Source organism: Capricornis sumatraensis, chromosome 10 (assembly GCF_032405125.1).
Source record: "Capricornis sumatraensis isolate serow.1 chromosome 10, serow.2, whole genome shotgun sequence".
Taxonomy (NCBI): Eukaryota; Metazoa; Chordata; class Mammalia; order Artiodactyla; family Bovidae; genus Capricornis; species Capricornis sumatraensis.
The window spans coordinates 15,846,215-15,990,393 of NC_091078.1; the positions used below are offsets into that span (position 1 = coordinate 15,846,215).

General features: G+C 38.9%; 4 protein-coding genes across 14 annotated transcripts in view; all 4 read left to right on the forward strand.

Annotated features, from left to right (window-relative positions):
• The first annotated feature begins 8,907 nt into the window (after nt 1-8,907).
• USP54 (ubiquitin specific peptidase 54) lies at nt 8,908-69,230 on the forward strand. 7 transcript variants are annotated; one of them, XM_068982446.1, is made up of 22 exons: nt 8,908-9,054; nt 11,447-11,539; nt 27,051-27,185; nt 28,872-28,985; nt 29,125-29,207; nt 29,593-29,698; nt 29,802-29,948; nt 31,612-31,761; nt 33,446-33,614; nt 34,953-35,123; nt 37,635-37,766; nt 37,938-38,318; nt 38,574-38,805; nt 39,715-39,848; nt 42,895-43,062; nt 45,520-45,639; nt 46,559-46,754; nt 48,541-49,928; nt 62,119-62,237; nt 62,557-62,697; nt 66,182-66,368; nt 68,040-69,230. In XM_068982446.1, the coding sequence occupies exons 1-22, from the start codon at nt 8,908-8,910 to the stop codon at nt 68,597-68,599; spliced, it is 5,073 nt and encodes a 1,690-aa protein (XP_068838547.1). In that variant the 3' UTR covers nt 68,600-69,230. The 7 variants fall into 7 exon arrangements, with proteins under 7 accessions (XP_068838547.1, XP_068838548.1, XP_068838549.1 ...); XM_068982447.1 differs by lacking the exon at nt 62,557-62,697; XM_068982448.1 differs by lacking the exon at nt 34,953-35,123.
• A 16,252-nt stretch (nt 69,231-85,482) lies between these two features.
• Nucleotides 85,483-119,047, forward strand: PPP3CB (protein phosphatase 3 catalytic subunit beta). Of its 4 annotated transcripts, none has more exons than XM_068982453.1 (13): nt 85,483-85,618; nt 86,317-86,441; nt 89,250-89,361; nt 91,141-91,286; nt 91,551-91,690; nt 91,800-91,877; nt 91,983-92,077; nt 94,829-94,954; nt 102,941-103,018; nt 110,286-110,370; nt 111,116-111,213; nt 116,029-116,058; nt 117,465-119,047. In XM_068982453.1, exons 1-13 carry the CDS (start codon nt 85,591-85,593, stop codon nt 117,641-117,643), a joined length of 1,320 nt encoding a protein of 439 aa, XP_068838554.1. In that variant the 5' UTR covers nt 85,483-85,590; the 3' UTR covers nt 117,644-119,047. The 4 variants fall into 4 exon arrangements, with proteins under 4 accessions (XP_068838554.1, XP_068838555.1, XP_068838556.1 ...); XM_068982454.1 differs by having other exon boundaries at nt 110,289-110,370; XM_068982455.1 differs by lacking the exon at nt 116,029-116,058.
• Nucleotides 119,048-121,619: 2,572 nt separating this feature from the next.
• On the forward strand, nt 121,620-129,525 carry MSS51 (MSS51 mitochondrial translational activator). The gene is made up of 7 exons (XM_068982458.1): nt 121,620-121,705; nt 125,791-126,035; nt 126,307-126,462; nt 127,084-127,208; nt 127,402-127,968; nt 128,250-128,343; nt 128,641-129,525. Exons 2-7 carry the CDS (start codon nt 125,815-125,817, stop codon nt 128,858-128,860), a joined length of 1,383 nt encoding a protein of 460 aa, XP_068838559.1. The 5' UTR covers nt 121,620-121,705; nt 125,791-125,814; the 3' UTR covers nt 128,861-129,525.
• Nucleotides 129,526-137,326: 7,801 nt separating this feature from the next.
• Nucleotides 137,327-144,179, forward strand: part of ANXA7 (annexin A7) — a 21,462-nt gene continuing 14,609 nt past the window's right edge. The window contains exons 1-5 of one of the 2 annotated variants that reach the window (XM_068981689.1): nt 137,327-137,363; nt 139,456-139,519; nt 140,659-140,713; nt 142,714-142,918; nt 143,505-143,606. In XM_068981689.1, coding sequence (XP_068837790.1) covers nt 140,660-140,713; nt 142,714-142,918; nt 143,505-143,606 — 361 coding nt within the window. In that variant the 5' untranslated portion in view covers nt 137,327-137,363; nt 139,456-139,519; nt 140,659. Of the gene's footprint in view, nt 137,364-139,455; nt 139,520-140,658; nt 140,714-142,713; nt 142,919-143,495; nt 143,607-144,179 lie in introns of both variants that reach the window. The other variant, XM_068981688.1, reaches the window with a different exon arrangement.

The window sequence follows — 144,179 nt, forward strand, 5'->3', positions numbered from 1 at the left end:
TTACCCTCACCTCCAACTTCTGGCAACTACTGGTCTATTTTGGCTTTTGAATTTTAATTTTGACTTTTCTAAAATGTCATAAAAGTAAAATTGTATAGCATATGACCTTTTGAGTCTCATCATAGTACATTTGAGATTCATCCATTTTTTGTGTGTGTTAGTATTATTACTTTCTATTGTTGAGTTTAATCTATGTATGTACCATTTACTAGTTGGAGAACATTTGGGTTATTTCCAGTTTTTGGTGATTATATATAAAGGCACTGTAAACATTTGTATAAAGGTTTTTACGTAGCATAAGCTTGTATTTCTTTTTGGGTAAAATACCTAGAAATGAGGTTGCTAGTTCAGATGGTAAAAGTACATTTAACATTGTATGTAATTGCCAACAGTGTCATTTTGCATTTTTGTCAGCTGTTTGGGAGACTTTCAGTTGCTCTGATTCTTTTTCTCTAGCATTTGTTGTTGTCAGATTTTCAATAACTTCTTGTTGTAGTTTTTGTTTTTAGCTATTTAATATGCTTGTAGTGTGGTTTTAATTCCGTCCCCCTAAAGACTAATAATAATGGTAAATATCTTTTTATATGTTTATCTGCTATTTAAGAAAATTGGATAATTTTACTCATTAAGTTTAGAGTGTTCGATGTATATTTTGGATACAGATCATTTGTTCATTATGTTATTTGAAAATATTTTTTAATCTTTGGGTTGTCTTTTCATTCTCTTAATAGTGCCTTTCGAATAATAGAACTTCTTAATTATGGTGAAGTCCAATTCTATGTTTCTTTTTTCTTTTATGGATTGTGTTTTGGTTTTGTATCTAAGGAATCTTTGCTTAGCCCAAGGTCACAAAATTTTCGTCTTCTAGAATTTTTTATAGTTTTAGGTTTTCGTTTAGGACTGTAATCCATTTTGAGTTATTTTTGTATAAAATGTAAGTTATGGGTCAAGGTTCAGTTTTTTTTTTTTTTAATAGGTTTGTCCAGTTGTTCCAACTTTATTTGTTGAAATGACTATCCTTTCTCTTTTGAGTTACCTTTGCACTTTTACTGAAAATTGGTTGACATTAATTGTGTCGGCCTGTTTCTGGGCTCTCTGTTCTGTTCCAGCGCTCTGTGTATCTGTCTTTTCACCAGTACCATATGGTATTGACCAGTGAATATTCCACATTGTTTCTTCTGTTTTAAACTTCTTTTGGTTGTTATACTTCCTTTGCCTCCATGTAACTTTTAGAATCAGCTGGTTAATTTCTACAAAAAAGAAATCTTGCTGGAATTTTGATTTGAAATTGCGTTAAATCTCTGCATTAGTTTGGAATGAATTGGCATCTTAAAACTGAAATGTCCAGTTTACAAACTTCAGATGCCTATCCACTTACTTAGGTTTTGTAGTTTTAGGGATATAAAGCTTATATATATTATGTTTTTACCTAAGTATTTTATATTTATGGTGGCTCAGTGGTAAAGATAGTATTGTAAGTAGTACTTTAAAGGAATTTCGGTTTCCAGTGTCCATTGCTATCATACAGAAACACAAGTGATTCCTTAAAAAATATTGACTTTGTATTCTGTGACCTGACTTCACTTATTAGTTCTTAGAGGTTTTTGGGTAGATTTCTTAGGATTTTCAAGTATAGAACATAGACTCTAGAAAGATGGTTATTTTATTTCATTATAATCTATATGTTTTTAAAATTCCTTTTTCTTGCCTTGTTGTACATGCTAGGACTTCCAGTATGATGTTGAACAGGGTCAGTAAGAGTAGACATCATTACTTTTTTGGGGGACCTAAAAAGGTGGGACTGGTCCTATCAAAAACCTTTTTTAGCTGAATAGCTGACATTGTTCTACTGCTAAGGAACAATTCAAGCTTTCCACTTTTTTGTGTGTGTGAAATCACAAGTAAGTAATGAAGTATATTAAAGAGAAATATTAGTTCAAAAAACTAATTTTATGAATGAATTGGCTAGCAAGAGACAGGAGGCCAGAAAGACTTATGTATTGTAATAGTCTAGTGTTAGTCACTCAGTTGTGTCTGACTCTTTGTGACCCCATTTTACTGTAGCCCACTGGACTCTTCTGTCCATGGGATTCTCCAGGCAAGCATACTGGAGTGGGTTGCCATTTCCTTTTCCAGGAGATTGTCTCGACCCAGGAATCGAACCTGGGTCTCCTGCATTGCAGGGCAGATTCTTAACCATCTGAGTCACCAGGAGGGGTAATTGTGGTACCAACTAGGTGATGGCAGTGGAAGTGAAAAGGAAGGATCGATGTAAGAGATTTTGAAGGGGTAATTGACAGACCTTATGATGTGGATGGGGAAGGGGAAGAGGGATAGAAAGGCGTCAGACACTGATAGCTAAGATTTAGAACCTGAGTAATTGGAGATGCCATTATTTGACAAAAAAGGTTGGGGGGAGAATAAGAGGAAGGATTCTTTTGTTAGGGAAGGATGTGACTTCAGATTTCGACATTAAACTTGTTTTGAAAGTGAGACAATATGCGCATAGTTGGTAATTTTGTTTCAGAGTTCATGAGATTTGTCATTTATCAACCAGAAGTGACGGTTGAAGTTCTGATGGAAAAGAGGATGAGAACACCATGGGACGCACTCTAGACAAAAGCAGGCACACCTGATTTTAACTTTAGGGAATGTTCGCTTTTAAGAAAGCAGCAAGAGAGAGAGAGAAAATGGACTGTTCGAGTATAGGAGAATCAGTATTCATTTGTCATTCTTTCATTTTTGTTATTCTCTCATTTTCTTTTTAATTCACCCTATGAATTCAGGATTGTGTAAGATCAGGCAGCCAGTGTTAGGTGCTGCAGAAAAGTTAAGAAGACCGAAGCATATGGAAGAGCCAGTAGGTTTTGAAATTAGGAGATCTCTTTTGAAAACAAAGATACCATGAAGTAAAATGGTGGTGGTAGAATGAAGGAACAGTACCGTGTTCTGAAGAGATTAATGGTGAGCAAGAAAAAGTAGCAGTTGCAAATTATTTTACAGAGATGTTTAGCAGTGAAAGGTTGAAAAAAATTTAGCACAGTAGGTATAGGAGTAAATAAGTTCAAGGTGGTCTTTGTTGTTACTTTTTTTAAAAAATAAAGAATATAGGACATCTGTATATGTTTATCTTTAAAGGGGAAAGAGTTCGTGAGAAGGGAATGTGTGAATGATAATAACTAATTTGTATAGGGGTTACTATATTGATATCCTCATAATCAGCAACAAGATATTGTGAATATGGTTTGTAATTTTTTCTTAATTGAAGTATAATGCCTTTACAATATTGTGTTAGTTTCTGCTCTACAACAAAGTGAATCAGCTATATGTGTATAAGTAAGTAAGTAAGTAAGTGAAGTCGCTCAGTTGTGTCCGACTCTTTGCGACCCCATGGACTGTAGTCCACCAGGCTTCTCTGTCCATGGGATTCTCCAGGCAAGAATCCTGGAGTGGGTTTCCATTTCCTTCTCCAGGGGATCTTCTGACCCAGGGATCGAACCTGGGTCTCCCGTATTGCGGGCAGACACTTTAACCTCTGAGCCAACAGAGAAGCCCATGTATGTGTGTGTGTGTGTGTGTGTGTGTGTATGTGTGTGTATATATATATATATATATATATATATATATATGTCCCCTCCCTATAGACTCCCTCCCCCCACCTAACCCCCAGTTTGTAATTATTGATGTGTGGAGTGTACGAAGGAATTGAGATAACTCTTGATTTATCAGTGCAAATATAGTTCGATTCAGTTCAGTCGGTCAGTCGTGTCTGACTCTGTGACCCCATGGATGGCAGCAGGCCAGATATCCCTGTCCATCACCAACTCCCGGAGTCTGCTCAAACTCACGTCCATCAAGTCAGTGATGCCTTCCAGCCATCTCATCGTCTGTCATCCATTTCTCCTGCCTTCAGTCTTTCCCAGAATCAGGATCTTTTCCAACGAGTCAGCTTTTTGCATCAGGTGGCCAAAGTACTGGAGCTTCAGTTTCAGCATCAGTCCTTCCAATGATTATTCAGGGTTGATTTCCTTTAGGATTGACTGGTTTGATCTCTTTGCAGTCCAGGGGACTCTCAAGAGTCTTCTCCAACACCACAGTTCAAAAGCATCAGTTCTTTGGTGCTCAGCTTTCTTTATGGTCCAACTCTTACATCCATACATGACTACTAGAAAAACCACAGCTTTGACTATATGGACTTTTGACTGTATGGCAAATATAGAGTCTCCAGGAAGTTATAAGTAAACTGCTCCACAGATGAACAGAAACCAGAAATGTGAGCAAATTTTCTGGTTAAACTTGTTTGTATATCTCAGTGTAGTCCAGTTTGACTTCCTATTGTTTGGGTTACTTTTGGCTTTAATCGCTAGTAATGGGGCTACTGTTCCTTCATTAGAAACTGAGATACTTTTCATGATTTTCTTGTCATTCTTTAGACCTTCTAAAATGTTACCTTATTTCTTGTAACAGACTGAATGGTTTACCTTTTCACGTTAATCTGTGTATTTTTAAAATAATTGTAAAATTTAAATGTTTCTTCGAGCACATGGCTCAATAATACTGATATGTACGTTGCTCTGCGTGAGGCCTATTACATTTCTTTTTGTACAATTAGAAGACTTATTCCTGTTGGCTTGCAACTTTCTTGTATCCTGAGGTGCCCAAACAGAAATTTGCTTCTCTATTTTTAGGCACTCATAACTTATTCTTTGTTTTGAAAACTTGCTTGGACATACCTATCATGTTAAATCTCAGTCATTGTGTGAAATAGATAATGTAAAGCTGTTTTATAGACCCAGAAAACAAAGTTCAGGACAGCTACGTTGTTTGGGATTACAGAAAGTAATAAAAATCTGGAAATTGAGCCCATATTTTCCAACTGCAAGTCTTGTCCTAGTCCTCTTAATAATATCATAATTGTTGTGTGTGTGCTCAATCACTCAGTCATGTCCAACTCTTTGGACCCCTTGGACTCCAACCCACCAGACTCCTCTGTCCGTGGAATTTTCCAGGCAAGAAGACTGGAGTGGGTCGCCATTTCCAGCTCCAGGGGATCTTCCTGACCCAGGGATGGAACCCTTGTCTCTTATGTCTGCTGCACTGGCAAGCGGATTCTTCACCACTGCACCACCTGGGAAGCCCCAATATCATGATTACTTTACATCATTTACTCCTTACAACAACTTGACCTTATAATGTATTTCAGGCTCTTCTTTTCATAGAAATAGTATTCCAGCCTTATTTCCTTTTTAGAGAAGGAAATAGCAACCCACTCCAGTATTCTTGCCTGGAGAATTCCATGGATGAGGAGCCTGGTAGGCTATAGTCCATGGGGTCACAGAGAGTCAGATATGACTAAGTGACTTAACACTTATTTCCTTCTAATTTGGCCACATAGCTATACATTTTTAATATTTTCTTATGTAATTTTAAATTGTTTTATTATTTGCAGATATCAGTTCCTTTTCAACTTAAGAAAATAATTAAAAACTTATAAACAACTTCTATGAAATGGAACAAAGAATTTCCATATATCCTTCAGCCAGATTTATTTATTGGTAACATTTTGCTGTTTTCAGTTTATTATTTTCTCTCTCTCCTTTCTCCATGTATATTTAAATATGCACACATACACACAAGTCTTTTTTCTGAACCATTTCAGAGTAAGTTGCAGACATTATGCCCTTTTACCCCAAAATGCTTCAATATTGCCTAGGAAGTTCTTTTTCTTTTAAAAATTGGTTGTTAGGGACTTCCCTGGTAGACAGTGGATAGGAATCTGCCTGTCAGTCCAGGGCACATGGGTTCAATCCCTGGTCCGGGAAGATTCCACATGCCGCAGAGCAGCTCCAGCCTGTGTGCTTCAGCTGCTGAGCCCACATGCTGTAGCTACGGAAGCCCGTGTGCCTAAAGCCTGTGCTCCGCAATGAGAGGAGCCTCTGCAGCGAGAAGTTCCAGCGCTGCACTTAGAGCGTAGACCCTGCTCGCCACAACTAGAGAAAAGCCCGTGCACAGTCACGAAGACCCAGTGCAAACAAAAATAATAAAAACACATAAACTGCTTAAAAAAAAAAAGAAGGTTGTTAGATAAATCCAAGACTTCCTGGTGGTCTGGTGGTTAAGGCTGCGTGGGCGAGCACAGGGTCCATCCCTGGTCCAGGAACTGAGATTCCGCCTGCTGTACAGTGCACCCCCCACTCCCCCAAAAGTTAGGGCTTTGTGGGTAGAATTCTTTTATTTACTTTCTCAGGTATGTTTCGTAGATGGATTATATTGTTTGGTGTGAGACCTGCGATTTAACTGAAATATTTTTTCATCAGTGTTTCTTTGGACCATTTGTTACTGCCCCTCTTGGCTTTGTTCTTTTTGGCTCTCACCTCTGGTTTCTGACACACCTAATTCAAGTGTGAGAGCTTTTTGCCTTACCCTACATAGGCCATTCAGAGCCTGAGAATCTTTTTCTGCTACTACCTTTTTCCCCTTGGCTCCCTGAACTCACGGGTGTGTATCATAGGGCAGGCTGAGTTTCAGTGAGCTCCTCACGTGGATGCTGCTGCCAAGTTCTTTTGGCTTTGAGCAGAGTGGAGGCTTGGTCCTTGTCATTCCTTTGCAGCAGTTAAGCTGAAGGAATGCTGCATGGCTTGTTGGAAATTGCTTAGTGGCCTCCGGTGGGGTGTGTATGAGGGTGTGTGTAGAGAGTTGAGGGTCTTGTAGTCTGTGTGGGAGACGTGGGATCTTTCCTGGTGCTGTGTGCTAATCATCAGGCAGTATTTATTGAGCGCTTCCTTATGACTAGCACTGTGTTAGGAGCTTTTGGAATAGTATAATAAAATGCATAATTAAGTCACAGTAAGTAGTCAACCAATTCTGTGTCGTGTCTCCCACTTACCAACTTTGATTTGAGCAAGTTAATGTCTTTAAGCTTCCCTTTATGCTTCTGTAAAATGGAACTATTAATACCTACTGATTGGGCTGTTATGAAGACTGAATAAAGAATGTTGGTATTGTTTAGCACATGTCTGATACTAGCTAGTATTCCATTTCATACAGTCATGGTCAGGATATATGACTGACACCATATAAAACAAAGAGTAATAAAAACAAATAGAGAATAACATGACACTATAATGTATAATCAAATACTTTAATTGTGACCTGTAGATTATAAATAGTCTGGGAATTTAGAGAAGGGAAAGAACATTCTTGTGGAACCATTTAATGTTCCTGTGCCTCAGCTTTTCCACTGAACACACTATAGATAGTGCTAGGTGATCTGAGAAGGATGAAACTGTTACAGCATTTTTGTTTTTTTAGGTCATCCATATGATGGTGAGAAGGAAAGGAGAAGCTTGGGCAACTGTTAGAACCAAATTTAATATTTAACATTCTTAATTTTTTCCTTATGTGGACCTGGCGGCCTTATAGGAAAACTTAAAGGTGAATATTAGAAGCATTTTCTTCCAAGGAAATTTTTGCCTCTTGCTTCTTTGGCATTTTAATTAGTTGAAGATTATTGTTGGTCAATGGATGGCCTCTATTGGTGACTGCCTTGGATATAACCTGAGGATTAAGTGATTTGTAACCCAAATTATCTCTCTGATCTCTGGCGGAAAAAAAAAATGTAACATACAAACAAACAGGGCAGAAGAAGATTTCTTTGTTTTTGGACTGAATATTAAGGACATATGGTTTACTCACCATGAAGGTTTCTCTGGGATGGGACATCTTTACTCAGTAAAGTGATAACATGCCCCTCCCACCTTTAAATAGGCTTTTATAGCCTTGGGCATGTAAAATACCTTTAAATTTTTCTGTACTCAAAACATCCAAAAGAAACTGTTTCAATTTCCCAGTTTGGTATGTGTTTACTTGGTAATTTTTTTCTTAGCCTGGTTGTGGAAAGTTCACATTGGAGTTTTGTTTTTGTCCAGATCAACTTTCTTCTCCTAGAAAATTTGAGAGAAGTCTCCTATGAAAGTAAGGCTGCTCACACCTTTTTCCCCTGCCTGTTGAGTGTTTCTCCTTTTTGTTGTTGTTGGGCTTATTTTTTTGGTTGGGGGATGGCTATGTATTGTTAGCCAAGGTTTCAAGTTTATAGTGTGAGGTGAGGCAGCGTTGATCTTGGCAGAACAACACAAAGCTAGTAGAGTCATTAAGTGACGCAAGCTTTTGATTATTTTTTTTTTTTTCTTTCTGTTTAAGCTCTCTGGCACAGCTGGCTAGTCTGGTCACGGAGGAAAAGAGAGGAGATTTTCTGAAGTGGTGGATGGAATAATAGAAGATGTTTGGGACATACTAAAGAACAGCAGCAGAGCAACAACAGCAGAAACTCCATGTATTTCAGACAAACTTCTTAGCTTTCTGAAATCTATGTCAATTGCTTAGAACTTGGGTTTTTACTTCAGAGGATGATGGGACAATGGGACAGGGCAGTAGAAGGCGAGGAGAGTTGTGCTGGATTCTTGGTTGTCTGTCTGCCTCTCCTTCCAGTTGGGAAAATCTTCAATCCGCAGGAAGCATTATAAACAAGCCTAAAGAACACATTCTACCCTGATCCTGAATTCTGTTGGAGTTGAGGATTACAGCCACTTCACCAGGATTTTATGGCGGCAGTTCAAGAAAAATAGAAGGAAGCAATACTTAAGGATTTCTCTGTTTGAATTTGTCCTGTGCCATGTTAAATTTTAGGCATTGTTTGGAACAAGTTGAGGACAGCTCTGGCTTGTGGATCTAAGGATGCCTAGTTTCTTGAGCTACCTATATGATGTTTGAAAGGCTGTAAATTCAAAGTCCTTCAACATAAATTTGTTAAATTCTGGATTCTCTTTATATTAAGGACTTCAACAAAGACTAAGAACTCCCCCAAAGATACAAAATATTCTCTTGTTTTCAGGCTAAATGTGAACAGTAATGTCTTGGAAGAGAAATTATTTTTCAGGGGGCCGTGGCAGTGTCCAGGGGATGTTTGCGCCTCGAAGCTCAACCTCCATAGCTCCCAGCAAAGGCCTCAGCAATGAGCCAGGACAAAACAGCTGCTTCCTCAACAGTGCCTTGCAGGTAAGGATCATTTCTTTTTGGTGAACTTCGACTTCTAGTTGCTGACTCTGTATTTCTGATTACTTTTTAAAATCTAATACTTGATCGTCTCTGTTTGAGGTCAGCAGCTTAAGATCATTTTTTAAGTTCATCTCTGTGATCATAGGCAAGTCACTTTATCTGTTTGAATCTCAATTACCTGATTTGTAAAAGAGATTAATAATGATAATAGAAATAATAACTAACTACTACTACTTGCCTGCCTAAAGCGAGGTACATGGACGAGGTCGTACTACTTGTTTAGTGACTTTGTTCCTGAATAGTCTCTACTGTTTCTTTTTTTCTCCATTTGAGACTAAGGCGTCTCATCACTCTGGTTGCTTTCCTCCAGTCTAGAAAGCAAAATTCTTTCCATAAGTCAAAGATTTTCAGGTATGTTATTCTTGTCTCATAATATTCAGGCTCTCAGCACACCCACTGATTGGGGTCCAGTCTTTGCCCACTTCTTTGTCTCCTTCCTCTGAGCTCTCCTATCGTATCTGATTAGATATGCTGGCACAGAGCTGGTAGAAAATAAATTCCCCTAAGTTGATTCTCTACTCTGAATTTTCCCTTTTGGTCTTGCTTAGCCTTCTCAAAACCCCAGTGCTTACTGTCTGTCTTCCTGTCCTGCCCAATCAGGGCCATAGTGTGACAGATTCATCCCTCTCGGACTAACTTTCAAGTGATAACTTTCCCCTTTCTCTCCTCTTCAGAGTAAGAGTAAATCTTAGGACAATTATGCTTGGGTAAAGTATTAATTAGCTTTACACCTCAGATATATGAGAAAATAAGTTGTTATGAGAGGAAAAAAAAAGACATGACAGTGTATTTGGTATAAAAAGCACTGGACTTAAGAATTAGGAGACCTGAGTTCAAGTTTTAGCCTTTCTTTAGACTAGCCTTGTGACTTTGTACAGGTAATAGTATTTTAGTTTTCTCACTTGTAGTTCAAGAATCTTGTCAAGCTTATTTACTTACTTATTTTGTATTACGAATTTTCATGCACACATCAACCAGGCTCAACAATGGTTAACATTTAGCAGTCTTAGTTCATTCATTGCCACTACTCAATTATAGAACATATAATTTATCCACATATACATATTTCTATATTTATACTTGAAGACATTGATAGTTTTGGAGTGCCTGTTATAATCTTGTTACAAGTTAAAAATAATTGTTTCTATGAGCTAATATTCTAACTTCTATGATATGAAAGCTATGTTCACCACAGGTGTATTGAACCCATTACATTTATTATAAAAGGGTGTTACTTATTTGGGAGTGTAGCATATTTCAACAAACTTTGGAAATATATACCTATAGATACCTAAGTATCAATGTGAAGATGCCCCAGAGGTGTCTATTATCTGGTACACCTAAAGTGTAGTGCCTTTTCAGATATGATGCTTTTATTTTATTTTATTTTTAATATGATGCTTTTAAAATGTTTTCCAGATAAGAGAAGCTTCCTAAGGCATTTATGCTATATATTACACTGTTTCTTTAACTAAAGTTCAAAGTTTATTCAGATTTCCTAAGTTTTTTACATAGTGTCTTTCTGTGTTCCAGAATCCAATCCAAGATACTGCATTTACTTGTCATATCTCCTTGTCACACTCCTCTTGGCTGTGATAGTTTCTCACAGTTTCCTTGTTTTGATAATCATGACAGTTTTGAATAGTACTAGTCAAGTATTTAGTAGGATGTCCCATTATTGGAATTTGATGTGATTCTCATGATTAAACTGGGGTTATGGGTTTTTGAGAGAAATACCATAAAAGTAAAGTGCTGTTCTCATCACTTTCTGTCAAAGTTGCATTCTATGAACAGATTTATCACTGTTGATTTTACTGTTATTTTTTAAAATTCTGTTGACTTAAGGAGGTCACACCTCTCTCAGAAAGGTCCAAAAATGAAGAAATCTAACAAAGACAAAATTCCACACTACAATTCAAGCTTCTAAATAAGTTTTTAAATATTTTTGCTTTTCTTGTGTGAACCATTAAAATAAATCCTTATTTTGCAGTTTTTAACCCGTAAAATACCTCTTTAAGATCACATTTGATATATGTCATACTTGAAGACATTGATAGTTTTGGAGTGCCTGTTATAATCTTGTTACAAGTTAAAAATAATTGTTTTTCTCTGTGTGATCTACTTTATATTTGAATTAGTGTTTTTTCCATAATATGGTCATCTGTGCCTCTGATTGGATACTTCACTTTATTTGGACTTTTTTGATACATTAGAATGAACTTTTCTCTTGAGAGTAATGATGTCTTCTGTGATTATTACCTATGTTTGCTTGACTTCTTGATTTAAATGGGGAGTTTTTGTAGTGTAATGAAGTATCTTCCGTTTTCCTCAGGTTTTATGGCACCTGGACATCTTCCGACGTAGCTTTAGGCAGCTTACAACTCACAAATGCATGGGAGATTCCTGCATCTTTTGTGCTCTCAAGGTAAATACTTCAAACTTGTTTCTTCTCACTGTCATTAGGTTGCCAAATGATCAATATTGAGGTGGTTTGATTATTCAGATTGATGCTAAAGAATTTGTTGCTACATTATCTGCCTATGGTTTAGTGCAAAGGATAAGTATGATTAATTTTGCTTGCTTCAAAGAAATACTACTTGGTATTCTGTTTCTCTGAACCTTTTGCCCATACAATTCTATTTAATGTGATAGGGTACTATTTACATGTGCTTAGACTTTGAGTATTTATCTGAAAAGCTAATACTAAATTTTCACTTTGAAAAAACAAACAACAAGGTGTTTTTCATGGAATTAACTGTTGTGTGTAAAAGCTAAATTTAGCAACAAACTGTTTCTATGAAGAAAAACCAGTACTAAAATTTTCCCATTTTTGCATTCCCTAATATTTCCCATTATCACATGTAATAGATTCTTTATATTGGTTCTATTTTCATCTGACTCCAGTTTTTTCATTTCTGAATAAAGTGAAACTGAGGATTCATTTAGAGACAAATAAAATGGTGTAATGTGAGAGAGTTCTGACTCAGAGATTTTTAGGTAAGCTGCTAAAGAGAAAGAACTAGGATGTATAAAAGGCCCATTCTCCATCAATTTTCCAACATGTATCCTCTCTGTTTTCTTGGCCCAGATATACAATGCATTATTTGTGGTTGGATGATGAAGCTTCTAGGGTCGTTTTTCAGTCTCATGAAGTCTGAATCCTTGGTTTGTCACAAGGATGCTTGGTTGTGATCATTATTCACTTAGTTGTTTTTATATCTGAAAACAGGAATTATAACCAAAAAACTCCAGGATTATTTCCTAGTTAAATTTGCAACAGCTGAGTCAAAACAATTTTTGGGCAACATCAGTTTGAAGTTTTAGTCCATGGTAGGCTGATATCTCTGGAAAGAGATAGCTGAGACTTCTGAACTTTTTGCCACTAGGGTCACAAATATCTTTTTTTTTTTTTTTCTAATTCTTTGTTTGCAGCCATTATAGCTTAGCAAAATATAGAATATAAATCATTGAGGACCTCCTTGGCAGTCTAGTGGTTAAGATTACTTGTTTCCACCACAGGGGACATGGGTTTGATCTCTGGTTGGGGAACTAAGATCCTCTGTGCCTCTTGCTGCTACTGCTGCTAAGTCACTTCAGTCATGTCCGACTCTGTACGACCCCATCGACACCAGCCCACCAGGCTCCCCCGTCCCTGGGATTCTCCAGGCAAGAACACTGGAGTGGGTTGCCATTTCCTTCTCCAACGCATGAAGGTGAAAAGTGAAAGTGAAGTCGCTCAGTCGTGTCCGACTCCCAATGACCCCATGGACTGCAGCTCACCAGGCTCCTCCATCCATGGGATTTTCCAGGCAAGAGTACTGGAGTAGAATGCCATTGCCTTCTCCGTCTGTGCCTCTTAGTGCAGCAAAAATAAATAAATAAATAAATAAATAAATAAATAAATAAATAAATAAATAAATTATTGGTTAATTGAGGAGTTTAAATGTTAAATTTTAATGAAACCAGATTTTTACAAGTTGTAGTATTTCTGACTATACCCATTCAGACAGAAGTCCATTCAAAAGAGCATTTGGCTTGATTTTCTGAAAGGTACATTGACATTAAGTATCTAATTTTAGATAGACAAGAAACATAGTGATCCTTTGGCCATCAAATCCAAGGGAAGCCTGGTTCATGACATTAAAACCAAAAAAACAGGGCAAATTACTTGCTAGGTATATCTGAATCCTGGGGAAATACCTGGTAGGAGAATCTCCTGCAGATAGAATTTCTACAGATAGAAAACTCCTGGGGAGGGAGGTGGGAGGGGAGTTCATGTTTGGGAACACATGTAAGAATTAAAGATTTTAAAATCAAAAAAAAAAAAGAAAACTCCTATCTGTACCAGGAAGAGATGATGGCACTTACCTGACCCTCTGACATGCCTTTGATTAGTTAGGACTGTGCCATATTCTTCACTGACCCAGACTGGACTCTGGAGAATTGGTTGTCCTGGTCTTACGTTTCATTTTTCAGAGGGACAAATTGTTACTTTAATATAAATCAATACAATTATATAAGTCAGAGAGATAAAGAAAACCAACCACTAGACTTTATGGGACACCTCCTGAGACATCTAATTTTTCAAGCTAGAGGGCTAAGGGAGTTTTCTTGGGAGTTTTTCAGAGAAGCAGTTGCTTATGATAGGTAAGTAAATGGGTTTAGTGGATCAAAGAATATGATTTAGGACTTTCTAGCTCTAAGGAGGCAGTGGCAACCCACTCCAGTACTCTTGCCTGGAAAATCCCATGGACAGAGGAGCCTGATATAGGCTGGAGTCCATGGGGTCGCTAGGAGTTGGACATGTCTGAACAACTTCACTTTCACTTTTTAATTTCATGCGTTGGAGAAGGAAATGGCAGCCCACTCCAGTGTTCTCGCCTGGAGAATCCCAGGGACAGGGGAGCCTGGTGGGCTGCCATCTCTGGGGTCGCACAGAGTTGGACATGACTGAAGCGACTTAGCAGCAGCAGCAGCAGCAGCTCTGAGGATGTGTTGGAATTCTGGTGCTTTTCTCATCAATCACATCATTGCCGGGTCTGTCCATTAGATTTCTTTTCCTTCACTGATGGTTTTGCTGTGTAAAGTGAAAGTTGCTCAGTCGCGTCTGCCTCTTTGTGACCCCATGGACTATATAGACTATGGAATTCTCCAGGCCAGAATACTGGAGTGGGTAGCCTATCCCTTCTCCAGGGGATCTTCCCAACCCAGGAATTGAACTGGCGTCTCCTGCATTGAAGGCAGATTCTTTACCAACTGAGCTATCAAATTTGCTATCTTGGAAGATTAAAAACTTGATTTTTTTTCCTAAAATGCTTTTCAATCCCTCAGTGCTAAATAAATGTTAAATAATTAAGCTCTAGTTTTTAAGTTTTAGAAGAAACTATGAGGGAGTATCATAGCCTAAGTGATAGAGAGGATTTAATAAGTAAGTCATAAAAAATACAAAGCTAAAGAGTTTGACATATTTTACTATAGAAAATTCAAGAACTTCTGTTCATCAGAGGATTTTGTAAAGACAGTAAATATACAGGGCTACAAATTGTGAGAAAGTGTTTCTATTATATATAGTCAACAAGGATTGGTATCTCGCATAGCATTTAGAGAACTCCCATGAAGAATAAGTAAAACATAAAATGAGTCAACAGGAAAATAACAAAAGACATAAATAGACATTTCTCAGAATGGGAAAGCCAATTAACTTTTAAGGATATGAAAGAGGCTTACCCTCTTTAGTAATCTCAGTCAGTTCAGTTCAGTCGCTCAGTCGTGTCCGACTCTTTGCGACCCCGTGAATTGCAGCACGCCAGGCCTCCCTGTCCATCACCAACTCCCGGAGTCCACCCAAACCCATGTCCATCGAGTCAATGATGCCATGCAACCATCTCATCCTCTGCCGTCCCCTTCTCCTCCTGCCCTCAGTCTTCCCCAGCATCAGGGTCTTTTCCAGTGAGTCATCTCTTCACATCAGGTGGCCAAAGTATTGGAGTTTTAGCCTCAACATCCATTGAGTAATGTAAAAATGTTAATTAAACCATACCCTTCAGATTAGTAGAAATTTAAAAGTTGGGTAAAATTGTTAACTAAAAGGTAGAATAATGAGAATTTACGTGCATTGTTGATTGGAATATAAATTGATACCACTATTTAGGAAACCAAGTTGTCATTGCATTTGTCAAACAGAATTGAAGTAACAGGTATCCTGCTGCTGCTGCTGCTGCTGCTAAGTCGCTTCAGCCGTCCGCCGTCCCTGGGATTCTCCAGGCAAGAACACTGGAGTGGGTTGCCTTTTCCTTCTTCAATGCATGGAAGTGAAAAGTGAAAGTGAAGGCGCTCAGTCGTGTCTGACTCTTCGCTACCCCATGGACTGCAGCCTACCAGGCTTCTCCATCCATGGGATTTTCCAGGCAAGAGTACTGGAGTGGGCTGCCATTGCCTTCTCCGAACAGGTATCCTGCTGCTGCTGCTAAGTCACTTCAGTCATGTCTGACTCTGTGCGACCCCATAGACGGCAGCCCACCAGGCTCCCCCGTCCCTGGGATTCTCCAAGCAAGAACACTGGAGTGGGCTGCCATTTCCTTCTCCAATGTATGAAAGTGAAAAGTGAAAGTGAAATCGCTCAGTCGTGTCCAACTCTTGGCAACTCCATGGACTGCAGCCTACCAGGCTCCTCTGTCCATGGGATTTTCCAGGCAAGTGTACTGGAGTGGGGTGCCATCGCCTTCTCCGAACAGGTATCCCACTACTCAGTAATTCTACTCCTAGATATTTCCTATAGAAAACTTCCTGTACATACATACCAGAAGATATCTTAGAGGATATTTAAGGTAGTATTTTTCTGTGATTACAGAAAAATGGAAGCAACCCATTCCAACTATAGTGTAATGAATTAAAAATTACGGTTTATTCCCAGAGTAAAATACTATATAGTAGTGATAATGAATAGTTGGCAGCTACATATATCAACTTAAATTAATCACAGAAACATTACAGACAGTCCTTGACTTACGATGATTTGACTTATGATTGTTTTGACTTTATGATGATACGAAAGCGATATGCATTCAGTAGAAACCTTATTTTGCATTTTGATTTTTTTCCTGGGCTAGTGATACATGATATGATACTTTCTTGTGTTGCTGGGCAGCTATAATGAGCTGTCAGTCAGCCACAGTCAGTCATTCTCTGTCAGCCACACAATCATAAGGTTAAACCAACCAACACAGTTATAACCATTCTGTACCCATACAACCATTCTATTTTTCATTTTCAGTATTCAGTAAATTAGATCACGTATTCACTTTACAGTAAAGTAGGCTTTGTATTAGATTGTTTTGCCCAACTGTAGGCTAATGTAAATGTTCTGAGCATGTTTAAGGTAGGCTAGGCAACCCACTCCAGTATTCTTGCCTGGAAAATCCCATTGACGGAGGAGCCTGGTAGGCTACAGTCCATGGGGTCGTGAAGAGTCGGACACAACTGAGCAACTTCACTTTCCCTTTTCAGTTTTATGCACTGAAGAAGGAAATGCAACCCACTCCAGTGTTCTTGCCTGGAGAATCCTAGGGATGGGGGAGCCTGCTGGGCTGCCGTCTATGGGATCACACAGAGTCGGACATGACTGAAGCGACTTAGCAGCGGCAGCAGTAGGCTATGATATTTGGTAGATAAATTACATATATTTTCGGTAGGTTTATTGGGATGTAATCCCATTGGTTTCCTAAGATGATTGGTTTTCTGTCATCTCTAAGAGCAGTAGAGATGCAATCCCATTGAATGAAAAAAGCAAGTCACTGAAGACTGCTAAACTATGATTCCATTTATATACAAAACAAAAACAGGCAGAACTAAATAACATATTGTTCAGGGATACATACATATGATAAAACTGTAGAGAAAAAAGGAATGATTTTCACAAAATTTGGGATAATGGTTACCTCTGGAAGGTGGAATGGGGAGGATATAATCACCTGGGGAGTCTCAAACTCAATTTTTCCATTTTTCTAAGTTGTGTGGTAAGCACATGGGCATTTATTTATTATTCTTTGGTTGCATATACCCATCATGTTTCTGCAATCTAGAAAGCCTAAAGTATAAAGAGGGAAACAAAATAGTCTGTATTCCCTCACAGGGGTCGTCATTTCGCTTTATGCCTCCTCTCTGGTCTATGATATTTCTAGTAATAAGTCTTTTTGCCCACCATTTCAGTAAAAAGAGTACTCTCCCCCCCCCCCATCCTTATATTGCCTTTCAATCTCTAATATCTTCCTCTTTGTTTGAACCTAAGACTACCCTGGAGTGATATTTTGAAGTTACTCCCTTCTTATAACCCTGGAGCGGGCTTCCAATTGTCTGTCAAATCACTTTAAAAGGCAAGATTATAGATGTGTAAAACACTAATTTCACACTTCCTTTTCCATTCCTCTCCTTCCCAAGACTGTGTTTCAGCTATGACAGTAGATAGTGCACATAGTATGCCTGCTTCTTAGATACGCATAGAGGATGTCATTCACTCTGCCTGGCTCCCTTGTCACCCCAAACAATAGCATAAAGATAGGTAAAACAATAACCCATCCCTTTTGAATCAAACCACATCTACCTGTCAGAACTCTTTTAAGAATTTATCTTCTTTACAAAGTTTTAAAAATATTCTCTCTATGCAGATCTGTGATTGACTTAACAATGTTTGGCATGGCTGAGTGGGTTTCTTCTCTCTTGGTGTTATGCTCAGTGCCTGGACCTTAATATAAGCACAGCTTTTCTGGGTTCATATAGTCTTTTAGTTGCCATGCCTTCGTCTAGGTGATCTTCCCAACCTGGGGATCAAACTCAGGTCTCCCTCATTGCGGGCAGATGCGTTACTATCTGAGCCACTAGGGAAGCCCGAGTCTTTAAGTAGTTCTTGGTGTTTTTGTTACGGAGTTTGGGTATTGCCTTTTTCTTTTCTGCCTTATATTCTCTCTCACTTTGTCCTGTTTAACAGATTTTCATATTGTGACATTTAGCCTCATACTTTTTTTAGTAGGTCCACTAATCTAAGCCTTCATGCCTTGTTTAGTAAGGGAAGAGTGAGATATGCAGGGGTTGAGGTGGTGACAGGGAGGGGAGTCGGTGATGGTAAAGGTCAGCCGGTGAAAGAGTGAAAGGCTAGGGTTCTGTCAGCATAGCAGTTGTATGGTATCCTGTGGTTAAGTTACATGTTAACTTTGAGGTGACCAGTTTGGGCATAATTCTATATTTTTTTCTCTGTGAGTATAATTGTAAATATTTTTCTATTTAAAAAATTAAGGGAATATTTGATGAGGCCAGTAAGAATTCCTTTTTGCTGATACTTCATGACTTGTTTGCATTCTTTAGTGCTAAGTTTTATACATAAAATTCTTATTTCTTAGATTTTTTTTAAAACAAGAGACTCCAGAATCCCTGAATTTGAAATAGTCTGTAAAACTTGCCAATTCTATAAAGTCAGAATTCTTTATGTTAGAGCATAATTGCTAATCTCTAGAACCTACTATTAACGGCAAAAAGAAACAAACATGTTCCTAGAGGAGTCAGAAGTTAGGCAACTTTCTCTTAATATGATGTTTGGGTGAAGGATTTGCCTTTCCAAGTCTGGCTGAAAGATATGTATCCCTGCTCTTTCTCCAGTTGTTTTTTTACCTAGCACCTTAAATATACATTTACTATTGGCCTTATGTGGATACATTTGGATCATGTCTTTATTTTGTTTTTTCTTTTGGTCTGTGAACATCTGTCAATAATCCTGTCTTATAACCTTCACTGGTACAGTAGAATATGTTGTGTCCAGTACTTTTTGGTGGTTTGTACACAAAACCACAGAAAGGGACTAGTTTTGATAGTCCATTTCTTTTGGTCCTGTAAAATATACTGTTGGCTTTTTTTTTTCTGTGTTACTTAACATTAAGTCCCTAAAGTAATTGCAGCCCCAAAATCTTCCATGCAAATTATTAATGAAGAATTTGTTAGTCTTTCTTCTTACTTTGAACCAGGATTTCTTTCAACTCTGATTTAGCAAATAGAAGGGACTTGTGTGCTAATTACCCTGTCCCTTCTAAAACACCAAATTTACTCCCATCTAATATTACTGACCTAAACTGTTCTCATGCCTATAGCCCAGAGCTCTTACTCATATCAAATCTGCACACCCTGGCCCCCAGGGTATGACTTTACTTTAGTGTTGGTTTATTTATTTATCTCTATCCAGAGGAGGAAATCCGTCCTCTGTACTTAGTATGCCACAAAGATTTTGTTCTCCTTCCAGGGATTGTACTAGAGGCTTTGCAGTGCCAGGATGTAGGACAGAGTGTTTTTTGTTATAGGCAAAGAAGAATGCTGCATTGATTGATTAAATCCAATAAATCTTCTCAATTAGTGAATTTTTTTTTTTAAAGACTTAGTATAAGGCCTAAAAGCGTCGGAGAGGTGGTGATGATGGAGGTAGGGATGGAGGAAATAGGTTTTTGTCTATTAAGGTGTCCTGGAATATATAAGTCTGTATCTGTAGAGCAGTAAGACTATTGTGAAGGAGCAGTAAAGTCTATGTTCTGCTGATTGCTCACTTGTTAACTGGGAGGAAATTTGAGGGTTAAGGGAACAAATCTCAATATTTTTGATTTTGTACCATGTAGCTGTTCCTATACTGGGGACTGAAACTTACACATAGGGAGTAAAATGGTGTAAGGAATTACAGTCTGGTCATTTTTGTTTGTTTGTTTTTTTCTGTAGATTTTAGGAATCGAAAGTTCTTCATTGTCTTGTAGTCATTGCCACTATCAGAAAACAATAAACCCATTATCCTGGACTGACTATGTAAACCAGGAAATTAGATTTCTGGTATGTTACCCAGAAATTTTAGCTCGAAACAAACAGCCCTCACATAAGGAAGGTCCTTATGTCTAAGGCAGTGTCTAACTTGAACTTCATTGTTTTGCCTATTTGTGGAATATGACTATTTTTGTGATCTTTCGGTTAACCTTTCTTAGTCTTTTTTTTTGTTTTTTTTTTTTTAACTTTTTGGCCACACTGCATACATTGCATGCAAGATCCCTGACCAGGGATGGAACCTGTGCCCCCTACTGTGGAAGCACAGATTCTTAACCGCTGGACCATTGGGGAAGTCCCTAACTTTTCTTAGTTTTAAAGTTGTATTAGTCTGTCCCTAAGGTTTCTGAGTTAATTTAACGATTGACATAACTTGGATAGTATAAAACTTAAGCTCTTATCCTTTTAAAAATTATATATGTGCGGCTGAGTCTCATTGCTGTCCACCTGAAACTATCATGGCATTGTTAATTGGCTGTGCTGCTACTCCTAAGTCACTTCAGTCATGTCCAACTCTTTGCGACCCTATGGACTGTAGCCCATCAGGCTCCTCTGTCCATGGGATTCTCCAGGCAAGAATACTGGAGTGGATTGCCATGCCCTCCTCTAGGGCATCCCTGACCCAGGGATTGAACCTTCATCTCTTATGTCTCCTGCATTGGCAGGCAGGTTTTACCACTAGCATCACCTGTTAATTGGCTATACTCCAATATAAAGTTAAATAAAAAGCAAAAATGAAATTCTAGAGTTCAGAATTTTACATGATATTTCAAATAGAGAATATGACTACAGGGAAAAATATAGTAGATCACCATGATTCTTTCCTTTCCAGAGTTTATGGCAGAACCTGAAACTTTTACAATCTCACAATCCTTGTGCTTGTCCGGAAGGTTTCCGTTTTTTATTTCCCCATGGAGTAAATGGTTAGGATATTGATTCTCAAAATTTGATTTGAATACTGTTGGTAATCTATATGGTCCTACATTTTTGATCTTGGCAAAAACTAGCAGATTGACTTATATTTTAGTTTAGTTTAGCTCAATATTAGTTTATGATTGCCCACTGAAAGCAGTACTATTCCCTGATGAATCTGGTCTATTTATGCCTCTGTGTCTACCTGTCCAGTGTCTTGAAGTCCTGGTATTTCTCTCTGGGTTTCTACCTTTGTGTGTATGTGGGTGTCTTTTTTGTATGAGTGGGAGGAATGAGTGTGAAAGGTAGTTTATGGTGGTCTTTTACTTCACCGCTGCAAGTCCAAGGTTTTAGATTGTGAACTGAGTGCAGATAAAGCCCTGAACTCATTGGGAGATAATGGTAGTGATAACTGAATTTAATTTAAAGGAACTGATATAGGGTATGTGGTTAATTTTCTGATTAGGAAGTCCAGAGGCTATTTTAAGACATAAAGTTAAAGAATCCCAGGAGAGAAACTGGCCAGCTGTTTTCTGCCTCCCCCAAAGTTTGAGCAGGCGTTCCTGTTGAACCGACTGGATACCTTTTTCTAAGAGTGTGGTAATAGTATTATGGTTATGTTTTAAACTAGAAGTGTTCTTATTTTTTAGAGGCATCTTCTGAAATATTTACAGATGGATAATGTCTGGTATTTGTTTCAAGATGATCTGGGAAAGGGGTGAGTGGGTGGGTGGTATATATAGAATAAGCTTGGCCACAGGCCAATAATTGTTGAGAATGGATAATGGGTACAAGGAAATTTATTGTGCCATTTTGTCTAACCTGATATGTTTGAACTTCTTTTCAACAAATGTTAAAAATCCAGTGTTACTCTTTTGGGTGCCAGAATGGTAAACATTTAAACATTCTTTCTCCTCTTGAAAGAAAACGTTCAGCTTTCTTTTGATCACACAAGACTAGGGTGAAATTTCTCTCTTTCAGCAGTCAGTGACCCACTGGGAGTAGCTCCTTTATCTTCCTTTCAAAGGATTGTGTTTACAAACAGGCTCAATTGGCCATATCTAGGTTTAGGATTTATTTAGGTGTATGATTTCCAGGAGGTGTGGGGAAAAAAAAGATAGTTATAAGAGCCAAAATTATATATTTGGGAAGCTCAGAGCAAGAAGAGAAATCCAGAGAACTGAGTTAGTAGCAGTGTATAATATGCATCATGCCCTTGTATAAAATATTGCTGGACACCTCTCAGAGGTGAGTTGGACTGCCAGCTAGGGCACTTTCCAAAAACCTTGGGTCCATAAAGCATCAAATTTGGTGACAGCCCTTTTCCTTGACCTGTATCTTCCCTACTCATGACTTCTTTTTGATACAAAGCTAGGAAGTTCTGAGAGAGAAATAATCAGCTATTCCTTGCTTAAAGACAAAGTCTGTGTTTTAGGGGAAAGGAAAAAAAAAAAATCTCAAGCAACAGCTGCATTTGTACATGCCAAAGTACAAAGACTTTCTGTCTTTATGGCGCTTTTATCTTATTTACATGGTTTTTACTAATCCAAATAATTATATGCTCCTGTGGGTAGAATTGTTTTGCTACTTGATCCAAGAGAGATGGGTGGGGAAGCACCTGCTTTTAGTCATTAAAGTCTTGTTGCTTTTGCACCACATCCAAGAAAATAGTTAATAAACAAAAAGTAATTTGCCTTTTCCTGAGAATGGAAAGGAACTCCTCTTTGGTTTCACTCTGTGAAGAAGAGCAGAGAGAAACCTCAAAGTTGGGTTTTCTATTTATTGAAATGAAACTGACAGGGACCCCACAGAGGAAAATGATTCCTGGGTTTTGGTTCTTCCTGCCCTCTCTCCCTCTCTTCCATAGAGCTCAGCAACTGGAAGAATACCAGTTTTTGTTCCTTATTGGTGCTACCACCTGTTCTTATTGCTGAACTAAATGTTCTTGGCTTTCTTTGGTGTGAATAGGATCTCCCTCTGGGAAAGGTGGGAGGAGGGCGAAAAAGGGAACAGGAGAAGGCTCGTTCCAGCCTTGTGCTCATGTGAGAGGGACACACAGAGTTAGTGTGCTGCCCTAACAGAGGGGCTTTGTGCTACAGCTTCTTCCAGAGCTGTGGCTCCACAGATGCATGCTGGGCAGGCTTAGGCTGCTTCATCCCTGATGCACAAGCTTGTTCCTAACAAGACCGATAATAATTGAAATAAGAAAAGAAAGAATATGCAAGCAGAGGCTATTCTGAAAAGATATTCAGTGTGTATGGAGAAAGCTGTCTGTAATTAAGAGGTTAAAAAAGAGTAGCGTGGGGATGATGCCGCTAAACACAAGTGCCAGATCTGTTGTTGCATAGCACTGTGGATGCAGGCAGAGCTCTGACTTTAAGTCTTTCTTTCCCTTGTTATCTAGGTCATGGGAAATCAGCCTCTTAAATACAAGCGGCAGAATAGAGAAGAGTTTCAACCTTCGTACCCAGATCTCAGAGACTGAGGAGGTAGCTCAAGGCAGAAGTGTATCTGACTCAAGGCCTTTCTTCATAGGTCAGTGCAGGCAGTAACCTAAAATAACTCCCAAATAGAATGGTGATGATAATAACAGTTAGCAGTTAGATAGCACTTTCATACTGTCAGACTAAGATATAAGTATCTAAGATATAAGTATAAAGATAGATAATTTATATAATCCTTAAATAATCCTAGGAGGTAAATACTATTATTAATTCTCTTTTAGAAGAGGAAACTAAAGCCTAGAGAAGTTAAGTAACTTGTCCAAGGTCATATAGATGATAAATAATAGGGCTGGGATTTTGAACACAAATAGTATGTTTCCAGAGTCCATACTGTTATGCTATGCCATCTCTCCATGGAGCTCTGTCCTTTCTCAAACAGGGTCATTGGAGCCATAAAGTATTTTGAGTGACTGTTTTCTTAATTCTCTCTAGGATGGTAACATAACTATGTATAGGAGAGAAGTTAATTCATTGGGAGCTGTTGATGCCTTCGAGTATTAAGACTTAATTCTTGAGGAAACCCAGTTGAGAAAGACGAAAGGGGATGTAGTTTGCATTTGTTGTGTTTGTACAGAACTGTCCTGAAACTAATTTTGTATTGGTTTGTTTTGGAACTGACTGTGGGCTCTGAACAAAGGACCAAACCTTATCCATCCCTTGCCCAAGAGCACTGATGCCTTACCATTAATGACTGAGAAGAATGACAGGTGGGAATATGTTAGTGGTTACCAAGTTTGGCCCTGCTAAAGTGACTCTCTTTCATTATATCATCAAGTGTTCAGGTCACCATATGTACAAGCAGTCACTATTTCTTTTCCTACTTTCCTTTTCCTTTTTTCTTCACATTTTCCCAAGTTTCAAAATACCGTTGGTCACTTGGTCGGTATCCAGTTGCCCTCTGGGAGTGTTTAAATGTGTTGGCCGGTATCCACTTGCCTCTGGCAGTGTTTAACTGTGGACCTAGACCTTTCATTCTGGTCTAGCTTAAGGGGTCCCTGATAGATGTTCTTTCACTTCCAGCAACAGATTATGGAAGATCTTGCTCTGCCTTTACCTGATCTTATAATAGACTTTTTAAAACTTTCTAGATCAATCTAAAATAACTTAAAAGTAATTATAAGAGACCTCTGCCCCCAACTCCATGCTTGTTAAATAATACTAAATATGGTTTGTTGGTACTGCCTCCTTCATATCAAAGACTTGTTTATAGGCAAATAATAGCCAGGTACATGGTAAATTGTTCCCAAGTTACTATAGGGATAGATGTTCAATGTGTATGAGGTGGAATGATGATATTAAGAAAATAGGGTGAAGAAAACAGTTCCTACTTGAAATCAGAAGAATGAGGTTTAGTCCCATTTTGCTTGAACTGGTTGTATTACTTTAAAAGTCTTCACTCAGAAAGTTGATTCTTCATCTGCTTAAAAAGAGTGGGGACTTAATATTTTCCCTTGATACGATCTACCCATATAAAATCATTCATTCATTTAAAACTAGATTTTTTTAAAATTAAAAAAAGTTTTTAAATTTATTTATATGCTGTTTTAGCTGTGCAGGGTCTTCCTTGTTGTGTGGTTCCCTGTCCAGTTCCGGCGAGAGGGGCCGCTCTCCAGCCGCAGTGTGAGGGCTTCTCACCCTGGTGGCCTCTCTCGTTGCGGAGCACAGGCTCCAGGGAGAGTGGGCTTCAGTAGTTGTGGCGCTCAGGCTCGGCAGTTGCGGTTTCCTGGCTCCAGAGCCAGCCTCAGTAGCCGTGGTGCACAAGCTTAGTTTCTATGCAACATGTGGGACCTTCCCAGGCCAGGGATCCAACCTTTGTCTCCTTTATTGTCAGGTGGATTCTTTACCACTGAGCAACCAGGGAAGCCTGAAAACTAATTGTTGATAGCCTTTTACCTGCCAGTACTGTTCTTGGTGCGGGAGTATAGCAAGGAATTAAAGGATAGAAATTGCTGACTTCATATTCTAGGGAGTGCAGTTAGACAATAAATAAATAAAATATATGGTATGACTGTTGGTAACAAGTGCCATAGGGAAAATTAAAACAGGTAAACGTGGGAGGTTTAGAAAAAGTGGGTGAGGCTTGCTGTTTTAAATAGAGTGATCAAGGAATACTCTATTGAGGAAGTAATGTTTGGATAAAAATCGGAAGGGAATGAGTGACTGAGGTACTGCAAGTAAAGTGTCAAGTAAAATGAGGACCAAGAATTAGCCATTTTAGGTTGGTGGGACCTCTTATTGTTAGCTCACATAGGTAGCTTGATAAAAGTGATCTCATTTCTCGTCTCATTCGTAAGTCTGAAAAATAACCCTGGATTTTTTTTTTTCTTAAATGAATAATTACTAACAAGGATTTCAGGAGAGTGGCCTTCTTTGTCATGTTGATATGTAACTCACTGTTGGGGGAGTAGTTTATCTGGGTGGCTTAGTGTGGATCTGGGCCATGTGATGTCAGCAAACACATTCTAATCTTAGGGTGGAGGGCCTAATACCACTGGGGAAGACACCTCAAGCCAGGTGTCACTTGTTGCCACTCTTTGTTTCCATTCTCTGCATATCACATTCACCATTGTTTCAAATACAGGTAAAGATGGAGAAGGCAGATACATTTAGTTACACCAAAATAAAAAGCTGCTGCGCTTGAAAGATACCAGAAGACTAGAAGAAGGTATTTGCTATAAGTAGTGCTCACAGAAGACCCAGAAAAACTAATGCAGTTAGAAAGACTAAAATTAACCAGTTTGACTATATTAATTGCTGACAAGGATACGGGGCAGTTTATTTATATTCATGCACTGGTAGAAGTTTAAGTTGCCATAATCTCTTTATAATAGCAAAAAAAGTGGAGACTGCCAAAATTTCTGTCAATTAAAAAATGATAAATAGATGTGATAGAGTAACCTGGTGTAATGCATACAGCAAGGAGAAGGGATGAAATGTGTGGATAATTTCAAAAAATAATGCTGAATTTTTTTAAAAAAAGTAAAATTCAGTGTGATACTTTTTACATAAACAAAGAACATATACACACAAGCATACTATATGTTATTGAGAGATAAATATACACACACACACTTACAAATATATATAAAGTATTAAAAACAAAAGATTGTGCTATGAATTCATGATAGTGAGTGACTGGTCTTAAAGGGGACTTTAGCTTTATCTGCAGATTAGAAGTAAACATGATAGAATGTTTATTTCTGAGTGTTAGACATGTACGTATTTGTTATTCCGTTTACTTTTGGGTAATTTTATGGTGGCTAAACAGTTTAAAAGAAGAGGGCCAGATTTCATAGGATGAGTCACCAGAGAATAATTAACCAGTTTATTGACATGTAATTTATCTTTATTTACTATAGACCATTTATCTCTTTATGTATCAGAGGAAATGAGGTAACTGCATTTCTTTAATGCATGACAACAGTTTCTCCTAATGTGTCCTTAATGGTATATCACACTCAGATGGAAGAGCAAGGATCCTTATGAGCGCATGTCATGCCCATTCTTATGAATCTTGTTTTTCACTTTTTTTGTTACTTACTGCAGGCATATCAACTCCTGGAAGGTACATTTGGTTCCATAGCTATAAGCATGGAGATGCTAGCATGGCAGACTGGGATGCATAGAAGCTGAGTAACAGCATTGTGCTTTTCCCCTTGTCTAACCTCTTCTCCACAGGGAATCTTTAACCAGTTTCAGTGCAGTAGTGAAAAAGTGCTTCCATCTGACACTCTCCGCAGTGCCCTGGCAAAGACTTTTCAGGATGAACAGCGTTTCCAGCTGGGAATTATGGATGATGCCGCGGAGTGCTTTGTAAGTGCTGGCCTCTGGCCCTCTTTGATACGGGGTGAGACTGTGGATGGCCTCCGTCAGGGACTTGTTACTTTACTGTGGTATTCACTGTATTCCTCATCTCTACAGCTGGCACTAGAATTTCCCTAGTTTCTCAGAGCTGTAAGTTGTCTCTGCTGAGTATGAATTCATTCTCAGTATGAATTGCCTAGTGGGTTTATTCTTTTTCCTTCAGGCTTAGGGTCGTTTCGTGCTTGTCCTAGCACAGAACAGTAGCTCTCACCTTCAGAGGAGACAAGGCTCATTATGTAAATATAAATTACTGGGTCCTACTCTCTTGAGTTTCTGATTTGGTAGGTTTGGTAGGTTTGGTAGGGCCCAAGAATATCTGTAACAAGTTCCTAGGTGGGCTAATCCTGATGCTACTGGTCTGGGGAACCACACTTTGAGAGCTCCTGCATTACCCAGGATAATTAAATAGAGAGTAGCTGAGTCCTTAGCACAAACATGATGTGCTGCTTTTGGTGATTTTTAGTAAATAAGCCTCACTTTTTTCAACTCCAGGTGCCACCCATCAATCTTCAGAAGGCTCTCTTTGTGCAACTATTAAACAATCTGAGTAATGTACATCCTATTACAGGTTAAAATGTACCCCTGAGAAACTGGATCCCTGATTTATTGCTGGTAGGAATCTGTAATGATTTAGCCACTCTTGAGAACACTTTGGCAGTTTCTTTCTCCCCTGGCTGCACTGCACAGCATGTGAGGTCTTAATTCCCTGACCAGCGGTTCAATCCATGCCCCCTGCATTGGGAGTGCAGAGTCCTAACTGCCAGACCACCAGGCAAGTCCCCTGGCAATTTCTTAAAACACTAAACTTGAAAACTACCGTAAGATTCAGAAGTTAGATCCCTAGGCATGAATCCCAGAGAGATGAAAACATATGTTCGTATGAAAACCTACCCATGAATATTCATAGAAGCTTTATTTATAATAGCCCCAAAGTAAAAAGCCCCAAATACTTTTAATGGATAGATGGTGAGACAAACCGTGGTACTTCTATGCCATGGAATACTACGCAGCAGTAAAGGTAAATGGTTGATGTGCAGCTACTTGAATGATCTAAAGGGAATTATGTTGAGTGAAAAACGCAGTATCAAAAGGTTGATCCCATTTATATAGCATTCTTAAAATAAAAAAATTATAGAGATAGGAGCACATATTAGTTGTTGCTAATATGTTAAGGTTGGGATTGAATGGGTAAAGTTATAAAAGGATAGCATTAGGGAGCTTTGTGGTGATGAGACAGTTTTATATCTTGATTGTGGAGGTGTTTACATGACTATACATGTGATAAAACTGAATCGAGCTTTATAGACCCACAGATGAATGTATGTAAAGCTAGTGAAATCTGAACAAACTCTGGACTGTGCTGATGATGTCCATTTGCTGGTTTGGGTATCATACTATAGTTATGTGAGATGCCTTCTGTGGAGGAGACTGGGTGAAGTGTACATGGACTGCCTGTACAAGTTTTTGGGAAACTTTTTGTGAGTTGATAATTATTTCAAATTAAAAATTTTAAAAATATATCAGAGATATTCTCACCTCCCAGACGGATTGCTGTCTCTCTGAGTAAACTGCCAACAAATTTGTGCTTTTCTTTGTTAAATGTTTCTCATACACTGCTTTTGTTCCCTCTGTTAGGAAAACCTCCTGATGAGAATTCACTTCCACATTGCTGATGAAACCAAAGAGGACATATGTACTGCCCAGCACTGCATCTCCCACCAGAAGTTTGCGATGACACTGTTCGAGCAGGTGAACCTTATCTTTATCCCTATCACTTCTTAGACCTTTTCTTTAAGAACACTTTATCCGAGGATGTAGAGTGTCACATGGGGGCCAAAGCAGTTAATGACTGTGGCCTACTGGTTTCACTTTTTTCCCCTGGGCTTAGTGTGTATGTACCAGCTGTGGCGCCACTTCTGACCCGCTGCCTTTCATCCAGATGGTGCATTATATCTCCACTACTTCCCTTTGGTGAGTCTTACAGCGTTTCATTCACTGTATTCATAGGCATTCCTGAGTTTTAACCAAAGGCTCCCAGGTAGCTTGTAGCCTTATTGCTGAGTCTTTGCTATACTATGGGATCTCAGAACAGTCATTTTGAATAACCTTTGTTCTCTTCCTTTCCTGTCCCATCGTGGGAGGAGGAATGGGGATTCTGTGAGCTTTGGATTTGGGACCAGCAGGCTCACTTAGTCTGTGGGACACTGAGGCTGGTCAGGACAAGGGGTTTTAGCACAGTGGACAGAGGAAGGAAGTCAAACATGTGAGTTAGGAATCTGCATGAATGATTTATTTGATTTAGCTATAACTCTGTACAACTCCTCAAATCATCCCCCTTCAACTTCCCATCTCAAAGCAATCAGGCTATTTGTATGCTGGAAAGACGAGAAAAACCCTCACCAAGCATGTTTGGTGAGCTGCTGCAGAATGCCAGCACCATGGGGGATCTGCGGAACTGCCCGGTGAGTTGTGGGGTTCAGAGTGGGGAGGAGAGCCCTGGAGTTAGTGGAATTAAGGCAGAGCCAGTGAGAAACATGTCAAATCGACCTGATATGTGTATTTCAGAGCAACTGTGGAGAAAGGATTCGGATTCGCCGTGTGTTGATGAACGCACCACAGATTATCACAATTGGGCTGGTATGGGACTCGGACCACTCAGACTTGGCAGAGGATGTCATTCACAGCCTGGGTACCTGCCTTAAGCTGGGTGATGTGAGTGTTAATTACCTGTATCTCTCACTTGGAGTTCTTATATCTTAGTATTGCTCAAGGGCAATGAGCTCTAAACACGAAGGTATATCCTAAATGACAAATATTAAAGAGTTTTGAACAAATGGATTATGTGTATATGTAGACATGTATATGCATGCATGTACATGCTCACATACCTTCTTTGTACAGGTGGCAAAGGCTTTCTGGAAGATATGGAATGATCTTGGCCTTGAAAGATACAATGGGCAGAGCTTAGTTATTGATAAGAATGAAGTAATTCAGTACTTCCTTGGTGATCCATTGGTTAAGAATCTGCCTGTCAGTGCAGGAGACATGGGTTTGATCCCTGGTCCAGGAAGGTCCCATGTGCCACAGAGCAGCTAATCCCATGTGCAACAACTGCTGAGCCTGCAGACCCTAGAGGCTGTGCCCTGCAACGGGAGAAGCCCCTGCAGTGAGAAGCCTGAGCGTCACGACTGGAGAGGAGCCGCTGCTCACTGATCTAGAGAAAGGCCTCGCAATGAAGACCCAGCGCAGCCAAAAACAAATAATTTTAAAAAATCAAGTAATTCATAGAGTTATCCTGTGCTCTGCTCATTGTTAGTTAATACCAGCGTGTTCATCCATGGGAGGTAGTGAGGTCAAAGAGGTGAGCAGTCCTGACTAGTGCTGCTATGGGTGATGAAAGAGGTAGAAGTTGGTCACATGAGTCCCAGATATTAAATTCATGGTGAGGAACTAGTGTCTGTTGACACTGTAATGAATTGGCTTGGAAGAGAATTCTAGTGTTTTTCCATGCATCTATTCAGGGAAATAGGGAACAGACTTCAAACATGGGGTCACTGCCTTATCAGCTTCATGTCCTAGTATAGGCACAGCCAGAATTTTCCTTCAGTTCAGAAGAAGAGCCAGGAAGCTTGTAATTTCCTTTCTACTGGTTTCTCTCTCTGATGGTCCTGTGACTAAGGAGATGCTTTGGTGTCTTTTAATGTCATTAAGTTATGTCTGAGAATAAGTGGACTACTGGGATCTTATTTTAGATTTCCTTGCCAAAGAATCTCTGACATAATAGCTATGCACAATAAAAATCTCATTTTTTTCTAAGTTTCTGTAGCATATGTTTTCTCTTCTACTTTTGTTTTGTTTTTATGATTGCTTTCTCAACGAAACGGGTTCCTTAAGGCAAGAGTTCTTGCCTTCAAACATTTTATATGTCTCTTTGTACCCAGGACAGTGCTGGACGTCTTTGAATTGAAATACTAGTAACCAGTGTGAAGCAATTCCTCCTCCTAAGGCCTTTCTTATCCTCTACTTAGTGTCTCAGGAGGAACTTTATATTTATGGCAGCAGCTGATAAATAACTTTTGAAACTTAAGAATGTTTTATTCTTTTTTTCTCCCCAACATTCCTGGCTCCTCTTAGGATAAGCCCCAGCAAGAAAAATTATTAAAATGCATGAAGAAACATCACCACCTTACCAGTTTGACTATTTTCTCTCTTTTCCTTAAATTCTGCCTTTTTAGGTTCATCACTTAGGATAATATGAACTAGCAAAACAAGAAGCAAGTCAGTACCTTAATTAAGAAATGATGGAGTCTTCTGAGAGATGATATGAGAGGACTGAGTATGTGACTCTTCTTTGCTTTCTCCTCTTTCCCCACAGCTGTTTTTCAGAGTGACAGATGACCGGGCCAAGCAGTCTGAACTGTACTTAGTAGGAATGATCTGTTACTACGGCAAACATTACTCTACATTCTTTTTCCAAACAAAAATCCGCAAATGGATGTATTTTGATGATGCTCATGTCAAGGAGGTAGGAATATTCAAACCCTTCTTGATGTGTTTGGTGACTGGAACAGAAAACTACAGTTATTTGTCTTCAGTGTTTCATTTTCATAATTTTATTGTCTATCTGCCTGTCTCCCCCAACAGAACAAGTTCCTTGAAGACAGGATCAATTTATCTTCCATATTGTCTTTGAATCCCCTCACCAAGCATTCAGCACAGTTCTGTATTTATAGTTAAAAGGGCTTTTAAAATACATTCATTGGTTGAATTGAGCAAAAACAATCTAATGTCTCAAATTAGTTTATAAGCTTAGCATGGAATTCAGAATTCCAAATCTTGGAATTCACAGTGAATAATGCTTTGTCTCAGGACTGCTATAAATTGAGAAGTAGTTATCTCCCTGAAATACTCCATCATGGATTAACGTGTTTTGGGATAGTATAAAAAAAATAAGGCCATGATGATATTTAAAGCTGGAAATTTGGTGCTATCTAAACCATGGAGTGTGTGGCGGAAGTAGTTTAAGTGATCCATGTGAGTTAGGAAGCCTCTTGTGATAAGGTTAGCAGCTAGGAAATTGCTGAGTCTAATCTATCCCAACTTGTGGACCTTTCGTAATATCTTCCACGAATAGTAAAGTGGGAATTTGTCAAATTCCCTGATTCCCTTCTTCGTCTCTTTTTCACTGTTGTAATTTTGGGCAACTTATGTAAATTCTTTGAGCTTTAGATTTTTTTATTTGAAAAATAATACGACCACCTTATAAAATAGTAAATAAGATTTGTATGAAAAAAGCACATAAATGTGTTTCAGTTAAAATAACTCAGTAATACGTTGACTGAACGTCTGTTATAAAATAAGCACTGCGCTAGTTGTCTGACTGCAAGAACACACTGTCTAAGAATGTGACTGGTCTAGACTTAGGAGAGAGTCAGTGTGGGGATTTGATTGGATTGTTGTTTCCACGGCTATCCTGTCACTTTTCCCCACCGCTGTGGCCACACTGAATCCAGCACAAAGCTAAAGCTGCAGGGTTCAGCTGTCCATTCTAAGTAGTTTGACATTTTATGTCCTGCCATGTGTGAACTCTGAAATGGAATGTCACTTACTCTAAGGCAGTCTGTGAGAGAGTTTCTGTGTGCTCTCTAGATTCATACAAGTGATTTTAATATTTAGGAGAAAATGATAGAAATGCAGATTTCAAGCAGGGGCTTTTATTTGATGTCTGTGAAAAGAATTTGATCCCCAAGTACAGCTGAAATTGCCTCACATAGCATATTCAGCTTTGAGAACTTGTATTCATATTTCACAACTGAATTGATGTTTTACATGAAGAAAAATAATTTTATTCATCATTCCTATCTGTTATAGGGTTTTAGCTAAAAGGATTTCACAAAAAAAGACTTAACAAAAAATTCATTGGTACTTTCCTGGTGGTCCATTGGTTGAGATTCTGTGCTTTCACTGTGCAGCAGGCACAGGTTTGATCCCTGGTTGGGGAACTAAGACCTGCATGTCTCATGGTGTGGCCAAAAATTAAAAAAAAAAGATTTTGCCTTAAATTTAGGTGTATGATCTCTTCTGTTATCTTTTTACCCAGTTCTTGTCTTTTCATCTCTTTTTCTTTAGAAAAATAGAACAGAAAGATATATGTTGAATTATGGACATGAAGTATAATTGGTCTTGCTTTTCTGGTTGTTCTGGTTCAGATTGGGCCCAAGTGGAAGGATGTGGTGACCAAATGCATCAAGGGGCATTATCAGCCTTTGCTGCTGCTTTATGCGGATCCCCAGGGTACCCCAGTGTCCACCCAGGACCTGCCCCCCCAAGTTGAGTTCCAGTCGTACAGCAGGACATGCTACGATAGTGAAGATTCAGGTGAGCAGCCCAGCTCTTTACTTCCCTCCCTCCCTCTGGCCATGTGATGACTAGATAGTAGGGTCTTATAGCCATGAGCCTAGCACTTGGCTGGGCTTGGAGAAAGGTAAAGCAGATTTGCCAGCTTGCACTGAAGCCCAAGTTGTGCCAGGCTTAGTTTCCTTCACTGTTGTCTGAAGATGTTGTCTTGATCACCTGGCCCCGATTCAGAAGTCAGAAGGAAGTTATGTTGATTTAGACTGAGATATTAAGTTTATGAGGAAACCTCATTATTTAACCATTTCATATTGCTAAGGTGACTGATTCTTACTAGTGATTTAACAGTGACATGAATTGTTAGGACCAAGAAAATGATATGAGTTACTACAAAGCTAGTCACTCTGTTTGGGATGAGAGATTTTTGTTTTAAAAGGCCAAGTGCAGAAGCAATATTCCTTAGCTGTTCACTTCTAATTCAGTTATTTGGAACTTAAATCGTGTTTTCCTGTGGAAACAATTTCAGCTTTATTGCTAAGATCTCAGGCTGTCCCTCAGAAATTCATCCTATAATAGAAATACAACCCTAATGTTATGGCTTGATTCCTAAAATGAGGAAAAAGTCATGTTCTTTTTCCTCTTTTGGATCTAGGGCTGGATGGCCCTGAGTATAATTTTGAAAGAGAAGAGACTCGTCTCTGGACTCTCTTCCTCTTCCTTTGTGCCTCCCTCCCACTTGGTGTGCTCACTCCGCCCTTGCGCCCCACCCAGACCGGCTCTGCCGCTTCTCCCTTCAGTCAAACACCCCTTCACACTGTCGTGCTTATCGCAGCCAGGTGTGCAGAGGAAAGCAGTTCAAATGAACTAATTCACACCAGAGTATAAATGACTGCCCCTGAATGTCTCATGCATATTCAACATGCTTATGATTTATAATATCAACTAAATTTTTACAAATGACTGCTCTGACAGTATAGGAGAAAAATTATGGGATAGGGAAGCAACTTGTTATGTGTGCCAGGTCAGCCTGGGACTTGCCATCTAACTAGATTTTACTTTCCACAGCTTTTTCCTTTCTTCTTACTTTTCCCTCCTTAGGCTTTCTAAAAGCCCCACAGTTTTTCACAGTGGCAGGCACATTGAGGGCTTCAGCAAGGTAGGGGCAGGAGTGGGAGGCATCATTTATATGTGTGTGTGTCATCTGAGGTTGGGTGTCAGAAAGAACGGCTCTGGTATATCCTTCTTATCCAACTGTTTAGGAAGTTCCTACCTCATGGGCCTTTGTTGCCACCCAACTCTTCGCCCCTCTCTCTGCCACTGTCCTCTCTCTGCTCACCTTTTCCTATCTCCTCCTTCCCTCAGGGAGGGAGCCCTCCATCTCAAGTGACACTCGAACAGATTCCTCAACGGAGAGCTATCCCTACAAACACTTCCACCATGAGTCTGTGGTCAGTCACTTCTCTTCTGATTCTCAGGGGACAGTCATCTATAATGTGGAGACTGATTCCACGTCTCAGAGCAGTCGGGACACAGGTAGGGACTTAACACAGTCAACCCTGCCTGCCTTACTCTGTTCTACATAGAGGGTCTCCCAAGGAAAAGGAAATGGGGCGAGTCAGAAATGTTTCTCATGCAAAGAGGGCAATGCAGAGAACTTGAGTAATTGACTGGGATGAAAGGAAGCAATGCCAATTCTGAATGAACAATGGTGTGCCTGTCAACAGCAGCTTCTCAGTAAGGACCATTGTAATGAGATTATTTATGTGATTATAATGTGATTGTTTATCCTGAAGTCTTTTTCTAGAGACTTTTCTCCTGCTGTGCTCTTGACCCCTCATTCTCATGGTGTCCCATTAACCCTTGTGATCCTGTACCTCATCACATTCTCATCCCAAAGGGATTTGTGAGAAGGGATGTATTTATGGATGGGGAACCTGCTCATCACCTTGCTAGGCTTCCTGAAGGACAGAGAACCAAAAAGATGAAAAGCTAGCCTGTTTGTTATTGTGAATTCCATGCCGAGAACGTTCTTGAATTGTTCTGTTAATCTATAGAAGATTGTGCCTGTGTCAGTAGAAGAAATCATTACAGGATATAAAAGGAAGAACAGTGAGTGACTGCTGAGATGAAAAGCTCATCGTTGGAAGCATAGAACAGTACCCATACTCTTAGAGACTTGGGAATTAGTGCTCTCATGGCTTCAGATTGGTGGTTTACATCCTATGCATCCCCTTAAAAGAAAAGAGAGACTCTCAAACATATTCAAAAGTATACAGAACAGTATGCAGCCCCTTCATGTCCCTGTCACCTAGTTTCAATAATCATAACTCTTTGTCAGTCTAGTTGTATCTGTACCTCTGGCCACTTCCCCTACTCGTGGATTATTCTGAAGCAAATCCCAGACATTATATCCCCTTTTCCATGAGTATTTTAGTATGTATCTAAAATAATCATCTTTTAACATACCATTAACTTCTTAAAACCACTAAATAACCAGTGAGTGTTCAAATATCCTCTTTTCTATAAATTTCATATTTGTGGTAGTTTTTTTTTTTTGGACTCAGAATCCACATGAGTCACATTGTAATGGGTTGATAAATCTTGCATATCTTCTAATCTGCAGGTTTCTCCTCTATTTCTTCCTTTCTATTTATTATTGTAGAACTAAATAGTTTGTGCTATAGTTTCTCCTCATTCTAAATTTTGCTGATTGTGTCTATATGGTAAGCTTTAGCATATTTCTTTGTCCTCTGTATTGTTTATAAATTGGTAGTTGGATATAGTGTTTTGGTCAGATTCATGTTGGATTTCTTTTGATGACTATTGTATGAATGACTGTGGCAAAGTGTGATTTTTGTTAGATGATATTTCTGAAACGGAACCAGGGAGAAACCAAGTCACATGATAAATGAGGAGAGTCAGGTTTATTTTAAGGGTTTGTGAATGGCTGGGGGTGGGGAAGCACGCACATTGGTTTAACATTTGTGGATTTAGTTGTTACAGTTGATTTCCTCCTTTCTTAAATCTTTCTTGTCAGCCCAGAGATTGCAAGTTATTATATAAAAGCAATAAAAGATTGTGTTGGTAAGTGATTGTAAATATGTAGCCATATCATTACATCTTATACCTGAATATGTATAAGGATTTTCATAACTAACATATGAAAGCAAGTTTCTGCTAGCTCTCAGACATGTTGAGAACCCTAGGGGGTTTCCTCTAAGACTACATTCCAGTTTATTTCAGTTGCTTAATTCACCTTTGGCTTCCAGCAGCTTAGACCTTTAGAATCTGACTGTGGTCAGATCATACATATGTACATACAGTGTGTACATTTACACACTGTGGTCATGAAATGTGGCAAGTTACATAAAAGAGCCCAGATCTCCCGGGTTTCCCAGGGATTAGGATTGAGGAACTATGAAATGTAATCTCTGGGTGAAGTCAAATTTGGTAAGACTTGGGTTATGGCTGGGAATGATTTGAATTATTCAAAGTTCAAATGTCCTTTGGGATGATTCACACTTAATGCATGTTTAGAACTGGGTGTTAAAGCCATACACAGTCAGAGCTTTCGTGGGCAAAGGCTAGGGCCCCTGGGATAATACCAGATGTAACAAAAATTAGCCTTCACTTAATTTGTGTTGTTAAATAAATAGAAGGAAAACTCTGTCTTCTTTTGATGAGAATGAAAATATATTGATACATGACATTCTTATATAATCTTTAAAACTTTTGGTCTTTAAAAACTACCAAGTGATGTATCCTTCTGCGTCACCGGGAAGGATTATGAAGGAGATTGAGACTGGTCATTGCTCAGGAGACACTGTAAATTTGGAAATTCCTGATAAATACTTGAGCTTCTCTGCCTTTGTGTACTGAGAGATTCCTGCTGCACTGAAATCAGATACGTAGTTTTGGCCTCTACAGCTTCTGATCCCCTAAGTTTGGCGACGCTGCCATGAATCCCAAAGGGAGAGTAGGTTCTCAAATGGATGGAGGTCAGTCTCAGATACCAACTTACCCTCATTTCCTTGTTTTCTTCAGGACACCTGACTGACAGTGAATGTAATCAGAAACTCCCATCCAAGAAAGGGTCATTGATAGAGCGCAAGAGGAGCTCTGGCCGGGTCAGGAGGAAAGGCGATGAGCCTCAGGCCTCAGGGTACCACAGTGAAGGCAAGCCCCCCTGCAGAGCTTCTCTTTCTTTCTTTACTCTATCTCGCTTTTGTCACACTTCAGCCTGTGGCTTCTTCTCTCTGCTCAAAGGCCTTTCTTTTTCGACTCTGGGGTCTGGGTATTCATGATGGCTTTAAACATTTACAGTTGTTTCATTCTTTGTGTTTTTAGGAGAAACACTGAAAGAGAAGCAGGCTCCTAGGAATGCCTCCAAATCATCCAGCAGCACCAACAGGCTAAGGGATTTTAAAGAGACAGTCAGCAATATGATCCATAGCAGACCATCCCTGGCTTCTCAGACCACCCTAGGACTTCCTTGTGCAGGGAAGGGAGGAGAACAGACCGACAAAAAACCTCCTCGGAGCCTGCCTTTACACTCTCGTGACTGGGAAGTAGAGAGTACCAGCAGCGAGTCAAAATCCAGTTCTTCTAGCAAATACCGTCCAACATGGAGACCCAAACGAGAGTCTCTGAATATTGACAGTATCTTTAGTAAGGACAAAAGGAAGCACAGTGGCTATACCCAGCTTAGCCCGTTTTCTGAAGATTCAGGTGAGAAGATAATTAGGGAAGAATTGAGCTTTTGAATAAAGTTGTTATATATATATATATATATATAGCCTGGGGTTTCTGGTAGACTTGGCAAGGTACATTTTTGCCTTGAAGGGTAAGAATTTTACCCTCCTGAGTGGCCTGTTGTGGATATGAGCTCAATGAATGAGTCACTAGAGGGAGGGGTTAGTTCTGTCTTGTTTTGAGGCAGATGCTAAATCTACCTCTCTCCACACTGTCCTTTGATCGGTATAGCAAAAGAATTTACACCAGATGAGTCAAGCAAGCCACCTGCCTATGACGTTAAAACTGGTGGACCGAGCCCCCAGTACAAGATCTGGGGCCCGGCACGGCCAGGCTGTCACTTTTTAGAGCAACACCCTCGCCTAATCCAGCGAATGGAATCTGGCTATGAGAGCAGTGAGAGGAACAGCAGCAGTCCTGGCAGCCTGGATGCAGCCCTGCCTGAGAGCTCAAGTGTCTGCAGGTATTGTTTGGCCTTTGAATAGCTGTATTGTTCCTCACAGAAATGTAAGCCACCAAGAGGCTTCTTAACTCACACAAGCTGAAGAGATGCACTGTCTTTCCCCTTGTGGGCAAGCAAATGTGCTCTATCAATTTCTGTGGCAACAGCACCCTCTGCTGGGGGAAGAAGCAAAGGCACTTGAGAAAGGGGAGACAACGTTTTTAAAGGGTTATATATAAAATAACTGGGAAACTTTTAATGAAAGAATGAGTTAGTGAATTGAAACTTGTATACGATCAGAGAGAAAATCCAGTTGTTGTTTATTCCTGCCTTTTGTTTTACTATTTTTTTTTTAGGTTCACCAGGGATTCTGTGTCTTATGAAGCCAATGATATTCATCATTCCATAAGATAATGATGACAGCTTAATAGTGGTCATTGCACCTTGTCCATAAAACCCACTTGCTTTGTATATTTCAGATCTCCATACATTGTTTTTTTACTGAGTTGCCTCAGAGACAAGTTTGCTAACAGTATAGTTGCTTTGAAAGGAGGGACATCGTCCAAAAGATTGATAACTGTATCACCATACTTTCCCACTGCTCTTCCCTGACCTCAGACCCTGTTCAGTTTAACACATGCAAAGATGCTATAAAAGTGTAGGAAAGAGGAAGGCAGTCTATATGAGAACATTTGTTTATTAATTCATTAAAGAAATTTTGTGCCAGACACACACAAAATGTGAATGAGGTGCGATAAGATGGGGAAATGAATGGGTGTTTCGATATTCAGAAATAGTTTACCAGATATTTTAATGTTAGTTTGGTGCTTTGGGTTTTTGTTGTTGCTTTTGGAGGGAATTTGGTCCTATGCATGTTGCTATTTACCAGCGTTCTGATGCTTTCCTTCGCCTCTGGTTTCTGTTTTGAAGGGATCCAAGTGCTAAGAGGTCAGCAGGGTTGGCCCCTTCCTGGCGTCACATCCCTAAGTCTCACAGTAGCAGCATCCTGGAGGCAGACTCCGTTGTGTCCAGGAGTGGCTGGATGAAGAACCAGCCCCTTTCAGGTAAGTGGAGGGACGCTGGATTTGGACAGCTGGATTTCACTGCCAGTTCTGTCTGGGAAACAGCCTAACCTGAGCACATTTGAAATGAGAGGGCAGTTGCACATCGTTCCACCAGAACGTGAATGTGAAGGCGTTTAATCTGCTCTCTCTCCAGGTTTATCTTTTTCACTGTTGTTCTATCACAGCTCTCCTGCTTGCTCCTTTGCTTCTGGTGGAAGCAAGAAGGAACAGAAATATGGTGAACAGTGTCAGAAGCACCTGCTTTCCTCAGAAGAATAAGTCCTGGGGCTTTCCTTGGTGTAGAGGCATCCTCTTGGGAATGGACTTTTTATTGTTTATTTCTCTGAATTGAGATAACAAGGAGGACATGTAGACTATAGACAAAATTGGGAAATGAGCAGGTCAGAGCTACCCTTACCCCTGCCTCTCTATCCTGCCTAGTATCCTTGCTTGGTTTTTCTTTCTTGAACGTGCCTGTGTCCCTCCTTCTCCAAAGAAGCTCTAAAGGGATGATCTGACTCTTTCACACTAGATATATGTGACTGGAAATGCGTGAAAATGTGCTTTGTTTAAGAGAAGCTAGTATTTTCACAAGTCAAAGCCTAAAGATAAAGGAATATTGGAATTTTAGGCATCATATACCAAGCATAGAAATTTGAGGTAGTCATAGATTTTATATCCTATTTACATTCTTCTCACAACACACATATATACTTAGAGTGCCTATTCAAATAAGCAAAATGAATAGATCCTTACTTAGAGCAGAAAATAGAGGTAATAGCTATATAGTCTCCCCAAGATGGAGACTTTTTGTGATTTTTGAAGGAAGATAATATGTATTCAGTATTGTTTACTCAGCTGAGGATTTCTGGGATCTGCTTGTCTAACTTAGAAATCAACCTTCTCTGAAAGGTGTGTTTCATCATCCCTCTCTTTTTCTGGTATGTTAGATGAATTGGGAGTCGCATGTGTGGGCAGAAGTTTAATTATGATCTGATTTAATGAGCATCTGAATATAGATTTGTGGCCAGCTCACTAGGGAGATGAGGCCAGAATACTACACGGCAAACTGTAGAGATGAGCCCAGGAACTTTACTAGTTTGACAGCCAGTTTTCTTAATGACCACGGAAAGTTCCTAGAGGTGGCTGGAAGCGTGACATGCAGCAGAAATAAAAAGGTCTGAACTCTTTCAGGTATGAGTGAGGGGCATAGACTGCTAACATCTGGCAAAGCAGAACAATGCATGTAGGGGCAGATAATCTCTGAAATTCTGGGCTAGAGTAGGTTACAGTTAAAAACCCATGGAAGAAATTTATTCTTCCTAATGAAATTATAGGGTTAGTTTATTTCCCACATTTTGTCTCATATTGACTAACATGGCTTTGAGATACCCGTGCTCTTACTTTAGCCTGTTCTCCCTTCTCTTTTCTTTAACAGCCAATAGCTTTTCAGTACACTGAAGACTGAATCTCATGACTTCACTGATAGCCCTAATTCTAGACAAGCTGTATAGAATTCACCAACTGGATTCCTCAACTTGTAAAAGATATTTGGCAAGGAGCTAGAATAAATTCTTTATATACTATACTACACTACCATCCTCCTTGTATAGTAAACTCTATTTTTTTTTAATCTGGTGACTGATCACCCTTTTAAAAAATTACAGAGGTTAACACAAGTCCAACAGTTTGGTAACTTGTGCTGTGCCTCTTCAATTTGAAGGAACTAGTGTTACCATTCGGAGAAGGCGATGGCACCCCACTCCAGTACTCTTGCCTGGAGAATTCCAGGGATGGGGGAGCCTGGTGGGCTGCAGTCCATGGGGTCGCGAAGAGTCTGATGTGACTGAGCGACCTCCCTTTCAGTTTTCACTTTCATGCATTGGAGAAGGAAATGGCAACCCACTCCAGTGTTCTTGCCTGGAGAATTCCAGGGACAGGGGAGCCTGGTGGGCTGCCGTCTGTGGGGTCACACAGAGTCGGACACGACTGAAGTGACTTAGTAGCAGCAGCAGCAGTGTTACCATTATGTGGTATATATCTTTCTACATCTCTTTCTATGCTTTGTATTCTGTGTACAAGTATAATGATAAGTTTATTGTAGTTGTTGTTTAGTTGCTAAGTTGTGTCCAACTCTTTTGCAGCCCCATGGACTGTAGCCTACTAGGCTCCTCTGGCCATGGAATTTCCCAGGCAAGAACACTGGAGTGGATTGCCATTTCCTTCTCCAGGGGATCTTTTCGACCCAGGGATCGAACCCACGTCTCCTGCATTGGCAGGTGGCTTCTTTACCACTGACCCACCTGGGAACCCCTAAGTAAACTTATTACTACCATTTAAAAATCAATAAAAGGAAGTTATACTATAAATATTATTATATCACTTGGCTTTTCACTTAATATATCATGGGTATCCTTTTAGATCTATTTGATTCCATCTATGAACACTGATAAAATTAAGGTTTACTACGATGGATATTTTACAAACTCATTTGGAAGGAGGTGAAAATTAAGGGAGAGAAATTGAGTTGCTTGAAACTTCCTGGTGAGTCAGTGGCAGTAGAGAATGCTCCTTAGTAGTTAAAAGCTTGGATTATGAATTTAACCTGTTTGACTTTAATTCAGCTTTACCATTTGCCATCTTTGTTATTTTGGGGAAGCTATTTATTGTCTTTGTGACTCAGTTTCTTCATTTCTTAAAATGTGGGCAATAATAGTATCTACCTCACATATTGTGAGAATTACATGAAATAATACAGGTAAAAGTGCTTGCAACTATGCCTGTCACATAGTAAATACTCAACAAATGTTAGTTGCTATGTTGTTATTTGTGTTATAAAGTGCTCAATAAATATCACTCTTATTATTATTATTCATGGCCCAGGCCTCATCCTGAATCTGATATGGAAAATACTATCCAAATTTGCATTCCAAACTGAAGCCAAGAGTTCCAAAGAAAAAGCAGTGTGGTGACCAGGAATATAGCAGGTGCTTAGTCTTGGTTATGGGAAAGTGGCGATTTCTCTTCTCCCTTGCTTGTATTCCAGGTGGGGAGATATCTTCCAAAACTGAACTGGATGAATTGCAGGAAGAAGTGGCCAGAAGGGCACAGGAACAGGAACTTCGAAGGAAACGAGAGAAGGAATTAGAGGCAGCTAAAGGGTTTAACCCTCATCCCAGCCGCTTCATGGACTTGGATGAACTGCAGAATCAGGGTAATTGTTGTGAGCATTAGGTTGTGGGCGATGGGGACAGAGAGAGGGGGAAGGAAAAAGGTATTTGAGCTCACAAATTCTGTCTTTTCTTTAGCAGAGTTATATTTTATCTTAATTTAGCCATTTCAGTGAGAACTGAAGTAGGAGGTAACAAGCCTGTTAGATAGAGACAGGCACTGATTTGGGGCCTGTTAAAAGCTTGTAGATTAGAGATAGTACATTGTTCATGAAAAGTATTTCTGATGAGCAGCTATAGAAGGTGTAAGTTAAACTACTCACTGTTCAGAAACAGCAGAAAAAGGCAATGAACGAACCACACTGACTGTGAGGGGAATTCTTCTTCAGCAGGAAAATGCCCTTGAGATTTCCCACCTGGAGCTTCAGGAAAGTGGATCTACCAAGGAGGTTCTAAGAACAAGAGGCTGACTGCCTTTTCATCCTCTGATGGTTCATTTTCCAATCTCACACAGTTTTCCTGGCCTTTATTTCAGCTGCTCTGGCTGCCCTAAATTAGTTACTGTTTTTTTCTTCGATTGCTTTAAGATGTCATTTTACACCAGGAGAGACTAGCCTTCAAAATAAGAGTTTAAAAAGGCTGAGGTATCTCTTTTAAATAGGCCCTGAAACCTATATCTCTGCTTGTCTATGAAATAAATCTATTGTTCAGAACCTCCAGCCAGATACAGCAGATTGTGCTAAAGCAGTGTAAAGAACAGGAGCCTGGGCTGTTTTGGGTGGCTGCTTTCTCTTGCCCACTTCTTTCTTCTTATCAACACTCAAAGAAACTTCCTGGGCTTTTTGAGGGGCCCCTTTTCTCCTCTAATTCTACTGTCTTTTGATTCAAGGCAATTGTTGCTTTATACGTCCCAGAATATTGTATTAGTCTCCAAATTAGCTTACCTTTCCTAATTACTTAGATATCCCTATAATTAGATAGCTTTTTCTGATTGTTTTTCCTTAAGCTATATCACATTGGTGTCTCAGGTTAACGTTGCTTCTGAAAGAGGGGTCTTGTCATCTTCCTCCCTTAGTTTTCTCCCCACTCTGTCAGTTGGTTAGTGCATCAGAACTGAGAGTGGGTCCCTCTGGTTGTATTTCACTGTCAGTGCTCCAGATGTTTTGGTTTAGCACCTCCTGGAAGAGCAAGGAATGGAGTGCTAAGAATTCTGGAGGATAAGAATTAAAATTTAGTACAGTGATTGGCCAGCTGTAGTTTTCCTATGTCTCTGTAAAGAACATTTTTTAATTGCTGTAGCCACCACCTCTGATTATAACGGTTGCATAGATTCAGTTGATTTAGGATATAATGAGAAAATTTCAGGCCTGTGTACCCCCTACCCCAGGGACCATAACTCTAGTGGTGGGGTAGAACCCCAATGCTACTTCCACTGTCTTCCCAATTATTCTCCAAAAGTTATTAGTGAATTGGGGAGTGAATGTTAGGGGTATAGAAGAGCTTTTCTTACCATGTCCAGCTGGAGGTTAATGGAGGATGGGGATATTATGGGAGAAATAATTTTTTTTTTTCTTGTGAGCTTGTGAAACTCACCATTAATTCCAATCACAGATAAAGTTACATTACAGCTTACTACTGATTTATGGTTATGAGTGAGTAAAAGGCAGTGCGATACATAAACTTGAAGATTCTTTGACAGACGTTACACTTAGAGTAGTTTGTCACCTTTTATCTGGCACTGTTCTTCGACTCCTGTACCTGCTTTGGCACAGATTCACTTTTGGGGAGAAGGCAACATTTCATGGTCTCTGTGTGGAAAGGTGACTCTTTTATGGTAGGTTTGGTGAGCAAGGGCAGGAAAGAAGTAAATACTTAGCTGTGCTGATGAAAGATATGTGTTTGCAAACCAAGAACAAAGATGGTTCCACTGACTTGGTAGATATATTAAAGTTCGGAACTGTAGAACACCTGTGCCCAAGAGGAGTACTGATTTTCCAGGTGCAGGTGGTAGAGAGAGGATTACGAATTAGTACAGGAGAGAAGGGTTACACATGGCTATCCACAGAGTCATGAAGCCACTTTTGCCTTAACACAGCAGTGGAGGTCTTGGTATGAGATCTGGGGTTCTGGACACACATTGCCAAGATGTATCTTGTTACAATCTTGTGGGGAAGCAGGTCATTTCCAGGCAGAAGAACCCACCCTTCTGTTATAGACAGTACTTTGTTCTTTCTTGAGGGCCGTCGTAAGAGGTCTTGGAGTTGAAATATGTGGTGGGCAATGACATGCCCATCTTTCACGGCTTTGGTAAGGTCTCAGCTAAGGCAAAGAAAAGTGGATGTCCTACATGTTTCAGAGAATTCTTACTAGTAATGGTCAGCTGGAGTAGAGGTGGACCAGAGGCTCAGCAGTGAGGATTTACGTGCACCGAAGGGAAACAGCGGTACATAGGAAAGGTTGGAACAGGTTGTTATGAAAATGAAAAGTGCTGGCCCTTTCAGGGAGGAGTGACGGCTTTGAGAGGTCCCTGCAAGAGGCAGATTCAGTGTTTGAAGAGTCGCTGCATCTGGAGCAGAAGGGAGACTGTGCTGCCGCTTTGGCTCTCTGTAACGAAGCTATCTGTAAGTAACTCTAACCGCTATGGCTATGGCACTTTTGACTAACTTCATGATAGTTCTTCACTCAGACAGGATAAAAAGAGCTTTTAGGTCTCGTTACTCTCACTCCCCCAAACTGAGGCCCTTTAGCTATCTTTTCCTTTCAGATTCCTAAATGTGCTAGGCACTGTCACTGTGGCCTGTGGATATTTGCTGGAAAAATCTCAGCAGGAGTCTACAAATGAACTATCCAGCCATACCTATCTTATAGTCCCCAAATAAAGTTAGGTCTCAGAGGCGAGGTTAGTCTGCTCTTGTGCTAGTTACTGACAGTGGAGCAGTGGAGCTTAGGGCAGGAAGAAGTGAATAAATTGGCTGTGACTTCCTAGGCCAGTGACTTCTTAACTGCATATTTGATTCTTTACGTTTCTTCCCTGCCTTCCTGGTATGCTGCACCATAGGGTTACAGCAAGGGACTAAGAATTTGTATCTGGTTCTCAAATATGACCTGTAAGAAGCTGTGTTCTATAAAGACAGACGCAGGTTTGGATCTTAGTTCTGCTGTTGGCTCTCGGGAAGGGGGAGTTGGGAGCAGAGGATGGAGACCAGAATTGGACAGGTTAGTTGCAAAGGACAATGAGAGTGGTAACATCTGAGATGGAAGCACCAATTTATCTTCTTGACTCATTTTAGTTTAGCTTTTTGTTTGTTTGATTTTTAAATTTGAATGAACCTGTTTGGCCTCCATGGCTCCCATGAATGTTCCTTGCTGCCAGAGGCAGCTCTGTGCCCTGGACACCATATGCATGGTCCATGCCTTGTAGTTCTGCTGCCTATTTTCAGTTTTACTGCATAACTCTGCTCATTTTTGGTTGAATTTTATTTTTTATTTTTGTTTGTATTTTTGTGTTCTGTTTCTGCTATATTTTCTTTTGCATTTTAGCTAAACTAAGACTTGCCCTGCATGGTGCCAGCTCTAGCACGCACAGCAGAGCCCTAGTCGATAAGAAGTTGCAAATCAGTATTCGAAAAGCACGGAGCCTGCAGGATCGCATGCAGCAGCAGCAATCATCTCAGCCGCCGTCGCAGCCCTCAACCTGCCTCCCCTCACAGGGAGGAGCCCTCCCTCAGCCAACAAGGTAGTGCCTGGGAACCACTGTAGTTTATGGACGCCAGGGGAGGAAGTGACCATGGGTGCTCCATAGCCAGCTCTCATTGTCTTGGCGACTCCAGGGAGAGAGAAGAGTGCTCTGAAAAGATTTCTTCTCTCAGGTCAGATATACAAAGAAAAGCTCATCCCACTGCTGGTCCTTGTCTTAACAGTTCCTAGAAAGATACAGAAAGTATAGCGTCATAAATAGACCACTTGTCCATATTTCCTGTGGGTGAGTTTGTCTCTGGACTTGTGTAATAACATGATTATCAAATTGGTACATATTACGATCTTAGACATGACAATCTGAGTTGCATTTCACTTTGCAGTAGAAACCATGTGATTTATTTGCGGATTTCAGTGTCTCACGTCCCTTAAGGAAGCAGAGAAAGCAGTCTTCCTTGCTCTGACTGAACGATTGAGAGAAGACACAAAGATTCCCTTTGTTTTACTTCCCTATGGTCAGGAATAGGAAAAAAGTCCCCATGGCCATTAGTATAGATCCCACATTTTAGCCCTTGAAACTGGCTGTTACTTAGAATAGATAGAAGTAAGTAAGAATTAATGTTGGCTATTAATAAGCCTGAGTAGTTTTTAGAATATAAATGTTATAAAGGAAGCTAACATTTTTTGAATATTTGCCCAGGCAGTAAGCTAAATACTTTCCTGTTTTATTTTACCTATCTCACAATAACCTTAGGAGACAGGGATTACTATTTAGCAATGGTTTATAAATAAGGAAACTCAGGCTCAGAGAGGATTAACTAAGTATGATACCCAGGATTACTCAGCTAGTAAGTAGTAGAAGCATAGAATTTCAAATCCAGGTCTTTTGGACTCCATTAGGTTTCCCTTATAAGTAATACATTCTTCACAGTGTTATAAGGGTAATAAGTTTATAGTATATTATCATTGAAATTTAATACTCCTAGCTAGGATCTTCCCATTTTCTTCTTTTCTCCTATTGTTTACTCCACTAGTTGAATGCTGATTTGAGAATCTGATCAGAGATATATTTGAATGTAAGCAATTGAGGGAGCTAAACTCTTTTCAGAAATCTTAAGGCCACTTGATATATGTGAGTAATTAAGGTTATATCTAAGTGCTTCTAATGAGATTTTCAGATCAGAAATATAAAACAATTAGTTAGAAACCAATTAAATGCGTTTCATCCCTACTCCCACTCCCAGATCTCAAGAGAGTCACCATTTATTACTTTGGGAAAGCATCTCAGTGAATAAACACAATCAAATCCAGATTATAAGAATACGCTTGAAATGGTTGATCTTTCTGGTAATGCCAGGAACCCAAGTCATTCTGTACTCTGTAAATATGGCCTTCTGGTTCTTTTGGCTGGTCTGCCTCTTAGGACCCTAGGTATGAGTGACCTCTAGGCTCTGCTACCTTCTCTTGTCATCTGCATGTGGGACTAGAAATTTTTGTTTTTGAATTTTTAAGTAGAGGATGATTGGAATGGGACTTTACAGGTAATGAAGAATATTGGCAAGAGCTTTGCTTACTATTACTGTGTACAACTTTGATGAGGATATTTAATAAAGAGAACTGATATTACCCGTTTCTTGGGTATGAGCTGACCACATGTCTTCTCTTGTGAACCTCCAACCTGTTGACTCTACTTAAGCTTGTCTTTCTATTTCTTTTCACCATTCCCTCTGTGAAAAGCTAGAAATGGGAACCAGATGAACAGTTCTTTTTGTAAGTAATCTTGTCAATTAAGACAGTTTATGACTGGCTCTCTTTATTTATTTCAGTGAACAGCCTATCCCGCTCCAAGTATTGTTAAGCCAGGAGGCCCAGCTGGAACCCTACACGAATACAGAGTTTGGGGCCAGTACTTTCATTTACTCACCTGCTTCCTGCCATGAGCCACACTCGCCATTGTTCCCAGAGTCATCCGCCCTGTCTGCTCCACAGCACAATTCCCCCAGTGGGTCTGCCTCCAACCTTCTTACTTCTGTGGAGGTGGACAGTATTGACCCCTCTGTGTTCCACAGGCAGGGCTTACCTAAAATACCAGGGAGAACTGAGAAGAATTCTCATCATGGTTGGGAATCAGAGGATGAGCTGCAAAGCTGCAGGGGTGACAATAGCAGCGGGACCCGATTCCCCCAACAAGAAGGAAGAGACACCGATCCAGAACAGCTATTCCAAGAACAGAGGGATCCTGCTGACTCATCCCAGGTGATGCCTTGGCCACAGCCAAATGGAATAATAGCCACCTCTGAGAGAGGAGATGTACACAGTCTAGGCTCTGGTCCTTCAAATTCAGCAGCTCAGCCTAGCCTTTCTCTGTACAGGGCCTGCCACCCCGTAAAACCTGCTCCTTCCTCATCTGTGCTTCACTCTTCTAATACTGTACAGAAAACTAACCAATGCCTCCAAACCCCAAACCTCAAAACTCCATTGACTTCAAATATGGACCGAGGCAGCGAGGAGCCCTCTATGCCAGAGTTTCCTACCACCAAGGGGCTTGTCCGCTCTTTGGCAGAGCAGTTCCAGAGGATGCATGGAGCCTCCACCAGGGATGGAACAGGTGCCCAGGATAGAAGTTTGCCAAATAGTCTAAGGAAGGACTCTCCACCTTCCGACTGTAAGCCTCCTTTCCCACAGGGTCAAGGGAAAGGCCACTGGTCTTGGGCAAAACAACAACCCTGTTTGGATAGTAGGAACAAACTGCCTTCCTGGGAAGAGCCTGCTAATCATCCTCCTCTTGCCATGAACTCTGGGCCGCCTAACGGTGAAGCTTCTAGGGGAGGACAGCCCAGATTGGTAGAGTCAGGTATTTACCACGGGAAACCGTCTCAAGTGAGAGATGGTGGGCCTAAGGAGCTGGGCAGCAGTGTCGACTCGGGGACTTCCTTGCCTTTGGATTCTTGGGTGAATGTCACAAGGCTCTGTGATTCTCAGCTTACACATGGGGTCCCTGGGCCAGGAATGAAGTCCTCCCCTCATGATTCCCATACCTGTGTAACCTATCCAGAAAGAAAGCACATCATTTTGCATCCACATTGGAACCAGGACACAGAGCAGGAGACCTCAGAATTGGAGTCTCTCTACCAAGCCAGTCTTCAGGTTTCTCAATCTGGCTATTCTGGATGTGGGCAGCAGGAAGTAGCCTGGAACCTGCTGAGCCAAACAGGTAAGAATGCAACCAGGGGCAGGAGGTGTGGGAGACACAGAAAAGCTGAAGGCAGGAGGATAAGATCAGAAGGGGGGATGGTATTCTATCTAAATAATATCCTCAGCTTAGGTGGCAGCAGCAGAATTTCTGACTTTATTTATAACGACTTCATGATAAGAGCTAGACATTTTCCTGGCTAGAGTAGAGAATGGGGGCAGAATCATCACTCACAGGCTAGTTCCCTCCTTCTAAAGAAAGAGACCAATGACTGTATGCCCAGGGCGCTGCAGTATATATGCTAAGGAGTGGTTCTTAGGCCTTTGAGAGTGATTCAGCATGAGACAGGGGAGGCTGAGTGGGTAAGTCATCCTTCTATGGCTTAGGAACTGAACTGATCCCAAGATCCAGCTTCCAGATCCAGCTTGCAACAGGGATGTACACACTGAGCCAGGTCTCCAATGTAGCATTTCCAGATTGTACTGAACCAGCTATACCGAGACCTTCCCTCATCCATTCTGAAATTACCGGGTTTAGAATTTTCAAGGAGGTATGCTTGTAGGGTACCTGTTGACTGACTCTTTGTGAGATTATATTGTGTGAAGAATGAAGTCTAATGTTAAATGCAAAGTATACACATAGTTCTATAAACTGAAGACATAAAGGATATTTATAATTTAGGATTGATGTACTTAAGAATCCAAAGCCCAAACTGTCATCCTGTCTCCATCATTAACTATCAGTATAAATTTGGATAAGTCATTTAATATATAAGATTTTACCTGTAAGAAAGTTGGTTCAGTGATTTTCTTTTAAAGATACTTTGCAACTCTTAAAATGATATGTATGATTCTGTGAAATTGACTCAGAGAAATGTATCTTCAGTTCAGGCGGTATAGATTCTTTGCATGCTGCCAACCAACATTTAATTACAGCCAAACAAGTGTTTATTCAGAATCTTCTGTTTCCATTAGTGTCAGAGTGGGGATCATCACATAAATATAAGATTTGATATTAAGATGTGTTTTTCTTAGAATCTTCACTCTAGACTTTGCAATAACATTTTTAGGATCCTTAGATACATAGGACAAAGCAGTATGGGAAGATTCTAAAGAATAAGGAAAAGTAGGAATTTGCCTCAGTTAGATCCTGGCTAATGTAACAGAGAAAGAATATACAAATGTGAAGTGTTTTAAGGATAAGAAATACATATGAAAAAATACAATGTGACTAAAACTGAACTAAGCAATTGAATGTCAAACATTATAGTACAAACAAAACAAAAAGTCCAAACAGTGGGCTTCCCAGGTACCACTAGTGGTAAAGAACCCTCCTGCCAAGGCAAGAAATGTAAGAGACATGGGTTCAATCCCTGGGTCAGGAAGATCTCCTGGAGGAAGGCATGGCAACCCACTCCAGTGTTCTTGCCTGGAGAATCTCATGAACAGAGGAGCCTGGCGGGCTACAGTCTGTAGAGTTGCAAAGAGTTGGACACACTGAAGCGACTTAGCATGCACCCCATATAGCAACAGTTTTTTTTTTTTACTATAGATATTTTTGAAAATATATAAAGTATATATATAAATATATAAAGTATATAAAGTATATTTTCAAAAGTATCTATAGTAAAAAAATAAATTGTTGCTATTTGGGGTGCATGCTAAGTCGCTTCAGTGTGTCCAACTCTTTGCAACTCTACAGGCTGGATCATGGAAAAAACAAGAGTTTCAGAAAAACATCTATTTTTGCTTTATTGACTATGCCAAAGCCTTTGACTGTGTGGATCACAATAAACTGTGGAAAATTTTGAAAGAGATGGGAATACCAGACCACCTGACCTGCCTCTTGAGAAACCTATATGCAGGTCAGGAAGCAACAGTTAGAACTGGACATGGAACAACAGACTGGTTCCAAATAGGAAAAGGAGTATGTCAAGGCTGTCTATTGTCATCCTGCTTATTTAACTTATATGCAGAGTACATCATGAGAAACGCTGGGCTGGAAAAAGCATAAGCTGGAATCAAGATTGCAGGGAGAAATATTGGTAACCTCAGATATGCAGATAACACCACCCTTATGGCAGAAAGTGAAGAGGAATTAAAAAGCCTCTTGATGAAAGTGAAAGAGGAGAGTGAAAAAGTTGGCTTAAAGCACAACATTCAGAAAACGAAGATCATAGTATCTGGGCCCATCACTTCATGGCAAATAGATGGGGAAACAGTGGAAACAGTGTCAGACTTTATTTTTTGGGCTCCAAAATCACTGCAGATGGTGACTGCAGCCATGAAATTAAAAGACGCTTACTCTTTGGAAGGAAAGTTATGACCAACCTAGATAGCATATTCAAAAGCAGAGACATTACTTTGCCAACAAAGGTCTGTCTAGTCGAGGCTATGGTTTTTCCAGTGGTCATGTATGGATGTGAGAGTTGGACTGTGAAGAAAGCTGAGTGCCGAAGAATTGGTGCTTTTGAACTGTGGTGTTGGAGAAGACTCTTGAGAGTCCCTTGGACTGCAAGGACCAGTCCATTTTAAGGGATATCAGTCCTGGGTGTTCTTTGGAAGGAATGATGCTAAAGCTGAAGCTCCAATACTTTGGCCACCTGATGCAAAGAGTTGACTCATTGGAAAAGACTCTGATGCTGGGAGGGATTGGGGGCAGGAGGAGAAGGGGACGACAGAGGATGAGATGGCTGGATGGCATCACTGACTCGATGGACATGAGTTTGAGTGAACTCCAGGAGTTGGTGATGGACAGGGAGGCCTAGCATGCTGTGATTCATGGGGTCGCAAAGAGTTGGACATGACTGAGCGACTGAACTGAACTGAACTGAACTGAAAGTAAGAAAAATCACTGATAACCCCACTCAGTAATTTCATGAGTTTACTTCTGGCTTTGGGTTGTGTCCCAGCCCTGGTTGATATACTTTTTAAAAGAATTGAAGTATAGTTGATTTACAGAGTTGTATTAGTTTTAGGTATATAGTATTCAGCAGAGTGATTCAGTTCATATATTAATATATATAGTGTATATATATGCATATATATATATATATGTATATATATGCATGCATGCTTGCTTAGTTATGTTCGACTCTTTGTGACTCCTTGGACTATAGCCCGCCAGGCTCCCCTGTCCATGGAATTTTTCAGACAAGAATATTGGAGTGAGTTGCCATTTCCTCCTCCAGTGGATCCTCCTGACCCAGGAATGAAACCTGCTTCTCCTACACTGCAGGCTGATTCTTTACTGCTGAGCCACTGTATACATATGTATGTTAATATATATACATATATGTGTGTGTATTGTTTTTCAGATTTTTTTTCAAAATGGGCTATTACAAAATATTGACTATTACCTGTGCTATGCAATAGGTCCTTGTTTATATATTTCCTATATAGTAGTATATATACGTTAATCCCAAACTCCCAGTTTATCCCTTCCCCTCTTTCCTCTTTGATAACCAAAAGTTTGGTTTCTATGTCTGTGAGTCAATTTCTGTTTTATAAATAAGTTCATTTGTATCATCATTTTAGATTCCACGTATGTGAAAGTGAAAGTCACTCAGTTGTGTCTGACTCTTTGCGACCCGTGGACTAGTCCACGGAATTCTCCAGGCCAGAATACTGGAGTGGGTAGCCTTTCCCTTCTCCAGGGATCTTCCCAACTCAGGGATCGAACCTGGGTCTCCCACATTACGGGCAGATTCTTTACCGCCTTAGCCACAAGGGAAGCCCAGATTCCACGTATAAGTGATGTATATTTGTCTTTCTCTGATTTACTTCACTTAATATAATCTATAGGTCCAGCCATGTTGCTGCTGGTTTTGTTTTTTATGCATATATACTATATATTTATTTGTATTGTTTTTATCAAAAGTAGAATCATTGTAAAATATGGATACAGTTTAGTCCCATGATTTTCTTATATCCATAAGGATTTTCCCTCTGGAAAAAACTACTTTTAATGACTATAATATGCTTCACATGAATGTACCATAATATATTCAACCATTCTACTCTGGTTAAATACTTACTTTCAATTTTTTGTTAATATAGCACTGTGATGGGTATCTTTATACTTAAGAGTTTGGCTACATTTCTGATAAACTCCTTAGAATAAACTCTTAGAAGGATAATAACTAGTTGAAAGTTTTAAACTTAAAAAAAATCTCTTGATACATGCTGGCAAACTCAGGAAGATTATACTTCTGAAGGCAGTATGAAAGCATACCTGCTGCTGCTGCTGCTGCTAAGTCGCTTCAGTCATGTCCGACTCTGTGTGACCCCATAGACGGCAGCCCACCAGGCTCCCCCGTCCCTGGGATTCTCCAGGCATACCTACCAACCATTAATTTGTACTTGATAGTGAAAGAAAACTGATTTTTAAGATCCATTTGATGAATCGGTCCTAAAAATAACTTGTCAAACCAAAGTAGGCTGTATTTTGGTTAGTCTCTTTTAAGTTGAGTCTTTCAGAACTGACATGACAAAATGAAGAGATCAGTGGAAGTGAGAAATAGATGAAGGAAGGAAATCGAGGAGGAAAATGCTGGTTAGGGTCCATATATGATAGAATATATCTTTAGGGGAGTCCTCTTTTATTGGAAAGCATTTATTAAGCAACAAATTCCTTTCTTCCTCCAGATTTATATCTATAGTTGATAAGTAATACTGTAAGTTTAAGGTATACATTGTGATGGTTGATACATGTGTAAGTTGCAAAGTTTTACCGCAATAAAGGTAGTGAACAAAACCATCACCATACCTAATTACTGTTGTGTGTGTGTGTGGTGAGAATACTTAATTAAGATCTACTATCTTAGCAACTTTCAGGTATATAATAATACAACATAGTTAACTATAGTCACCATGCTATACATTAGGATTCTCAGAACTTATTCATCTTATAATTGGAAATGTGTACCCTTTGACCAATATCTCTATATTTCCCCTAACCTTGAGCTCTTGGCAACTATCATTGCATTCTGTTTCTATGAGTTTAATTCTTTTAAGACCCCACATATAAGTGTGATCATATGTTTTTTGTCTTTCTCTGGCTTACTACTTAAAAAAAAAGCTTTATTGATATATAATTTACATACTGGACAGCTCACCTATTTAAAGTGTACAGTTCAGTGGTTTTTTAGTATATTCATAGCCATCCACCCTTCACCACCATCAGTTTTAAAGTGTTTTTTCAGTACCCTAAAAAGGTGTCAGTAAACCTCTAATCCATCTAGTCAAGGCTATGGTTTTTCCAGTGGGCATGTGTGGATATGAGAGTTGGACTGTGAAGAAAGCTGAGTGCTGAAGAATTGATGCTTTTGAACTGTGGTGTTGGAGAAGACTCTTGAGAGTCCCTTGGACTGCAAGGAGATCCAACCTGGGTGTTCATCCTAAAGGAGTTCTCCTAAAGGAGATCAGTCCTGGGTGTTCATTGGAAGGACTGATGCTGAAGCTAAAACTCCAATACTTTGGCCACCTGATGCAAAGAACAGATTTATTAGAAAAGACCCTGATGCTGGGCAAGATTGAAGGCAGGAGGAGAAGGGGACGACAGAGGATGAGATGGTTGGATAACATTACTGACTCAATGGACATAAGTTTCAGCAAGCCCTGGGAGATTGTGAAGGACAGGAAAGCCTGGCGTGCCGCAGTCCATGGGGTCGCAAAGAGTCGGACACAACTGAGCGATTGAACAACAACAATAAAGTATTATGATCACCCCCTTTGTACTTATCACTGACTTCCATGGTGATTATCTTGGCCAATTATCAACATGTGGCTTATTTTCATTTAGCAACCCTCCTCCCTTTTCCCTTCCCCACTGGATTTTTTTTTTTCTTCTTCTTTTTTTGCCTATGCTGGGTCTTTATTGCTGCAGGGGCTTTTATTTAGTTGCACTGCCCAGGTTTCTCATTGTGGTAACTTCTCTTGTTACAGTGTGTGAACTATAGGGTGGGCAGGGTTCAGGTAGTTGCGGGTCCCAGGCTCTAGGGCACAGGCTCAATTGTTGTGGTGCACGGGCTTAGTTGCTCAGCAGTATGTGGAATCTTCCTGGATCAGAGAGTGAATCTGTGTCCCCTGCAATGGCAGATGGATTCTTCACCACTGAGCCACCAGGGAAGCCCCCTTTAAAAGCCGAACTATGATACTATTATACCTAAAAAATTAGCAATAATTTCTTAATATAATATAGTAGAAATTATATAATATAGTAACTAGCCAGTATTCATTTTTTCCAGTTGTATACTCTATAGTATAGTATTACTATACTATACTACAGTATATAGTAACTAGCCAGTTTTCATTTTTTTCTAGTTTTCCCACAAACGTCTTTTCACAGTTGTTCATCTCTAAGTTCTGTCTGACTGTTTGCATCCAATGCACTGCAGCATGCCAGGCTTCCCTGTCCTTCACTATCTCCCAGAGTTTACTCAAACCCATGTTCATTAAGTCAGTGATGCCATCCAACCATCTCATCCTCTGTCGTCCCCTTCTCCTCCTGCCTTCAGTCTTTCCCAGCATCAGGGTCTTTTCTAATGAGTCTGCTCTTCACATCAGGTGGCCAAAGTATTGGAGCTTCAGCTTCAGCATCAGTCCTTCCAATGAACATTCAGGACTGATTTCCTTTAGGATTGACTGGTTTAGTCTCCTTGCTATCCAAGGGACTCTCAAGAGTATTCTCCAACACCACAGTTTGAAAGCATCAATTCTTTGGTGCTCAGCCTTCTTTATGGTCCAACTCTCACATCCATATATGACTAATGGAAAAGCCATAGCTTTGACTAGACACACCTTTGTCAGCAAAGTCATGTCTCTGCTTTTTAACACACTCTCTAGGTTTGTCATAGCTTTCCTTCCAAGGAGCTAATGTCTTTTAATTTTGTGGCTGCAGTCACTGTCTGCAGTGGTTTTGGAGCCCAAGAAAATAAAATCTGTCACTGTTTCCACTTTTTCCCCATCTGTTTGCCATGAAGTGATGGAACCAGATGCCATGATCTTAGTTTTCTGAATGTCGAGTTTTAAGCCAGCTTTTCCACTCTTCTTTCAACCTCATCAAGAAGCTCTCAGTTCCTCTTCACTTTCTGCCATTAAAGTGGTATCATCTGCATATCTGAGGTTGTTGGTATTTGTCCCAGCAATCTTGATTCCAGCCTGTGATTTATCCAACCTGGCATTTCACATGAGGTACTCTGCATATGTTATAATAAGCAGGGTGACAATATACAGCCTTGATGTACTCCTTGCCCAGTTTTGAACCAGTCACTTGTTCCATGTCTGGTTCTAACTGTTGCTTCTTGACCCACACACAGGTTTCTCAGGAGACAAGTAACATGTTCTGGTATTTACACCTCTTTAAAAATTTTCCACAGTCTGTTGTGATCTACACAGTTAAAAGGCTTTAGTGTGGGAACACATGTAAGAATTAAAGATTTTAAAATTAAAAAATATATATATATATATTAAAAAAAATAAAATTAGATGTCTTTTCTGAAAAATAAAAAATAAAAATAAAAGGCTTTAGTGTAGTCGATGAAGCAGATTTTTTTTGAAATTCCCTTGCTTTTTCTATGATCCAACAGATGTTGACAATTTGATCTCTGGTTCCTCTGCCTTTTCTAAATCTAGCTTGTACATCCGGAAGTTCTTGGTTCACAAGCTACTGACGACTAGCTTGAAGGATTTTGAGTGTTACCTTGCCAGCATCTGAAATGAGCATGATTGTATGGTAGTTTGAACAATCTTTGGCTTTGCCCTTCTTTGGAATTGGGATGAAAACTGACCTTTTCCAGTCCTGCGGCCAATGCTGAGTTTACCAAATTTGCTGACATATTGAGTATTGCACTTTAACAGAATCATCTTTTAGCATTTTAAATAGCTCAACTGGAATTCTATCACCTCCTCTAGCTTTGTTCATAGTAATGCTTCCTAAGGCGCACTCCAGAATGTCTGGCTTTAGGTAAGTAACCACACTATCGTGGTTATCCGGGTCATTAAGACTTCTCTTGTATGGTTCTTCTGTGTATTCTTGCCACCTCTTTTTAACCTATTCTGTGCTTTTAGGTCCTTGCCATTCTGTCCTGTATTTTGCCCATCTTTGCATGAAATGTTCCCTTGGTATCTCCAGTTTTCTGGAGAAGATCTGTAGTCTTTTCCATTCTATTGTTTTCCTCTATTTCTTTGCATTGTTCATTTAAGAAGTCCTTACCTCTCCTTGCTGTTATCTGGAACTCTGCCTTCAGTTGGGTATATCTTTCCCTTTCTCCCTTGCCTTTCGCTGCTCTTTTCTCAGCTATTTGTAAAGTCTCCTCAGACAACCACTTAGCCTTCTTGAATTTATTTGGGATGATTTTGGTCACTGCCTCCTATACAGTGTTATGAACCTCCGTCCATAGTTCTTCAGGTACTCTGTCTGCTGGATCTAAGCCCTTGAATCTGTTTTATCACCTCTAGTTTATAACCATAAGGGATTTGCTTTAGGTAATACCTGAATGGCCTAGTGGATTTCCCTACGTTCTTCAGTTTAAGTCTGAATTTTGCAGTAAGGAGCTTGTGATGTGAGGCACAGTCAACTCCAGGTCTTATTTTTGCTGACTGTATAGAGCTTCTCCATCTATAGTTTCAAAGAATTATAATCAGTCTGATTTTGATATTGACCATCTGGTGATATCCATGTGTAGAGTCATCTCTTGTATTGTTGGAAGAGAGTGTTTGTTATGACCAATGCTTCTCCTGACAGAACTCTGTTAGCCTTTGCCCTAGTTCATTTTGTATTCTACGGCCAAACTTGCCTGTTCTTCCAGGTATCATTTGACTTCCTACTTTTGCATTCCAATCCCCTGTGATGTAAAGGACATCTTTTTGATATTACTGCTAGAAGGTCTTGTAGGTCTTCACAGAACCATTCAACTTCACCTTCTTCGGCATTAGTGGTTGGGCATAGACTTTGATTACTATGATGTTGAATGATATGCCTTGAAATGAACTGAGATCACTCCGTCATTTTTGAGATTGCACCCAAGAACTGCTTTTTGGTCTCTTTTGTTGACTTTGAGGGCTACTCCATTTCCTCTAAGGGATTCTTGCCCACAATAGTAGATACAATGGTCATCTGAATTAAATTCATCCATTCCTTTCCATTTTAGTTCACTGATTTCTAAGATGTCAATGTTTACTCTTGCTATCTCCTGCTTGACCACATCCAGTTTACCTTGATTCATGGACCTAATATTCCAGGTTCTTTTGCAGTATTGTTCTTTACAGCATTAGTCTTTACAACTTTTCACTACCAGACACATCCACAACTGGGTGTCATTCCCGCTTTGGCCCAGCCTCTTCATTCTTTCTGGAGCTTTCTCTCTGCTCCTTCCTAGTACCTTATTGGACACCTTCTGACCTGGAAGGCTCATCTTCCGGTTTCATAATCTTTTTGTCTTCTCATGCTGTTCATGGGGTTCTAGAGGCAAGAATCGGAGAAGGCAATGGCACCCCACTCCAGTACTCTTGCCTGGAAAATCCCATGGACGGAGGAGCCTGATGGGCTGTGGTCCATGGTGTCGCAAAGAGTCAGACACTACTGAGCGACTTCATTTTCACTTTTTGCTTTCATGCATTGGAGAGGGAAATGGCAACCCACTCCATTGTTCTTGCCCGGAGAATCCCAGGGATGGCAGAGCCTGGTGGGTTGCTGTCTGTGGGGTCGCACAGAGTCTGACACGACTGAAGCGACTTAGCAGCAGCAGCAGCAGCAACAACAGCGGCAAGAATACTGGAGTGGTTTGCCATTGCCTCCTCCTATGGACCTCGTTTTATCAGAACTCTCCACTATGACCTGTCCGTCTTGGGTGGCCCTGCACAGCATGGCTCATAGCTTCATTGTGTTATTACGCAGGCCCCTTCACTATGACAAGGCTGTGATCCATGAAGGGGCACCTTAATTCTGCTTTCTGTCAAAGCCAGAAGTGCCCTAAACAGTACCCCTTACGGAGGCCACCTTCACCTCTGTTTAAATGTCTTTAAAGGAATCAGTGTCTACTCTCTTCAGGAGATTCCAGTGGCTACCTCGTTCGCTAGATAGGAATCACATTTGATTAGAGCAATTCCAAATTCTAGATTCTTAGATTGGCAGGCTCATGGAGAAGTTCCTATTAAGGTCACTTGGTTGAAAAATGAAGCAAAAGTGTCTGCAGATAAGCGGATCCAGGTTCTGTCCAACAGCTCTTTATGTATCAGTGAAGCAGAAGGCAAGTAAGGAGTTCAGTCTGATGAAGGATTTTATTAGTGCTTGGCCATGAATAACATGGAGCCATTCTTAGTCAAAAAGCTCATCTTAACCTTATCAGTGTGCTCCTGGGCTTCCCAGGTGGCTCAGTGGTAAAGAATCAGCCTGCCAGTGCAAGAGACACAGGAGACAGGGGTTTGATCCTTGGGTTGGTAAGATCTCCCAGAGGAGGAAATGACAACCCCCTCCAGTATTCTTGACTGGAGAATCCCATGGATAGAGGAGCCTGGTGGGCTACAGTCCATGGGGTCACAAAGAGGCGTACACGACTGAGCAACTGAGCAAACTCTAACCATTACAGCTATAATTCTTAAATCTGACTGCCCATCACAGTCACTGAAGAAATGGCTTTAAAAAAAAAAAGAGAGGAATAATTTCATATAAATGGGATCATAACATACCTGATGTTTTTATTATAGAAAATTTCTCTCTCCTTTCCTTAAATCAGTCCCTACTGTTTACCCCTGCCCTCAACCTTCTCAGACAATAATCTATTGGGCATATATCTGTATTTTTCTGTTCATGTAATCCTATGCAGATGTATATATATCATGTTTTTTTCTTGGGGATTATTTTACAGATTTCTTTTAACTCAGTACATGAAAATACTTGAAAATTCCTCAAAGTCATCTAGTTTAATTCAATTCCTTTTTTTTTTTTAATGGCTGAACAGTATTTGATATTGAGGATACTATAAAGTATTTAGCCATTCTGCTGTAGATAGGCATTACTTTATTTCTAGTTATTAGCCAAACAATGCCACAATAAACTGATATTTTATTCTCAAGAGGGTAAGAAAGTAAATATATTTTCAGTCTTAATGGTTATCTCTAGATTGCTTATTAGGAAGACTATAATATTTCACATTTCTTCTAACAATGTTTAAGGCTATTCTCCCACATTCTTTATGGAAATCTCTTAAAAATAATATTCCCAGGCTCTAACCAGAAAGATTCTGATTTAGTATGTCCGTGGAGAGATACACAAAGCTGTATTTTTAAAAAGTTCTAGATGAATCAGAGGTGGTATTGGAACCACTGCATTTAAGCACAAGAAAATATTAAAAATAACTGGCCTTTTAGCTTAGTATCAGCAATATCATGCTTTAGCTAGGTACACATATTAGAATCAAAATATGAAATCAAGATGTGAATTGGCAATAGACGTATATATCAAATGTAGGTCAAGGGTGTGTGCACTTTGAGAAGGCTTAATTAGTTGTATTGGAGCAAGCCCCTTGGGAGTCACATATCCAGTTTGGAGCAGCTCATCTCTTTACAGTCTCACAAGATTTTTAGGAAGAGATAAACATTTAGAATTTGTTTAGAATGTAAGTGATTAGAGAGATGCTAATGAGGAAGTAAAAGACCACACTACACATATAAGATGTTGAAGAGCTTCTGCTCATAGTATATAATTGGAAGTGAAAATCCAAAGACTTGAGTTTTAATCCTGATTAAACTACTTACTACTTGTCAGACTCTGGAACTTATTTTCCTGTTTTGTAAAAGGAGGTGGTTTAATATATGGTTACTATGATAATTTCCTAACTAGACTGGAGACAACATTTCCCTTGTCATTGCAGATGCTCTAGAGAATTACTGTGTCAGGTAACTTCCTCTGTATCTATTATAAGTCTTGGACCCAAATCTGACAGCAGCTAAGCTGATTATATTTACTATTTAGCTATGTGTCCACAGAGCCCCTTCTCTAGGGCCTGTGTTTGAGATCCCTATGGCCTATGGGAAGCTATCCACATTCTGAAACTCCTGTTTCTACATTCTAGGAATCCATCCTCCATTGAATTCAGAGATGAATATTTGTTATTTAATGAAGCAAAAACTGCAGAGTTTTGTGTTGCAGGCTGAGTGCAGACTCTGGGAGAAGAGATGGGTTCAACTTATGTTTATGTTTTCCTCCTCAGGCTCTGCAGATGGTGTAGGGAGGAGGTTGCACTCAGCCCCTGGCCTTGGTCTCTCAAAGACCCCAACAGCAGAAATGGAGCACAGTCTCCATGAAGCCAACGCAGTATCTGCTTCTCAGGTAGCCACCTCAGGTTCTATAGTTCTGGGCATGGGGTGGTATGTTGGGAAAGAATTATGGAGAGATATGGGTGGTGGGGTTGGTGATAAGGCAGGGCATAGGAATGTGGGGCTATTAGAAGAGAACAAGATCTATGATTGGGCTTCTTTTGAGTGAGAGGAGGTTGCCACATGGCTACTACCTTTCAAATATATCTAATTCAGATCTCTATTAGTGAGTCTTACTTACCCTATTCTCTCCCATATCCCTCGGGACAGAGTCTGTGGGAAAACCACAGGTCTGATGTTACGTGTCTGCCTGTGTGTCTGTGTGTTTGAAGGCCGCACCTTGCCAAGGCCCCAGCAGGGAGTGTGGGGAGGATGATCAGTATGGTGCAGAGAACTTTCGGCGCATCTCACGCAGTCTCAGTGGCACCGTTGTCTCAGAGAGGGAGGAGGTCCCAGTCTCTTCCCACAGTTTTGTAAGTAGAATCAGGGTCTGTCTATTTAGAGCATCTTCTTTCTCTTGCTAGGTGAAAATACACTGCGGTGAAGGGGCAAGAGAAATGGAAGGTTGTAATTTGGGGAAAGCCATGTGCACTCAGCAAAAATGAGGACATGTAATCATTATTTTTTTGGTCACACATTCACTTGGAGCCCAGAAGAATGTTCTTTCCCTGTAGCAGTTCTGGAGGGTGTAATGTTGGCTTCCTCAGGATGAGAAGTGTCCCAGAAGCCTTGAGAGGAGTCTCTGAGGAGCCATGACTGCTGGCTGGGTCAGAATCCATTGCACTAATCAAAGGAAAAAGAAGAGATGGGATGACGTATTGTTCTGCCTGTTCTTCCCCATCCTAGAAAATGACCGATTGGGGTCCAGTGGGCTTTCAAGCTGAAATGAAGCATATGCATTGGCAGCAGAAGGAAAATGATTTAAAGTCCTCATCTTTGGGGCATTTCATATAGAATTAATGCAGTAATCTATAGATGAAAGTTCCAGGGATATCCAAGTCAGCAGAGATGAGCAAACTCAAATAATTTCAGTGGTTGGATTTCTAAAATGTGCCTTTTGAGAATTTCATACACTTGCCTGAGGCAACTTGAGATTTTATTACAGTATAGGTCAGGATATAAAGCACCAGTAGTACATTGGAGCTTGCTCACCATGTCAGTTTCATAAAAATTTTAAAAAACAGGGCTTAAATATGTGGTATAAAAATAGAAAAGTACAAAAAGGAAAACTAAGTCTCTTCCACCAGTTCTTCAGATCCAGTTTCTTTCCCAGTGACTGCCCAAGAGGTAGTCATTTTTTCCAGTTTATTGTCATAAATTTATAAATAGCTCTGAACAGTTGGCCACTCTTTTTGGAAAAGGTGGTCTTTTCTGCCCAGCATTTGTTCTCATATACCTTTAATGGCAAGTTGTTATTTTGCTAGGAGACTTGGCTTCCTTTTGGCCTGACTTCTGTATCATTCACTTATACATTGATTCATTATTTTAAACAAATGCTTTCTGACCTTATCTTCTAGGTATTGTGCCGAAAAATGGTGTTGAGTGAGCTAGATACACTCCCTGCTCTCTTGACTTTACAGTCTACTGGAGGAGACAGATAAACAATTATAATATAAATATGATCGGATTTAATGCTATGGAAGCAAAATAGGGGAATTCCAGACTTGAGGAATCAGGGAATTCTTCCTGGAGAATTAAAATGAATGTAGCAGATAAAGGGGACTGAAGCAGATATTAACTGAGTTTAAAAAAGCTTCTTGGTATGGTATGATTAGAGTCTGGCAAGGGATAAATGGAGAATGTTGACAAGTGAGACTGTTAAGACTATAAGCAAGGGTCATATCATGAACCATAGTAAGGAGTTTTGGAGGATAGAGAGATGTAGACACATTGGAGAGTCAACTAGGAAATTAAAATGTTTGGTGCCTACTTGCCTGGACATGGGGAAAAGAGAATCGAGGATGATATCTAGGAATTGTGGGTTGTTATTTGAGGGAAGAGAAGCAGGAATATATTTGGAGGGAGAGATATGTGCAAATTTGGACGTATTAAGCTTGAGTTGAGATAGATATCTGGTAGGCTTTTGATTCTGAGACATATAAACTTAAAATTGAGATTTGAGAATCATAGCCACTGAAAAGAGGAAGAGAATTGCAAAAAGAGGAAAAAACAAACAAACCAGGACGTATCTCTGAAGAGAATCAGAGTTAAGGTTCTTCTTTTGAAGAAGCCCAAAAGGAGACTTGGTAAGAGGCTATAGGGATGGAAGGGGACCCAGTGAAGAAGGGTGTCTTTCTTTTGGTGACGGTGTCACATGCAGAGAGGACTGGCATCTGGTCCTTAGGCTACTTGGTAAATGCCTACCATGTGCCAGGCCATGTTAGGTGCTATGAGCACACACTGCTGAAACAACACAAAGTATCTTATAATCTCAAAAAAGAAAAAAGATACACTGGCATATAGATTATTTTATTTAATATATTATTTATTAAGTGCCTATAATAATCCTCCAGGAGCTGTTCAAGGTTATGGGGATACTGGAGTGCAAAGAAATGTATTCTAGCAGGAGAGAAAAGACATTAAACAAGTAAACCCCAGACAATGTGTGATAAAGAATAAAACAAAGCAAGAGGCTAAGGAATAAAGAGGTAATAGTGGTTATTCTCAGGGCTGTTTTTTTTGATAGAGTAGTGAGGAAAATCAGCTCTAAGAAAGTAACATGTGATGAGAGACCTCAGTGATATGAAGGTGTAAGCCATGGGAAGAGCATTCCCAGTAACAGAAACACAAAGTGTAAAGGCCGTAAGGTGGAACAAGCTTCGTATGTTTGAAGAACATTAAGAAGGTTGGCGTGTAAAAGGCACAGGAATGGTAGGAGATAAAGTGAGAAAGATCAGCTTTGCCATATCACACAGAACTTGCAGGCCACACTAAAGGAGGCAGTGGGCTGGAGATAGGAAGGACTAAATTGGAAGCTGCTGCAGTGGTCTAGTTGAATTTAAATATAAAACCTATAGGTAGAAATGACAGTATATGGCATAGGCAACTAATGGAATTGTGGATGAAAAGTGCAAACTCAAGGACAGTGTCAATATTTTGAGTCTAGGTGACTTAAGAAAATACGGTACCAGAAGGAGGAGTTGGGAAGAATGTTGGTTCAGTTTTGGACATGTTCATATCTCATATATTAAAAAACATATTTCTGAGACTTTGCCACATAAGTGAATGACAAATGAAGAACAAAGTAGGTCATAAGCAACAGTGGGTACAGACTTAACAGGCACACCAAAATGGAGACTGGAGTGTAGCAGTAACTGGAGAGATGGAATAGAGAGTTTCTGACTGTACATTTAGGGAGATATTAGTTCCCAATATTTAGAGTGAGTGTACAATTTTTCAGTCTTTTTGGTTTTCTGAATTTCTCTCTCATTTCTTCTCTATTTTAAATTTTTATTAATTTTTTTAGAGGCTTCTGTTATTTTATTTTATTTTTTTAACCACATCACGCAACTTGCGGAATCTTAGTCCCCTGACCAGGAATTGAACCTTGGCAGTGAAAGCTTGCAGTCCTTACCACTGGATAGCCAGGGAATTTCCCTCTTGTCTATTTTTAAATTTCTGTCTCATTCTCTAATTTTAATAGTAGCATTAAGGACTTTGCTAAAGACCTTGATGTTAGGATTGGGAAAGTGAGGGTTATGAGGAAGACATATTAAGAGAAGAGAACTGTACTTTGGTGTCTTAAGTTCATAGTGGAGGATGTTTCATAGTCAAGATGTTTCCTAGAGGGGCTGATGGGAAGAGTGTCGAGTAAATTGGGTCCATCTCTAGATTAAGGAACGTTTGTACTCTAGTTCCTTCCATATCCCCCTGCTTCCCTCACTGTGTTTACCCAACCATAGCCTGCTGTGTGTTAATCCTCATCTCTATGTTTTTTTTGTCTTGTCTCATTGTAAGGATTCATCAAGCGTGAGGAAAAAGCCTTTGGAAACCCGGCATCGTTGTTCCAGCTCCTCTTCCCTCCCTGTCATCCATGACCCTCCTGTATTTCTCCTTGGTCCCCAACTCTACCCACCCCAACCACAGTTCCTGTCCCCAGATGTCTTGATGCCCAGCATGGCAGGGGAGCCCCATAGACCCCCAGGTAACTCTCCCCAAATCTAATATTATGTGCTGGAATGTAGTACTTTTCCAGGGACCTGGAAGAATCAAATCAGTGCATCTGTTGGGGGGTGGGGAAGGGGAAGGAGGGTCCCAAGGTGGAGTTGTAAAGGGAAATGAATTATTGCTTTAAAGATCAAGCATTGATCTTGATGAATCATGACTGAATCATTTCTTGGGCAACATGGGGTCTAGACCAGAGCTCCCAGAATCTAACTACTCATGAAAATGAACTGCTTCAGTTGTGATAGGATATGATTTTAAGTGACCCAGGGAATTAGTACCCAGTCTTTAGGATCCCCCAAAACAGGAAATATCATCTCTATCAGCTGTTTTTCTCTCCTTTTATCCCAAGTCTCAGTTGAGGGATGGTCTAGGAGGATGAGTAGTGAATGGCAGACTTGGAAAGATCCTACGCACAGAATACCCATGCCATGCATAGAGACCCAGACAATCCTGGGGAAGGTGGGCAGCATCCTTCTGGCTTTCTTTGACCCTCCACAGCAAAATTTGTTCCATTTTTCCCGTCATGGACCAAATCTACAGTTTAAGGCAGTGGTTCTTAATGAGAAAGGGGAGGTGCCAGTGGCATCTGGTGGGTAGAAAGACTAGGGATGCTGCTAAACATCTAGCAATGCACAGAGAAGTTTCCTTGCACACCCCTACCCTACTCCTAAGACAAAGAATGATCAGCCCCAATTATCAGTAGTGCCAAAGTTGAGAAACCTGTCTATGGGTATAAATCCCCAGGGAAAAGGATCTTCTTAGAACTGAGTAGTACTGTTGATACTTGTGTCCAAATTTTAGGGAGCTTTGGATAAGCAGGCCTTCTGGATAAATGGACTTCTAATTACTCAGTGGAGCTGCCAGGTCACCAGCATCCTTTGAGAGTTACTAGAAGTATCTGATCAGTAAGGCAGCATTTATTGCAACTTGTTCTGCACCAAATACTACAGTAAATACATGGGAGAAAGAAGGCAGTTCTCTGCTCTTAAAGAGCTCAAAGTTTCAGTAATCAGGTATATATATATATATATATATATATGTATAGCACAGCTGTTGATGGAATTTAAAAAATAAAAATGAGAAGTACTGTTTAGAAGTGACGTTTGGAAAATTAGTTATTTTGCTTCTTTTAAGTAAAGGGGAATCAATGTATAGAAAAGGCATTCTACATTATGTATGTGGGAGCAGTGCAAACAAAAGCAGAAATCTTGGAGAATGAACACAAATGTAAGCAGATACAGTTCACCTGGAGTGAAAGTACTGTGTTAAAAAAACTGAGTGATGTTTTGGAGTAGTGACTCTAAGGAGTAAAATTATCACAGAGAACATATATTTGGAATATCAGAGAGCCATTCATGTATGTGTGTTTGTGTCTGTCTGTCTTTTGGAGGACAGATTATAATGCAGTGAGATAGGAGTGTGCAACATCCAGGAGACTGTTTCATTTACACAGATTGGCAGTGGTTTGATTTTAGTGTATATTAAGAATTTTTAAAAATGAAATTAAAAGCAAAGCTAGGTTCCTTCTTTCCCTTATTTGTATGTTCTTAAAGAGGTGAGGAGTTGGAAACAGCCAGGAATGGTCCTCTGGGAAGGATAATGGTTTTACTGAAGATACTCAATCTTTGGGTTTCTTTTCTCTCCCCAGGAACTTCGAGGAGTGTCCAGCAGTTTCTGGCTATGTGTGACAGGGGTGAAACTTGCGAAGGGGTCAAGTACACAGGAAGGACTTTGAACTACCGGAGTCTCCCCCATCGTTCCAGAACAGATGCCTCCCGGGGACCATGGTCAGAGGCCAACCAGCATATTGGGGCCAGATTCCTGACTACTCCAGGGTGCAAGCCTCAGCTAACCCACACTACCACACTACCAGAAAGACACCAGGACCTTCAGGTTCCTCATGCTCAGTCCTGGGGGGATCTTTTCCATTCACCCTCCCACCCTCCTGTTGTTCACCCTGTGTCGCCACCACCAAGCAGTCTTTGTGTACCCCTGAGGTCAGCTTGGAATTCAGGTCCTGTTCCAGGGTTTCGAGCCCCTGGTCCTCGAAGAGTAGACATGCCCCCAGATGATGACTGGAGGCAAAGCAGTTATGCCCTGCCGTCTAGGCACAGGAGGACAGGGAGAGAGGAGTTTCTGTTTGTCCTAGCAGATGCCCCTGGCAGAGAACAGGTCAGGGCTAGAGCCCTGCAGCAGAGCAGGTGGTAAGGGTTACCCCTTTCCTCTCCTGGAGCCACAGCTTTCTCTGTTAAACTGTACTGCAGCAGAGTTGGCACCCTGCATCCCTGCCAAGGTTGTGCAAGTCTTATCTCAATACAGAGTTGGCAATTTCTCCCAGGGGTGCCAGGAACCCCTAAGGAGACCTGGCTCTTTGAGGGAATATTTGAAACTTCAATTTCCATTCACCTAGCAAAAGGAAGCAGCTGCTGTTTAGGGTTTTATTTGATCCACTTTAAAGGTGAATCCATGTTACTCTGGACACTAGCCATTCCTTAGGATCTTAGGGTCACCATTTTATTCTTGAATACTCCAAGCCCTCATATTCTGTTCCCTGTTATATTGCCAACTTCTATGCTTTGTTTTATCCACCTATCCCTATTATCTGACCTTCTGTCTTCTCCATCCCTCATCCTTGGAGGGACATGTAGCCCTGTATTCTTGGTCCTGACCACATCATTCAGGCTAGCCCACCTGCCCAGACTGTCAGCCTTCCCTCAGCCCCCAAACCTTAGGCCTAGAATGTGGGACTACCAACATAACATTTACTCTTCGGAACAAATGGGAGTCAGGCACACTAACATACTCTCCTGTCCTCAGCAGCACAGCCATTACTGCCACTTGCTCAGTCGCCGCTGTAAACCCTCAGAGTCAGCTGAACTATTTTAGGGCCAAACATACTGTTTTTTGTAAAGTATTTTTCATTAATAAATCTATAAGATAGTTCTATTTAATTCCTTGTCATTTGTCTATTTGATTCCTTTTGTATTTTCTTGCTCTTTTGTATTGGGCTGGGGAAGCAAGAAATACCAATTCCCAGTGGCCTGGGGCTCAGTATATGGCTTTTGACTGAGTGAAAGTGAGGAGCCAAAGAGGAGTTGAAGACTGGTTGAAGGGTATGTATTCAAGGTAGGAGTCAATGAGTCCTAATATGGAGTGACTTTCCTTGTTTTTATTGCTGCTAGTACATTTTCTATCCCTTTCCTGCCAAGAGGCACTCAACACATTACATACTTTCTCCTTCCCCCCTCAGGGAGATTTTCTGGGATTCAGACTCCTCTTAGAAACTCACTCCTGATCTAGGTACCCGTCGTGCCCTCCCTCTACAAGTTTATCATGTGCCTCTTATCCCTTCCTTTGTCTCTTCATATGGCTGCCCCTTGCCTTCCCTCCAGAATTATATGGCACTTCCATGTAAGAATGGAGAAGGAAAAGGCAACCCACTCCAGTACTCTTGCCTAGAAAATCCCATGGACAGAGCAGCCTGGTGTCCATGGGGTCTCAAAGAGACGGACAAGACTGAGTGACTTCACTTTCACTTTCCATGTAAGAAAGATCCATTTTCACTCCTTCCTCACTCGAAAATTCATCTCCCTCTAAAAAATAATATGTGAGCTCCCTTAGCAAACATTACTAACTGGGCATTTCTCTTTTCTTAGATTATTCCAGCTCTCAGGATCATTAAGATTGACAGGTCAAGAGGTAGAGAGGTGGTGTGTGAGTCCTTTGGACTATTGCTTGCCTAATTATCACCATCTGTTATGAACAGATTCTGAGCACATGTAGTATTGAGCAGGAGGATGGGCAGGCATTTCTCACCCTATCCTACTTGAATCCTATGCCATCAAGATATATAGATGTGGGACTTCCCTTGCAGTCCCGTGGTGAAGACTCCAAGCTTCCACTGCATAGGGCACAGGTTTGATCTCTGGTTGGGGAACTGAGATCTGACATACCTCTCGGTGCAGCAAAAATAAAAAAAAGATATATAGATCTTAGGATATTCCGATCCCTGCTACTGATCCAGTACCTCTGCTGGTGTTAACACATCAGTTCAGTTCAGTTCAGTCGCTCAGTCGTGTCCGACTCTGCGACCCCATGAATCACAGTACGCCAGGCCTCCCTGTCCATCACCAACTCCTGGAGTTCACTCAAACTCATGTCCACCGAGTCGGTGATGCCATCCAGCCATCTCATCCTCTGTCATACTCTTCTAATAATTATTGGTTGAACAATCATTTCTTGTCCCACTACTCCCTTCCCCATGAGTGTACATCTCTTTAAAGTTTCCGTAGAAAACCACATTCTACCGTAGAGGTATTTCTTATGAGGAACTAATTTCCAATTCCCTATTGCCTTCGAAATCTCTCTTTTCTCAGTGAATCAAGAGGGATGCTGTGTCCTTTTCAGGTGAATTTCGTAGACTCTTTGAACATCTCAGTGACAAAACCCTTCCTTTCCTCTTACCTGTTTTGACTCTGAACCCTTGGAGCCTAGTCCGCTGTACCTGCATTCTTTGTGCTTTCAGACTTGACAATCCCAGGCTCTAAACACAAGGGCCAGATTCTCTCTCAAACTCCATTCTGAACCGTTGCTTCGCTCTAGAACCTACAACGCTTCCTCTAGTTCTGTCAGTTATCGACCGAAGTACCCGAATCTGACAGTCAAATTGTTATACTTTTTTTTTTTTTCTCTATTTGCGGGAGATTCTTAGGTTGGGTCACATCTCTCCATCTTTCTAGGAGCTCCATGAAAGCCGGTGTCGTGTTCCCTAGCACTCATTCACCGCAGGAACTAGCTACAGACGAATCATCTCTCCTCACTCTTTTATTTCTGCTTGCCCAGAATTTTAAGCTGATCCCTTGGCATGGTCTTGTTTCTCTCCTAGCTTCAGTAATTTTGCTCAAGTCCCTAGAGCCTGCTCCGCCCCCGCCCCCGCAAGCGCGGTGCATGCCGGTCTTAGCCCCTCTGTAGGGAAAGAGGGTCCGCCATGTTCCCCGGCGGCGCCGCCGCTTGGCTCTGGTAGCCGCCGCCCCCGCCCCCAGCCCCGCCCGGCCCAGCGCCTAGCCGAGCCCCGGGCCCAGCATGGCCGCCCCGGAGCCGGCCCGGGCTGCACCGCCCCCACCCCCGCCCCCGCCGCCCCCTCCCGGGGCTGACCGCGTCGTCAAAGGTGAGAGGTGGACGAAGCCCTGGGGGCCTGGCCTGATGAGATAGCTGTGTGAGGGCGGGCGGGAGACCGTCCCCTCCGGAGCGGGCCCGGAAGGGCGGGCGAGTGACTGGCTGCCTCACTTGGGGAGTGGCCCCTGGGCGGGCCCCTGCTGGGCTGGGCTGAGTCGGTGGCGGCGGCTCCGAGGTCTCTCGCTTGCCTTCGGGCCGGGGCAGAGGTTTCGTTCTGTAGGTCTCCGAGCCGGAGGGGTGAGGCTACTAGTCGCGGTGAGCCTCTTTCTTTTCCTGCCCGCCCTGTCAAAGCGGCCCAGAGGCCGCGGTTAGCTTCCTGCACCGCGACAGCTGCACGCCTGGCTTGCCGGGGCGAATGGAGGGGCTCTCAGACCTTCAGCCACGCGGGGCTGGGCGATGAGCAGTCAGAAATCACCTCGCCTTTGGCCCACGCCTGCTCTCCAGTGACAGCCGTCCGCCCTATTCGCGCCTAGTTAATGCCAGCCGCAGGGGTTCGCACTCGGCCTTCAGGTGTCACCCCGCGCGGAAATTGGGGGAACTGTATGGGATTGGACAAGGGTGCAGGGATAAGCCAGAATTTGGGGGCTCCGGGTTTAAGTTTAAAAAAAGACAGAAAAAAAAAAAAAAAAAAAGATCTTCGGCGATAGGAAGAAGCGTTTACTTAAAACCGGCAACACTGGTCAGAGGGCAAGAGGGGTTAGCACTCCCGTGCATGCAAACACCTACACACTCGCCCTAGAAGAAAAAATTAAATATTTCTCAGCTGGTGCAGAATTTATGATTGTTTAACTACAACAGGTCATAACATTAATTTGAAATAGAGAAATTGAAGGCTAATTTAGAATTGCTTAAGATTTCCATGCTCTCTGGGAGAGCCCATCAACTTCAAACACTGTTGTGGAGGTGAAGAACATAATTTGAAATGATTTTTCTTTATCATGTAGCTTGGTCAATAAATTGAAATCATTTTAGAATAAAGTTTTCTTTATTGTATCACATTTATTTTTGAAAGATAGATACTTCTTTTATTTGTTTTATTTATTTCATTCAGCTTCTCAAACATAACTGGCATAATGTTTAAACACTGTTAGCCCAGTTTTGGAAATCTGACTAGACATGTTTCCATTAAAATATTTAAAAACAAGAAAAACTTTTTGTTTTATGGTTTTTAATTTATCAATTCTAGCCTCCTTTAATGATAATACTAATTTGTATCTAGATTTATGTAGACAATTTTAAAAGCTTAATTGTGTATATATTCGGGCCAGGCATCAGTTGAAAAAAGCTTTTATAGAATCCTTGTCCCAAGAAGTCTTTTGAAAAAGAGAAAGAAAAAAGATCGGCAGTTCAGACATTCATGCTATTGTAAAATCTTGAAGTTTTGTTGGGTTGGGAATAGGAGACATGAGCTGCCTGTTAATTTTTTGACAGTATACCTGTGCTGTCTGTTAATTTCCCCTGGCACTTTTCACCCTACTATTAGATGGGACAACCAGTCACATTTCTGAACAGTAAGTTTATGCTATACTTAAACGCTTGTGAATCTTGTTTTTTGACATTTATATGGTAATGTTTCCCTTGTACTTCTTTAATACAGTAAAAATAAGATTCCAGACATAGGGCATATTCCTTAGGGGTGGGTTGTGAATACAAGACATAGTCATATTTGCAGTTTATTGGTAGGAAATAAAAGTCATTTGATTTAGGTAAATGGGAGTTTGTTGATATAGAAAATCATAGTAGAACTTGTGGATATAAGATACCATGTACTTAGTAGTATGCTCTTCAAGACAACTTTCATTTCTTTATGGAATTTGTTAGCTAGTTGGAATGGCAGATAGGGATCACATGCTTTAGAGATAGTGTGCAATAGACTGGTTTGTGCTGCTCCAGGAGTTTCTGGCTTCCTTGGAAGTTACTGGGAAATTTACCTTTCATTGTAGAAATCTTTTATATTTCATTTTCAAGCTTCTTTCTTGCCTTCTTCAGGAATTGTAGTATAATGTTTCATTTGATGACAAAGAACACCAGTTCGCTGAAGCTATATAACCACGGTGCTAATTCATCTTAAGTGTAACTTGTTACAAATCTAGATTTAAGTCTAGTATGTGCTGGTTTTGCACCATTTCATAGTGGTAAGGTTATAGAGACCATCGTTGGCATTGAATATAAATAGAGTTTTACTCCCCGAAACTTTCCCTGTTATCTCAGATTTTATGCTCTTACACTTCTAGCCAAGAGGCCTATATTTTATGGTCATAGCTTTTAAAGGGGAATAGGTCTTCTTTGTTTCGTATCAAATGCCTGAATTTCACGTTATGTGAAATTTGAGATCTTGGAATATGGTAGATGATTCATGTATAAATTATCTATTCACTGAAATTATTAGTGGTAATTCCATATTCCTGATTATGTGTGATTAGGTTTCCTGGTTAAGACAGTTCTGGGCCTGCTCCAGTTTCTGGCTCTGGTCAAATTAATTTGTTTAAAAGTTGCTGGAGCCCAAATGGTTTAGGTGAGATAGTATGCCCTCTTAACTATTTTCTGTTAAGCATTTTTCTATCTTTAGCCAAGATAGTAAGTTGGCAATAAGAAAATAGAAACAAACTAGGAAAAACAGTTAATTTTTCCTAGTGCCTTTTTGCCACATCAGCAAAACTGGTGTGTGTAATTAAAGCATAAAACCCTGAATTTATTTATATTGTTCTTCCTCCTCCCCCTGAAATTTACTTGACCTGAAATGTCCAGGTCTTTTTTCTTTTTTCCCTCAGATACTTTAAAAATGTACTTTTTGCTGTATAGATGAGGTCCCAGATTTGTAAAACTAGATTTTCCCTTGAAATTAATAAATCTATTACACTTAATGCAAAAATTCACCTTTATTGCTTACATTGCATTGTCCATTTTGTGTACATGTTTATTTTAGCACACACAGTGCTACTCACTTTCTTTTGCATTCAGCATGTTTTATTCCCTAGGTTTTATTATGCTTATCTCTTAATTATCAGACTTTCAGATTGAACCAAAATGTGTGTGTTGTAAGTTTTTTACCTGTTAATATCTAATGGGCAGCGTTATGATTCATTTAGGTCCCGTTGCCTGCTCCTCTGCTTAAAAATCAGAGGTTGTTTGGCTAACGTGTTTTCCAGTAACTTAGCTTTAATAGGATTGCTTATTTTCATTACAGATTTTTAGATGACCCACATAGGTCTTGGAGTCACATAGCTACTTCAAGAGTGTGTGTGTGTGTGTGTGTGTGTGTGTGTGTGTGTGTGCGCGCGCGCGTGCCCGCGTGCGTGCTGATTCTAGTTCATTATGATTGCTTGTTTTTTTTTGAATAATTTTATTTATCTATTTATGGCTGTGCTGGGTCTTTCTTGCTGTGTTTTCTTTTTTCTGGTTGCAGAGAGCAGGGGCTACTGTCTAGTTGTAGTACGAGAGCTTCTCATTGTAGTGGCTTCTCTTGTGGCAGAGCATGGACTGTAGGGCATGTGGGCTCAATAGTTGCGGCTCCCAGGTTCTAGAGCACAGGCTCAGTAATTGTGGCGCATGGACTTAGTTACTCCATGGCATGTGGGATCTTCTCAGAAGAGGGCTTGAACAAGTGTCTCCTGCAATGAGAGACAGATTCTTTACCACTGAGTCATAGGGAAGCCCTGAAAGTGAAGTCGCTCAGTCGTGTCCGACTCTTTGCAACCCGTGGACTATAGTCCACCAAGCTCCTCTGTCCATGGGATTCTCCAGGCAAGAATACTGGAGTGGCTTGCCATTTCCTTCTCCAGGGGATCTTCCCAACCCAGGGATCGAACCCAGGTCTCCCACATTGCAGGCAGACGCTTTAACCTCTGCACCACCACGGAAGCCCCAGTTCATTATATTTTAAAGCAATGTGAATTTTAATTTTTTTTTAACAAAATCTGTTTTATGGACTTAACCTATCTAAAAGAGATAATTCTTGAAAATGATTTTCCTTTTCCTTTTTACCCTAGTCAAACTGTTAAGCATACTAAATCTTTAGTACCATGTGCCCTAGAGAAAGCAGGGGAACAGAGAATAGTGTGTGTGTGTGTGTGTGTGTGTGTGTGTGTACGCGTGTGCGTGTGTGTATATGAGACAGGGCAGTGAGAAGGAAAGAGAACAATTTGGCAACAAGTCATCTTGGAAGGAAAATGCCAAGGAAGAAATATAGCTGCTCAGTAGTGAGGCAAAATCTTCAGGTTCCGGTGCTGTTGAATGAATTGGCAAAAGTTATAAGGAAAATTTTGGTGAAAGAATTTTGATTTATTAGATGAGATGTGTTTTAGTGCCAATCCTATGATTTCATTTCAGTATAAAAATGTTTACTTTTACATAGAGATGAAATAAGCTAACACTAATTGACATTCTTATATGGTATGTAAAATTTATTTTTGAAATTCAAAGTAACCAAATAGCAGCTACTTATTTAATACCTGCCATATACCTAAAAATTGTAGGGAAACAGTATAAAAGATAAAATGCAATCTTGGTCCTTGGGGAAATAGGTACTCATGAAAAGTTAACAATTTATGTCATAAGGCTGTGTGATTAATAATTGCCAGTTAAGTGGCAGATCCAGCAAGTTGAGTTCAAAGGAGATAGGTATGGGTCTAGATTTGATTGGTCTAGCAAGGGTTTGTATAGGAGGAAAGAGCTTTGAGGATGGGTAGGATTCAAATAAGCAGAAGACTGGGACCATTTATTTGTGCATCATTTATTGAATACCTCTGTACCAGACATTATACTAGGCTTTAGGGATACAGAATTGAATTAGATATATTAAGTAAGATAGATTTTTCTTGGAGGCAGTCTAGTGGAGGAGACACTATTGCAAATAAATAATAATGAATTAGGTACGAAGTGCTGTTGGAGCTGTATAGAGGGAATTGACTCTTAATTAGAGAAAAAGCTTCACTGAAAGGATTATACTTTGAGGGGAGCCTTACGGGATGAGTAGAATTTCTCCAGATATTAAGGTAGGGCTGAGAAGGAGAAGGAAATGGCAACTCACTTCAGTGTTCTTGCCTGGAGAATCCCAGGGACGGGGGATCCTGGTGGGCTGCCGTCTGTGGGGTCATACAGAGTCGGACATGACTGAAGCGACTTAGCAGAGAAGGAGAAAATATTTTCTAGTAGCGAAAACAGCAGTAGAAAGGCATGGAGTTTGAAAAAAGCATGGAATGTGTGACAGTATTGTGTAAAGTTCTTGGCAAGAAGTAGCAGATGAAGTTGAAAAAGTTTTTTTGAACACCAAGTTGAGGACCTGAAACTTAGGGAGTATAGCCTCTGGATGGTTAAGAACATTGGATGATTAAGACTGCCTGGGTTTGAATTAAGACTGCCTAGTTCTGCCTCAATCGTTTCACTGAGGACAAGATACTGAGTATCCCCAACCCTCAATTTTCTCATCTGCAAAATACAGTTAATAAAGTTATGGGATTTTTGAAGGATTAACAGAGACAATTCATGAAAATTTGTACCATAGTGCCTGGCCTGACACATTATTGAAAGTTTTAAAGTAGAGGGATGACCCAATGTTTTGGTTTTTGAAAGGTAACAGATATTGTTGATAAGTGATTACTGATTAAAATGGAAGAGACTAAAATCAGAAGGTTAGTGGAATAGTCCAAGTGTAAAATGACCATGGCATGGATGAATTATGAGAAAGAGAAAAATCAAATATGACACAAATCCTGAGTAATATTAGAAAGTAGATATATGGGAGCAATGACTGGGTGTGGGAATGAAACAGGTAGAAGAGCAAACTTTTTTAAGAAAACAGTAATGAGACTTATTTTGCTTTAGTGATAGTTTGAATTGAGCAGTTGTAGTTAGAGGCAGAGATTGGAGTGATAGGTAAGAGACTGGGGATGGTTAAGAAGGATTTTGAAAAATAAGTTTCAGACTTTTGTCTCCTTTATTCATTAGTCCTTTTTTGACTAAACAGTAAAGGGTAGATAAGAAATTAGGGTGGAAACCACCCCAGTATTTTGAGTAGATTTATTTAGCTGTGCTTTGTACAATAAAGGGGGAGGAAAAGTAGAGCTTAGATTTTTCTCATACACAAAGTGATAAGAACTTGAACTAGCATTGCAGCAATGGAGATATAAAATAGAGAAAATTTAAAATAGAACTAGAGTCCAGAAAGAGAACAGTGGCATCAAAATTTTAAATCTGAGTGACAGAGAATGATGATATCATAACAAAAATAAGCCAGGAAGGAGAAACTAATTTTTGAGAGAAGGGTATCGTGTTCAAAGAACCACCACAAATTAAAAGGAATTCAAGGGATACCTAGAAATTTTGAAGACAGTGCTGTAGGATTTATTGAACCTTTCCTTAAAGCATGTGGCTAATGCGTGCTTCTACCCCTGGCAGCTGGGTGGGTTATACCATTTTTCCTGATTAGGAGACTTTTTGATGACTCTTAGAAGAGCATTGTTGTCATGTTGGTATAAGACAAGTGGTACTGGAGTAGCATTCTGAAGACCTCATTTTCAGTCATGACTCTACCCCTTACTAGTTAAAACACCTTGAGAGAGCCATTAACTTGTCTGAACCTGTTATCCTCTCTGTGAAACTGAGATAAAATTGCCCTACAAAACTCATAGGATGTCTCTGAGAATCATAGGATTGTGTATATGAAAGCATTTTCTAAACTGTAAACAAAGCACTAGAAATATATTGTCATTGCTATATAAATCAGTGTACTGCTACTGCTGCTAAGTCGCTTCAGCCGGGTCCGACTCTGTGCGACCCCATAGATGGCAGCCCACCAGGCTCCCCAGTCCCTGGGATTCTCCAGGCAAGAACACTGGAGTGGGTTGCCATTTCCTTCTCCAATGCATGAAACTGAAAAGTGAAAGTGAAGTCGCTCAGTCGTGTCTGACTCTTAGCGACCTCATGGACTGCAGCCTACCAGGCTCCTCCATCCATGGGATTTTCCAGGCAAGAGTACTGGAGTGGGGTGTCATTGCCTTCTCCAAAATTAGTGTAAAGATAAGTAATTTAGAAACTGTAACTAATGTTTCATTAATTCAGTAAATGTTCATTAGTACCTATGTTCTAATCACTAGCTATATAGCGATGAAAGACAGCTTGCTCCCTTTTAAGGAGCTCGTAAGCTTGAGGGGGAAGCAAGGTAGTTATAGTGCAGCTGATAGGTAACCTAGCCAAAGAACAGGAACATTTTTCAAGAATTGGAACACTGATATGAAGTTTAAGGACAAAGAGAAATTAGACAAAATATGGAAATAGTGTACCTATAAATAATAGGGAATGCAATGTACAGAGGTTTTTTTTGAGTGATGTAGTTTTAAAAATGAAAATAACATCTGGAGTATAGGATGTGTCTGGAATATGAGTTAGTTGCAAAAAGATGAGGGTTGGAAATGTAGGCAGGGGTCAGATTAGAAGGGATCTTGTATGACATGTTAAAGTACAGAATTTGGATTTTATGTGGTGCATCATCCAGTCTTGCAACAGGTGGATGTTGAGATCTGAATTTTAAAGAGAGTATTCTGAGTTATTGTGAAACCGGGGCAAATTGAAAAGATTTTTGTAATTTTAGGGGGAAAAAGTCCTTATTCAGTGTCTTAGGACCAAAGGGATTAAACGAGATCAGAGAATTATCTAGGACCTATTTATTGGTTGTGTTAGGGTGAGGAAGAAAAAGACTTTTAGGATAATTGCCAGATAAACGACTATATTGGTGATAGTTCGGAGGGAAAGTTCATGCATTAAGTTTTGGCTGTATTAAGTTTAAGATACTTATGGAACATCCAAGTGGAGATATTTAATAGTTTAATAGGGATTTGGAGTTTAGTGGCACAGTCTGGACTGAGTAATCTGTTTGGGAGTCCACAAAATATAGATTTTGGTTGAAGCCGTAGTTATGAATGAGAGGAGTATAATATGAGGGCCAAGGACAGAATCCTCAGCCACATTGTCATAGGATTAGGAAAAGGACTTGAAGTTCATGAGATAGGCTAATCAGGTATGACCAGAGAATTAAGGGAAAAACCAGGTGAGTGATTTCAAGAACCCGAGAGAGAGAGAGTTATAAGGTGAAGGAATAGAGCAGAAGCCAGATAAATGTGGGTTGAGGAAAGAAGACAAAAGTGAAAAAATGAAGATATCCACTGTAGATTACTCTTTGAAGAAGCTTAGTTGTAAAATATGGGATATATATGGCAGAAACAAGGATGAGGAGTAAGGGAAAATTACTTGTTGGGGTTGCTTTTAAGATCATAGAGAATTGGGTACAGTCTTCCCTTGGTCTCTGTGGGGATTTGATTCTAGGATACCCCTCCCTCTTCCAAAATCAGTGCATGCTCAAATCCCTTATATAAAATGGTGTAATATTTGGATATAGCCTATCTGTATCCTCTCACTTACTTTAAATCATCTCTAAATTACTTGTAATAAAACAATGTAAATGCTATGTAAATAGTTGCTAGAGAGGCAAATTCAATATTCCGTTTTTGAAGTTTTACTTGAAAAATATTTTTCTTTTTAAAATATTTTCTGTCTGTGGTTGGTTGAATCCTCACATGCCAACCTGTCATTTTGGAGGGCTGGCTGTATGTTTATCTCCTCAAAGGGAAGACCCTATGGAGAGTTGGAGGCAGGAAACACAGAATAGGGGTATGGATGGGTGGGAAGGGTGACTGAAGTGAAAATGTTGGGGATGGGGTGGCATTCAAAGCACAGTAGAATGTTTAGTCTCGGGTGGGAGGAATCCTCTTCCTTGAGAGAGGAAGCAACGTAGAGATGGATCCTGGTGTAGATGGAGATGGAGAGGAGCAGAAAAATGACATTTGGTCTGAAGGTCTCAATTTTCTCTGAAAAAGGTGCAAAGTTGATTACTGAGTAAGAGAGAAATTAAGTTTAGGGTTCAAGGCAGAGGTGACCATTTGAAATCTCCACTGAGGAGAATGGGAGAGAGCACAGACAAGGAGGTTTAATTGGATCGCTGGCAAGTGCCAATGACCAACAAAGTTGCAGACCATTAATCTGTATAAGCACTGAATTGTTTTGATGATTTTTTACTTAATGTCCAACTTTAGAAACTAGCTCATCCAAGAATTGGAGTTTCAGAAGTAGAAAAGAACAGAACAATTCAGGATGTTGTTTAAAAAGTGGGTGGTTGATGGGATAGCTTCAAAATTACAGGAAGCAAAGGTTTCCAGAAGTAGTTGATTAGGGGAGGTGTCCAGGTTCTTGATATAATTGGAGAACAAATAGAGAAAAGGGAGTGAGTCTGAAAGCATTAGAGATTTTGGTCATGGAGTAAGAGATTGGAGTTCAGGATCTCAGAGGTAGAGCAGAAATGATGGGCAAGGCTGAGGAAGTTTAAGTGGCGTGGAGGTCAGAACCTCTCATTTCTTGGGTTTACATAGGTCATCCTCAGGGGCATTGATGATGGTGGTGCTTAGAGAGGAGAAGGCTTTTGAACTAGGAACCCGAGTTTCATGTAAGAGTTGACCAGAAGTGTAGTAGATGGCTAGGACAAGAATAAACTAGCCAGAAGACATGAACCTCAAAGGAGGCAGCATTTTCTTCTTCACAGGAGTGATGATGTTAGATGTGGAAATGGAGAGCTAAAAGACTGTAGCCTCTTCTGCTCAGAGTGGTTGGAATTCTGGAGGCTGAATGAAGAGGATTGGGAGGGAGGGGAACAGCCTGAGGATGTTCTTGTTCAGTCGCTGAGTCCTGTCTGACTCTTTGTGACCCTGTGAACAGCCGCATGCCAGGCTTCCCTGTCCTTCACTGTCTCCCGGAGTTTGCTCTTACTCATGGTGTGAATAAAAGAAATACAGAGAATAAATGCAAGAGGAACTTATTTTGGACAGTTGCGAGTAATGGCAGTGATGAAAAGCACAGACATCTGAATGCTGCTTTGGAGTAGAGTTTTCAGGTGGTGTAGGCTGTGCCCCACATAGTGTTGGAGGCCTCATTGGGCTGATAGTTTGCAGTCTTTGCTTAGGGTTGGGCAACAGGGAAAAGCTCCTCTGTTTATTGACCATTCACATTGTATGTACATACATTTATGTGCTGGTTTTTCCCTATCTAAAACTTAGAAGAGTTGGAAAACAGGAATAGTTGGCTGAAGACGAATTAGAAATGTAAAAAAACAATTAAAAACCTAAAATTAGATGGAAATGCTTTAAAAGTACCTTAGGAGTTGCAAAATGGTAGTATTAATTTCTCAGTTAATAACAAATTCAACCCTCTATTGACCAGCAGTGTCAGTAATTAATTTCCTATTAGGCCAAATTCTATTTGGTCAGTTTTCTTTTGCTTAGTTAGATCACCTGCTATAGCTCCTTTTTCCACCTGCCGAAGAGCACAATGCCTTTTTGCCTCTTATTTTCTTATTTACTGATGTATTAAAACATTTTTCCAGAACTTTCTACTCTCCCGTTTTAGTGTTGTGTTTAGTTTTCATCTGCTTTTACCTGTGGTGACATTTCTTCACCCCTCTACCTGCCCATTCCTTAAAAGGTATTGCAGCTGTTGTTGAGATTTAAAAGTATGCCTTGAATTGAAAAAGAAATGGAAAACATAGGTCTGGGGGCAGTGTATACTTTTTTCCCCCAAATGAATTGGACATTCTGACTCTTGGTTAAAGAGGAGCAGTACCTCGGTGTGATTTGCAGTGGGGCATCACAGTGTGCATAAAAACATGCAATACCACAGGTGACTGGCTGATGGAGGGGAAGGTCTCCCACATAGGTTTTTAGGAAGTTCTGTATTTTGAACAAAGTTCAGCTATTAGTGGAATTATGTTGTTAATTATCAGGAGTTATGTTCTGCGTAATCTGCAATGCAGCATCTTAAACAGTATCTCTTTCCCTGAGTAGAGGAGAAATTCTCTTGGCCTGATGAGAAAAATATCCCAGTTTGATCTCAGAAATTTTTATTTAAGATATATTTAAACTTTTCATTTTTATAATGTCCCAAAAGTAACTTTTGATTTATTTAGTAATTGTTAATTTCTGTAGCTTTTAAACAGTTGATTTACTGATAGTGGCAAATTTGGTTATAGCATATAGTATGCTGCCGCTGCTGCTGCTAAGTCACTTCAGTCGTGTCCAACTCTGTGCGACACCATGGACGACAGCCCACCAGGCTCCCTCATCCCTTGGATTCTCCAGGCAAGAACACTGGAGTGGGTTGCCATTTCCTTCTCCAATGCATGAAAATTAAAAGTGAAAGTGAAGCTGCTCGGTCGTGTCCGACTCCTAGCGACCCCCTGGACTGCAGCCCACCAGGATCCTGCGTCCGTGGGGTTTTCCCAGGATTTTTCCAGGCAAGAGTACTGGAGTGGGTTGCCATTGTCTTCTCCAATACCATATAGTATAATAGTCTGTTTAATCGTTGGTTGAAGAAAAACATACATTAATAAAGGTTTTTGTTTTTTTAGAATCTGACATAGCTATATTTGGGTGGCCCCATGGACTGTACTCTTGCCTGGAAAGTCCCATGGATGGAGGAGCCTGGTAGGCTGCAGTCCATGGGGTCACTAAGAGTCAACACGACTGAGCGACTTCACTTTCACTTTTCACTTTCATGTATTGGAGAAGGAAGTAGCAACCCACTCTAGTGTTCTTGCCTGGAGAATCCCATGGATGGGGTAGCCTGGTGGGCTGCTGTCTCTAGGGTCGCACAGAGTCGGACATGACTGAAGCGACTTAGCAGCAGCAGCAGCATGGACTGTAGCCCACCATGCTCCTCTATCCATGGGGATTCTCCAGGCAAGACATAACTGGAATGGGTTGTCATGCACTCCTCCAGGGGATCTTCGAAACCCAGGGATTGAACCCAGGTCTCCCGCATTGCAGGTGGATTCTTCACCATCTGAGCCACCAGGGAAGCCCTGTTTGGGGAAGCAAAATGTACTTTAATGCCTTGTTCTAGATGCAGTAAAAAATAGTGGGAATAAATGTGTTCTCAAGAAGGGGCCAGGGAAAGCAAGTTTTGTTTTACTAACTATCAAAAAAAGATAAAAGCTAGAGGGATTGATGATTTCAAAGTCTTTTAGAAATGGTTTATATTCCTCTGCTTTAGTTCTTATTTCACTTCTAAGAACTGAGCTCTTCCTAAATTATTTTTCTCCTATGAGAATATGGTTATTTTTTATTCTTTTCTTCAGTAATCGATAAGATTCTAACCCAGTCCCCTGTTTTTAGTTACTTAAGTTGAACTGTGAAGAAGCAGTTCATCCTAAACTTTTCCAGTCTTCTGTATAATAATTGATAATCACAGTGATGGTCAGGAAGATACTGGGTACTGTATGCCCATACACAAAGTGAGTTTTTTCTTTAAAAATTTATTTCAGAAAAGAGAGAAATACATTTGGGTCTATATGTAGACTACATTCTTACTATAAATTTCTTTATAAATTTCTTTCTTTTTTTTGAAAACCAAAGTACTATTTGGTAAAAAGCCTAAAACTGCTTCAACCCAAGCTGATTTTAAATGCATAAAGAGATCATTTGTTGGATTCAGTTAAAAAGGAATACAAAATTTTAACAGATATATAATAAGTTTTCCTAGGTACATGACCTTAAGGTAGATGCCATTGAAAATGGACTTCCATGTTCTCTATTCCGCTTAACAGATTTCAATTTAAAACAATACAGTTGGTAAATATTTATGGAAATTATATGCTACAGGAGTAAAAAGGCCAACTATTTCAGTAGTTAGACAAGTGGAAATTGTGTTTTAGGATAAATTTGCAGCAATAGCATTGGAGATGTATTTAAAAAGTGCTGTATCTTAAGCAACTTAAATGGAAATGAGGATGATTTGCTTATAAAAGTGTTTTAGATGACAAAAAATGAATCTAGTGGCAAGGAATGCACTGATGTCAAAAATGTGTGTAAAGATTTTGAATGAAACTGTTACGTGAAAAATGAAGGTAAGAGAAAAAGCAGTATTAATGTTATTTAAAATATATATATGCATCTAGATTAATTTAAATCTGTAAGTAAACATTTGGCTGTTTTAATCTATATTTCTAGAAATTTCTGGGCTTCCCTGATAGCTCAGCTGATAAAGAATCCTCCTGCAATGCGGGAGACCCTGATTCAATTTCCTGGGTCGGAAAGTTCCCCTGGAGAAGGGATAGGCTACCCTCTCCAGTATTCACGGGCTTCTCTGGCGGCTCAGCTGATAAAGAATCTGCCTGCAGTGCAGATCTAGATTCAATCCCTGGGCTGAGAAGATCCATTGGAGGAGGCATGGCAGCCCACTCCAGTAAGCTTGCCTGGAGAATCCCCATGGACAGAGGAACCTGGCAGGCTACAGGGCATGGGGTCGCAGAGTCGGGCACAGCTGAGCGACTAAACACAGCACAGAAGTTTCTGCTCAAGTTGGCCAGCATGCATTGTTTTATATATTTTTATTAGGAAGTTGGTCAGTCACCTTATATTTCGGATTTCTATTTATGCTTATATGATATTAAGTTATATTTATTATACTTCATTTAAGATGAAGAGTGTATAATCTGTTTTGAGAGTTCTATCAAAAAATGTTTTGGCTTAAAGAAAAAAAGCTTTAGTTATCCTGAAAAAACGTAATTTTGTGAGAATTCATTTCTCTTAATAATTCTCATGTTGTTATATATGGATTATTTTTAAAAAGAAGTATAATTTGATTTCTCTTTTTAAAAAAGCTTTTAAAAGTTAATACCTCTATCTAGTAAATGAAGAAACAAAACAAAAACTTCAGCTTTTCAGTTTTGACTCTTACTTACCTAGATCCACTGATTAGTTTTTATGTTAATATATTAATAGTGATTTTTTTTAAAATTAAAAAAAATTGCAGCTGTTCCTTTCCCCCCAACACATCGCTTGACATCTGAAGAAGTATTTGATATGGATGGGATACCCAGGGTTGATGTTCTGAAGAACCACTTAGTAAAAGAAGGTCGGGTAGATGAAGAAATTGCACTTAGAATTATCAATGAGGGTGCTGCCATTCTTCGGAGAGAGAAAACCATGATAGAAGTAGAGGCTCCAATTACAGGTACACTTATTTATGTTTTGGATATTATTTTTTTTACTGTACCATTATTTACTTACCTAATTATAAAACTGTTTCTTCTTCATTCATATTATATACTAAATTAGTATTACATGGACATTATCTTGAATTTCCAGATTATTTCCTATAACGAAAGTTTTTGCCTGTTTTCAATGAAGAAACATGATCCTAAATAATCTGAGTGCAGAAGTTAGTCTAATATGCTTTTATGAAGGTTTCATCAGTTGAGTTGGCCATCACTGAATTTGATTCAACAAATACTTATTTACTATGCTTTCAGTCATCAGGGGCAAATACCCAGTGCCATATCAGATGCCAAAAATGATCGTTTAGAAGTCATGAGAAAGTATGGAGTTAGAATGGATATTTTACTGGCACCAATATAATTTTATCATCCTAAGATGTGCATGCTTAACTTCCTAATGAAGAGTTTTATAAATTTAGATGAACATTTTGTCACTTACTACAAATTTTAGTACTCTTGTTATATCTTGTTCTAGATCTTGAGCACATGAACAATCGGGTACACATTATCCCTGTCGTGACTCTTCATAGATTGCTTCTGTCATAGACCTTTCTTGATAGAATTTTATGCTCTCTCTTATGTAAATGAAATTAGAATTTAAGTAAAATTTGTTATTTTATATATTTTTTTCATATCTAATAATCTTCTGTTTCAGTGTGTGGTGACATCCATGGCCAATTTTTTGATCTGATGAAACTTTTTGAAGTAGGAGGATCACCTGCTAATACACGATACCTTTTTCTTGGTGATTATGTGGACAGAGGTTATTTTAGTATAGAGGTAATAATCATATACTGTCATTTGATTTGCTTTTAAGTGTTATCATAGATGATTTCTATTACTTCCTAATAAAATAAGTTCTTTAAATTACCTGTATTGGGTTCTTTTTAATACCTCTGCATATTCTGAAGTTTTTAGGTAGCTGTTATTTATTCCTCTTTTGTCTTTCAAACTGTTCTCTTAACTTTTTTGTTACTGTAATTACCATTTCCCAGTGGAAATTATAAGCAAAACGGGTGGCCTTTATTGCCTGTTATCTAGTGGCCCTGAGGAGCTAATGCTGTTTATCTCTCTTGTCCTTAAAGGCATTCAGCCATGCAAAAAAAAAAAAGATTAATTGTATTTTTCTAATTAAATAAAATAGAATGCTTTTATCACTTAAACTCTAGTGCTTCTATCTTTCCTCCTGTAGCCATTAAGACCCAAGTGTATCATATGGAATCTTTATGTATTCTGAAAATATTAATCTGCTTTTAAAAACTTGAGAGGCATTAAAATGACCTGTTTATTATCACTTAATAGTAGATTGTTCTTTTTGCTCCTTTTACTTTTCTAATTATAAAAATTAAAATAAGATATAGAACAATTTGTATTTTCTAACATATGCATTTCTTTCCTGTTTTGAAATGAAAATGAACTATTATAATGTTCTGTAATTTCCTTTTTTTATTAATTCCTATGCTCTGATGTCATGCCAGTTCAATTATAAATTTATAGCATCATTTTTAATAGCTGCATTGTATTCTGTTGACTAAACTAGTCACAGTCAATCAATTCTTATTGTTAGGCATTTAAGGTGTTCCCAGTTTTTTGCCATGACAGTTGATGCTTCAGTGGACCATATCATTTATACATCCTTATATACTTGCCCAGTTATTTCTGTAGGACAAATTCTTAGAGGTTAAATTGTTGAATAGAAGCTCCGCAAATAGGTGTGTTAGTATTAATGTGTTTCAAGCATATTCTAAGCAGTTAACATACTTGATTAATTTTTACAACAAAGTTATGAGGTAAGTACTTTTATTTTATCCATTTTATAGAGGAGCCTGAGGCTTGAAAAGGTTAAATAACTTGCCCAAGGTCATATTGTTAGTAAGTGGTGGAACTAGGCAGTTTGAGCCTGTGCTTTTAACCATGTCCTCCACTAGATATTGAAACCTTACCTGATGAATTTCTATGCCAGTTACTGTTGTTCATATCTCCTCTAGTGTTTTCAACCTCCGTTCTGAGGTATGCTAGGATCCTTGGTGGGAAAGGGAGCTCAGGGCTCTGTCCATCCAAATTCCCTTGGAAATTTTATTATCCTGAGTTGTTCTTTCTGTTCATAGTGTCATCATCGGCCCCTCTCAGTCTTTCCTTGGAGCCTTCAAGAAAGCTAGAAATTGACCCTTCTTGATAGAAAGATTCGGGCCTTTGACAGAAACAATAGAACAATTTTAGGAAGCTTAGTTGGTAACTGAGCGTTTGGTATTAGAGGGTTTTGTAGCAGACTTTTTTTTTTAACAAGACTTTTTTTAAAAGCTTTTTTTTTTTTATGTGAACCAATTTAAAAGTCTTTATTGAATTTGTTATACTTTTGTTTTTGTTTTCTGTTTGGTTTTTTTGACACGTGCGATCTTTGTTCCCACACCAAGGACTGAACCTGCATCCCCTGCACTGTAAGTCTTAACCACTGGACCACCAGGGAAGTCCCTGTAGCTGACTCTTTTAATTCATTTTATTGTTGGAAAGTAATAAAGAATCAGAATAAGTGAAAAGGGCAGGTATTTATTAAGTACTTACCAGGCTTAATTATTTTTTTTCTTGTGAATAAAATGAAATGTTACACATTTCAGTTAACCTTAACTTGTTTAAAACAAAGTTTGTGGGAATTCCCTGGCAGTACAGTGGTTAGGATTCCACACTTTCACTGCCAAGGACCCAGGTTCCATCTCTGGTCAGGGAACCAAGACCTGCAAGTTATGCAGTGCAGCCAAAAAAATAAAGAGTTTGTATTTTCTTTTTGTATGTGATCATGTAAACCAAACTTATTTACATATGAAATAGTCTTTCCTTTTTTTAAACCAAATAAGTAAAATATGAGTCTGTTTCTTAGGTGTATTTAGAGAGAAATAGTTGCTGTTCTAATATTCTTTTTGTTTAAAATTACATTGTCTTTGAATCATTTCAGATAATAAGCACCTAATTATATAAGGCAACATTCATAACCAACAAAGTAAACATAAAACATGATTTTTCTCTTCATTAGGCAGCATGGCATAATGCTTAAAATCAGAGGATTAGAGGTTTTGTGATTTTGGACAAGTTACTTAAGCTCTTTGCTTCTGTTTCCTCATTTGTAAAACAGAGATAATATTACATACTTCATAGAGTTGTTTGAGGAATAATTAGTGCTTAGCATATTATGAATACTTAGTAAATATTAGCTGCTATTATTTTTGACATTGTTACTGTTTTATTTATTGGTATACCTAAGGAGGAGACCAATCTGCTAATTGTTTTTACAGCAAACAATTTGTAAATCTAAAGTAATTAAATTATTTGACTCATTTATTCAACAAATATTTACTGCTCTTCTACTTGCTAGGTACTTTTCTGAGGGGTAAATCAGGCATGAATAAGAAACAAAGTCCCTAATTTCGTGGAGCTTTGTTTTAGTAAGGGACAAAGAGAAAAAGATAATAAAAAGATAATGAAGAATAATAGAAATTATAAGGGTAACAGGGTTAGAGGAAATGAAACAAAGATCAAACAGCTTAGTTAAACAAAAATATAAGATTAATTCACTTTAAACATTTTCTTTTGTAGTGTGTCTTATATTTATGGGTCCTGAAGATTCTATATCCAAGTACATTATTTCTCCTGAGAGGCAACCATGAATGCAGACACCTTACTGAATATTTTACCTTTAAGCAGGAATGTGAGTACTGCCATGAGAACTATTTTCACTTCCTCAGGGTTCTTTTAGAGTGATGTGGGTTAGAGTTTGAAGATTTTACAGTGCAACATGTAAGAACAGATTCTGTGTCCAAACATGTAAAGCTTTCAGGAAGATTGTCTGCAGTTCTCTAGTGTTTAATATTATCCAGATGTTTTCATTTCAGTATTTCCTAATAAATTTGATTTTTACATATGTACTTAGGAACAGTTTTGAGCTCTGTGTATAGTTTCAATTTTAGAATTATTTTTTTCTGACAGGAAGAATATGAACCAAGTGAAAAGAAATGTTGTATTGGAGATTTCTCTCCACCAATATTGAGACATTCCCATGAACATTCTTAAATTAATCATCCTGTCATCACTGCAGATTGTTTTATTTATTTTTTAATTATGCAGATTGTGTCATACACACATTGTTGATTAATTGAAGGTCTTAGTCTACAATATTTATCCCATTTCTCTCTTAAGTTTTTATGGCTGTGAAATCTTAATAGCTGTAAGCAATCATATAGTATAGAGTTTGACCTTTTCTCACATCTCCTAGCTATGTACTTGTTAGTACTCATGGCTGTATTAAGTCTTAGAATTAAGATTTAAAATTAGAAAATAACTTCAGAATTACTGAGATGGAAAACATGATGCAATAAAGATCAATATAGTGACAGGTAGTGGCAGAAGTGGCAAACTCTGATATAACTTCAAAGATCGGGTGGGTAACTTAAATGAATATAAGATGAGGCTGGGAAAGTTCATGCTTGACCTCAAAGCCATCAAATTAAAGTTTTTATTAAACTGCAGTGTTGGAAAACAGGTCTGTCATCAGACTACCAGTTTATAATCTCTGATTGCTAGATCTTCTCATATTTGAATGTTATAGTGTTAAGCAGTGAAATAGGAACTGAATTCTTTTTTTCTTATATAAGTAACAAGCTGTCCAGCAAAATCCCACTAAAAACATAAAATATCCAGGAATTTAAAAGTATAAAGGTGCAAAGGAATACGTATGACAGACTTTTAAAAGTAGATGACAGTTTAATTCTTTCTTGTGTTACGTTGACTTCTTGCTTTGCTGCTCATTTTAAGTGTTCATTGTAGGCTAAAGGAAACCCTGTGGTCCTCCAAAATAGGAAAAAGATCTTTTATTTTTTTTAAATTGGAAGGACTTTGAGTTTTGTTTTGTTAAGTCTTCTCTGTAACAAAAAAGTAGTCACTGACTTGTAGAATAAAATAATTAACACTACCTTTAAGTATAGTACTAATTTTGCCTTACCTAGCCTATAAAGGTAAAGAGTTGAGCTATTTTTAGAGATTTGACTTATTACTTATAGTAATATTTTATGACTATCTGCTGCATACACAAAATAAATCTAAGGAGTGCAAATATTTTGTCTTTGTAAGTACAGTAACATTGCTTATCTTTATTGATTCTTATGGGGCAAGATGCTGGCCTTTTTAAAAAAAAATTTTTGTATGCAATAAAATTTACTCTTTGAAGTGTTTAGTTCTCAACTTTAAAAAATGATTAAAGCTGTCTACCATCACAGTCACAATACAGAAAAGTATCATCCCATGAATTCCTCCTTGCTGCCTTTGATACTCACCCCTTTACCAACTCTGCACCCCTAGCTACCACTTGGCTGTTATCCATATCTTTAATTTTTTTGCCTTGGTTTTAATAGTCATTTATGTATGTGCATGTATATGTTTTAAATGATTAACAAATGATGCAGTTTTCAATTACTGAATTTTTTTTCTCTAGGTAAAATTAAATATTCAGAAAGAGTCTATGAAGCTTGTATGGAAGCTTTTGATAGCTTGCCTCTTGCTGCACTTTTAAACCAACAATTTCTTTGTGTTCATGGTGGACTTTCACCAGAAATACACACACTGGATGATATTAGGAGAGTGAGTATATATTTTAGTAACAAGAGTTGATTCCTATTTATAGCATTTTGTTGAGTAGAGACTAGAAGCTTCAAACCTCTCTTCATTGCCAAGATTAGGTAATGGTAAAAATTAATATACTGGTATTTTAAGAAAATATCTTCTAACTGTTCAGAACAATGTAGTATGCACAGTATTCAGAGTTGGTACCACTTTCCTTTGTCCATTCCATTCTCACTTTTGACAAGTTATTTCTGCTCTTTGTTTCTTTTCTTTCTTTCACAGTTAGATAGATTCAAAGAGCCACCTGCATTTGGACCAATGTGTGACTTGCTATGGTCTGATCCTTCTGAAGATTTTGGAAATGAAAAATCACAGGAACATTTTAGTCACAATACAGTTCGAGGATGTTCGTATTTTTATAAGTAAGGAAAAATATTCAAGCTTAATCACATTTTAGTTGTTAAAATAGCGTATGCTTTCATTATATATAGAAAGTCATTATTTTACTTAATTTTCTCTTTTTCCCCACAGCTATCCAGCAGTGTGTGAATTTTTGCAAAACAATAATTTGTTATCGATTATTAGAGCTCATGAAGCTCAAGATGCAGGGTAAGAACTCTGTTTCCCTAACCCAAATTAACACCTTATGTACAAATCAAACTTAGTAACCATGATTGATGCTTTACGATGCATATTAAGTTATTTGTTTTGCAGCTATAGAATGTACAGAAAAAGTCAAACTACAGGGTTCCCTTCATTAATAACAATTTTTTCGGCACCTAATTACTTAGATGTCTACAATAATAAAGGTAAGATGTTGTTGATAAAAAAAATTGTTAAACAACTTAGTATTTTGATTGACTTATTTTTTGAAAATATAGTAGAAAAGGGGCATTGTTTGAAATTGTAACTATCCAAATCTCTTTATGAAAAAATATAAGATATAAGGGAGGGGAGAGGACAAGAAATGAAAATCCAAAATGTGAAACTTAAGTCACGTTACCATTTCACAACTTTGTCATTCACAAAAACTGCCTGTGAAATAATATTCTGAGGTAACTCTGTCAAGTAAAAATGCACATGATTTTCTCAAACTCCCCTTTCTTAAATCTTTTCTCTTATAATCAAGAGAATGTTTTCTTGCTTGCATAAAGCTGCTGCTGCTCCTTTGACCATTTCATGTATTTGAACTGTATGGTTGTTTATCATGTTTCTTGTTTTATGTCCACTGAGGTAGGTTTTCTTTTCCTTTCTTATTCTCTAATTTTTTATCCACTGCCCCATGATGATTTGTAATTGAACCTTTAATTAACTCAGTCCAACCTTCTTTCAGGAAGACAGTCTCCCCTTTCCTTTCTTTTTACCGCTCTTTCTTCCTTTTTTTTTCTTATGTCTTTGTAATTTACCTTCTTTTCTAGTGGTTTATATTCCACCTCCTTCCCTCCAATTTTGATCTGTCTGTTACAACTGGATTTCCTTTAACTTGGAACATAATTCATTGAGAGATAATACCAAAGGATCTTAATCTAGTTAAGTGTGTGCCAAGGACATTGAAGATGAGCTTAAGTATGTTTAGGCAGTTCACATTTTCAGAAGAGGAAATCAAGAAGCCAGCTCCTATTCTGTCTTGATATATCAGGAATTCAGTTGACTATGCCATAGTTCCCAAGGTCAGACGGGAGTGGTTGTGCCAGGAGGAAAGAACAGAAGGGTAAAGATTTTTTAAAGTACATTTAATGAGGCCATTGCTAAATATGGGTTTGAGTTCAAAAGAGGAGCAAAATAGAGTTTTTGGAAGATTATAGGTGATAGTTAAAAGGTTAAAACATTTACCTGAGATCAGATAGTAGCAGTAGCAGGCTATCAGATAGCTTGGATACAGGGTATGCTGTAAGAACTCCATACTATATTAATTACCAAAACAACCATACCATAGAGATTAACCGAGTTGGTGGTCTTTAGAAACTATAATGCCTCCAAGGATTATACCAGTGCTAAGATAATCTTTTAAATTATATCTTGTTTTATAAAATTTGAAACTTCTATAAAGATACCTAATGAAGCAAGGCTTCATTTTTAAGGAAAAATATATCTAAGTTTGGACTCCATTCTCCAAATTGATTTGTTATATTTAACTTTGTACCTGTAACCTCCCTTTGTTAGTATTAAAGGAACTAGTTAGTGTTCAGTGTGCTCAGTTGATTACTGCCATATTGGTTGTCCTTTGTCAGTTTAACTCAGGAGATCAAGGGATACTTTTCTTAGTACTCAAAAAGAAACTCAAACCATTCAATCCGTCTTGTCAAAATCAAATGTCTCTTGGTAGTGCTGATTCTGTACATGGTGTTAATGATTTGAGTGCTTACATGGTACGGGACATGTTCATAATGTTTCATTCCATCTACAGGGCAATTTTCTAGATTCTTTATCTTTCTCTTTTTTTAAATTAAAAGCTTGGTATCAGTCCTTAATTTCTGAGGCTAAATTTGACATACATTTATTTCATGGGAATTTCATCAGAGAAACAAGCGTATTTTGACTCTATATTAGCTAGAATCCCAAATCATGGAATTTAATACATACATTTCAGTCCTTTACATTAAAATGAAAAAAAAGTAAGCACATAACTATTATAGTATCTGCCAAACATTTTATATTTTTTTCTACTTTCACGTGAATTCTATTCTCTGACCTTAAACTTCTGAGATAGGCAGGATGTTTTATAAATGAGAAACAGATTAGTTAAATAATTTACCATTACACATATGGTATATACTGTAGTTTAGATTAGAATCTAGCCCATTAATCCAATGTTCCATAAAATAATATAACCAGTGCCTGAAATCTTTATCAGGTTAATTTAAGGTATTATTTATATCAACTTATGAAGCTTTAGAAAGATATTTGAAATTGAGATGAGTATGTTACCTTTGAGTTTTTCTGTTTTGGTATTTTAATGAATTTTTTTCTAAATGAAGTGAAATATTTCTTTGTAGTAGTTTCACTTGATTTCTTACAATACATGAAATAAGTACATTCATATGTTCATAAATAAAATGTTCCAAATGTTTCTTTTTCTTCTCTGTGTTTTTTTTTTTTTTTCTTGCTTTATTTCCATTTAGTTGTCCTTTTCAGGTTGCCTGCAACTAAAAAGACCCTCTTAAATTCCTCCAACTTGTATGAACTCTTAGACCTAGAAAATTGCTCATTGCTGTTCTGTGTTTCCTCAAAAAAACTGAGTTCTCACAATTTTGGATTTAATAAACATGCATGTTGGATTATTTGTATTGGAGTATAAAGTACAACAAGCATTCTAGAAAGATTGGAAATTTCATTAATAATAACAAGTAAAGATCTGGTTATGTTTTACATAAAACTGTGTTGGAAGCAAAAAGTGTATTACTACTAAAAATTATTTCCTACCTCTCTCTGGTACCCTTCATTCCACTCACCCCTTGATTTCCCACCCCCCTTAAAAGATATTTTTTCTGCTTTTATGTGTTTTAGACTTTTGGAGTTAAAGACAAATTGTTACATTGACATTCAAACTTATCTTGCAGCTGCTGTATTAAAGTATGAAAATAATGTGATGAATATTCGGCAGTTTAACTGTTCTCCACATCCTTATTGGTTGCCCAATTTTATGGATGTTTTCACATGGTCTTTACCGTTTGTTGGAGAAAAAGGTATGATTTTTGTTTTTAAAAAATTGTTATACTGTTATATTTATTCCAGTTTACTATTGCAGGCACATACTACTTGCTAAAGGGAGCTGAAGTCTAGTTTCACTGTGGATACAGCTCTGCTTGTGTCAGTGGGTGTGGATATGAGAGCCTCAGAGATATTTTAGTTAGCTGTTTACAGCCCCCATGTGAGGGTGTCTGGGGGACTGGGAGAAGACTTATAAATAGCCTGATGTTGTCTTCAGCTGTTGGGTTTTCTTTCTTTTTTTCTTTAGCTTAAATCTTTTATGAAGGAATGGAGAGATGGCTTTGCTTTGGAACTGACGGTTTTGCATATTTTAACATTGCTCTTGGGGATGTCATGGCAATTCATGGGAGAATTTAATAGCCTCCATTTGGGGCAGTATTAGTCATTTTGTAGCAGCTCTGTACTGTCAGAAATGATAAAGAGAAATTCAGGTTCTGACCTAATATTTCTTCTCTTATATGGAGCAATATATTATATGTATATAATTTTAGTGGTAATGGTTTCCTGATAATTTAGAGATTCCTATTAGTATATACTTAATAGGCTTTAAAAAGCATAAATACTATTTAAGAGGTTTTATTTTTGATTTTTATTTTAGTTCTGTAGAGTTCTTAAGACTTCCTTACTTTATCACATTCTTCTTTTTCCATTTTAGTGTTAATTTTCCCATGAGGCAATACCTTAGTTTCCATATGTGGAATATGAGTATTAGAGTACAGATATGATTGTAAAACATTTTGTTCTATATCCCTCTCTATTTTTTCTCACCTCCTCTGTGTTACAAAATGTTCCTTTCTGCCTGAGATATGTTACTTCTGCCAAGGCATTTTTGGTTGTAAAATTCAGAGTTACTACTTAAACTGTATGTTCAACAGGTTTTTTGCAGATTCCCTTTGGGCTTCATCAGTTACTCCGTAGGTCAACATTAATATGGAGATAGAATTACCCACTTTAGCAATTGAGAAGGGGGCCAGTAAAGGGCTTAGGTGCAAGGGATGCATTACACTTATAACCTTCTATCTTTGGTATATGAGAAATAGTTCAATCATAGCCTCATCAGGCTAAAGGGAATTTAAGAATTCATCTTGTTTATTTTGCCTCCAGGCTAGACTGGAGCACAACTATTTTAACGTAGTATGAGTGGGATGGGGGGTGGGGAAAGCAGGGAGATAGGTAGGAGGAAAATGGATATTTCTAATTTGATTTTCTGATACCTCCACGAAAAAGGAAGTAGTTCATTATATCTAATCTAAATATTTATGCTATGAGTATTCAAACAAAGAGAAGTTAATAGGTTTTCCTCAACTAATGCACCTGTCAAAAACCAGGGCATCTGATTTTTGCCCTGGTTTTAGATAGAACTTTAGATCTCTCAGTGATCACAATCATGTAGTCTAACTCCTTTTGAGAGATGAGCAAACTTAAATCTAGTTTCTGTGGATCTCTCATAAGTGAAAGTGGATTTCTTTCAGTGATCCTATATTTGGAGTCTGCTACAAAGTGATCTTTTGTTCTTTTTTGCCACTCTACATCATCTTAGCTATTTATTGTGAGGAAGTATTCAAACTATCTGACCATTTTTGTTGTTTTTCTGTGGATCTTCTCTAAATTATTCATATCTTTCTAAAATCAGAATTTCAGATTTGAACATTATACACAAATAGAATTCTAACCAGTGTTGAACACAGTAAGAAAATTTTCTTAAACTCTGCATATTTTTCCATTTTAATGCACGTTAGCTGTTTAAATAGCCTATTTACTTCTTCATGCTAATGAAAATTTTCTTTTGGTGTGAACATCTGCAAATGACTCTTCATTGGATTCCACATTGAGAAAACCAGTTTGACTCTGATCTAGTCCCTGGGAAGCAACTAACCTAGCCAGAGGCTTCCTTGGAGGCTGGTTTAATCCCAAAGTTAGGTGAAAGTAGTTTTTTAACCTCTTGTGGACTTTTTATTTCATTTTTTAAAAATCTTATGTTATAAAACTTGCAGCATATAAAAGGTAGAGCAAATAATATGATGAATTACTATGTACCAATTATTCAGCTTTGACAGTTATCAAATCATGGCCAATACTGTGTCATTTATATCCCCATCCACTGCTCCCTATCCCATACCTCAATTGTTTTGAATCAGATCTCAGCTGTTATTTTTTGTATGTATAAATGTTATAGAATGAAGCTCAGAAATAAGATTAAAACCCTTTTGAGAACATGGTAGAAGTTAGAGACTTATACCACCCAGAAAATTTCATGTACGAAATACATGTACAGTCTTTACGTATGTAACATTTTGAGGTTGCTCATAGATCTAAAGCGAATTGGTAATGCCATCAGGTTTACTGGCCCCAATTTAAGAACCTCTGCTTCAGAGAATCCAGTATGGTGTGATCTGCCATAGAACGTCATATATGTAAGATTTGTTCATTTACCAGATTTTTTTGGAATTAACAGGAGAAAGAAGATTCTATCTATCAGAGAGATTAAAGTAGCATTTGAACTGGGGGTTAAAGAATGTTGGAATTGTGCAGGTAGATGTGAGCAAGACAGTTTTAGGAGGAGGTACTTCCCAAGGCTGAGTCTGACAGGAAGAAATCATAAGGTCACTGACAAATGTTTAGGAGTTCAATTTGATTAGCAAGTAATGTATGAAAGATGAAATGAAATGTTCATCGCTCAGTCGTGTCTGACTTTTTTGCAACCCCATGGACTGTAGCCTGCCAGGTTTCTTTGTCTTTGGGATTCTCCAGGCAAGAATACTGGAGTGGATTGCCATTCCCTTCTCCAGGGGATCTTCCCAACCCAGGGTTTGAACTTGGGTCTCCCACATTGCAGGCAGATTCTTTACCATCTGAGCCACCAGGGAAGCCTCTTCATACATTAGAAAGTAATGTATGAAGGATAATAGAAGAAAAAGAAGGAAAGTCAAAATTAGATCAGGAGGATTTTGATCATATTTAAACAGAGAATCTGGAACTTTGATAAATGGTGGGATGTAACTGCAACAGAAAATAATCATGAGAGTCATTTAGAAAAATTACTCTGGTGAAATGAACTGGAAGAAAGACTAGAGATTGGAAGACCTGTTATGAAACTTCATCAGGAATCAGAAACATAATGAAGCCCTGTTAACATTAGGAATGGAAAGTATGGGAGAACTCCAAGAACTGTAAAAGCAGAATCAGTGAGACTTAACAAGATTGCTTGTTTAAGAGGAGGGAATGATTGAATTTGGCTTGGATGTTTTGAGTGTGATAATGATAGTGCTGTTAACACACACTGATGAGAACTGTTATTCTAGCAACCCCTCACTTCAGTTATAGCTGCTTTTCGTCTTCATTGGGATTGCTAGGCCTTTGACCGTGTTGTTTTCTTTTTAATCTAATGCCCTTTTGCCTTTCTTTCTTCTTAAGTGAAAGTGAAGTCGCTCAGTCGTGTCCAACTCTTTGCGACCCGTGGACTGTAGCCCACCAACCCCAAACTCTTTTCTCTCATGTTTTTCTACTTTGTCCTATAAATCTTAGCCCTAGTAAAGTCTAACTATCCATTTTCTCCATTTTTACAGTTAGGATATAGAGTGCTACTGGAGATATTTATATAGCCTTGGGTCTTCCCTGGTGACTTAGTGATAAAGAACCTCCCTTCCAATACAGGAGATGTGGGTTTGATCCCTAAGTCAGGAAGATTCCCTGGAGAAAGAAATGGAATCCAGTCTAGCATTCTTGCCTTGAAAATCCCATGGACAGAGGAGCCTTGTGGATTATAGTCTGTGGGGTTGCAAAAGAGTGACTAAACAACAACAACAATGATTTGCTATCACCCTTTGATTTCTAGCATTAGCTAGGCTCTCAGTAGTGCCCAGACATCTTTATGTCACTAGTCTCCTTCCTCACTTATTGCCACCAGGATGTATTCTAAGATTCTTTTTTTTAACTTAAACATTTTCTTTTTCTAGCCACTTCCCTTACTGTCAGAGAAAACACATACTATCTATGGAAGCTTTCTCTGCTTACTGTTCCCCTGCTTTCTAAACTGCACTCATCTGTTTTTTTTGGGGGGGGGGGGCTATACTGCATGGCTTTTGGGGATCATAGTTCCCCAACTAGGGATTGACTCTTGGTAGTGAAAACATGAATTCCTAACCACTAGACCATCCTGATAAACTGCACTCATCTTGAATTCTTAGCCTGTTGAAAATGTGACCCTTCAATCCAGGGCTACTGTTTCTGACTTGTTCTTACACTCCATTATCCTTCTGCTTTTTCAGGAAATTTACTCTATTACTTAGGTGTTCTCTATCTTCAGACTCTCTCTACTAAGCTCTTTTGTAAAATGTTCAAATATATCTGATCTTTAAATAAAAAATAACATTTCCCCTATCTGATATCTTTCATTGACCACTATTATGCTATGATTCTCTTGCCTTTCCTTCACAGCAAAGCTTCTAGATGGAAAGCAGTACACACATAGAAACTAGTATTTAGTAACCGTAAATGACCCTGGTAACTCTCAAGATAAACCTTAACCTGTCACATGAAGTCTTTGTACCTTGCCTAGTTTCTCTTCAGCTTCATATTTTTTTGTTGTTTTCTTTCACGTTTTCTATGTTCCAGCCATGAAATAGCATAGCCAACTTCCTGAATGTACTATATGCATATGCTCTTTCAAGTTTCATGCCTTAATACTTTTTCTTTATTTTTTCATGACAGTTTTGTTGAGGTATAATTCAAATACCATACAATTAACCTATTTCCATTGTGTACTTCACTGATTTTTAGTATATTCAGAGTTATGTGTCTGTCACAACAATCAGTTTTGAAATATGTTCATGATCCTCTCAAAGAAACCTTGTGTCCATTAGCAGTTGCCAGTTCCCTCCACATCTTCTCTCCAGCCCTGTGCAACCACTTGTCTGCTTACTATTTGCATAGGTTTTCCTGTTCTGGAAATTTCATATAAATGGAATCATGCAGTATGTAGTCTTTTGTGACTGACTGTTTTCTATAATATTTTTAAGGTTTATCCATGTTGTAGCCTGAGTCAATACATTATTCCTTTTTATGACAAAATAATATTCTACTGTATGGATATACCATATTTTGTTTATCCGTTCATCAGCTGATGGACATTTGGTACTCTTTACTTTCTGACTACTATGAAAAATGCTAGGATGAATATTCCTGTACAATATGTTTTCATTCTTCTTAGATATGTAACTGAGAATAGCATTGCTGGATGATATGATAACTCTATGTCTAACGTTTTGAGGATCTGCTAAACTGTTTTCCAAAGCAGCTATACCATTTTATAATCCTACCAGCAGTGTATAATGTTTCTAGTTTTTCCTTATACTTGCCAATACTTTTTTTTTTTTTTACATTTTCAGAGTGTTAATTTATTATAATCAGTAATATAGTGCACAAGTACATTTCACCAAGAACATGCAAACTACGTCACTGTAAGTTCAGAATGAGGAAGCTGCCACCAACGCTGAGTTACAGAGCTCCCATTCCTCTTGCAGACCATGTGATGCAGAATCCTCTACTTAAGTGATGAGTGATGGAGCCAGTATCAGTCATATATTCACTATTAGCAAAGCTTAGTGTATTTCTATTTTCTCAAGATAAAATCTTAATAGGATTTGGAGTTCTAATATCTGGTGACTCAGTGTACAGTATCCACCTGCTGATGCAGGAGATGCTAGTTCGACCCCTGGGCAGGCAAGATCCCCGGGAGAAGGAAATAGCACTGGGAAATCCCATGGACCCAATACTTTTTTAAAACCTTTTTTTATTATAGCCATCATATTGGATATGAAATTGTATCTCATTTCTCTAATTTATGACATTGAGTATATTTTTATGTGCTTATTTGACATTTGCATGTCTTATTTTAAGAAATGTTCATTTTTAAATGGATTATTTGTCTTTTTACTATTGAATTATAAGAGTTCTTTGTATATTTTAAAGGTGAGTCCCATATCAGATATATGATTTGCAAATATTTTCTCTTGTTGTGTGAATTATCTTTTTACTTTCCTGGTGATATTCTTTGAAGCACAAGAGTCTTTAATTTTCATGAAGTCCTCTTTATTTTTTCTTTTGTTGCTTGTGCTTTGGTGTTATATTTAAGAAACTATTGCCAAGCTCATTAAGATTTGCCTCTGTGTTTTCTTCTAAAAATTTTATAGTTTGACCAACTTTTACATTTAGGTACCAGATCCTTTTTGATTTACTCTGTGTGTGTGTCTGTGTGTGTGTGTGTGTGTGTTGTAAAGTGGGGATCCAACTTCATCCTTTTGTATGTGGATATCCACTTGTCCCAGCACCGTTTGTTGAAAAAACTATTCTTTCCCCACTGAATTGTTCTATTTCTGGACTCCTTAATTTTATTCCACTGATTTATTAACTGTTGCTTACTTTTTCTAATTTCTGTTTAGAATGCCTTATCTGCCACTTCCACCTGGCCAATTTCTATTCCAAACCAAAAGCCTGCTTTTCTTCAGCAGATCTTGTGCATAACTCTGCATACTTAGAGCATAGTGCTCATTGCATTTTTGTGATAGTTTATATATATATATATTTATTTATAACTATATATCCTTTAGTAGTTAGTAAGCTTTTGGAGGGTCAAGACTGAACCTTTTATATCTGAATCCCAAAGCTTTAGCACAGTGCCTGGCATATAGTATCCTATTAATATATTTATTAGGAGAAACAATAGGGGCAGTATTAAATTTTGTTTTGAATGTGTTCTTTTCTAGGTGTTGTCAGGATATCCAGGGGCTAATACTCAATAGACGTTTTTATTTATTAATTGAAGTTTGCTTGTACCTTTATTTATTTACTCATTTGTCATATATTTACTGGATGCCTCTCATGTGCATGGCTCTGGGGATGCAGGAGTAAACAGAACAACACCTTGTGCTCAGGAAGTTCCATTATAGGATGGCATGCCACCCCAGTGCTCTTGCCTGGAAAATCCCATGGGCAGAGGAGCCTGGTGGGCTGCAGTCCATGGGGTCGCTGAGAGTTGGACAAGACTCAGTGACTTCTCTTTCACTTTTCTCTTTCATGCATTGGAGAAGGAAATGGCAATCCACTCCAGTGTTCTTGCCTGGAGAATCCCAGGGACAGGGGAGCCTGGTGGGCTGCCGTCTCTGGGGTCAGAGTCAGACACGACTGAAGCGACTTAGCAGCAGCAGCAGCAGGGGAAACAGACAATATACAGATAGTGTGAAACAGCTGACAATAAAACCAGCAAAGAAATCCAGAAATTTAAGGGGAGGTAGAGACTGGCAGTAAAGACTTCAGAATCATCCTCAAAAGGTGATACTTGAAAATATATAGGAACGGATGGAATCACCAAGAGATTGAAGATATAAAAAGAAGATTCGGGGGAAAAAAGTGTCTAAAAGGTAGAAAAACCAGAAGAGTAAACTTCTGGAAAGCAGGGGAAAAGAGAAGGCAGAATGATGAAGGAGAATTAAGCCTAAAAAAGAACCGTCGGTTCTAGTTGTTAGATAGTCATTAGTAGTCTTAAGATTAAGTTTCAGGGGAATTGCTAGAGCCAGGTTTTAAAAGATTGAATGCTAAAACTTTTTAAAACAATGAAACTGTGCCATTGTTTTTTTCCGACTCCTTAATGTTGTATCCATAATGAAAAATTAATGTATATGTTTAGATGTTATTCATCCCTGTACTTATCCCTGTGTGGGCTGCTCCCCCCACCCCCCCAGGCACCTGATTACTTACTCCATAAAGAATCTCTCTCAGGCTTGTTAGCCATTTGATTTCTTTCAGTTTGAAAGCCCATATAGCTTTTTAATTCCATCACTTCTACTATCTAAATGTGTTAATCTTGCGTTATAAATCATTTGATCATTTATATAAATGGTTGCCCTGTATACATGCAGATAGTTGAATATAATCAGCTAATGTGTAACATTTGTTTTTAATAGTGACAGAAATGTTGGTAAACGTTCTGAGTATTTGCTCTGATGATGAACTTATGACTGAAGGCGAAGACCAGTTTGATGGTATGACTATTTATTTTACTGTTTTTTATTGTGAAATGCTATTGTTTAACTGCCCAATTTCAATATACTCTTGTAAATTATAGTCATTGCTCTCAAATGGCTATACTATTTGATAAGTGACAAGTCACTTTTTTCAGATATTATTTAAGATTCTAAAATAATTTTAGTGATTTTTTTTTCTGTTGATACGGGGAAGAAAATGAATTTTGGGAAAGGGGAAATTTGAAAGAGAACAGAAGGAAAAGAAAATTGAAGTGCTAAAAGAATGTGGTTCTTCATGAATATGGACACTACTTAGAAGAGAGGCTAAAAATGCTTTTTGTTTCATTGGTACTATATTCTTAATGCATCAGAAACACCTGAATACATAGTGTTGTTGTCACTTCTTCTTTTCAAAAATCAAAATAAGCTGTTCCCAGTTTTGAGTGGTTATGTTCTAAGAAACCTCTTGTTTAGTTTGAGATTCAGAAAGCCCTTTTTTTCGTAGAAACAAAGTTATACATGGTTATTAGTTGTTATGTAAGACAGCCAGCCTGTGTATCTAATGCACATTTATAGTATAAACTACTACAATAGAAGCAAAATTACTTTTCTTTTTATGTTTTGAAGATTTTATTTAGAACTTAAATATTTATTGCGTTAATTAATTGGATAAACAAAAATATAAATAATTTATAAGCTGAAAACTCTTTATTTCCTTCCATCTGCCCCTCACATCTTTGTTGCAGCATATTTTTCATAGTTTTAATCAGTATATAAATGTTCCCATGTATTGAACATGGTCTACATAGTGGTAAAATTAGACACCTACATATTTTTATATATTACTATACCATAATCTTTGTAGTTAATCTTATGTTGTTTGGCATTTGGGTTGCTTTAAATTATCTTTATTATGAATAGCATGCAATAAACATAGTCATACAATAGTTTTAATTTTCCTTCTTGGAATAAATTTCTTGAAGAAAATTACAGAGTTAATAATGAGTATGAAGAATTTTAGCTTCATTATTTTAGCTGTGAACTGCCAAATTACATAAGAATTGGACCAATATGAAGTGTTTCTAGCAATGAATCCATAGAGCTATTTTTTCACAGGTGCACCTAATTGGGTTTTGGTCATTTTTACTTAGAAGTAAGTTACCATTGGTTTAATTTATATATATTTGAATTCTAATGATGCTAAGGAAGAAATCTGCTTTACCAGCTGTGTAAACTTCCTCTCAGGTGACCACCTAACAAGTAAAATCTGAATAAAGCTATTTAGAAATATCTTTACTATTTTTTTTTTAGTTCAATTTCTTCCCCTTGCTTTTTTTTTTTTTTTTAAGAAATGTCTTTACTTACAAACAGGTTCAGTTCTTAAACTGTTTTAATTCTGTTTGTTCAAAGTACAGAGTGACTATATACATGTCTGCTGTTGCCATCTGTTGGTGGCAGGCAGCGAGTGCTTTTACTCTGGCTTATAGTTTCGTTAACTGAAATAAATTAACTTATATTAGTTCTTTTGGGGGGGATAATAAGTTTCAGTGAATAATATTTATTTTTCCTTATTTTAATTCTCTCTTTCTGATGTTTTGTAGAAAAGTTTTTAGTTCTAACATATTTCATCATCTGTCTTTTCCATAGCATTTTAAAATAGTTTTAATTAAATATTTATTTTCCCTGTTCTGCTACCATTGTTGTAAGATTAGTTCTCGGTTTAGATTGTAGTTCACAGTGTTATAGATACTGATATAATGATCAATAATATAATGAAATAATTTCTGTGCATATCCTACTAATTTTTTTCAGTAGAGTTTTTTGTTAATATCAAATTCTATAAACTATCTAGTAAGAGTTTTTTTATTATTCATAATATTTTAAATTATTATTTTGATATCCATGATTCAGTACTTACAAACAATTTTTTATTTCTAAAAATAAATTTCAAAAAAGTCTTTATTTTCTTGTTTAGCCTGGCTGGTGGGGACGTGTATCACTTTTATTTCTACTTCTAAAAGAACCAATATTTGATTTTGTTGATTTTTCTCTGTTATTTTCTTGGCTTGAATTTCATTGATTTCTGCTCTTCATTTTATAGTAGAAGTTTTAATTGGCATTACATTCTATCTATATCTGAATCTAGAGAGGTTTTTAAAATAATGTATAATTTTCTAAACTAAGATAAAGTTTTTTTGCACTATATAATTCATTTACTATAATTATTCCTTTTAATATGTTTAGTATATCATTATTTTATTTAAAATTACATTTTTTCTTTGAAAAAAGCTGTTATTACCAAGTTAAATTAATATTTCACTATTTTGTATTCTAATTACTATTGCAACTGGTATCTCTCTTAATGTATTTTCTAACTGTATAATTACATATTTGGCGGTTTATCTTATGTTCAACAAGTTGGATCAGCAGAATTACTTCCTACGATAATTTTTATTTTGTTTTCCATAACTTTAAAAAATGTCATTTGCATAAGGATGATACTGTTATTTTCTACATTTTAATCTTTTATTTCTTTTAAAAAATTTGAATCAATAATGTTAAATAGAAGTAGTGACAGGTGATCCTTTAGTCCTCTTTCTGTAATAAAAAGGAAAAAATTTGTCTGTTAAGTCTAATATAGTACTTGGTTTAGATATTGATGATTTATATGAAGATAGACACAATTGTCAGAGAAGGCAGTGGCACCCCACTCCAGTATTCTTCCCTGTAAAATCCCACGGACGGAGGAGGCTGGTAGGCTGTAGTCCACGGGGTTGCTAAGAGTCGGACACGACTGAGCGACTTCACTTTCACTTTTCACTTTCACGCATTGGAGAAGGAAATGGCAACCCACTCCAGTGTTCTTGCCTGGAGAATCCCAGGGATGGGGGGAGCCTGGTGGGCTGCTGTCCATGGGGTCGCACAGAGTTGGACTCAACTGAAGTGACTTAGCAGCAGCAGCAGACAATTGTTTTTGGGAATTCAACCAAGAATAAATATAAGTTTTTATTATATTCCTTCTAATGAAATTTATGCATCTTATCAATATTTTTTCTATCAATGAAAAATTATACTTATTTATCAACTTGTTATATCATTCTTACACTCCAGAGGTGAATCAAATTTGATCATTAAAAAGGCACTGTAGTTTAGTGAAAAGGATCGGTGGTTCAGATGTCTTGGTGCTACCATTATACTAGCTGTGTAATCTTAGGAAAGTAACCTAACTTCTCAAAATCTTCTCTTCCATATGAGGGAATAGAGAGGATGAAAATTTTTCCTCACTCTTCAAGTAATTTTAAAAATTGGGAAGCACCATTTATGGGCTTTCCAGGTGGTGCTAGTGGTAAAGAATCCTCCTGCCAATGCAGGAGACTCAGGTTTGATCCCTGGGTCTGCAAGATACCCTGGAGGAAGGCATGGCAACCCACTCTAGTATTCTTGCCTGGGAAATCCCACAGACAGAGGAGCCTGGCGAGCTACAGTCCATAGGATCACAAAGAGTCAGATACGACTAAGCGACTGAGCACAGGCACCACTTTTGACAGTGTTTCTCTGGGAAAATACACTGAGTTCTGACTTTGCATACTAGAAATAGATCTCCCTTCACTGCCAGCATAGAAGGTGCAGTTCCTTCACATTGCTTCACCTTTGCACTACCAAGTATTAAGAGTAGGGACTCCAAGAAAGTTTTGAGGATATGGATCTGTGAGTTTGTCTAGGAACGAGAGTGATTTGAAGGAGAAAGAACCTTGTGTAATGGAGGAAAGGAAAGGAGTTTAGGATAGATACTAGGGTAGGTTGGGAAAAGAGCTACTGGAGCTACATTTGTTTCCCTGTCTTATTCATATTCCCTTATTTCTTCCCCTCAACTCCATCTTTTTTCCTTTCCTTTGACCACGATAACATGCCTTCTGTCCTCTCCTTCTCCTTTTCCTGCTCAGCAGTGAAACTGTGCTGTGGATTGAGCCTGCAGAAAAACCTGATTTAGGAAGAAAATTTATTGAGTTGGGGATTGCTGTGGAGGCAGAATAAGAGTTTAGCTTTTCTATGGGGAAAGAGGAAGAATAGGATTGGAGATTTCCCAGTGGGAGAAAGAAAAGAGTAGTTTTTGCATATTCAAGGCTGAAATTGGCCAAAGGAATGACTCTTTATTCTTAAGTGATGGACTTTGGTATTCTGTATTGTTTAAGTACCTGTGGGTTTATTTTTGAAGGCAAAAATTTGCAGAAATATATGGCATTTGTAAATGCACATAGCATTCCTTTTAGAGGTATTGTGTAATCATTTAAGGGAATTTTTGAAGACTGGTTTCTATGATGTTTAGAATGAATACTGTTTCTTTCAGTTATATTTGTCTTGAGTTTGGTAAAGGAAATAGATAACCCATATGTGTTATAGTTTTACTAAGCTAAAATTTTGCATTTCCTGTAATGGAATCATGTATGTCAGCATTACAATGGAAAGCTCAAATGAAACGTCTCTGCTGCCTACTCTTAGAGCTATTACTTGCTTTGAAACAGTCTGTTGCTATTTGTGTAAAAAGATGTCCCTCAAACTTCCAGATTGGATTGGGAACAGATAGCACATACTGTTGATCCTGAGTATGTGCAAAAGTTCCACAATTCTGATTTCAAGAAATTATAGGCTTTTGTTATAATTGAGTGTGGGAGGCTTAGCCTTTCTTTATTGGGAGTGGGTAAGGTAGTTTATAAAGTTACCTACATTTCTCTGTGTATGCTACAGATTTTGCAGATTTGGTGTCCTTGAAGAACCACATGAGTTTGTATCTCATTTGTGTCATTACCTTTCACTTAACATGCTTCCATGGGTGACACATTTCCTTAGGGGTATTAATATAAATGTGCGATTGTTGTTAGCACAGTCTTTTATCAGTCTTATGTGTTTTCACGTGTTTTTTTCTGTCCCTAATTTGTCTACTTTCATCAAATATTATAGTCATTCTGTCCATAATTTCTTCTGAACACATATCTTTTAAGAAATCTTTCCTTTAGAGCTCTACCCAGTGGCATCCCTCCTTATTTGCCAGATCTACAGTACTACATTTTTCAAATTTCAAGTATGAGGGACTTCATTTTTCTCCCTTTCTTTCTACATTCATTCTTCAGTACCACTGCCAAGTTAAATCTCTATCTTTTTATTTGTCTCAACCACCTTTTCTCCATCATTCACTTCCTTTTTTCTGGACTCTCCATCTGAAGAACGGCTCATATATGGCAATAAAAAAGGTACAGACCAGACAGAGTAACATCGTTTTGAAATATGACTTCATAAGTTATTCTCATGTCCATGTAAGTTAGTGTATTCATTGAGTATATTTATGCAGAGTCCTCTGGGCCTTGTGCAAATTTAGTTTAAGTTTTATCTAAGTTAGAATTTGATGTTTTTAGAAGTCATATTCCAAGATATCTGTCTTTCTGTGCATGGAAATATTTTTCCCTCTTTTTCATTCCTCTTGTTTTAAAATTTCATTCTTTTGCTTATTTGTAATGTTTTGTACTCTTCCCTGCATGACTAGGGGTGTTTGATTGTCTGTCTTATTCCCCAAAGTAATTTTACTGTGGACATTTACTTTAATATTATGCATGATGTGTTTGTAGACTGATTTAAAATCCTGATTTGTAAAGTGTTTTTATATTCCAGTGAATTTTTAATTTGAAATAAGTATAGTTTACATATCATTCAGTTTTATAGATATGATAATTAAAGCTGAAAATATGAGTGTATCTCCTTAAGCCATCCTCCCCTGTGCCCATACTCCTCTCCTCCAGTCTAGCTATTTAAAAAATTCCATCAATTTAAAAATAAAGTATCTATATTAAATTTATTTGAAGAGAATCAAATTTATCCTTATGTCCTTGGACAAGATACTTAGTAAAATTAGTTTCTTTGTCTATAAAATGAGGAAATTGAGTTTTTCAGTATCTCTAATGTCTCTTCAAATTCTAATATTCTATGATTTTGAAACTTTAAGTAATTTTTTGGCATTTTTAAAATACCTGTGTAATACCATGGTACCCACACAATTTCGAATTTGGAAAAGCTGTAGCTTCATTGCTCATACTGTTACCCTGAGAGCATCAGAAACATGGTTGTGCAGCCTGTTTTCTCTAAAATATGTCCTTTGTTTTCATCTTTGAAATTGGATTTCTTTTTCTGTTTACTTACAGTAAGGTCCAGTCATCATCTTAGTTTTTAATTATGTGTACTTGAATTTTAAATGAGATGCTGTAGCTCAAAAGACTGGTGGTGGTTCAGACCTCCATATACCTAAGGCCCCTTTTGGTCTAATGTCTTAGCCTTTCCTTAACCTTCTCCTCAACTATGGTGCTTCCATATGTGCGTTGTCATCATGTTGAAGCACAATTCTAAGGAACCACACTCTTGGGTCCAGAGTGATTCTAGTTGCTATATATGAGATAACAGGACGGAGATTGTTGTTCTTTCTGGAGGCCAAGGGAAGGAAGATAACAACCTTTGAGTCTTTTTTTCAGGCATATATTCAGTTATTTTGATATATTCTCTTCTGTATTGGTGGTAGGCAGTACAGCTAACCCTTTGGAGGTGAAGCATTAGTGATTTTTTAGCCATGTTTTTTGGGGAGTCTTTTCTCATTGTCACTCTCCTTATGTCATACTCACCTAGGGGTGTAAAAGCTTGTATATATTTGCATGACCTTAAAGGACTTCTAGTCCATGAAGTTGAGATGTACATTGTTGAAATGTGGATATGGTCTTTAGTTCTGGGTCACCTGCCCAGTAGTCACTTCATATCACAATTTCAGACCAAATTTGAACAAGGAAGCTTCTTTTGTCATAGTATGATGGCATATTTCGAGCCTGCATGTCAAAGGCTTTTATGTTAACCAAGCAGAAGGCTATAGACTATTACCAATTCTAGTCTGTTAGTCTGCATGCTGTAGGCTCTCATGAAAGTTAGACAGACTGTAGGAATGTTACCATTTTTTTGCCCTCTGGTTTGTGGTACAGGTTGGACTCTAGTTTCTTTTCCATTGCTCTTTTACTCATTAGTCAGTAGTGTGAGAGTCAAAGTTGTGGATTACTTTTCATTTTTATCTATATCAGATCCCAATAGTAGACCAGCGGTGAGCTAAACATTGAAGGAGAAGCTTTTTGGCATGAATTCATCTAGTCTCCATGTGAGCTGGTGGTAGGGGTTTGGTGTTGGTTCAGATGACCGTGAAACAGGTATAAGTATGGATGCCCTAAACTTGAGTCTTTCTTTCTATTTATTCCATTGAAAGTAGGTTCAGCTGCAGCCCGGAAAGAAATCATAAGAAACAAAATTCGAGCAATTGGCAAGATGGCAAGGGTCTTCTCTGTTCTCAGGTAATGATACATTTTTCCAATGATTTGTCTTGCAGAAATCACTTTTATTGTGCTTTACTACACACAGTGTCCTGTTTGATATCTAAAAACAATATAGTAGCATTCTTTCTGTAAAGAAGTTGTATATTTATGTGTTGAAAATGGTGACACAAGTCTCTCTGAAATTAGCATTTTTGACTCCTTGATTGTTATTGCTCACCTTTGCTATCTCATCCTTCTGTGATGAAAGTAGTAGGTCTGTACCCTGAAGGTTAGAGCAGAATAAGAAGGAAGGGGCACTTCTTAAGAGTGTTCTGATTAACTTGCTCATCTATAAAGGAACTCCATTATGCTGGAGCCCCAAGTTGTCTTCCTGGGGTTAATTCAGGAAGACCAGGTTTAAGACTGCATGCGAATGAGTCAGTTCTTAAAAAGTTGTTTGCAAAACCGCTAATATCAGACATTTTATCTTTAAAGCATATGAAATACCATATTTTCTCAATTTTATGATACCTATTGCTGATGAATCTCATATATATTTAATAAACTTTTCAGGAAAAACAATATATGTCTCAGTTGTACAGCATACCCTCATATCTGAAACATTTAGAATGTGGAAAAATGTATATCTTGGAATTGAGGAAAATATGGTAGTAGCAGCAAATGTCATAAGTTATACGCATGGACTTCATCTGGGCCCCATTCCTTCTTTTTAACTAGGAACTTATTGGAAGTCTCTGATCTTTGTTATCTCTCTCTGCTATAGGGAGGAGAGTGAAAGTGTGCTGACACTCAAGGGCCTGACTCCCACAGGGATGTTGCCTAGTGGAGTGTTGGCTGGAGGACGGCAGACCCTGCAAAGTGGTAATGATGTTATGCAACTTGCTGTGCCTCAGATGGACTGGGGCACACCTCACTCTTTTGCTAACAATACACATAATGCATGCAGGGAATTCTTTCTGCTTTTTAGTTCTTGTCTCAGCAGCTGACACAAGCAGAATACTGTATGATAGGTAGTATCGGATTAAGAACCTGACCAGGGCAGAAAATTGATAGAATCAGTATTCTTTTCAATTGAAAATAATGATCAATCTCTCAGCTTTTCATGAAATGATATGGGGGTAACTCATATCATAATGCCTAAAATATTTATTCATTTGTCTAATGCACCCTTTTCTTTTTAAAGCCTCAGTTTCAGAATGTGAATCAGGATATTCATATTACTTAAAATGGAAATGTAATTCCAAGTTTCTTATTTTTTATCTTTTTAATTTATGTAATTGTATTAGACTATGCTTATATTTTCAGATGTTAATTTTAGAATTAACAATCTGCTTGAGCCCTAGATCATTACTTATGCACTTCACTTGCCAAAACATTTGTGCAAGGTTTTGTACCCTGGTAAATGATGCCAAAGTTTGTTTTCTGTGGTGTTTGTCAAATGTTCTATGTATAATTGACTGTCTGTAACATGCTGTTTCCTTCCTCTGCAGATGTAGCTGCTTTCCTAAATCTGTCTGTCTCTCTTTAGGTTAGCTGTATGTCTGTAAAAGTATGTTAAATTAAATCAGTCTATCAGGCACTTTATCTGTCTGGATGTAGAGGCAACTTTGTAGCACCTTGTTTTAAGGTTTGCTGCATTTGTTGCTGTGCTTTGTGCATTCTGAACGTGAATGTAACATTAGATATTAAGCCATTGTTATATAAGGGGTTGAATTTAAATCTTGTAAGTCAAAATTGAAAGGGTGTTATTAAGTGTGCCTTTATTTTGCATGAAAATAAAAAGAATTATACGTAAAGCATTCCTGTAATCTGGCTCATTGAATATTTTATACTAAGAAAAACAAGTTTTTTTGGCGTAAATATTTGTGTAAATACTGAGTTGACTTTCTAAAAGCCCATTACAGATTAAATAGAAGAAAGTGATATGAATGTTATAGTCTATACACAGTAACTCCAAGTCTAGATTTCTTTCCTTTTTGGTTGGAAAGCAGAAAATGTGATATGTAAAGCCTTACTTTATGTTTTATTGTAACCACAGCCCTCCAAGGGTCATTGTTGTATTAAGATAGGAAGCAACAGATCTGATGTTTTCCTTAGTCATGATTGACAGTATCTTTTTGGTGTTGTAGTTAGTTTTTTAAGGCAAAAAAAACAGTAAAGTTTTAATTTTAATTTTTCAATAAATTTAAATTAGATTGACTTCTCGTAATTTCATTTCACTTAGTCTCATAATAAATGCTTAAATAAATAAATAAAAAGAATTTTTTTCTGTAGACAAATAATTTCTACTTGTATACATGTTCTATTTATATGTTATTGTGTTGTCTGCTACCACCACTGGTGTATGTGAGATATACAAGTATGTTTTGAAATTATAACTTCAAATTTTCATTTTGAACAAGGTTTCTTTTTTTATTTAAAAAAATGTGCTTTGATTATCTTTATATTTCTTGCCTTTCATTTTTCTTATTATGTTGTAAGCATTAGGAAAATTAGCTGAAAAGAATTTCATTAAAACAAATTAAGATCTTAAACATTCAATAAATCTAGTAATAGAAAAGGATGAATTTCAATAGCTTGAAAATTGTTGTACACTTCTTCCTGTTTGTTCAGAAAAGGGAAAAAAAACCCAGAAGGGTCTCTTACTTAAATAAATCTAAACTACAATCATTTCTCAGTTATCCTTGGGTATAATAATACTTTTATGTTGTATCCACAACAAACCTTTCAGATTTCGTAACTAGCACCTGCTAATTACACGCTTTGTTGATAGCTCAGCACTTCTGTTTATTCGTAATTTGCATGCAGCCTGAAGCTGAGTCTTCCAACTTTGAAATCACCCCCAACTGCAGGGAAGGATTGAAAGACGGCTTTACTGAGAGACTGTCTATTCCTGGCATAGAGTGAGTTACTGGATAGTGCTGAGCTTAAGGGGTCCAATTTGGGAGACTAGATAGCTCCACAGCTCTGCCAGCAATGGATCTTGATAGTGTGGTTTAAGTATTTGATTGAAGTGATTTCTCTAGCATGAGTAGACCCATTTTGAAACAACAAAACTCATACAGAAGTAGTATCGCCTGTGTGATTTTTAAAAATTTATGTAGCATTTAAAATTTTTAATAGACATGATGACCCCTTATGTGAATAATGGAGAGCTAAGTATTGCAAGAAGAAAGTTTTAAAATTCTGAGACCTCTTTCCTGTTGTCAGAAAATTGAAATTGTCTTATCAATAACATTACAGTTAATTTATAGTATTTTTTAAGTGTTTTACAAACTGCCTATCGGAGTAGGATTTGTTAATCATATTTTATGTTCATTTTCTTCTGGGAGTTTGATTGGGAGCTAGCCATTATAATGCTGCCTTCACTAGGAACTATATAAGAGAATATGTGGCCGTCTATGTTATAGTAAGGTCATTTCCTCTTGATCACTTATTCTGTGTAGTACTGAGGAACACAGTTTGAAATAGCATTGTACTCAAACTTACTAAGGCCATGTCAAGATGCCCTGTAAAATTGAAAAAAATTGAGGAAAATTAGTGCTTTTCAGTTAGAAATTCGCAATTATCAGATCTCTTTCTTTCCAGCTTAATGTGTAAGCTTCAAATGATCTTTGAATTCTAAGCATTCAAGCTTGACATGGTGTGCAGTTTTGAGTGTGATGTATATTTTGTGTTCTGAGAAGGATTTAGAAGCATTTAGAGGCCTTGAGAAAGAGCAGAGAATATAAATTGACCTAGAAAATGCTTTTACATATAAAATTAAAAGCCCACAAAAGTATATTGCCAAATTTTATAATTTGAAAAAATTTTAACAGCCTTTTTAAACTATTGATATACCCAAATAGATACCAATTCTTATAGTAATATCAGTTTTTAAATTTATTACTGTATATAAAACAAATTATGAAATATTTCATGTAAAGTCATTTCTGTTACCACAAGCTCTTTAAAACATACATTCTGGTAGGCATCTTATTTTCCCAATTAATTTGTAAATTATAAAGAAAATAGTCCATGTTTTGAAGAATAGGAATTGCAGGGATGATCCAGTAGAGGTGGGTCACTTATACCAGTTTTCCGTGTGGACAAATTACAAGAGTATTTTACAAGCATACAGGGCTAGATTTTTTTTAAGTGGTTATTTGTACAGTGGGTATACAGTAAGTATATCTGCTTTAATTTGTAATATGATTTACGGTTAAGAAAAATTAATTCTTCCTTTACTCAGTGTTCATGTTTCTTTTGGGGGGTCCCCAACTTACTATCTGATTGAGATCTACAAACTTGTCTGATTTAACCTTCTTTAATTCCTTAGATTTATCAGTGTCCTTTCATATTAATAACTGCTTTGGATGAAATTTATCATTTTTAAATCATGTATACTGCTAAAAGGTCATTTTAGGAATAATTTTTCTAATTGACCTTCTTGTAGAAGAAGCAAAATAGAAGGGATGGACATTATTGTTATAAATATTCTGAGTTTGTATATTTTGGGTAAAGTGAAGAATTAAGACTTGACAATATAATCAGACAATATTGTCTTCTGCAGTTTTTGGTCCTGGTCTTCAATGTGAGCGCTTCATACAGTTTGAACCCAGAATTGAGCCCAAAGAATCTTTGACTACAAAAAATATATGACTAAATATGTTGAAATTCTCTAAATAGGCTGGAGATAGGCTATATCAGGAATGCATTTTTCATTTATATGACTTATATGTATGTCCATATCATGAAATGATTAGGATTTAATTGCCTATGAGACCTCAGTTCTATCTCTTGATTCCTCTCTAGTTGGTAGATGGGCTTGAGAAGATAGATGCTCATTAGCCTTTTTATCTTCACTTAAGAATGCAGACTCTTATTATCTGAGGCAGATTTGGGTTCATGATACACTGAACATCTATGGATTTTTTTTAAGGCTATATATGTTAATATCTTTAGATATTTGGAACACCAATGTTAGAATAGAAAGGAAGATCTTAGTAGATGAGCGGAGTCCTTTTAGATTACCCAAAAAGGATAAGACTACAAAACTGTTCTAGTTAGTTTAACTTACCAAGTTTACTGCCCACAAATTTTATTTCATTGTCCTCTGAACATAGCAACTTCTGCAGCTTATGCTTCTCTCTATGAATTAGAAGTGACAGGAAAAGCATTGCTAGACTCCTTCTAGTTTATGTCTTAGGGAACCAACTGGTGATAAGTATTATTTCAGTTAGACATGAAAGAAAAGAATTTCCTTTTGTTTGCTCTGCTACAGTTCTACCATCATGGTTTCACCCTAGAGAATTTCATAATTTCATCCTAGAGATTTCCTTGTGATTGTTATGGATGTGATATAATAAACATATTGAAAAATTCTAAGGCCATCAGAATACTGAATTCAAGATGGATAATTTTAATACTAGCATTTGCATGGATGCTGAGGTGTCTGTGTTTATAATAGGTCTCTGTGTTCTGTGCATTGAGCGATGGTGTCTTAGTGCTGTGTGTAAACTGTGCTGTGTCAGGAATTGGGGGATTGGATGGGTACTATATATGTTAAATTGTAAATGATGATGTAGTATGGGGTACTGTTATATTTTTTAAGTGATCATTGCCTTTTCTGCTGTACAATATGACCCTTCTCATCTCTCTCATTCATTTTGCATGCCTCTGCTCACTTCTGTACAGCCACAGTTGAGGCTATTGAGGCTGAAAAAGGTACGATCAGAGTCCTTGCGCTGGGCAGAGATCTGTGGTGTGTGGGTGGGCATCAGAGAATGTCCTATGGGTGTGTCTTCTAGCTTGCACAGCCCAAGATGAATCAGACTCACTGACTCATCAAGTTTAACAGTCATATCTTCTTCTTCTTTTTTTTTTTTGAATCACAAGGACTGATTTCCATAGTGACAATTTGGTTTTTTCCCTTTTCTAGTATAGTAATGAGACCAGCATTTAATGTTCCAGAATTCTTTCGAGTACAGCATGTTATGCTATAATATTATAGCATTTATAGTTGCAAATAAAGACCTGTTTCATATTTTGCATGATTCTTTGCAACTCAGATTTTTTATATTCTTGAGTGAAATCCTCTCTAGATACAGGTTTGGTATTCTCATGATAAAAAAATGATAAAGTCATTTTCAGTAATTCCCTTGAGAGTCCAGGAGCTGTCACTATGATTTTGTGCTGCAGTTTGGGCTGTTTGCTGGTAATAGTATATTCATGTGTATCATGTATTAACTTGGTATTACACGTCGCTGAAAGCTTTGCTGCCCCAACCATTTATTTGGTTCACATGCACAGACTTTTGAGTCTCAGGGATTGCATATTAAAGCAACTAGATCATAATCAATAGTATGGAAATCTTTTCTATGCACATCTTAATAATAGAGGATACATCACTCCAGATGAAGTGAATAAGAAACCATACCAGTTGAAGGAGAATTGCTGTCTGTTTTGATTTAGGTTTCCAAAAAATAGGCAATGAATAGCTAGTGAATTAAGGAAAGCATCTCCTAAATATGGAACTCTAAATACTTTTTATTACCTACAAACACAGATCTACCTCCTGGAGGCATTTCCCACCTTTTTCATTTCATATTGGTGGCGATGGAGTGATGATACCTTGTCCTCCAAGGTAGTTCTAATTGCTAAATTTTAGCTTTATTTCTTTTCTCCTCCCATGTTCTTGGTACAGATTTGTATGTTAAGGATTAACTTTGTTTAGCCTCCTCACTTGCCCCTACTCTTGTTGCTGTCTTACTGTGATAGCCACTGTTGATTTTAGAGCCTGAGGTAGGAGATAATTGATGAAGTAGGAGTCAGGTTGAGACCCTGAGACCTTTGCCTGGAGATCTCAGGGTCAGGAGAGGGCTATTTTTGTGTCTTGTTTTTTTAAGGCTATGCTAACACTTGTCATCTATGAAGCTATCATGTTTATATTTAGGTTTAAATGTTTCATATTTTAAGGGGAAATCTGGAATGGGGATAGGCTTCAGTTACAGTACAGTTTAAATGTTGCTATGTACAACTAATTTCTTTCTTCTTAAAAATCATTAATTATGTTTTTGAAATCTCAGAAATGTTTTTCAATTACTGACTTATCAAATTTGCATTTTGTTAAGCAATACGAGGATTCTCTCCACCACATAGAATCTGCAGTTTTGAAGAGGCAAAGGGTTTGGATAGGATCAATGAGAGAATGCCACCCCGGAAAGATGCTGTACAGCAAGATGGTTTCAATTCTCTGAACACCGCACATGCCACTGAGAACCACGGGACTGGCAACCATGGTGCCCAGTGACCCACGGCTTCCCAGGGACTCTCACATCTCGGGCCCCAAATGGACAGATCACCCGAGGAACTGGAGGGGTCGGCCAAGCTGACTGTAAATGTCACAGTCCCTCTGGAGAAACCATTGTGCTTTTGAGACCCCAGCCCCCTTCCTGGATGGAGGCTTGAGGGCCCTGGGACATGTGGTAACTGATAAGATTGGGTCATCGCTGCCAAGGTGGAGAGCAGTGAGCAAGGGGCTTGGGGCAATTTCCAGTGGAGGGCAACTACACCTCCATTTATGCTTGTGGTTCACACATTTAAGTTTACAAATGAGATTTCTTTTTCCCCTCAGTAGAATTAGATTTTGTTTTTCAACCATAACTTCAAATACAATCCTAAGAGCTAATGTGGACTTTTTTTTTTTTTTCCATGAAATGTCTTTAAAGGATGAATTAGCATGGTCTTAAAATACATTTCCGAGGTTACTAAGCTGTATTTTGAATTATGGGCAAAATGCTGAGAAACCCAGTTGGCATTTAAACAAAATGCTGACCTCAGGTCTATAGTTCTTAAATGTGGCTAATTCTGTAATATAGTCTTGATATTTTTCAATTATGAATGAAACCTATTTCTAGGCAGACTCTCTTACTTGAACACAAATCCAAAAACTAATTTAGAATCTTTCTTGCCCAGATCTTTTGAGATTTAAACCCCACAGATTTAAGAAGAAAATCTCTAAATTTCAGAATTATGAAGAATTACAGAATTACTCATTTAAGGTACTTTAAAAAGAAGTTTGTACATTGTCAAAGTAATTTTAATTCAAAACATGTCTGTAAAACTTGACGTATTTTGTGTATGCATGTTTTAATTTTGCAGATATTTAATATATAGACCTATGATGTACAGGTATGACATGTATAGGTTACCTAGATGTTATGAGAAATTTTAGTTTATTGTGAGTACTCAAGTTGCTTATACAGCCACCAGGGTGATTTACTGCTGGCTTTTTATTATTTTATGTTTTGATGCGAAGGAAATTTTAAAATGTTTTGGAAGTGTTTTGATTAAGCAGTGCAGCATAGAAGCAATGGTTCTGTTCAGTCATTCAGATGTTAGTGGAAGCATAAGAGTCAAGACTGCATGTTGAACATTTTCTTTTGATAGTTACAGAACTGCTTGGTTAAACTAAATGGAACCATGTGCTAGTTTTACACAATTACTGACCTGTATTGACTGCCACTGCGGTTTGGCATTTGCCTTTACTTTGGTGGCTTGCTTCCCTCATGCCCTGGAATACAACTCAGAGCTCCAGGCAGCGGAACCAACTATTGTTTGTTTGCCAGAAAGTGCACCCTGTACGGTCTCCTGTCTAAGTTGGAAATATTATGCATGTGCAGGACTATTCGAGTATTTTATAAACAGTAGCACACAATAAATTCCATGCATGGGCCGCTGCTCCTATCTCTGTGTTGGGTTTTATTTGGAAGATGTAGTCTGATTTGACCTTCTCCTGCAAATCAGAAAATCCAGTTAATAGAATTGGGATATATCCTTAAGAGAAAACTATCTCCTGGATAGTTAATGCTAATTTGATGAATTAAATTCTTGTCTTCATAAATTTTGCTCTTTTTTTAGAAAAAGTTTGATTACACTTGTTTTATATCAGTACTAGTAACTGAGCACTAGGAGACTCTGGATGCCTATTATAGGCCTAAATCTATTATTTAAAATCAGTGTTTCAGTTAACTTTTAATTGAAAGAAAATGTTGTTGTCTATAATTTTGTTACAGTAGCATTTGGAATATATTAGATTTTTTAATAATAAGAAAAAAACGATACTGCCGTTATACTCCTTTCTTCTTTGTCATAATCAAACTAAGTATAGAACTTTGCTAATTGAGAGAAATTTGCATTTTGTTCAACATTTCATAATATAACTGTATAGGAAGTTTAATTACAGTTTTCACCCATTATGAAACATTAAATTGAAATATTTATACTTGCCTAATTTTTGGTAGCAAAGAGAGCTCAAATTGTTAATCATTACAGCTTCTTGCTGTAATAGCATTTCTAAACTAAGAGCTTAACTGATATATCAAGTAGTATTAACTTCTTTAGTCCTTAGGTCCATCACTAGGGTTATGTATTATTTATGGAAGCATAGGTAAACATGAAGCATCATTAGTGAAGCAGAAGAATTAGGGTTAATGGTAAAAATTAAAAAGAAGAAAATAAGAGGAAGGAATGGAATTCAGAAAAAGTGGTATACATGAAGAGTGGTAGAATACTATCACCCAGTGTCTCAGATCTTTTCCTATTTGTTGAATAGGAAGCTCTTTCTAGTCTGCCTCTTAACTAGTTTCACAATGAACTATAGAAGTATTTTTAAAGTTGTTTTTAAAACATAACTGATGATGAATGCAAGTTGTGAAAAGTTCAGATCTTCCTAAATTGTACATTTAAATGTCTATCAGAATAGTAGTAATGTTGGTAAAATTACTATTCAATATCAAATTTTTTCCTACATATCATCTCCTTTTACATTCAAAGATGACATTCTGAGTCAGAAAAGATGATCTGACTTCTTTGACCTTTTGCAGTTTAGCCATTAACAGACCTCAAAACCTTTAAATGCTTTACCAGTTAAATTTGAAATTGGCCTGAAACCTTTGCTTAAAATGAATTATCCTTATTTTATTCAGGATTTTTGCCTATTGCAACTGATTTTCCTTTTCCACAGCTATTCTACATAATGTTATGTAATGGTTTTTGGTGTTTTTTTTTTTTTGCATCCTTAGCACTTTTCTTCCACCTTCCCTGCTTGTAGTTTGTGCTTCTGCAGTTTGAGGTTTCCTTGGAATCTGCTCTCTGCATCTGTTCATATGTAGATTTATTTGCCACGGTCCAGGACCTCACTGCAAGTGGTTCTGTTCCCTAGTTTGATGATGTTCACAGAAGCAGGTAAGTGACATAGCTGGGGCCAGATGTGAGCAAAGTCAGGTCTTAGAGTCAAACAGAACCAAGCACTAGCAACTTGTGATAGGTTCTGGTGCTTAATAGCTCTAACTGACAAGGAGCTAGGAATGTGGAATTAAAAGTTCTCTGAATCAGCATCCATTACAGGAAGGAATGAGATATTTGAGTTGATTGTTTTCTATTTTTTTTTTTCTGTTCCTAGAAATAGTGTGTTTTTAGTCATTAATACATTGCTCTTGCTTACATTAATATCCCAGAAAATTTTATTCCTTTTTTTTTTTTTTTTTTGCCACATCGTGTCAGTCCAACCCACATCCCCTGCAATGGTAGCTCAGAGTCTTAACCACTGGACCATGAGGAAAGTCACTATTCCTCTTTTAAAATCAACAGGTGGAATACACTGATGACATCTCCTCAGAAAGTACCTTGCTCTCTTTTCAGGAAAATTGAATTTTACAAATTAATTCTGGATGTTTCTCCTACAACTGATTTCCCTTTGTTTACCATTGAATGACTATTTCTATTCTTCTTTTCTGGGCATTGTATTTGTACTTAAGTTGTCAAGTTAAGTTAGAGCAGTGTTTGTTATGCTGAAAAAGACTCTGGGCTTGGGAAACCCATCCTAGGTCTAGATTGACATCTTAGAACTGTAGGGGTTCCTGTTTCTCTGTGCTAATGTGTATCAAATACTGACTTCTGAACTAACCCCCGGGGCTTATTCTTGATGTTGTGGACCGGGAGGAGAAATGTTGCCTTAGTGAGAGAGGTCCAGGAAGCAGTAGGCTTCAGCTTTCCTCAGCCTTCTTGGCCTTTGGTGAGCTTGGGAGTGTTGACAGAGTTCTGAGCCTTCTTGGCAGAGCAGGAAGGTCAGAAAGAGAGTAGTCCATGGGCAGGGGGCCAGGCCCCTGCTTGCCTCGTTAGGGAGAATTCAGTGTTGTCTGTCTGGTTGGCAGGGCACACCTAATCACAGAGACCCAGCATTTCAGCAGTTTGCAAATGAAAGTGATATGAAGGGACAGCTGCAAATCAGCCACAACCTAGATCTGAGGAGATCAAGCATTTACTTCACTTGGAAGAAAGAGAGAAGGAAGGAAGCTGAGGGCTTAGCAGGGTAAGTTACTTTTCCATCAACTCCTCTGCTTGCTTAGTTTATAGTTAAGTAAAGAATTTATCACCCAAGGGAGTGTTAATCACTGATTAGGCAGCTAAATGTGGTAGTAATAGCAATATTCCTAATGCATTTCTCCTTTTTCTCTTTCCCAACCCCTTTTGAGGATCCCCAGTGACTAGCTTCACTTACCCTTCTCTTCCTTACCTCCCTAAAGACACTTTTTGTTTGTTGGTGAATTAGAGAAAATTAGATAAGCCTCACTGGTCTGGAGATGGTGAAAAGATGAGTATGATTTGGTGAAATTTGAGTCTGTTGGTGGTAAGGAGCAGGGAAGATGGGAAACCTAGGTGTGGGAATAGGCTAGGTAATATTTTAGGAAATTACAGATGAGAAATAAGTTTTTGTAGGCCATCGAATTCATGTCTCCTCTCCAGTGCTTGGTGTCGGTGTTCTCTGTATATACTGAAAATAAATTAGAGCCCAAGTCACTGCTTTTGTTTCTCTCAGGTCAGCCCCCACCTCCACCCCCAAACTTGAAGGATCCTGTATCTCATTGCAGGAAAGTTAAGACCAGGGGATCTGGGTATACAAACTCAGACATGAGCCTGTTGATATATACAGATGCAAATGCAAAGATCTGGCTCCTCATTCCCACCTTCTTACCTTCCTGCCAGAAAATTAGTCCATTTGTATCACGAACCCACTCCAGACACAGAGGCAAGTATAACATCAAAGATTTCACCAACATCATACCTCCCCAAACTGTGTGATCCCTTGACTTCTAGCGGGTCCAAACAGTCTTCATTTGGACTTAATCCTCCATTGGAGGAAGGACCTCTCTTTGGAAAGGCAGATAAGCACTTTCTGGTCTTAATTGGCTTCTATTGCAGAATAAAGGCCTTTGGTAGAATATCAGAAAGATTCTTACTACTTTTGGAATTAAGACTTGATTTCTCTCAAAAATACTTTTCCTCCATATCTATAAAGAAGATTCCATTCTTTCAAAGTTTAAGAAGGTGATGTCTTGCCAGAGGGAACTAAGTAGAGAGAGCATATAAATACTGATTCTAGAATTGCAGTGATTCTGGGATTCAGAAGAATCCCAGTGAAGCAAATGCTTGGTGATTAAAATTGGAGGGAAAACCCAGGTCAGTTTTTGGAAATGGGGTCCTAAGGCGTGAGGGCAATTCCATCCACCCTTTAGTAAAGAGAGATGACTCTTGAATTCTAAAATAATGTACTATCTTTAGGTCTAACTTTTTCTTTATTGGTGGGAATATAGAAGATATGATATGCAGATGAGCTTAGTTATTTCTGTTTTGTGGACTTTGAAACTGTTCCTTCATTTATGCAATGAGGGGAAAGAATACAAGGGTAGAATGAAAGGATGAAGAGAAAGAAAGTACAAAGGAAATCAGATTAGTTCTTCTATTAGCCTGGGAACAGTGGTTTACAAGAGTCATGTTGTAAAGTGATGTGTGTTAGCTGGATGATTTGGGGAGAGTTTTTGTTTGATTGTTCTGCCACCTACATCTCAGCTGAATGAGCATTCTCCCCAATAGAACAGGTCCAGAAGGATTCAGTGTTAGACCATTTTTGGAGCAGAACACAATTCTTGATTTGAACTTTAATAGTTAACTCATTCATAGTAAAACCAGCCACTGTCAGCATTGTCATATCCTCTCATTTCCCTGTACCTACAGGCATTTTTATCTGGGGAGCAAAACAACTTTTTAGCTTCAAAAGCTCTTATAGATACCTTTCTTTTTTTTTTTTAATTGAGGTAAAGTTCACATAACAAAATTAATCCTTTTAAAATGAGCAATTAAATGACATTTAGTACATTCACATTATTGTGCAACCATCACCTCTATCTAGTTCTAAAACATTTTCGTCATTTCCCCCAAAAACACCCATAACCATTAAGTTATTCCTCATTCCTCCTTTCACCCAGCCCTTGGCAACCATGGATCTGCTTTCTGTCTTTGGATTTACCTATTCTTGCTACTTCATAAAATTGGAATCATATAATGTGTTGTTTTATATCTGGCTTCTTTCACTTAGCATAATTTATCCACATTGTAGCATGTATCAGTATCCATTTCTTTTAATGGCTGAATTTATATGTATGTATGTATGTGTGTGTATGTATATGTCTCCCAGTTTGTTTATTCATTCATCTCTTGGTGACCTTTAGTTTGTTTCTACCTTTTGACTATTGTGAATAGTGCTGCTATGGACATTTGTGTATAGGCATTTGTTTGTGTGCATGTATTCAGTTATTTTGAGTATATACCTAGGAGTGAAATTGCTGAGTCATATGGTAATTCTATATTTAACTTTTTGCAGAGCTGCCATGCTGTTTTGCAAAGCAGCTGCACCATTTTGTCCTACGATCAGTGCAGGAAGGTTCTAGATTTTCCATATCCTCACCAACACTTTTGTTAATTTCTAGTATTTTGATAATAGCCATCCTAGTGGGAGTGAAGTGTTGTCTCACAGTTTTGATTAGCCTTTGATTAGTGATCTTTAGCATCATATGCTTATTGGCAATTTGTATATTTTCTTTGGAGAACTATTCAAGACTTTTGCCCAGTTTTAATTGAGCCGTTTGTTGAATTTTAGAAGTTCTTCACATATTCAGGATGTTAATCTCTCATCAGATATGTGATTTACAAATATTCTTTCCCATTCTGTGGGTTGTCATTTCACTCTGTCCTTTAATGCACAAAAGTTTTAAAATTTTGATGCACTCCAAGTTATCTTTTTTATTTTATTGCTTGTGCTTTTTGTGTCACATTCAAGAACTTGCCAAATCCAATATCATGAAACTTTTCTCCTGTGTTCTTCTAAGATTTTGTAGTTTTATCTCTTATAGTTAGGTCTTTACACTTAATTAAACTCAAACCATTCTAGTTTCTCAGTTCCCAGAATTTTCCCATCTACATTTGTTATGCTCATACTCTCCTTTGTGTTTAGAACTCCTCTTTCCCTGTATTTGTATATTGGAAACGTCGCCATACTTAATGGTCTATTCCAGCTGCTACCTGCTTTATAGAATCTGCCTGAGGCTTACCAGCTGAAGAGACTCTTTTCTGATCTCCCATTAGTGCTTTTAGTTTTGTTTTTCTTGTAAGATTTATACATTGCCTTTTGTTATAGTTTACATCTAACCCTTCTATAAGACATTTAAATGTTCAGTATATTTTTTTCACATTTCTTTCTGTTATAGTGTTTTGTGAATGATTTTATCTGTTTATCAGTAAGTGTTTATTGAATGAATGGGTGTTTTAATTTTTTCCAATATAGTCTCATGATTTCATTTCCTCAGTCCTTGTAAAAGGAATAGAAGACAGGCCAGGAAAGGAGGATTTCACAGAGTTCTCACTAGGTAGTTGGTCAGTGTGGGCTTGGTTGTACTTCAGAACTCATCTCTTTAGGAGATTTTCCTGATACTACGTACAACTTGCTCCAGCTATGTAACTCAGCATTGTAAGTGCCAGTGCTCATTTTATATCCATTTGATTTCTACTTTTGGGTTTATTGCTTATAAATGTGATGATAGGTCTTTTAAAATGAATGTTTTCCTTCTCCAACTAGATTAGATTATTTCTCCAATTACATGGTAGTTTTGGACAACCAAAACCTTTCTTGCTTTTTCCTCTATTTTAAGTTGATTTTTAGGAACACACTAATAGCATATGAATATATTCTTTGTGTAAGAAGTCACACATTGCAAATAAGTCTAAAGTTCATTGACCTAGTTCCCATTGCAGGGCCTTTGCCCCTTCTCAGAGGAAAAATAACTGTTATCAGTTTTATATGAGCCATCCCAGACTTTTTCTAAGCATCTATATTATATATAGAACTTCATGTATAACACATATATGCATAATTATATTCACATAGAATAAATTCTCTGTTTTTTACAACTGCATGTGGTGATCAGTAATCAGTAGATATGAAATAAATCTTACTGTTACCTGGGCCTGAGAGACTAGAATGACAAGTAAAAGGTCAAACATGAAAACACATCATGTGTGTCCAACTTACAAACTTTCATTCCATATCTGTTCTACATGTAGTCCCCAGGTATTATTGGACAAGCCATGGCTCCACGGTCCCGACGACGAAGGCACAAGAAATCCCCCTCATCAGTGGCTCCTGTGGTTGAGACCCCACCTACAGTTGTGGCTCCTGTGCCTCTGAACCTCGCTAAACCTGGCCCTAGCATTGATACACTTGGCTTCTTCTTCTTGGAGAATAATGTTCCTGGCCTATCCCAGCTGATCCTTCAAAAACTGAACATGAAAAGCTATGAAGAATACAAGTGAGTGACTAGCTCTGTGCAAGAGTGATATATTGTCTCTGGCAGAAGGTGGAGAGGAAGTGTAGCTTGGGAAACATGGGGTATTTGTGATGAGGGATTTTCTCATCCCAAATTGAGCTGGTTTTATTACTATAGAAGAAACATAATTTGCTTAAATGAGAAATGATGGGAGTAGGAGAGGTGAAAATGTATAGAAGTCAGGGTAGGTATCATCAGAACTTCTGGAGATATTTTTCCTGTTGCCATTCCTTCTCCATACTGTCCTCTGCAGGTTGGTGCTAGACGGGGGTACTCCAGTGTCAGGCTTTGGATATCGATGCCTTGAAGAAATGTTCCAGAAGATGGAAGACACATTCCGATTCTGTGCTTACTGTAAAGCACTCCCTAGTGGCCTTTCAGACTCCAAGGTCCTCCGGCACTGCAAAAGGTGATTAGTCAGGAGCTGGTTGGGTAGACTTCTGGAATGATCCTGTTCCAAGACTTCATTGCAGAAAGAAAGGTCTGAGACTTAACAAGACCTTTCTACATTTCAGACCTTCATAACTTTAGGTTCATTCCTCATTTTGTCTGATCTAGGCCACAGAGAAATTAGAAAAGAGTTGCTTATAAGGTTCATGTTTATTTTCATATGGGGAGATTAGACAGAGAGGAGAATATAATCCTTTCTACCTCTCTTCTGTTGAGTACTTAAGTATTAAGACCATATATGTTCTGAAGAGGTTGGGGCTATGCCTGTGATAACAGGGCAGCTACAAACTCCTGGTGGGCTTTCTTCCCGCCCCCCCCCCATAAGAGATGTAAAAAGTTAGTTCTATATAGAGGCTGAAGTGTCACTCTGATCCAAGAGAAAAATTGCATTCCCACACTCTCCTTCCTCCTCTGCCAAACATAGTCCCCAAATTTGGTGCAGCAGCTGTCGTTCCTATCCCTACCTTCCTCATCCAGTGATCTTTCTTCCTAGGTGCGGAAATATCAGTTCCCTTCCCCAGGCGTCCCCTATTCACCTATGAGGTATAGGAACATCTATTTCTGGGGCTCATTCTCTCAGGTGCAGAAATGTCTGTTACTGTGATCCAGAGTGCCAGAGGTCAGACTGGCCAACACACAGGAAGGTTTGTCAAGAACTGCGTCTTGTAGCTGTGGACCGTCTCATGGAATGGCTTCTGGTCACAGGTAGAGTGACAGTATTGGGAACTCTGCCATAATGGTCATATGAAAGCATGTTGTTTAAAAAAAAAAAAAAGAGGAACCGAATGGGACAGGGGAGTGGGGTAGCAGTTGTGGTGACAGGTTGGGAGAATGAACATGGAGGGAATATTGAAAGCAGAGAAAGATTAGATCACTTCTTATTCCTTCTTTCCCGCAGGTGATTTTGTCCTACCCTCAGGACCTTGGTCATGGCTGACTGAAGTTGTACAGGGTTGGGACACCTGGTTTTCTATGCGACGTTTACAGCTAGATGATACACTGGATGCTGTGCTTGAAAGTCAGGCCATGACCACCCTGTGGGCTAGTGTAAGACGGCCAAGACCAGACCCAGATGTCCTGAAGGGCTCTTTGAAGCGGTTGCTGACAGATGTCTTGTCACGGCCCTTGACACTGGGCTTTGGGCTTCGGGCCTTGGGAATAAATGTTGGGAAAGTTGGGGGAAGCACAGTGCACGTGGTTGGTGCTTCTCATGCAGAGACATTCCTCACTCGCCCTGGGGACTATGATGAGCTTGGCTACATGTTTCCTGGACACCTTGGCTTCCATATAATCATGGTGGGTGTAGATGTGGCTGCTGGCTTTTCACAGAGCACCTCAGCTTCACTCCTGGAACCTGGCACAGTTCAGCTTAGTGGCCATAGGGGCCTCTATCATGACTTCTGGGAGGAGCAGATAGAGACTGGGCAGATAGCCCATCCAGATTTGGTGGTGGCATTCCATCCAGGTAAGAGCCATTGGTTTGGGGGAATAAGGGGTCAGTCCTCTGGGAGTTTTCCATCCTGGCCCTGTACTTTTAGAGCCCTCTTCATTGGATCAGGTTAAGCATAATGAAGACCCTGTTTATTTCGGTTCATAATTTTCTGTTGAAGCATCTAGGGTAGGTGATGGTGGTAGATGAGCATTGGAGGTGAGCTAGGTGAGGGGTGGACACAGTTATAGAACTGTGTTGTTTGGGGTCTATCTTTGCGTTACCCCTTTCTATTCCCATCTCATTTTGTTCCATAGGTTTCCATGCTTCCCCTGACTTGATGGAGGCTTGGCTGCCCACCCTCTTGCTACTTCGTGATTATGAGATCCCTACAATGATTACTATTTACAGGTTTTGACTTCCTTTCTTTGCGGTACCTCCCTGATTCACTCACACCTCTATAGATAAGCTCATTTCTCTCCCCCTTGCTTATCTTCTGCCTTCTGGTGAGGATTTTCTTCCTTCACATACTTGGCTTTCTTATCCCTTCAAAGTGCTATGCTAATTAATTGAGCAGGTAGTATAGACATTCGGGAGTGGGGTGGCCATTGCCTTAGTCTGGCCTTAGGTAATTTTGGGGGTTAATGAGCAGTTCTTCTATCTTTTTCATAATCAGCAGAGCAATTTTTTTTTCTTTGTCTTCCATAGCCATCAGGAGTTGGCAGCCTCATTGCAGATTTTGGTGGACCTGGATACACACATCACAGCCTATGGAGCTAACCCTTTTGCGTCCCTTAAACCTGAACAGGTCTACTCCAACCCCAACAAGCAGCCAGTTTACTGCAGTGCCTACTATATCATGTTTCTTGGAAGCTCCTGCCAGCTGGATAAGAGGCAATTGGAAGAGAAAGTAAATGGCAGGGTATAAATAGCTGAGCCAGATCATGACTGGGATGTCTAGAAAATGGAGAGGCTGTGATGAAATACCTGCTGATGCCAGATTGTTGCCAACTTTCAAATCTACTATATCGTAAACCTAATTCACTTGTCTGGGTAGATTCTAAGCTGAATGGGAGCTCCTGTATGATGTGACTCATTTCTAAGAGGTTAGCCACATGTTGCTTCTAGAGACAAGATTCTAGATTTAGTGTATGGCAAAAGGCCCTCATATTCAACTTTATAAAGTTCTTAACAGTTTCCTTCGTGAGAAAGTTATACCTTTTGACTTGAACCACATGGCACCAAGGAGAAGAATGGCACCTTGCTCTTTTGAAAAAGACTTTCTTCTTATACAGCAGTTTGGGCTAAAAAAATGCAGATGTCTTAATGACTTGAAGTGGTGGAAGAAAGAACAATTCAGAGAAGTGGTTGGGAGCATGGGGGAGGTTGTGAGGATTGGCAAACTGTTCTACTTCCTGGCTTTTTCAAGATATATTTCTCATTTCCCTGTTTCTTTTGAGGACTTCCAACTTCAGAATCCCAGGGACAGAGGAGACTAGTGGGCTACCGTCTATGGGGTCGCACAGTCGGACACAACTGAAGCGACTTAGCAGAAGCAGCAACTTTAGAGCAACTTTTTGCCCTTGTGTTGTATTTTAGATATCCCAGGGTGTATCTGTATATACTGCAGTTTGTTATCACTTGGTCTATACCACAATAAATTCAGTTTTGGGCTTCTTAAATCACTTGTCTTATCTTATTTCCTATTCACTGGCAAGTGTTACTTGTCTACATAGACCATCTCAAGATTGGAGTTTTCTCTCTTGCCAAAGGAGTGGTTAACATCAGCTCTCTTTTTAGGCCTGTCACTGTACCACACCCTGTCCATTGTCATCCATTTCTTATCACACTCTCAGGATTAGGATATTCCCTAAGTATTCTTTGGGCTTCCCTGGTGGCTCAGACGGTAAAGCGTCTGTCTACACTGTGGGAGACCTGGGTTCGATCCCTGGGTTGGGAAGATCCGCTAGAGAAGGAAATGGCAATCCACTCCAGTACTATTGCCTGGAAAATTCCATGGACAGAGGAGCTTGGTAGGCTACAGTCCATGGGGTCGCAAAGAGTCGGACACAACTGAGCGACTTCACTTTCACTTTCACTTTAAGTATTCATTTCTACAGCTTGTTAAGACCTCAACCTCTCCACTTGTATCCAGAATATTATATAGAACTCTTACAACTCAATAATAAAAGGACAAAAACCTCAATTTAAAAATGGGGAAATGATCTGAATAGATGTTTCTCCAAAGATACACAGATGATCAGTAAGGACATGAAAAGATGCTCAACATCATTAGTCATCTGGAAATACAAATCAAAAGAAATTTGTATTTGTACAATAAAAAAAAGCACTTCTTTTGCAAGGATAACAACAATAAAAAGATAAGTGTTAATGAGGATGTAGAGAAATTGCAACCCTCATACACTACTTGTAGGGATGTAAAATTGTGCAGCTACTTTGGAAAACAGCCTGGCAGTTTCTCAAGAAGTTAAACATTGAGTTACCATTTGATCCAGCTATTCTGCACCTAGGTATGTACTCATGAGAAATGAAAACATTTGTGCACAAATGTTCATAGCAGCATTATTCATAATAGCTAAAAGGTAAAAATAACCCAAGTGTCCATGAACTTGTGAATAGATAAAATGTGGTATGAACATATAATGAAATATTTGGCCATGTTGGGAAGGGTTGAGGGCAGGAGAAGAGGGTGACAGAGGATGAGATGGTTGGATAGCATCATCAACTCAATGGACATGAGTCTGAGCAAACTCCAAGAGATAGTGAAAGACAAGGAAGCCTGGTGTGCTGCAGTCCATGGGGTTGCAAAGAGTTGGACATGATTCAGTAACTGAACAACCAGAATGAAGTACTAATTCATGCTTCACATGGATGAACTTTGAAAACACGTTCATCCATCTTCGTGTTAAGTGAAAAGCCAGTCATAAAAGACTACATATTGTCTGAGTGCATTTATATAAAATGTTTAGAGTAGGGAAATCTGTGGAAACAAAGTAGATTAGTGGCGGCATAAGATGACTGATGAGAGTATTGAGGATGATGGGTAAAACGTGGGGTTTATTTTGGTGGGTGATGTGTTTGCTAAAATTGATTGTGGTGATGGTACAACTCTATATTGAAAACCATTAAACTGTACACTTGGTATCAGTGAAGTAAAATGAAGCTGTTACCAAAAAACAGTTTTTTAAATCAGAGTATAAAAGAGAATATTTGTTAAGTGCTTAACACAGTGCCTAGCACATAGTATGTATTTAATAAATGGTAGCTATTACTGAATACATACCACTTTAAATTTTATTCAGTAACAAATAGATTGAATTTACTATGCAAGATGACTTGACAGAGGGAAATGTGGGTTGGAATGCCATTTTTATGGTTCAAATGATGTACATGTGAGCTAAAGTCATTTATAGAAGGTATGGCAAAGGTAATTATGATATTTTGTAGCTAGAACATGTAAGTAAAATATATAGGGCTTCATTACTGATTGTTATGTGTGAAGTGTGATACAGTTAAGAGTCTAATCAGGAGACAGAAACCAGATAGCAATGGGTGACACAAAAATTTCCAACTTAACAATGGTGATGACAGTACGTGAAAGTGCCTTCAGTTCAGTTCAGTTCAGTCACTCAGTCGTGTCCGACTCTTTGTGACCCCATGAATCGCAACATGCCAGGCCTCCCTGTCCATCACCAACTCCCGGAGTTCACTCAGATTCACGTCCATCGAGTCAGTGATGCCATTCAGCCATCTCATCCTCTGTCGTCCCCTTCTCCTCTTGCCCCCAATCCCTCCCAGCATCAGGATCTTTTCCAATGAGTCAACTCTTCTCATGAGGTGGCCAAAGTACTGGAGTTTCAGCTTCAGCATCATTCCCTCCAAAGAAATCCCAGGGCTGATCTTCAGAATGGATTGGTTGGATCTCCTTGCAGTCCAAGGGACTCTCAAGAGTCTTTTCCAACACCACAGTTCAAAAGCATCAATTCTTCGGCGCTCAGCTTTCTTCACAGTCCAACTCTCACATCCATACATAACCAATGGAGAAACCATAGCCTTGACTAGACGGACCTTTGTTGGCAAAGTAATGTCTGCTTTTGAATATGCTATCTAGGTTGGTCAACTTTTCTTCCAAGGAGTAAGCGTCTTTTAATTTCATGGCTGCAGTCACCATCTGCAGTGATTTTGGAGCCCCAAAAAATAAAGTCTGACACTGTTTCCCCATCTATTTCCCATGAAGTGATGGGACCAGATGCCATGATCTTTGTTTTCTGAATGTTGAGCTTTAAGCCAACTTTTTCACTCTCCTCTTTCACCTTCATCAAGAGGCTCTTCAGTTCCTCTTCACTTTCTGCCATAAGGGTTGTGTCATCTGCATATCTGAGGTTGATATTTCTCCTGGCAATCTTTGATTCCAGCTTGTGCTTCTTCCAGCCCAGCGTTTCTCATGATATGAGAAACGTTACTCTGCATATGAGTTACTCATATGCGTTACTCTGCATATGAGTTAAATAAGCAGGGTGACAATATGCAGCCTTGATGTACTCCTTTTCCTATTTGGAACCAGTCTGTTGTTCCATGTCCAGTTCTAACTGTTGCTTCCTGACCTGCATATAGGTTACTCAAGAGGCGGGTCAGGTGGTCTGGTATTCCCATCTCTTTCAAATAGCTGTGAAAAGAAGAGAAGCAAAAAGTAAAGGAGAAAAGGAAAGATATAAGCATCTGAATGCAGAGTTCCAAAGAATAGCAAGAAGAGATAAGAAAGCCTTCTTCAGCGATGAATGCAAAGAAATAGAGGAAAACAACAGAATGGGAAAGACTATAGAGATCTCTTCAAGAAAATTGGAGACACAAAGGGAACATTTCATGCAAAGATGGGCTCAATAAAGGACACAAATGGTATGAACCTAACAGAAGCAGAAGATATTAAGAAGAGGTGGCAAGAATACACAGAAGAACTGTACAAAAAAGATCTTCATGACCCAGATAATCACGATGATGTGATCGCTCACCTAGAGCCAGACATCCTGGAATGTGAAGTCAAGTGGGCCTTAGAAAGCATCACTACAAACAAAGCTAGTGGAGGTGATGGAATTCCAATTGAGCTATTTCAAATCCTGAAAGATGATGCTGTGAAACTGCTGCACTCAATATGCCAGCAAATCTGGAAAACTCAGCAGTGGCCACAGGACTGGAAAAGGTCAGTTTTCATTCCAATCCCAAAGAAAGGCAAATGTCAGTTTTCATTCCAATCCCAAAGAAAGGCAAATGTCAAAGAATGCTCAAACTACCGCACAATTGCACTCATCTCACACGCTAGTAAAGTAATGCTCAAAATTCTCCAAGCCAGGCTTCAGCAATACATGAACCGTGAACTTCCAGATGTTCAAGCTGGTTTTAGAAAAGGCAGAGGAACCAGAGATCAAATTGCCAACATCTGCTGGATCATCGAAAAAGCAAGAGAGCTCCAGAAAAACATCTATTTCTGTTTTATTGACTATGCCAAAGCCTTTGACTGTGTGGATCACAATAAACTGTGGAAAATGCCTTCACTTCATGCTAAATGCTGAGGATTCTAAGTTTGCTTTTGCCCTTAAAGTGTGTACAGTTTGCTCGGAGAAGACTGACAAAAGCAGGAGCAATATAATGAGTTATATTTTCTAAAGTCAGCATATGAAGTAAATCTGTATTTTCAAAACTACATTGAAATTCCCTTAGGATAACACTCTTGTGGATTCCAACATATCTTTCTCTCAACAAGTATTGGAAAAAAAAACTTTAGTTGATCACTGGATGAAATAATTGGCTTGAGTTTGGGGGTCCCTGTTGTAGTCAATGAAGGATTTATTGAAAATTTATTTCTAGTCACTAGAGAAATACCTGTTCTCAAGGAGCTTACATTCTGAGGGCAGCAGAGGAAGATGACAAATAGTAAATACAGAACTTGATCTGCTTTTAAGTGCTACAAAGAAAATTAAATAGGGCAATCAGTGTGTTTAACTGGTGGTGGTGTTAGTAGCAGTGGGGCTACTTACGCTACAGTGCTCAGGGAATATGTACCTTTCTGAGGAGATGGAATATATTTGAGATATACAGTGGAGAACATTCTAAGTAGGAGCATAAGGCTGGTATGTTTAGACCGAAGGTCATTTTGATCAGAGTTTACTGCTTGAAAAGGTAGATGAAGAGGGATGAAGTCAGCAAGGTAGGCAGGGGCCAGATTATATGGGGCATAATAGACCGTGGCTATTTGAGTTTGGATTTTATTCTGCTTTCAGTGGGAAGCTAGTAGAGTTTAATCAAAGAAATTATATGATCAAATCCATTATTTAGGAAGATCAGACTAACTCAAGGAGTTTCTTAACATCAACATTACTGACATGTCAGGCTGAATAATTCTTTGTTGTAAGAGGGAGCCCAGTGCATTGTAGAATGTAACATCTTTGGCATCTCCCCACTGATTCTAGTAAAACCCTTCTGGTTGTGACCAAAACATCTCCCAACTTCACCGAATGTCCCACTGGGGACAATATTACTGTTCTGTCTGTACAAAAGCTATGTGTTTTTAAGAATATTCACATTCAGTTCAGTTCAGTCGCTCAGTCGTGTCCAACTCTTTGCGACCCCATGAATCGCAGCACGCCAGGCCTCCCTGTCCATCAACCAACTCCCGGAGTTCGCTCAGACTCATGTCCATCGAGTCAGTGATGCCATCCAGCCATCTCATCCCCTGTTGTCCCCTTCTCCTCCTGCCCCCAATCCCTCCCAGCATCAGAGTCTTTTCCAATGAGTCAACTCTTCTCATGAGGTGGCCAAAGTACTGGAGTTTCAGCTTCAGCATCATTCCCTCCAAAGAAATCCCAGGGCTGATCTTCAGAATGGACTGGTTGGATCTCCTTGCAGTCCAAGGGACTCTCAAGAGCCTTCTCCAACACCACAGTTCAAAAGCATCAATTCTTCGGCGCTCAGCCTTCTTCACAGTCCAACTCTCACATCCATACATGACCACAGGAAAAACCATAGCCTTGACTAGATGGACCTTAGTCGGCAAAGTAATGTCTCTGCTTTTGAATATGCTATCTAGGTTGGTCATAACTTTTCTTCCAAGGAGCAAGCGTCTTTTAATTTCATGGCTGCAGTCAACTATCTGCAGTGATTTTGGAGCCCAAAAAATAAAGTCTGACACTGTTTCCACTGTTTCCCCATCTATTTCCCATGAAGCGATGGGACCAGATGCCATGATCTTCGTCTTCTGAATGTAGAGCTGTAAGCCAACTCATATTCACATTAGGAGAACCAAAATGGCTCCTGTTTCACATGAACTCTGGAGCAATTGATGACCTTCAGAGGTGTTTTGTTTTTGCTAAGTTTATGTGGTTAAATACAGGTAAGGTAAATGTATGCTATGACTACTGTTAAATGTGCCATAGCAAATATCTACAAAAGGTTTAGTTGGGTGCACAAAAGGAGTCTACCCAAGAGAAGGTAAGGGAAAGGAAAAGGTCAGGAAAAGCTGCTTGAGGCAGGAAGGAGATGGGTGATCTTTGAATTGAATCTTAATAGATTCATAATTGTTGGAAGGCATGCAGTGCTTTCTAGGGAGAGGCAGTATGAAGAAAGGACCTCTGATCCTAGAAGGCCTTGTCAGGAAAGAAGGATGAATTGAAAGGATGAAGTGGAAAATCCAGCAGTACTGCCTGAGTAGGCTAGTGGATATTTGGGCCTATAGCTCAGGAAAGTGGGCTGGAAATAGGCTTGGAAAATAACCTCTCCAGGTGATAGGGCAGAGGGAAGGGCAGGGATGAGATCAGCAAGGTATTAATAGTAATATAGAGCAAAGAGAAGTAAGGACACCCTTGTTATGGAATGCTGAGATTCCAGAGGTCTCCAGGCAGCCTGGACAAAAAGGCCCAATGTTTGCAGGACAGACTGGTGGGAGCTGGGAAATTAATGCTGGGTTCCCAGAGAGTTGTGCAGTATCGTTTAAATTTTGGCAGTGACCTTTCTCAAGTACCTTACATTTCATCCCTGTTTCAGGGCCATGCATATTTTGCCCTTCCCACTTAAAAATTTCATCTACCCTATCCCACCCCCATGAGGAAGCCTTGGATAGTTCTCGAAGTTTAGTGTGCATAGACCCACCTTGAGGACTTGTGAAAACAAACTGCCAGGCTTCACCTCTAAACTCTCGAGGTGAATTAATCCAGAAGGTCAAAGGTGGAGCCCAATAATTTGTGGTTCTAACACGTTTCCAGGAAATGTGGCAGCTGCCAGTCTGGGGGCCACAGTTTGAGAACCACTGTAAAAGGTAGCTAGCTGTCTTTTTGTTGCTTTGGAATATAAACTTTCTGGCTATGGTTTTTCCTGTGGTCATGTATGGATGTGAGAGTTGGACTTTGAAGAAGGCTGAGTGCCGAAGAATTGATGCTTTTGAACTGTGGTGTTGGAGAAGACTCTTGAGAGTCCCTTGGACTGCAAGGAGATCAGCCCTGGGATTTCTTTGGAAGGAATGATGCTAAAGCTGAAACTCCAGTACTTTGGCCACCTCATGAGAAGAGTTGACTCATTGGAAAAGACTCTGATGCTGGGAGGGATTGGGGGCAGGAGGAGAAGGGGACAACAGGGGATGAGATGGCTGGATGGCATCACTGACTGCATGGACATGAGTGTGAGTGAACTCCGGGAGTTGGTGCTGGACAGGGAGGCCTGGCATGCTGCGATTCATGGGGTTGCAAAGAGTTGGACACTACTGAGCGACTGACCTAATTAATGAGTTTAAAATACTGCTCTGGGCCTTGAAATGGCATCAAATGTTTAATGCTAGTGTGTGTGTAATTCGATAGGGCTCTGGTGTGAGGTGAGCCTAGAATCACCTAAGAACTCCCTTCTGGAGTGGTTTTGATTAATGAATCTCGTGTTCCCACTATTTAGGATCCCCAAGAATATTCATTTCACAAGGCACTATTAAAAGACACCATTCTTGTCCTTAGAAGATAACCAGAGAGGACTGCACATCAGGCAGAGAGGCTGCCCCTGGTCTCCAGTCTCGAGGCTTCTGCCGCCCTCCACTGAAGGGGCTCCAGGATGCCTCAGAACCGCCTCGGTTTCCCAAATGGCTTGAGACAGCTCAGAAGGAACTGTGATAAAACTGGCTGGTGCGCCCGAAGGGACCTCCTCCTCTCAGGTGGAGGGGCGACGCGGGGTCGAAGGGAAAGCCCGAGCCGGGGTCCCAAAGGTCGCCCGGACGGGCCCCGCCGGCACCGCCCTGTCCTACCCCAAAGGCGTTCCCGGCCTCAGCTGCGGCCCTAACGGGCTCCGTCGGCGGCCGGGGGCGCCCCGCCCTTCCCAGACCCGCCCCCGGCTCCATCTTGCTCCGGACCAGGTTGGGCCGTAACGCTGCTCCGCGGGGTCAGGTGAGGAACGGCGCCCCCTACCCTTGCAACCCCTCAGCCCCTCGGTTACCTCGCCGCGCCCAGCTCCGTGGCCCGCCACCCGGGAGTGGGCGGGGCCCCGCCTGCGGCCTCGCACCGGCGGGGGGGTACCGGGGGGAGGCTGGAGGGGCCTATAGGCCCCAGGGGTGGCCGGCGAGCCGGTGCGCGCATCCTGGGACCCGGGCTGCCTGGTGGGGACGTTTGGGCGGGGTCGGCGAGGTGGCCAGACCACGGGAAGTCCTGTTCGCCGGTTGTCTCTGCCCCTCGTCTGTCCGGGGATCCTAGGGAGCAGTGAGGCCTCTGGCGCAGGCAGGTGGACCACAGGTGGAGGGACGGAGGCCAGAGGATGGCCCTGCTGAAGCGGCCCTCTAGGAGAGCTGAGTAGGAAAACCAGCGAGCAGCTAGGTCCTCCTAGACTTCTTGGTGACACAGCAAATTTAGGGAAACGGGAAATCTGTACTTTGCTTAGTGAGCCCTAGGACGAATGCGGAAGGAAGCCTGAAATTGTACACTGGCCCAGGTTTATAATTCTTCGAAACTACTGTAGGAAGAAGCATTCCAGGGTTGATTCCTAGTCCCTAACCGGCAGCAAACCTATGCGGATATGCGCCTAACCTGGGTGAACTCTTCTACAGAAGATGATGGCTGATGTCCACCATAAAGTGACAGAAATGAAAGGAAGTCATGCAACTGCCTCTAAACTTCCTCCATTTCTGCCAGTTGGTGGGGAAAACTGATCTGATAAAGTAACCTGTCCTGATTAGATAATGAGTATAATGAGTTACCTACCAGTCAGGGAAGGGGTGTCAAGGTACTAGATAAGGAGGCAGAACTGCAAACCGAAGCCTTTCAGTCCTCCCTGGTGGTGTCTGCCTACCCTGTCCATGCCAGAGCCTCGTCCTGCCTCCAGTTCTTTATCGAAGAGCCCTTGCTGACAGATTTAAATGGTCCTTCCCAATCAAGAGGCAGATTTTGGAAAATTGTAGTATCTACTGTTGGCCATCTTCATTCACCCTTCCTGTTTTGCTTCATTTGTTTCATAAATTTGGAACAGCTACCTCCTGTGTTCCTGGGCTTCATGCCATCCCTGAGACTTGCCTAGTGAGACCCAGCCCTTTTAGTAGTTGACTCACTGGGTGGGGATGGTTTGGAGAACCAGGAATGCTTTTCTAGTCTTTTTAAAAGTAGTTGCTGACTAAGAATGTTGAAAAGGAAGTAAAAATTGTGGTTCAGTAGTATAGTCTAATTATTCTTTGGGCAAAGTTGAGTAGTTTGTTGAGTCACCCTTGGGTTTGTTTAAGCTTCGTACAAAAGCTTTTAAAATCTGAAATAGATGATACATGCATAATTCCAAAAGGTCTATAGCTACATTGAAAAGTCTCGTTATGCTCTAGTTCTCCTCTCCAGAGGTAACTGTTTCGTACTTTGTTGAGTCTACTTTCAGGGATATTCTCTATATACAAATAACTGTATGTTTTACACATTTGGTTGCAGATTATCTATGCAGTTTTTCATCTTGCTTTTTTCCCACTTAATGTGACTTAGAGATGATTTCATATATGAATAAAAGGAGAGCTGCTCATGTTTTTTTTATTAAACTGTTTCTTTTGTATTGGAGTATAGCCGGTTAACAATGTGATAGTTTCGGGTAGACAGCAAAGGGACTCAGCCATACATATAAGAGAGCTGCTCATTTTTAATAGTTGCCTAACATTTATTGTATGGCTTTCCGTAATCTGTTTTAGCTGTCCCTTATTAGTGGTCTTTTAGGTTGTTTTTAATGTTTTATTTTGGCCAAACTGCATGGCTTGTGAAATCTTAGTTGCCTGACTACGCCATAGCAGTGAAAGTGCTGAATCTTAACCACTGGACTGCCACGGAATTCCCTAACCTTTTTTTGTTACAAATAGTGCTGTAATGAATAGCTGTGTATGTATAATAATTTTGCATTTTTGTAAGTATTTTTATAAAGTACATCCTGGAAATGGCATTGCATTCTACTCTTTTATATTATTATTCTTTAAAATGTACCCAGATTCACTTTCTTAAAGTTGCTTTGTTTTCTTATGTGCAGATAGTATTGATCTTCATTCTGTTCTGAAACTCTTGTTGGCATAATTCCTCTAGAACCCTTAAAGGTGAGACTTAATGTAGTAGTTTTAGACTGTAGAAATAGGACTTTGTCACTGGCACAGTTCCTGAGATTTAGAAATTTAAATAGCTTATATAGTCTTTGGTGCTATAACACTTGTTGTCTTTAAAATTATTATTAATTTCTCCCATAAATTATTTTCAGACTTTTTCTTTGGAACCTGACCTCTTTTACCCTTGGTCCATCTGACTGTTCTTAGATGGTATTGCTTCTCCTTTACTCCTTTTATCAACTGGGCTTGGAGAAGAAGGAAAAAAAAATGATTTAACATCCTTTCCATCCAGATCTTTGGATCCCAAATGACTGCTTTAGAACTGTCTGAATCAGTATTCTTATTATCTTTCTTAATAATTTTTAACTTCCGCTAGATATACGCCCACTCATTTTCAATTTAGCAAGTTTTTAGCTTCTGTATTGTGCTTATGTCATAAGGGACACAATAATAACTTAAATTTATTTTCTAATTTTCCTATACTATACATTCAAAAGGCAGGCTACTTCCCCCTGCCCCTCTCATCTCTTTATCACACCTAGAACAGTGCTTTTTACATTATGGGTTTTTGTAAATGTTGAACTGGATTTGTTTGGAATCTTTTTTATTTAGATTTACAGTATTGTGTTTATCAGTGTTAGTTTCAGGTGTACAGCAAAGTGAATCACTTATACATATACCCACTCTAGATTCTTTTCCCATATAATCCATTACAGAGTATTGAGTAAAGTTCCCTACGCTAAACAATAGGTCTTTATTATCTATTTTATACATATTAGTGTGTATATATCATTGTTTGGGGTCTTGATAAAAGAGAAATACAAATTATTTATAGCTGTACTGGGGAGAAGAGCCAAAACCCATATTGATAAACTTGACAAATTAAATGGTAGATTCAGAAATACCTAAATATTCTGATATCAAAATATTGTTTACAGACCAGCAGCAATAGCATCACCTGGAAGGGTAGTTAGAAATACAGAATCTCGGGCCCCATCTCAAAACTACTGAACCAGCCTGCCTGATAGACTCTTTCAGAAGATGTGATTTGATTTAAATTGTGACAATGTGTATCTTCGAAGGCCTTATTCCTTATAGGAAATTACAGAGGACATTTCTTATTGTTGTTACAGAATGTCATACCCAGGCTATCCGCCCACAGGCTATCCACCTTTCCCTGGATATCCCGTAAGTATTGCCACTCATGATGCTAAAATAGCTCATGCCCTGGGAACAGGTGTTGTATAGGACTAGCCAGCCCATGACAGATCTTACAAATATGCTAGAGCAGGGGTATTAAATTCAAACAGCCAGAAGTACTGAGTAGAGTACGTGAGTAAAGGCAGGGTTGTGGAGGGACGACAAAGACTTGCATCACCTATGGAAAGGCACCTGTTAGTCCACTCAGCCTGATGTGGCCATACAGGGAGGTTGATTCAGTGTTGCTGGATATTCCATTTCTTTAAGTAAAGCCAACAATCTGGATTTTATATGAAACTGCCCATTTTTTTTTTAATTGGGAAATGCATATTTTTAAATGTTAAATACTGTATGATTCAATACAACATGTATGTAAACTAAATCCATCCTATGAGTCACTGGTTTTTAACCTTTGTGTTGGATGTTTAAAATAATTAAGAAGGGCTTGACTCAGAGAAGACAAATTGCAGTGGATTAGAGGGCCCTGAATTTGTAGTTCTGAGACTTTTAGTATTCTGAGTACATGTTATAAATGTGCCACCAAGTTCTACTTTGTTGTTTATCTGTACTGTTCTGAGGAATAACCTCATAGCTGAGGTTAATGTATTTCAGTTTTATGCTCGTAAGTATGTAGGGCTTCTTTGTAATTCTGGGTAAATAGAAAGAGGGGCCTATATGGATTAGTAACAATATGTGTACCTGTGTGTAAAGTGAATATATAGTTCTCCTGAATTTGTCATAAGAGAAATGAAATTTGTAACTATGTTCCCAGGTCCCTATGTACTAAACTGGACTCTGGCAACCATTTCTGTCAGTATAGGCTGATGCTGAAACAGACAATCTCACCATCCCAATGGTTCAACACAATAAAAACCTATTTCTTGCTTACTCCAGTCTCCTAGAAGTCAGTGGTGGGGATGATGGGGGAAGTGTGTGGTAGGGAGCTAAGAGACTTTGTTCCATTTCATCTTGTGGGTTTTCAGGCTCCTTTTATCCTCTGTTGCCATAGTATATTGACTCTACCTACCATCCTCTATTGCTTTGGAGTCTTCCACTGGATTCTTTGCTTCCAGCTGGCAGATGAAGGAAATGAGAGAGGAAGAGAGATCTTAGAGGACTGGGCAGGAAGCTGTGGGGACCAGGCTGGAAGTGGTGTACATTACTTCTGTCCACTTCTGTCCACTGTCGTTTACCAGTATTCAGTCATACGGTCCTATTTAACCTTAAGGGGGTCCTGGGAAATGTAGTCTCTGTGGCCTGGGGAAAAGTTTAGTGAACATGTAACAGTCTCTTTGGGTTTCTTCCCGGGTGGCTCAGTGGTAAAGAATCCACTTACCAAGCAGGAGAAGTGCGTTCAATCCCTGGGTCAGGAAGATCCCCTGGAGAATGAAATGGCAACTGCCTCTAGTATTCTTACCTGGGAAATCCCATGGACGAGGAGCCTGGCAGCTACAGTCCATGGGGTCTCAAAGAGTTGGACACGACTTAGTGAGTAAACAACAGTCTCTTCAGACTTAGACATTGTGTGATCTGGATTGAGGTCCAAAATGTCACACCTAGTATGTGCTTAGGTCACGTTTTTATTCTTTCCGTTATACACAGGTCCAGTGTATTACAAGAAAGCCATGAATTCTCTTTAAGGTAGAGAGGCAGATCTTTCCCATATTTCCAGGTGCTAGGAAAATGAAGAAACGATACTGAGCTTCGCTAGTTGTTCATGAAGCCTTGAGGTTTGAAATGAGACACTCCCAAATAGAGAAACAGACTCTTCTTGCCTAACACAGGTAGATTTACATAAAACTGAATTCTGTCAGACAGGTATCCTGACAAACTACTATACTGATAAACTAATATGAGATACCAGGACTTCTAATGGGCTTTTTAATATGTAAAAGAATCAGCTAGACCTTAACAGTTAGCTCTGTTTTCTTAGCTAGGTTTTGTTTCTCAATGAGCACATTCATTTGAAAACTTTTCTGGTTTTTCAGCCTACGGGTCAGGAGTCCTCTTTCCCTCCTCCTGGTCAGTATCCTTATCCTAGTGGTTTTCCTCCAATGGGAGGAGGTGCCTACCCACCAGCACCAAGTAGTGGCTACCCAGGAGCTGGAGGCTACCCTGCCCCTGGTGGTTATCCAGCCCCTGGAGGCTATCCCGGCACCCCACAGCCCGGCGGAGCTCCATCCTATCCTGGAGGTGAGTCGTGGGTTGTGGAAGTAGTGTAACACTTCTTTTCTTGTCTCTTTAATCCTTTTCGTTCCTGCTTGTTTTGTATGAAATCAGAGTTGCTCTTAGCCTGCTTCCTACCTTAGATAGTAAAGACTTAGCTGGCAAGATAGAGGGATAAAGATTCTGAGGAGGCATGAAAGCTGGAGAATTCTCAGGAGCGATCTCCAAAATTCTGTTGTGAAGGAATTAGAATAAATCTCATGGTCATAAAGGACTAATGGTTTGCTTGATAATTTGTAATCTTAAGAACTGATGGAGACATTTGATTTTAGCATGATTGTGACCTTAGGACAGCTCTGTCCACAAGATGTAAAAAAAGAAAAAAAGAAAAAACTTAGCACTTTTATATTGTAAGTCATTAGGGCAAATGAAAGAAGTAACATTTTTTTTAATGTATTTTTTAATGAGGAAGGAGTTGTTGAGAAGTTGAATTTAGACCAAAGGGACTGCTGCTGTAGCGTTATAGAATGTTTCTTTTATTATTTGTAAAGTTTTCACTTCAATCATGAGACCTGTCACTATAGTTTATTTTTCTCTCTTGTTCTTCTTCCAGGCCAAGGGTTTGGAGCCCCACCAGGAGGAGCAGGCTTTTCTGGTTATCCACAGCCACCTACACAGTCTTATGGGGGTGGCCCAGCACAGGTCCCGCTACCTGGTAGGTATCAGTTGTCCAGAGAAGCACGATGGCTTGATATTTTGAATTTTTCAGTTGCCATTGAAAGAACTTAGTTTGTGTTTGGGATCATCTTTAGTAAATGTTTATACTAAATACTTCTTAGGTACTATCTGGTTTTATGAAAATGTATTAATCTGATTAAAAAAGGTTTAATCATAAGATGGAAATAAGGACCTGTTTTTTTCAATTAAAAAAAAGTATCTCTCCTGAAGCCAAAAAAACAAAAACCTTTAGGAATTTCTCTGTCATTCATGTGACACGAAGGGAGTGAGCCCAGAACCATGTGCTGCCATCCTTTCCAAACAGAATCAGAATTAATCTGGTTCAACTATTTTGTTCTTCTTTTTAAAGTATTATTTTTAAAGAAATTGTGTTAAATTGTTTTAAAGAAATTATAACATGGAATATTTTTAAAGGTCCTTGTGACCAAAGTTGTGTTTTGATTCAGTATATCATGATACCTAAAAATTATTCTAGTGAATAACATAAGTGTGAATGTCCTCATATGTTTCCATATTCGTAATAAATCAGTGCTGTTTTGAAAAATTAGAT

What these genes read in the sequence shown, in the direction of transcription:
- USP54 (XM_068982446.1), top strand. Translation starts at nt 8,908, where the DNA reads ATGTCTTGGAAGAGAAATTATTTTTCAGGGGGCCGTGGCAGTGTCCAG. An exon ending in GGGATCTGCGGAACTGCCCG is followed by an intron (nt 29,699 to 29,801) that starts GTGAGTTGTGGG and finishes TGTGTATTTCAG; the next exon opens with AGCAACTGTGGAGAAAGGAT. An exon ending in GCCCTCCCTCAGCCAACAAG is followed by an intron (nt 46,755 to 48,540) that starts GTAGTGCCTGGG and finishes TATTTATTTCAG; the next exon opens with TGAACAGCCTATCCCGCTCC.
- PPP3CB (XM_068982453.1), top strand. Translation starts at nt 85,591, where the DNA reads ATGATAGAAGTAGAGGCTCCAATTACAG. An exon ending in TTTTACCTTTAAGCAGGAAT is followed by an intron (nt 89,362 to 91,140) that starts GTGAGTACTGCC and finishes TTTTTTCTCTAG; the next exon opens with GTAAAATTAAATATTCAGAA. An exon ending in ACCGTTTGTTGGAGAAAAAG is followed by an intron (nt 94,955 to 102,940) that starts GTATGATTTTTG and finishes TGTTTTTAATAG; the next exon opens with TGACAGAAATGTTGGTAAAC.
- MSS51 (XM_068982458.1), top strand. Translation starts at nt 125,815, where the DNA reads ATGGCTCCACGGTCCCGACGACGAAGGCACAAGAAATCCCCCTCATCA. An exon ending in AAAAGCTATGAAGAATACAA is followed by an intron (nt 126,036 to 126,306) that starts GTGAGTGACTAG and finishes TGTCCTCTGCAG; the next exon opens with GTTGGTGCTAGACGGGGGTA. An exon ending in GTCCTCCGGCACTGCAAAAG is followed by an intron (nt 126,463 to 127,083) that starts GTGATTAGTCAG and finishes TCATTCTCTCAG; the next exon opens with GTGCAGAAATGTCTGTTACT.